The sequence below is a fragment of the Myodes glareolus genome, chromosome 8 (assembly GCF_982192425.1).
Source record: "Myodes glareolus chromosome 8, mMyoGla1.1, whole genome shotgun sequence".
In the NCBI taxonomy this organism is placed as follows: Eukaryota; Metazoa; Chordata; class Mammalia; order Rodentia; family Cricetidae; genus Myodes; species Myodes glareolus.
In genome coordinates this window covers 905,663-1,025,636 of record NC_142033.1, presented here as the reverse complement: position 1 = coordinate 1,025,636, position 119,974 = coordinate 905,663, and the positions used below count along the sequence as shown (strand labels likewise).

The following is a 119,974-nucleotide window of genomic DNA, read 5'->3' as shown; positions in this document are numbered from 1 at the left end:
CTTCAAATGGGGCATCACCAACCATAGTTACTTCCTGTACTGCCTGTATTGTTTAAATAAACCTTCTGACCTGCCACTATCTTAGGGTTCTTGTGCTAAGCAAGTTCAACGAGGTTATCAAGCATAAAATCAATACACAACCAATAGCTCTCTTCCTAAACACTCTACCAGTGTGGACAACGTGGAAACCAAAATGAAAAACAATACATTCATGATCTCATCAAAGATAATACTCAGCTATAAATTTAACAAAATACATATAGCACTTATATGCTAAAAATTGTACAACACTAATCTAATGAAAGAAACCAACAAAGACCTAAAGAAATGAACAAGCATACTTTACTCAGGTACTGGAAAACTCAGCATGTTAGCTTATATTAGTTTTCTCTGAATTGACTTATAAGATTAATGCAGCTTCTATCATGAGGTCTTTCTTTCTTTCTTTCTTTCTTTAAATATTGAACATGGATTTATTGTTGTAGATGCTTGAATATTGTAAGAAAAGATGTAACATAAAATGAAACATAGAAATTTTAAAATGGATAAAAATCAAGGAATAAGTGAAAACTGTATGTGGTATAAGGTATCTGTTCATAGGCCTCATTTGTCTTGTTGAGAATGATTTTGAAAAGTTTGACCTGGAAAAAATATTGAGAATTATCTCATGCTCCAAAACTAATGGGTAGGTTCCAGGTTTGATTAGAAAAGAAAGGGTCTCATTTTGTCTTCCTGGTTGGCCTAGAACTCGTTATGTAGACCAAGATGGTCTTATATTCACAGAGATCCTCCTGTCTCTGTCTCTGCTGAGATTAACGAACTGTGCTATACTCGGCACATACATGCACATTCAAGAGGATTTTCTACACACAGATGGAAAGAAAATATTTGCAAACCGCATATCTAACAAAGGACAACTGCATAGTGTTTTTCAAACCCGATTAGAATATGGGCAAAAGGGCTGGAGAGATGACTCAGTCGTTAAGAGCGCTGACTGTTCTTTCAGAGGTCCTGAGTTCAATTCCCAGCACCCACATGGTGGCTCACAACCATCTGTAATGAGATCTGGTGTCCTCTTCTGGCCTGCAGGCATAACACTGTATACACAATAAATAAATAAATAAATAAATAAATAAATAAATATTTTTTAAAAAGAATATGGGCAAAAGACTGAAGAGAATAAACAGATGGCAATTAAGGATTAATGACTAACTTTATTAGCCATCAATAAAATGCTAATTAAAACCATAATGAGCTAATACCACACCTCTTTTTAGAATCTTAAATAAAAATACTGACCATTTTAAATGTTGTCAAGGCTATAGAAAACAAGTTGGCAGTTTCTCATAAAACTAAGAAGGTAGTTATCACATAACCGAGCCATTTCAGTCATAAATATTTATCCATTAGAGATAAAAACCTGTAGCAACTTTATTTGTGATCATCAAAAAAGTGTAAACACTCAGGTGTCCTTCAGTCAGTGAATGGTCAAGTAAACTACAGCATAAGCGCTATGAAATATTACCCAAGAATGAAGAGCAAATACATATGGTGTCCTGGAAAAGTGGGCAGAGTGAGAGTGTAAAAGCCAGCCCTACAGGTGAGATATATATACACATATACATATATATGTATATATATATGTGTGTGTGTAAAACAAAAAATATATAGGACAAATATATATATATGTATATGTATATATAACAAATGGAATCACACCATTTGCAATGGTTTGGTGTGGTCTGGGTGTGTTTCTCAAGTGTCCCTGTGCCATAAGCTTTTCTCTTAAAGTGGTGATATTAAGATGGAAGAGGCTTTAAAAGATTGGGCCTTGCCGGGTGGTGGTGGTGCATGCCTTTAATCTCAGCATTTGGGAGACAGAGGCAGGCGGATCTCTGTGAATTTGAGGCCAGCCTGGTCTACAAGAGCTAATTCCAGGATAGGCACCAAAGTTACACAGAAACCCTTGTCTTTGAAAAAAAAAATGGGGCCTAGTGGGAATCTTGTTCTCCAATTTTCACAGGATCTTAAGTTAGTTCTCCATATTATTATTTAAAAAGAGAAGCCTAGGTGCCAGGGATTTCTCTCAGTGATAGGATGATTGTTTAGAATGGGCAAGATCCTGAGTTCAACCTCCAACACTGGAAGAAAAGATGGTGGGGAAGGGAAGAGAGGACAAAGCTTCCTTAGCCTATCGCCTCACTATGACTTCCTGACTGCCAATGCGATCACTCCCTCTAAGCAATGTTCCCTTCATTATGACAGCATTCACCAGAGTGGAGGTGATGACTATGCCAAGCCTGAATCCCCAGACATGTATACCAAACACCCCTCTTTTCTTGTAAGTTACCCAGGCTCATGCATTTCATCACAGTAACCAAAGATAAACTAACATAATATTTATATATAACATTTTTGTAAAGACAAAACTTTAGAACTGGAGAGTGGTGGTGGACAGAGCTCAGAGGCTAGGGTGGGAAAGGTGGGTTGTGAAGGTTCAACAGTAGGGTCTTTGTTATGCTGATGGTATCCTTCATATGACCATGAAGGAAGCCTGGCATCTCCGGTAGTGATCTTCAGGGGCTTGGTTAACATTCAATCCCCTAGTCATGATGAAATCTATATTAAGTGTCTTTCCTTCTATTTTAAACCAAATTTATACTTCTTCCAGCAGCTGAAACCAACACGAAGAATGGCTTCTCAAGCCTGTTTGTTTCTCCCAAACAGTATCTTGTCAAAAATCAAGCAACTGATACAAAGAGAATATGAAGCAAGGCCCTTTTTTCTGGGATACTACCAGGAATAATATTCTCTGAGATGAGACGGGGCCAGAGTCCTGCCTGTTATTTGTTTGTTGTTCACCTGCTCCTCCCAGAGAATGTTGGGGATGTTGAGGGAGAGGGCCCCCACCTGTGTATCCCAATTATTTGTGTTACTATAGCTGCCTAGATCTTGGGAAAACAAAGGTGCAGGAAAAGAACCCCTTCAGCTGTGGGCCACTCCTCTACACAGCTGTCAGGCACCCACATACAGCTGTGTAGCGCCTCCCGGACCTATCTGGTTCCCACAGCAAGTCTCCCTCCTGTATCTGCCCAGTGACTCACCTGTGCCTCACTAATCTAACCAGGGCCCAGCTGCAGGAAAACCATGCAAAGTACACACACCCAGCAGGGACCTTGCTAGCATATCAGTATCCAGACTTTCAGGTGCCTCCAGCTGATTGACTGTGACTTCATCCTCATGACCATGGAAGGGATCCATTGCTAGAATGTGAACCTTTTTCTTTCTTTTTTGGGTGAAGTCTCTGATCACTGTTATCTGGACTCTAGTTTGTCTCTACAGACAAGGCCCCCAAGTGTCCACTTCTTTTCTTCCCTTCCCCATCCAGCCCCAGAGCTCTCATAAGCCCCAAAATAGAAACCAGAAAGTGTCTATAGCTCAGCCTGCAGCCCCCACCTCAGGACTGCATGGCTCCAGAACTATTAATCTCTTAAAGAAGCGAAATCTTTGGTTTTCTCATTTGTATGTATAGTATTGAATAGAAATTTTCTGATTAAGTATGGTGTGAAATATTATTGGGTATCGTGTGTGTGTGTGTGTGTGTGTGTGTGTGTGTGTGTGTGTGTGTGCTACTGAGGCTTGAATGCAGACCCTTGTACAGGCCAGGTCAATCACTTTACCATGCAGCCACACCTTCATCTCCTGTATCTTTCTGTATAAAAATCTGATGTTTATACTGTGCATTTATCTGGACTGAAACTGGTATTTAGTTTGTGTTAATGTTTTATGCCCTTGCATAATATTTAGGTTCTCGTGTGAGATGTGAGATGGGTCTGTCCTTTGTGTATATGGAAATGGTTATCTGCCTTTTTTGTTTAAGTGTGACCAGGGGCTTCTAGTTTAAGAACATGCAGATGTAAAGAGTATCTCTTTAGGGGCTAGAGAGATGGCTCAGCAGTTAAGAGCACATGTTTCTCTTGCACAGGACTCTGGTTTGATTTTCAGCACTTGCAGGGTGGCCAACAACCATTTGTAATTTCAGTTCAGGGGATACAATGCTGATACTTCTGACTTCAACTGACGCTAGGCATACATATGGTGCACACACACACACACACACACACACAGAGAGAGAGAGAGAGAGAGAGAGAGAGAGAGAGAGAGAGAGGCAAAACACTCATACATATTGTGGTGGTTTGAAAGAAAACAGCCCCCATAGGAAGTGGCATTAAGAGAAAGGGCTTAGTTGGAGTAGGTGTGGCCTTGTTGGAGGAAGTGTGTCCCTGTGGGGACAGGCTTTGAAGTCTCATATGCTCAGTATACACCTAATGTGGTCTGTTCACTTTCTGTTGCATACAGATTAAAATGTAGAACTCTCAGCTACCTTTCCAATGCAAGGTCTGCCTGTATGCTACTATGCATCCATGATGATGATGGACTAACCTCTGAACTGTAAGCCAGCCTTAATTAAACGTTTTCCTTTTTAAAATTTCCCGTGGTCATGGTGTCTCTTCACAGCAATAAAAGCCCTAACTAAGACATACATAAAATAAAACAAGTATAAAAAAATAAAAATTTTAATTATTTAAAGAGTGTCTGTATGTAGCATAGAAGGAGCACATGTAAAATCAGAAACTTGGAGGGGCTCAATTTTAATTGTTCATAAGCACAGCTAGCCTGCCACAGTTTCACACATGTAAATAATAGCAAACAAAAGATTCCTAGGTACAGACAAAACATTTGATACCCAAGGTAGATGCAGCTGACTGTAATGATTCCTTAGCTGGTCTGATAGTCCTTGCATACACATTGAAGTAAATTTCAGGAAAATCCTGGTTAGAGCAAGTCTGCCCTCCAAACCCCAGAACTGCAGTGACCTCCTTATTTCCTTTCCAGAGGGAAGCTTGATTTATACTCTGGAATCTATGCAGATTCCTCTGATGTGGGATGTCCTTCTGTATATGAGTTGCTTTTATTGGTTGATGAATAAAGCTGTTTCGGGCAATGGCTTAGCAGAGTAAAGCCAGGCAGGAAATCCAAACAGAGATATATAGAGAGAGCAGGCAGAGTCAGAGAAGACACCATGTTGCTGCCAGAAACTTTCCAGTAAGCCACAGTCTCATGGTGATACATAGATTAATAGAAATGGGTTGATTTAAGATGTAAGAGTTAGTTAATAATTAACCTCAGCTAATAGGCCAAACAGTGTTGTAGTTAATATAGTTTCTGTGGGATTATTCGGGTCTGAGTAGTTGGGAAACGAACAAGCATTCTCAGCCTTGTTCTGGGAGGGAAAGGGCAATCTCCCCTTAACTCTGGCTGCTTAATCTCACTGTCCCAAAGTCTACTAAACAAACATTCTTACCCTGGCTAAAACCACACTTCTGTGAGGACAGATATTGTACAGAAGCATGAGGTATTCATGGAGTGACTTCTCAATAGGATCTAATTTGTCCTGCGTATTGAATTCACTGTATGAACATGGTCATGGCTTATACAGTAAACTGTGTGTTTGGTGTGTGTGTGTGTGTGTGTGTATTCTAAGTTGCATATTAATAGCTCATTTATGATTAAAAAAGATACTTTTCTTTTGTACATGGGAGCAGATATCTCGTTTTTCAAATGTGTGCTATTTAAGATGGTGTCTTCTTGGTGTACCTGTGAGAGAGCTACTTAATATTCGTGTGTATGTGTTCAGTTCTTTAATTTTTATTGTTGCTTCCATAGGAAGAGGTAGGCAACACTTCATTTTTAATTAGTCCTAAATATCTTGTAGTATCCTTTGTATATACTTTTAAAGAACATCTTTACTTAGATATAATTCACATGGCACCCATTTAAAGTGTACAAATAGGGCCAGCAAGATAGGTAAAAGCCATGAATACCTCAGTTTGATCCCCAGGTGCCATGTTAAAAAGCCAGATTTGGTGGCATGTGACAGGAGAATTGCTGTTACATGCCAGCTAGCCTGAGGCTACAGCGTAAACAAGAAAGACCCTTCCTCAATCATGTGGAAGCCGAGAACTATCTCTGAAAGAATTTGACCTTTGATCTCCACACATGCCGTGTGTGTGTGTGTGTGTGTGTGTGTGTGTGTGTGTGTCTGTGTGTGTTTTACCACATAAATAAAAAATGATAAAATTAAATAGAACAGGTTGGTTTGAGCATGGTACCAGCACCTAGAATGTGGAGGTGGGAGAATCAGTGGTTCATAAGGTCATCCTCAGTCACATAGAGAGTTGGAGGCCAGCCTGGGCTACATAAAACCCTACCTCAAAAAAGTTAAAAAAATCAAAAAAGAAATACACAAGTTTTAGATTTTAATGCAGTTACTACCTAAATAATTTTATATTGTCACTTCAAAGAATGCTGCTACTCATAGTTACATAGTTACTTTTCCCCCTTTTTTATTACTTAAAAAAATACCAAACCAAATTCCCACTCCCTCCCCTTCTCCCAGTCCCCTCCCTCTCCCCGCCCAGACCCGACTCCCACCCCTCCAAACCTAAGGGAGTGCCATGCACCCTGCACTGTGGAAAGTCCAAGGCCCTCCCTACTATGTCTAGGTTGAGAATAGGATCCCATGAAGCCAGTATAACAAGTAGAGACACGTCCCCGTGTCACTATCAGTGGCCCCTCAGTCTGCCCCAGCTGTCAAACCCCCTTCAGGGGGGCTTGGTTGTTCCCATGCTCTACATAGTTACTCTTGACAATCACTTGTCTGTTTCTGTTTCTATGGACTTACCTGTTCTGAACATTAAATTTTAACAGAATCATGTAATATGTGCCCTTCTGTCACACTCGTGTGACTGGCTTTTTTTCACTCAATGTGGTGCTTAAAACATAGATTTATCCACATTGTGACAGGTACCAGTATTCCCATTTATTGCCAAATAAGATTTTATTATATGGATTTACCACATTGTATTCATTCACTCATTATTCATTCATTAATTTATTTTACTATATGGATTTGCCACATTGTATTCATTCACTCCCTTATTCATTCATTAATTGGTTGACACATGGGTTGTTACCACTTTAGGATCATTGGAAATGTTGCTACTCTGAGTACTTATGAGTACTTATGTATAGGTTTTGTGTACATTTTGTCTTCATTTCCCCTAGATCTGTCTCTAAGAGAGGGATTGTCGAGTCCTATGTTTATCTTATCTCACATTTGAGAAGCTCCAGATGGTCTTTCAAAGCAACTAGGTCATTTTTGCATTCCCACTATGTATGAAGACTCTAATTTCTCTATATCCTCACCAAAAACTTGCCTCTGCCTGTGTTTTTAGTTATAACCATGCTAGAGGGTATTGTGTGGTATCTTGTAGCTGAGATTTATATTTCCTAGTGACTAAACATGCTGAGTTTATTTGTCTTTGTGTATTTACTTTAAGAAATCATCTCACTTGGGGCTGTGGTGGTGCACATCTTTAATCCCAGTGCACAGAAGGCAGAGGCAAGTGGATCTCTAAGATTGGGGCCAGCCTGGTCTACAAAGCAGGTTCCAGGATAGCCTCTTGGTGGCTTTTCTTTTCTATTTATTTCATTTGGTATTGTGATGGCTATTGCCTGTAGTGATATTTCATTTCTATTTTAATAAATAAAGTTTACCTGATGTTAGAGACTAAAACATCTACCCTGGTCAGCCTTACAGGCCAGGCAGTGGTAACACACACCTTTAATCCCAGTAGCCACACTAGTTTGCCATAGAAACCGGGTGGTAGTGGTGCATGTCTTTAATCCCAGCCTAGAAAAGAATATAATATGGGAGGAGACAGCTCTCACACACAGTCTCATCTGAGATTCCTGGAGGAAGGATCGTCATTTCATACTGAGGTAGAGGTAAGAGCCAGTGGCTGACTGTTTTTGCTTTTCTGACCTTCAGGTTGAACCCCAATTTCTGTCTCTGGGTTTTTATTAATCGTGATGCAATTGTCTTTTTCTTCTCCACATGTCTTTTAGAACAAGCATCTTCAGAAGTTTTGGTTGGGATTCCATTGAAGCTATAGATAGGTTGAGAAGACCTGATGTCCTGACAATATTGAATCTATCTATCTATAATTTACCTATCTTATCTGCCTATCTATCATCTATCTATGTATCTGTATATATCATCTATCTGTCTATCTATCTATCTATCTATCTATCTATCTATCTATCTATCTATCTATCATTTATCTATCTACTTACCTACCTACCTATATCTATGAACATGAATTATCTACATTAAAATTATTTTATGTGTATAGGTGTTTTGCCTGCATGTGTGTCTATGTATCATTTGTGTGTCTAGTGGCTGAGGAATCCAAAATAGAGTATAGAATCCCCATGAACTATAGTTATAGGTAATTGTGAATAGTCATGTAGGTGCTGGGATCAAACATTCTGGAAGAGCAACCAGTGCTCTTAATAACTAGGCCATCTCTCCAGCCCATCTCTATTTATTTTTACATCATCAGAGTTTTGTCAATCCCATATACCGATTCTATACACATTATCCTAAAGATGTCTCAGAGGTCATATTATTTTCCTCCATGGGATTTTAGTATTTATCTATAAAAGATGAGGTCACCTAAGAACAACCACAACATCACTATTATATCTTAAGATGGACCTTAAATCTCTGACATCACCAGATGCTAAAACAGGGTTTACTCACCTGACTGTTTCAACATGTGCTTCATCTGGCTTGGTTTCCTTGATTCAGCAGTAGGTACTAGAGCTGCTCCCATAGGGAGGGACCTTAGCTGCTTTTCCTATCTCCATAATGACCCAGATATGGCCATGTCTCCATTCCTACTTCCCAGGTCCAGAACAAAGTTTCAGTGGAAAATCTGGGAAAACTTTTTAAGATGGGTAGGTGGACTTTTCTGTCCTGCCAGCTGCTCCCCAAATAACCATACAGAGATGTAATATTAATTATAAATGCTCAGATAATATCTTAAGCTTGTTTGTAGCTACCTCTAATTTGTATTAACCCATTTCTTTTTCCTCTCTCTCTCTCTCTCTCTCTCTCTCTCTCTCTCTCTCTCTCTCCCTTGGTTTTTCGAGACAGGGTTTCGCTGTAGTTTTAGAGCCTGTCCTGGAACTACGTCTTGTAGACCAGGCTGACCTCAAACTCACAGAAATCCTCCTGTCTCTGCCTCCATGTATGCTGGGATTAAAGGTGTGCGCCACCACTGCCTGGGTATTTCTATTAATCTGCGTGCTGCCCTGGGGCTCATTTACTTCCCATACTGCTCACTCTGCATATCATGGCATCTCCACAAGACTCTTCAGACTCCAGCCTTCTTCTTCCCAGCATCCTCCTAGTCTGGCTCTCCCATCCAATCTCTTCCTGGCCAGCTATAAACTAGTCAGATCTTTATTAACCAATGAGAATAATACATATTTATAGTTATAATGGTATATTATTTGTGTTTTAATAAATAAAGTTTGCCTGAAGATCAGAGGGCAAAGCAGTAACACTAGTCAGCCATACAGGCCAGGCAGTGGTAGCACACACCTTTAATCCCAGGACTTGGGAGACAGAGGCAGACACATCTCTGTGAGTTCAGGCTACCCTGGGCTACACAAAATCAATCCAGAAACAGATCCAGAGGTAGTGGTTCATACCCATTCTAGTGTTTGGGAATCACACACCTTTAATTCCAGCACTAGGGAGGTAGAGATAGGAGTGATGTGGCTGAGTGGAGAGAAATATACAGGGGAGGAGACAGGAACTCGCTGGAGTGTGAAGTCTGGGGATTTGTGGAGACAGGATCTTGCCCTTTCGGTCTGAAGATTTGGTCGAGGTAAAAGATCTCTCTAGTGGTTGCTGTTTTGCTTTTCTGATCTTCAGCTTGAACCCCAGTTTCTGTCTCTGAATTTTTATTATTCATGCAACAACAGTGTACCAAGATTGTTCAACAACAGATGGGATCTGTTCTGGCTAGGTTTATGTCAGATTGACACAGCTAAGGTTATCTGGGGAGAAGAAGAAAATGAGAAATTGAGAAAATGCCCCCACCAGAATGGTATTTTCTTAATTAGCAATTGACGTGGGAAGGTCCAGTCTATTGTGGGAGATACCAATCCAGGACAGGTAGTCCTGGGGTATATAAGAAAGCAGGATGAGCAAGTCGGTAAGTAGTACTCCTCTATAGCCTCTGCCTTTAGTTCTTGGCTCCAGGTTTCTGCATTGAGTCCCTATCTTGACTTCCCTAGATGGTGAACTGCAAGCTGCAAGATGGAATAAACCTTCTCCTTGCCAACTTGCTTTGGTCATGGTGTGTAGACAGAATTTTGTCCAGCCTGGTCCTGCAGCTGTTCAGCCCCAAAGAAACACACAGAGGCTTACATTAATTATAAACTCTTTGGCTTATTATAAACTAACTCTTACAACTTAAATTAACCCAGTCTTTTTATTGTTTTTATTGAGCTATATGTTTTTTTTCTCTGCTCTCCTCTCTCCCTCCCTCCTCCCTTTCTGCCCTCTCCCACAATCTCCATGCTCCCAATTTACTTGTCTTTTTCTACTTCCCATGTAGACTAGATTCATGTATGTCTCTCTTAGGGTAATTTTGTTGTCTAGATTCTCTGGGATTGTGAACTGTAGGCTGGTTTTTCTTTGCTCTATGTCTAAAAGCCACTTATGAGTGAATACATAATATATTTGTCTTTCTGGGTCTGGGTTACCTCATACAATATGATGTTTTCTAGATCCATCCATTTGCTTGCAAATTTCAAGATGTCATTATTTTTCTCTGCTGTGTAGCACTCCCTTGTGTAAATGTACCACATGTTCCTTATCCATTCTTTGGTCAAGGGGCATTTAGGTTGTTTTCAGGTTCTGGCTATGACAAACAATGCTGCTATAAACATAGTTGAGCACATTTCCTTGTGGTATGACTGAGCATTCTTTGGGCATATACCCCAAAGTGGTATTGCTGAGTCTTGAGGAAGGTTGTTTCCTAATTTTCTGAGAAATTGCCATATTGATTTCCAAAGTGGCTAACCAGTTTGCACTCCCACCAGCAATGCAGGAATGTTCCCTTTACCCTATATCCTCTCCAGCATAAGTTGTTATCAGTGTTTTTGATCTTGGCCATTCTTACAGGTGTAAGATGGAATCTCAGAGTTGTTTTGATTTGCATTTCTCTGATGACTAAGGATGTTGAACATTTCCTTAGGTGTCTTTCAGCCATTTTAGATTCCTCTGTTGAGAGTTCTCTGTTTAGGTCTGTACTCCATATTTTAAATTGGATTATTTGCTCTTTTGATGTCCAATTTCTTGAGTTCTTTGTGTATTTTGGAGATCAGACCTCTGTCTGATGTGGGGTTAGTGAAGATTTTTTCCCATTCTGTAGGCTGCCGTTTTGTCTTGTTGACGGTGTTCTTTGCTTTACATAAGCTTCTCAATTTCAGGAGGTTCCATTTATGAATTGTTTCTATCAATGTTTATGCTGCTGGGGTTATATTTAGGAAGTGGTTTCCTGTGCCAATTCATTCAAGTATAATTCCAACTTTCTCTTCTATGAGGAAATTAATCCAAAATTCTTATCTATGTTTAGCCACGTGTCTTGGTACCATTTCTCAACAAGGCATTCTCATCTTGTTTCCTCTGTCTCTGGCTGGTCACTGCATCTCTGCCTTTCCTCATCCCAAAAATCTCCTAGTCTAGTTTCCCTGCCTATACTTCCTGCCTGGGTACTGGCCAATCAGTGTTTTATTACACTAACAGGAGTGACAAACCTTTACAGTGTACAAGAGCATTATCCCACAGCAATGGTGTTTTAGCATAGCAATAGAAACCTAACTAAGAAAAATTCAGACTGTGTTCTAGATTCAAGTGGCATTTCTGGCAAGTCTTTACCTGGTGGTGTCCTCTGTCCATCAGAGGCACAAAATACCTATCTTTTGGTAATGCTACTGTCAATAATAGATGTTATATAACACAGCTGTTTTAATTGCATAATTTCCCCTAAAGTGCTAAGGATCAAACCCAGGGCTTTACACACAACAAATAGTGTTCAGTAACTGAAGAGCAACTTAGCTATTTCCATAATTTTTTGATTGATGTGGGATTTTCCTCTGTATGCTGTGATTACCATTAATGAATAAAGAAACTGCTTTGGACCTATAGCAGAGCAGAACTTAGGTAGGCAAGGAAAACTAAACTGAATGCTGGGAGAAAGAAGGGTGGAGTCAGAGAGAAGTCATGTAGCTCTGCTGGAGACAGACACCGGAACTTTAGCCGGTAAGCCACAGCCACATAGCTATACACAGATTACTAGAAATGGGTTAAATTAATATGTAAGAGATAGCCAATAAGAAGCTTGAGCTAATGGGCCAAGCAGTGATTTAATAGTTTCTGTGGATTATTTTGGGGCTAAGTGGCTAGGAACCAACAAACGGCCTTCTTCCAACATTTGATTATTTACTGGATTATTATAAGGAGGAGGCATGACCTTCTAGTCTGTGGTTATCTTTAGGTATAGTCCATGTCAAAGGGAAGACAAATATCCAGTTGCCACCCATTATTTTAAAAATTCTTCAAGAATCCTGTGATATTGTATTATTGGGTTTTATGCATCCAATTTTTGAATATGCCAGATCTGCTTTGATTTACTGCTTCTGCTCTTCCTGATGATAGTCTGTGGCTCTTCTTTTGGCAATAGATGTTGTTATATGGCCTCACAGTATCTGTTTCCCTGCCCATCTTCTTCTTTTCCTCCCACCTGGGCATCAGGAACATAGGTCAGAAACTGCTTATGAGTAAACTACTCAGCCCTCCAATGCTGTTTCTAGGTGTCCATTGAGAGACTGATTTCTTCCCTAGGGTCAAACTCTCCTTTGTGTCTCTGGCCACCGGTGCTAACTAGATGTCACACCCTTTCCCTGTGAGTTTTCACCATGTGCAACACTGTAGTAAATACTTCTGTGCCATTACGTCATGGTGTTTTATCATAGCAATATCACAAACATGGCCAAGTTACCAAGCCCTTCAGTCCCCTCCAGGCCTCTTGCCTTTGTCAGGCTGGACAGAGCAGTCTTTTTAGATTATCCCACTGCTGGAAGCCGTCTGGATGCCCCTAGACCACCAGTACTTCCTGACTAGTGGGAACACAGTGATGCCTGCTTGGTGGACACCAGATCCCTGCTCTCTCCGTCCCCCACCTCTTTCTAGCTCTAGCAGTTCTGTGAAAATGCTCAGCTTTGAGGGCTTTGAAGCACTGTGCAGATCCACAGCTCTTATCTGAACTGACTTCCCCAAGGCTCACCCAACTATTCCTTCTTTCTCTGGGCTTAAGATATGATTATCTGACATATCTGTAAATTGATGTTTGACTTATTTTGTCAAGTGTCTTAGTTGCTTTGGTGGAAGGGTCACACAACCCTTTGCATACTCATGTCTATTTTGCAGACAGGGTTAGAGCTGTGCCTACATTTCACATGTTTTCAGTCACTGTAGGTGAAACAGCTCCACTGGAGCTTGAGGTGCATGTGCCTAGTGACATCAAGGAGAGCCACAGAATTTGTGAGTGACAAGGACAATGTCCCAGGGGAGTAGGAACTAACCACAAGACAGGATCCAGGATCCAGGAGGAGTTTTACTTTTCCTCTGTGCAATTTTGCTGCCTAGCATACTCTACTCAGGTGCTATGACATCCTCTCAGGATAGCTAGGGGCAAGAGATCGCTCTTGAAGGAGAATATAGCAACGTCGAATACTGCTGGGGTCACAGAGATGTTAACAGACCTTGGATTTAGTCTCAAAATGTTCTGGAGCCCTGAGTCAAGCATTTGTCGGAAAGCAAGGCAAAGCCTTACAGGGTTAAGAAAGAACTTGCATAGATGTATGGAGTCTTGGGTTGAAGAGATGGCTCAGCAGTTAAAAGCACTAGCTGTTCTTTCAGAGGATCTGGATTCGATTTCCACATGGGAGCTAACAACTGTCTATAACTCCAGTTTTAGGGGATCCAATACTCTATTTTGGTCTTCAGGAGAACTGCACACATGTGGTACACAGACACACATGCAGGAAAAATACACACACACACACACACACATATAAAAAAAATCTTTCAGAACATTAAAAAAAATAAGTATGGGCTCAGTTCGTTCTGTTCTCCTAGCAGCCTTACTGGGAGTTTGAAGGTGATGAGAAGACTATCAAAGAGGTAACTCATTGCAGAGGATGGACCGAATACTCCAGAGAGGCTGGCGAAGACAAAAGTAAGGAAGGAAGTATTCCCTCCTCTTACCATCAAACTGAGTGCCATAATTTCATGTTTCATCATTTGCTTGGCTGAACCAGAACACATACAAGTACCTGTGAACATAGTATATTACTAAATAAGACATGATTTCAGATCTCTTCAAGCCTCCAGGATACCCTAGTCCACTGGTTTATGCTCTGGGTAAAGCCTCTGGAATGTTTTGAGCAGGGAACATGTCTCAACTGATGCTTTATAAAAGCCACTATTTTGTGCTGAAAATGGACCAGGGAGTAAGGACAGACACAAGGAGACTAGTTGGGAGCTATTCACTAACTTAGAGATACAGGGTGAGGATGGGGGCAGGACATTTGCCTGGATTCTGATGGGTCAGCTGATGGCCAAAGGAAGACTTCAGGGCTGGAAGGTGGAGACCTAAAGTGAGCAACAACCTTCATGAAAGACCAGAGGTTATGTAAAGCTAGAGTTTCCTGAGACAACCCTGATGGCTAGACACAGAAACAAGGTCTGGACCTTGGACTAGAATAACATCTGGATATAGTCTTACTTAAGGCATGAAAAGTCCACTTGCAGACAGGCAGTTTTGTGGTCTGTCAAATTAGATGGATTCCTGGGACCTGTGCTCTAATCCCAGGGCTGTTTATAGGCTGCTCAATAGTACCTTGTTGCTATTTCTAATACCAAGACCATATCCTCCTTATTCTAGGACTGTCTCTCAACTCTCTCCCTCATCAATAACCTCTCTGTGATTGCAAAGGGCAGTCAAGTTTCTGTAGAGTATAGCTGTCTTGTTCCCAGGGAGCCTTCCCCTCCGAGGGACCAGCTACACGGACCCCAGTAGGGCTCTTATGTAGACCCTTTCGTCCTCACTGCACACATGCCCTTACTGAATCCTTTCAAGGCACAACCACCTCTCCCATACCGGCAGGTCCTCCCTCTAACTCCTTCCTTGTCCCACTGCCTGTTTAGCATACCGCTGCTACAATTGCTTTGTTCCCCAAGAACAACCTTCCAGTGGAGACACGTAGCCTTTAATCCCAGCACGCAGGAGGCAGAGGCAGGTGAATCTCTGAGTTCGAGGCCAGCCTGGTCTACAAAGTGAGTTCCTGGACAGTCAAGGCTACAAAGATAAACCTTGACTTGAAAGAAACAAAAACAAAACAAAAAACTTTCTATTCTGTTCTCTCCCAGTTACAGTGACCACTGATCACTACGCACAGTGTACAAACGAATGAGTTGTAGGTTTCCACAGTCCGAAAGTCGAGCAGAAGGGTCTCTCTCTCTCTCTCTCTCTCTCTCTCTGTGTCCACGGTGTTCGGCGCACCTGGCTGATTCCTAGACAGGACAGGAATGTAAGAAGGCTTACACGGGAGAAAACATGTTGTCCGGGTGCTCTGGTTTAGTTTCCAACCCAGATAGTAGGCAGTCAGAAGTGTCTTGAAGTCCTCCAGATGAAGTTTCTCCAGGCGGTCGACTCTGACCACGCCTTCTGACCCACCCCTTCCCCTGCGACCACGCCCCTGAGCTCCACCCCGCCTGACTTGTCGCACCAGCTTCCTGAGTCTAGCGCTGCCAGCACGCGCCTGCGCCCTCTGGCCCCGCCTGGACCCCACCCCTATAGGCCCCGCCTTCCGCAGGCCCCGCCCCCTCCGGTTCGCGAGGTGGGAGCTGAGCCGCAGACTGCGCATGCTCCAAGCGCGGCGCCCCCGACTCCTCACTCGGCTGGGTTCGGGCATTTCCGCCTCTTTGTTTTAAACTCCGCACGGCTTTTTTCTCCTCCTCTTGGGGGGGACCCAGAGGGAGCGGCGCCCCCTCCCCCTCCCGGCGAGCCCCCGCGTGCGCCCGCTCGCCCGCCGCCCGAGACGCAGGTCAGTGAGCCCGCCCCGCCCGGCCTGGCCCGCGCGCCCGCTCCTCAGGCCGCGGCCTCGGCCCATGGTCCGCAGAAGGCTGCGAGCCCAGCGCCCTCGGCAAACCCGGGAGGCGGGACCCTAAAAGCCTGCCAGAAGGCCAGGACTTGGGAGGTCTGGATCCTGGGAGGGCAGTACCCTGGGCCATTCTGGATCTCTGAACAACCTGGACCCTGGGAGGACAGGAACCGGGACCAGGCAGAACCCTGGGAAAACAAGAGCCTGTACCAGGCTGGACCCTTGATCAGGCTGGACCAGGGGTGGGCAGAATCGTAGATCGGGCAGAACACCGAGCCAGACTGTATTCTGAGCAGACTGGACCCCAGAGAACAGGACCTAGGGAAGACAAGGATCCCAGACGGGCTGGAGCAGGCACCAGGCAGGGTTCCAGAGAACAGGACCCCGGAAGAACATGAGTCTGGACCAGGCTGGATCCAGGGAGACCAGAACCTCAGACTAGACAGGACCTGGACCAGGCCAGAAATACTGGGACTGGGCAGATCCCTCATAGTGCTGGGACTTCTGGAGAGGTGGAGACCCGATCTTGGATTGGCCGTTGGGTGGGTGGGGAGAAGAGGGTCAGTACTAGAGACCTGACAAGATTTTAGGAAAGGTCATTGAAGAAGACTGGATCTCAGGACCCGACAGGACCTAGAAAATGCCAGAATCACTGAGATGGTCCAACTCAAGATAGATTAGAGAGGAGGGTTAAGACCCTGAGACCACCCTGCGGAGGGCCAGTACTCTGGGGCAAGGCTATAGGAAGGTCAGGACCCAGGGACAAATCAGCTGTAAAGAGCTAGGAAACCAAGGCTGGCCCAGAAGAATCTGGACCACTGTGGCGGTCCTTAGAGTAGTTTGGGGCCTCAGGGTAAACTGTGAGGAGGGTTCAGAACATAGACAGGTTTCAGAACAATTGTAACCAAAGGTAGGTCGCTTTAGGGCAAAAGCCTTGGGGCTGAACCACGAGGAAGGTCATCAGGAAGTACATGGATAATAGATGGAACTTCAAGACAGGGAGGCCTGGGCCTCCTGACATACAGACCCCAAAATCTCCTATAAAGATCATTAGGCATTGGGGATCCAGAAGTTGCCCAGATCTACCCAGCCCACACTGGACCCTTTCTGTGAAGGGCTTAAGTGTGGGATCCTGATTATTTGAGCCCAAGGATTCAAACCTTGCACTTCCCACAAGTCCCTGAGCACCCTCAGGGGTGAGGGTCCTAGGATAGTTACAAGGCAAAGTTGGAGTTCTTCCTAGCTCCAAGGACTCAGGATTATCATGACCTGTACTTGCTGCTCCATGTCCCAGCCTCCAAGCTGCCTCCCCTGCTCTTCTCAGCTACTACAGGATTGTGCCTTTCCTTAGTCTTGGCTCACTCCCCCTTCTCTTTCCCCAGAAGGTCATGAGGGTGTGTACAGAGGCAGGAGGTGTATCCCGTGAGTAGATAGGAAGGTGAGGTTAATGAGCAGAGAATTGGGGGGGGGGGAGGCTCTTGCATGGATGAGCACCTAGCATCCACACTCTCTGTTTCACCCCCCCAAAAGGAAAGCATTAAGAGGGCCTTGGGAAGAGGTTTTGTTTCTCTGAAATCTTCCCAGTCTGCTATGGAGAACACAATGTTTGTGGACAAGTAAAATGTGTTTTTACTGCTGTGAGAGACATTACGAGGTCATAGTGTGCTGCTCTTGACTAGGGCAAGTACCGAGATGTGCACTGGGAACCTGATATGTCTGGGGATGAAATGGCTAGCGGATTCTGGAGTGGCCAAGCTCCCACACAGACCGGGGGTGGTCAACAACGGGTGTGTCCCCGTGGAAGCTGTTTGGTCAGGCTGCACTTGGTTATAGGGTGTCTAAACTCTGGGCTATTTAGATTTCTAAGAGATGTTTGAACTGGTTGATTCCATCTTTCATTTTGAGCCACTTTACTTCTTGGTTCATCAGGGAAAAAAAAAACAAGTTTAGGTACCTTAGTACTAGGTGCCAACTGAGTTATGCTCCTGAATGGTCCAGAGTGGAAAGATGTGTTTGCCAAGCGTCCCTGCAGTTCGGACCCTTGGACTCAAGAGCTTGCTTCTGGTTTGTTCTTTGGTTGTGCCCTTTACAGCAATTGGCTGTATGAACTTTTAGAATGATAATTTGTTTAGGTTCAATGATGCTCTTTATCTTGCCATGTTTGGACTTTTAAACATATGTTGCTGTACAATGTATCACCCCAGAATGTAGTGTCCTGAGCCAGAAATTGGTTCCAGTGGAAGGTCGAGAGCCCAGGCTTAACCATGCTTCTGGTCAAGTTTCATAAGTCTGTAGTCAGGATACTAGGCCTCCTGAGGATTCCACAGGGAGTATCCCAATCCAGGCTCCCTCCTACACTGCCACCTGGAGATCCAGTTCTTTTCCTGGGGCATCTCAAAGGACAATAGAGAAGAGGCCAATGACAGAGCAAGGCAGCCTCTGGAAACTCCAGACATGTTGACTCACACCTATAATCCCATCACTTGGGAGCTAAAACAGAAGGATTGCAGTGAGTTTGAGTTTAAGGCAAACCTGAGTTACAGTAGTTAATTCCAGGCCAGTTCAGGCTTATAGTAAGATGCTGTCTCTGAAACAAAAATAGTTGTGTGTAGAGTTGGTGTGTTAGAATGAGGCCTCTAAGTAATGTATGTCTGATAACATTGTAAAAGTTCACATGATTTTGATACATATATGTATCCTATTTAAGAGGCATCTGTTACAAACAGAAAATATTCCCGGTAGTTGACTTACCATTTGGAATGTTCTGGCAAACGGACCCCTGCGAACAAAGTTGGGTGTAGGGAAATAGTGTCTAACTTGGGTGCGTGATTTCCACTATTCTGAGAATCTTGCCATACTGTTCTGAAATAAATTATAAGACAACCTTCTAGTTTTTCTTAACCATCTTAAATACAAGTGTCCTTCCTGGTACATTGGACCTCATGCACTTTGTTATAAGTGTTTTTTTTTTTCTCAAAATAGTGTGGAAGATATGATATTCTGAAAAGGTTGGGATATTTGTCCCTTTTGGGAATATTATGCTCAGAGATGTCCTGTAGCCCGGAGCCCCCTCTCCCCAGCCCAGGTCTTGTGAGTAGGCCTGGAAGGTGGCTCAGAGTACTTACCTGAAGTCACTCTAGATGCTCTTGCCCCTAATGGTCACCTCCCTGTCATTTCTGGATTTTGGGAGGTTCCAACTCTAGTTCACAAGGTCATTAACTAGAATTATTGGGGGTTTATTTGTGCTTTAAAACAAGGTTTGTTTGGGTCTGTGTTGTTATTCTTTAATGGCCAAATTTATTATTCACTGCCTTGTTTGTTTGATATTCTGAATTGGATTTAAAGTTAAAGATGTAATTTTTCTTTATTTAGAAATACATTGAGGTTGAAGGTCAGCTTCCTGTTGTCTCTTGTTACCCTCACAATCCTACCGTTCATATTGCAAGAATGCTGCACGTCATGCTTTAAAAACTGGAACTGGTGCTTAGTTCTGTGAGTTGGTTATCATTAAATGTAGCTGGATATAGTAATATGTGTCTATAATCCTTGCTGCTCCTCATGAGACAGAAACAAGAGGATCATTTGAGCTCAGAAGTTGGAGACAGGTCTGGGCAACATAGTGTAACCCTGTTTCAAAAATAATCAGTCAATCACAAAGATAGATGAAGCCTTTAAAACTAAGAAAACACGCTTCTCTGCCACATACCTTCTTACAGAATTAAATGTACAAAAGCCAAAAGGATAGGGGTGGTCATAAGCTTAAACCACTGTTGTTGTAGGTGACCCGCTGATTGAGCAGACTCCCCAACAGGAACAGCATTTGCTGGAGATGCTGTCTCCCTCGGCCTGTTGTTGCTGTGTGTTGTATTGAACAGAGTCTGCAGTGTTTGTTGGACCTGAAGAATGGAGGTTAACTGGATCCCATTGGTCCTCACGGGGTCCTATGCCTACAGAAGCTTCATGGGTCCTGTGTGGGTTTCCTGACGTTTGTGGTACAGTGGGTCTTAGTAGGACCTGTAAGGTCTAATGGAGGCCTCTGGGTCACATGAGGAGTAGTGACTTTCTCCGTCTCCTGGCTCCACAAACTGTATTAGGTGTTCAACAAACTCTAGCCTAAAGCACATCATAGCCAGTGGCTTTTTGTGGCTTTGTGCTGAGGGTATGTGTCAGCTTGGTTGCTAAAGTCCTCAGGATATACTCTACAAACTAGCACACCACAACTGCCCTTACTTCAAGGACTTTTACGTTTTTTAAAAATTTTATAATTATCGTGTGAGTTTATGTTTCTGAGTGAAAAAACCCTGAGCATGTATGTGTGTCAGAAGATAGCTTATGGATTCTGTTGTCTCCTGTCATTTTTATGTGAGTTCCAGGAATTGAACTTAGGTCCTCAGACTTGGTGGCAAGTGCCTTTAACCCCTTGAGCCATCTCACCAGCCACCACTCGGGTTTTTTTTTTGTTTGTTTGTTTGTTTGCTTGTTTGTTTGTTTTTTAAATTTAAGTTCTTGCCAGAGCAAACAATAGCAAAACTCAAACAAACAAACTCATGGAACAAAAATGCAAGAACTGTGATCAGTGGCCTTCTGCTATGGCCCCGATGTTGTTTTCATTCCTCCCATTTTTTTAGGTTGACGTTGTAACTCAAAGGTGACTGCAGGAGAAATGAACTTTGTGGGAAATTCTATCCTCGAAGACAGAATGAATGCCTTATCAAAAACCCTGAGAGCTCTTCCATCCTTTCTGCGTCAAAGGACTTGGCATGGTGATTGGGTCTGAATAAGCCACAGAGTCTACTGTGACCCAGCTGCAAGTGCTGAGAAGTAAACTTAGGTTACTCATAAGCTTTCCATTGTAGGGTATACAGTATTCTGCCTGAATGTATGCCTGCAGGCCAGAAAAGGGCACCAGATCTCATTACAGGTGGTTGTGAACCACCATGTGGTTGCTGGGAATTGAACTCAGGACCTTTGGAAGAGCAGCCAGTGCTCTTAACCTCTGAGTCATTTCTCCAACCCCCATTGTAGGGTGTCTAAGGATGGGACCCTAATGCCCACCTGCAGGACACAGTTTTCTGTTTGATAATATCTTTATCTTTCATTAAACACCACTCTCCTGTCATTGAAGTATTAAAGAGCAACTTCAGATGGTAGGGCCACCTCTTGCAGGAAATGTGGAGGAGGTCTGCTTAAACCTGGCTCACATCCCACAACCCCCTGCAGAGTAGGAAACTTAGCACGTCCCACAAATAGTTACTGCCAGAATTTTACAGTTGGCCTTGTTGTCAGAGGAAGGTCCTTCTAGTCTTTCCTGAACAGTTCCCTGGGTTCTGGTGCGAAGTTGATTCCTATCCCGACAGCTCAGGGAAGTCTGGTGCTATGTTGCTATGCACCATCCTGACACTTCAGAACGTCTAGCTTTAGATTGATGTCTGTTCTCCTAATACACTCATGTATTCTAATGTTGAGTTTTCTGTCCTCCTGACATCCTCAGAATGGTAGACTTTGGAGTAAGACATTCCAGGTTGGAATGTTTCTGCTTTGTGACATTTATTAGCAACCCATGACCACCTGGCTTATTCGGCTGTTAGCTGGTTTTGGAAGGCGAAATGCCTCAACACAGCCAAAGACAAGGCATTTTGGTGAGGTCATCGATCTGGACGGGCTTCTATCCTCAGCATCAGTCTTTGGTGACACATTGGAGATTATGCTTACCCCCAAGGCCACCGGTTGTCCCTGGAGACTGATAGCATCAACACTTTTGGCCAGGTGGAGAACCAGATCTTAGAAAGTCACAATTTCAGCACTAATTGAAGGGCACATAACTATGGGTGCCTGGAAGGGTATGGTGTTCAAGCTCAGCACAGAACTGTTTAATCTGGGAAAGTTCTGTAGGAAACACCCACCTACCAATGGCTGGCAGTATCCTATTGATAATGTTCCATTTCTTAACCATGGGAGGACCGCTGTAAGACTCCCACAGATGTCAGGAAGTGCTGGAAGAAACTGGAGTGGCAAGGGAGGCAGGCAAGAGGGTAGTGGTCTCGGATGTGGGAGCTGTACCAGTGATAACAGCCGACCGCCACCGCAAGGGTTAGCAAAGGAGAGAGATCTGCCAGCGCTGCTGTGGGCAGGGCGTAGAGCAGAAAAGAGATCATCTTTGGAATGAGATCGGGAAGACGCTTGTCAACAGCTGAAGGTTTGTAACTGGCTTATTTGGAAAAGAGCTGTTTTTGTTTTGTTTTTCTAATTGTTAAAAACTATTCTTTTAGTTTTATGTGTTAGACCTAAACTGTTTGGGAATCAACTTGGAATTTGATCAGATCCTTGGTGCCTAAGACATAGGTCTGATGATGTCTCTATCTAGATCTTACCCACAGGAGAGTGGGCTTGTGTTACTGATTTTAATGAGGACAACATCTTTCTTTTCTCTCCTCTCCTTTCCTCTTTTCTTTTTTTTGAGTCAGGGTCTTATGTAACGCAGAGTGGCATCAAACTCATATAGCTACGGATGAGTTTGAGCTTCTGATCTTCCTGCCTACATCTCCCAAGTGCTGGGATTGCAGACATGTATCACCATGCCTGACTCTGTATGGTGCTTGGGATTGAATCCAGGGTTTTGTTCGTGCTAGGCAGGCAATCACCAACTGAACTACATTCCCAGGACAAGGACAACATTTGCCAACCATTTAATGGTGTTCTTTCTTCTAGAGATATGTAAGGAACACCTGCACTGCATGGCCAGTAGTTTCTATTACATTACCTTGAGCCAGGATTAAGAGAAGTTTTATTTTCTAGTTTTAAAAACATTTTAAAGCTATGTTTTTGTTTATTTACTTTGGGTGACCTTTGTGACATTGTGAAGACAACTTGTGGAAGTTGGTTCTTTCTTCCCACCATGTGGGTCCCAGGGATTGAACTCGGGTTGTCAGGCTTGGCAGCAGGCACTTTTATGTGTAGAACATAATATCTTATGGACCATATTTACCGGCTTTAGTTTTCATTCATATTTTTGCATATCACAGAACTGGGATAAATTGAGATTCTGACTAGGTGTTGACTAAAGTTAGGGCATGTGAACTCCCATCTTTAAGAAGGTTGCTAGGTGGTACCCACAAGCTAGGCAGTGTGCAGAAGAGGAAGAAGTGTTCTGGGCCCAGGCCTGCCATAGCGGGGACACTGCTTATAAAAAAGATGAGTCCCTGTATTCCCATTCCCTCATTCATAAATGAGCTCGGGGCATTTTAGTCATTGGGAATACAGCACACAGCACTTATCCTGCAGTAGATGAAGACAAGTAACCGATCTGCCTGCTTGCCTACGTGGTAGTTTCCATCCCACTATTATAGCTTGCTGTATTGACATGCATGTTGTTTTTGTGATCACGCACGTGATGATGTGCAACATAGCAAGAAACCAAAATAGGTGATTCTTAGAAGGCCTGGAGAGGACCCCAGGCTGGCCATATGGCCACATGGTATGGTAGAGAGGTACTGATAAATACTGGTAAAAGTTGGCATTGTGTGTGTTGCTTTTATCACAGAATGCCATCCTTTTTCCTCAACACTGTACACACATGGTACTTAGTACATGGCCTGCTACTCACCAGCACTCATTTTGTGAGTTTCATTGGATTTTTAATTTATACTTCCTAGTTTAGTAATAAAGTTGATCAGCTGAAATACACTTAATTGGAATATTTTGGGTTTTTGGTGAATCTCTTCATCATTTAGAGTAGAAGCGGACAAAGTTTCTCTCTAAACACCAAATAGTACTTTGGCATGGCTGGTCCTTTGACAGTAAGAACAGCAACACCTCTCCATCCTGAGGACCTATTATAATTCTAATATGTTATAGATATGTGTGCCTCAGTTCATAATAGAGCCATATATCGTAATCTTGAACTAGAAAAGGTAACAAATACCCCTGACCTCCTACTCAGCATCTGAACGTGGCACCACATGCCGTGTTGAATGTTAACATTTCTTTGAGGGATCGTGGGTGAGTGTGATCTGTCTGGTGTCACCCCACCACTAGGTATATGTCTGTCATTTGTTTTAAATCGTAAGATACTCTTCATCAGTTTATTGTGTAGAAGGGACTCAAGGCCTCCTGGCCCAGATACGTTCTCTGTGGGCAGCTTCCTTCTACATGAAGCCCTGCATAGCTGGGAGCACCCTTTCCTGACTGCCGAGGAGCGGCTGCTGTGTGGGGCTCTAGCTGGTGGGCTGCCTGCTGGTGGGCATTTTAGTCACCTTCAGCTAGGCTTGTGGAGCTGTAGTTGTTCACATCTGAGTTGTTGAATAATCGTGTTAGTGTCTCCTTCAACGGGGTTAAAAGTATTTCCTTACCATCTTTTAGGATTTCTAAAAATAATGAATAGGTGCTTTATAAAATAATTTTTACGTGTCTGTTGGGAGGATCACGTGTTAGTCTACTGTTACCTTTATTGTAAGTGATGTTTTTCCTTGTATTGTTGCCTACCTCTATTCCTGGGATACATCTAACTTGGTCCTGGACGACTCTACCTTTATATAATGACAGATGGGGGTGGCCAATGCTCTGCTTAGAGTAAGGTAGGTCTGATAGTTCTCTTCCAAATCTCGCCTTACTATAGAGTTTGGTGTATGGCTAGTAGTTTAAGTGAATTAGTGGGGCTGGAGAAATGGCTTAGCAGTTAAGAGCACTGGCTGCTCTCCCAGAGGACCCGGGTTCAGTTTCCAGTACCCACATGGCAGCTCACTACTGTCTGTAACTCCAGTTCTAGGAGGTCTGGCACCCTCACACAGACATGAATGCAAGCAAAACACCAATGCTCATAAAATTGTTTTTAAAAATTAAAGTGAGTTAGCAATCTCTTCTTTAACTGCATGGTACTGGAATCTGAACTCAGAACCTTGTACAAGATAGACAAGTGCATGTTCTGGCCCCAGACACTTTTACACCTGCAGGGTGATTTGCTCTCAGTAGACTCACAGACCCAGAGTTTTATTTTATTTTATCTATTTATTTTTATCTTTTGGGTTTTTGAGACCAGGTTTCTCCGTGTAGCCCTGGTTGCTCTGGAACTCGCTCTATAGACCAGGTTGATCTTGAATTTAGAGATCCACCTGCCTTTGTCTTCCAAATGCTGGGATTAACGGTGTGTTCCACCTCTGCCCAGTGACCCATGAAGAAAATTTTGTGACTACTTATTCAGCTTCTATAATGGAGAATACTTTGAGTTTCCTTTACTACTCTCAATTCAGGTTTTTACTACCACCACCACCTCCTGTTGGGAATTTATCCATTTCATACAAACTTTATTTAAAAAAATTACACATGCTGTACAGTGGTGGTGCCCGCCTTCAATTCCAACACTCTGGAAGCAGAGGCAGGTGGGTCTCTGTGAGTTCAAGGTCAGCCTAGTCAACAAGAGCTAGTTCCAGGACAGGTTCCAAAGCTACAGAGAAACCCTGTCTCAAAACCAAACCAAACAAACAAAAAATATGTAAGCCAGAGGTGGTGGCACACACCTTTAATAATTCCAGCGCTGGAGTTCAATACAATTAGAAAGCTGTGTTTTAGTGGTTTATACTTATAAGGCCAACACTTGAGAGGCTGAAGCAAGAGAATCACTGTAACTTTGAGGTCAGCCTGGGGTCTGTAGGGAATTTTAGGCCAGCCAAGGGTGCATAGTGGAACCCTAATGCCACACTCTGGTTCTTTTGTTACAGGAGCTGCCAAGTTTCAAGGGTCAGCAATTTTATATGGTTGGTGACCTCCATACTAGGCAGGGGCTAGTTTAAGACAGGCCTGGCCTTGAGCCAGCTCCACCTCTTCCTCTCTATGCTTCCTACCTAGGTTTACCTGATAGGACACACTCTTTTCTACCTTTTCAGGTCTCTTCTTCCTTTTGTACAAGCTTCCTGGGTTGATTAGTTAATAAATAAATGTAGTTCTGAGGCTGGAGAGGAGGCCTAGTGGCTAAGAATGCGTACTTGTTCTCCCCGAGGACCCACGCTCCCTTCTTAGTACACATACTAAGCAGTTCATAACAGCCTGTAACTTCAGCTTCAGCCTCTACAAGACACCTGTACACACTTTATATACATTCCTGCAGACAGACAGACAGACAGATACACACAGACGCACGCTTGCATGTACACATGTGCACATAAATAAAAAGCTTTAAAAATGTGAAGTTCTGGAAAATTTTTAAAGGTTGAAATTATCTTAGTTGCATTTAAGAGTAAGTTCATTCCAGGACATGTTAGGGTACACCATCTCCAGGTTCTATGTAATCAGTCCTTAAACTACAAATACCTGGAGCTCTGGGACTGTTCTAGTGAAGATTTCACCAGCAATGCCTGTTCCTACATGGAAAGACACCTGAACCAAGGAATTCACAGCCAGGCTCCCAGTCCAGAAGCAGACTGCCTGCAGCTTCTTGGGAGGCCTCAGACTGCTCTGCCAGGACTTCTCTAGCTGCTGCTCCTCTCCACGTCCTGGTATGAATACCTGGCTCACTGGCCTCAGCCCACTGAACCTAACCATGGCACAGTGCCCACATGGACCCAAGGCACATTCACTCGGAGAGACAATGACTTAGTCTGGGTGTGAGTATGTGAAAATCACGGGCTTCAAGTGAAGTGAACAACAACATGCTGCTCATTGCCTTCCTGCTGTTTCTCAGGTCACCCCTGAAGTCCACTGTCACAAGGAGCTTCCACAGATACCCTGCCTCTTGGGCCCCAAAGCAAGGAGTGTATATTTGCTCTGGATTGGGCATGGCTCAGGAACTCTGGGAGGTGTCTCCTCACAGCAGAGCCACCTTCTTTACCATCATTCTCACTTAAAGCAAGTAAATGAACAGACATGTTTAACAAAATGGTACTTGAGAATTGCTAGAGGGTAGAGGGCGTGACAAGATCCTCTCATGGTGACACCCGTCTCTGCTTCTCCACAGACTTCACGATGTAGCCCCGATTCCAGGCTATCATTCACAGGTAAGCATAGCTGAAGCTGATTTTCCTTTCTGACTGCCTATGGCTCAATATGGTGTCCACCTCATATTTCCTTGAAGTTTGGTCTCTAGCAGTGTCTCTGGAGTTATTTGTGGTTCTTGGTTGTCTCCCAGCATTTCTAGTGTGCCCTGTCCCATGGTTTAATATGTAGGGCATAGCTAAAATGTAGTTGAGTTTAATGTGGGATTGTGTGCAGGACTGACATCAGTGTGCTTTGAATTAACAGTGATATTTTTGTGCTAGAAAATGGAAAAGGAACAAGGGACAGAAGGAAGGTGCAGAAGCCCGCCAGAACTCAGAGTAAGGAGGGATCACCGCATCCACTTGGTGGCCTGAAGCCTCCATGCCACCGGGTGAGGAAGGACTCACAGACATCCAGAGGAGGTAAGGTCTGGGTTCTGTCTGAGGAATGAGGAGTTTGGCTCTTTTTATACTCTGTGCATGCTGGCTCTCTGGAGTACCATTAGTTCAGGCTAGGGTAGGTATGTGTACTGATCAGTCAGTTGCCTAGGAGAGGTGCACAGCTAGAAATGATTCTGATGGACTGGGGCTGTATGGCCATGCTCAGTCCTGAATATCATGTCTAAAAGGCAGTGAGGTGGTTGTACTATGCTCAGGGACAGTTGGTGAGTCTGGAGCTCGGCGGAGTCTAAGTGATGACTTGGTATGGGAGTATTCCCTCTCATAAAAAGTACAAGGGTGAGGATATCTAAATTCCTGAGGTGGGTTTGTACCTAGATACCAGCTGTAATGTTGAAAAGCCATATGACAGATCCAGATCAAAGTGGCTGGTGATTAAGTTGGATCCATAGGACCTAATCTAGCCTTTTTCTGTTTTGTTTTTCAAGCTAGGGTTTCTCTGTAGCTTTGGAGCCTGTCCTGGAATTAGCTTTGTAGACCAGGCTGGCCTTGAACTCACAGAGACCCGCCTGCCTCTGCCTCCCTAGTACTGGGATTAAAGGCATGTACCATCACCGCCTGGTAGACTCTATCTTTCTGCCAGACAGTACTGTGGCTAGTGGCAGTTCTTTGAGTTGAGGTTCAGACTCCACTTACCACTGAGGCCTAAGATGGATCATTATTCAATGAATAAGATGAAAAGAGATGGGCCACATGTCCAAGGAAAAGGATGGGATGGGCGCCTACACTTGCTATGTCTATGAGTAGAGGAAAGGCAAGCTGGAATGGAAGAGATACCTACCTGGTGATATCAGTCAGACAGACTGATGTAGCTACGCTAACATGACTATCTTCCAATAGAGCGCCCAAGAATTCAGTAGTTTTTCAGTCCCTGATGCTGGACATCTTAGCTGGTCTTCAGTATACACTAGAATCCCAGAGAAGTGGGCGCCAGCCCCAGTGCAGGGATGGACTTGCCGACAAGACCAGGCAAACAGGGAGAGCAAACTTCCTTCTTCCATGCCCTTTTTTGGCCTAGATTAAAAGTGGATCTTTCCACCTCGAAAGAAAAATGGGTCTTTCTACCCTGATTAAGAAAAAATTCCTCACAGGGTGTATTCAGCCACTTGAGTTTTCGTTAATTCTGATGTAGTCAAGTTGAAACCTAGATTAGTCATCACACTTCAGTGTCTTTCTCCTGCAGAAGCCAAAGATGTTGACCAGGAAGATTAAACTCTGGGACATAAACGCCCACATCACTTGCCGCCTGTGCAGCGGCTACCTCATTGATGCAACTACAGTGACTGAGTGTTTGCACACATGTGAGTACAGCCAGTTCTTCTCTGATCTGAATGGGGGAGGGGCTACTCCAGCATGTTCCTTATTCCTTTAGCCTGGCCCAGGGCAACAGGGCCAGGAGAAGAACAAAGCTCTCGAGGGGTGGTTGGAAAACTTACCTTGAACTAGGAATGCTGTGGATAACTCCCTGGAGGGAAGCTTCTGTCGGGAAAACTGAACAAAGGAAAGGAAAGCTGCTTTTTTCTTTTGTCTGCCAGGTTGACCACTGGTGTGGTGACACTCTTTTTTTAGCAGGGAGATGTTTGTGTTGTAATAGTCAAGCCCCTGTGGAATTTCAAGGGTTAGCATGGTGCCTATTGCCTGTAACTCATTCTGCTTGTCAGGCCTGGTTGTGTTCAGGATAGGGTTTTTTGTTGTTGTTGTTGTTTTAGTTATTTTTTACTTTTTATATCTATGAGTGTTTAGCCTGTGTGTTTGTATGTGAACTGCATGCTTGCAGTGCCAGCAGAGAGCAGAAGAGCATTGGGTCCTGTGGAGCTAGAGTTGCACACAGCTCACATGTGAGTATTAGAAACTGAACCTCGGTCTTCTGCAAGAGTGCCAAGTGCTCCTAACCACTGAGCCATTTCTCCAGCCTTCTTTCATTTTTTTTTGTTGTTGTTTTTTAATTTTTTTGTCTCTCTGGAAGATGAATATCCTATGTGGATATCCTAGAGACATGACCACTTCATGAAAGTGCATTTAGTGACCAACACATATGACCTCTGTCCTGTACATTTTGTGTTTTGAAAATGTTTTCTACTTTTAAAGAATTTTTAGGCCAAGATTAATTGTATTGTTAGAAATTGGTGGTACAATTTTGTATTAGGCAGTTTCACTGAATTTTACGTAGTTTTGCTATAAAAGACAGTTTTGTCATCTTTTGGGCCAAACTTCAGATTTTTAAATATTAGTTATATTCTCATGATCTTGCCACATAGTGGCTTGGGCAACCATTCCTTGGCGTTTCTAGTTAGTTCCTAGACCAGAAGTATATAACAGGTGGTACCCGCGCAGTGCAACCCAAAGGCACATTTTTTTTTCAGAAATCAGGAGCTATGTAGAGGAGGTTACTTATGCAAGTACCTTCTTAGCCCTCTTGGAGTTGGCTGGGCATGGCACCAGCTAGCAGCTCTCTTCTGGGTTGCTGTCATCCTCTCCCTTTGGATAGTTTGCAGGAGCTGCCTGGTGAAATATCTGGAGGAGAATAATACCTGCCCCACTTGCAGGATCGTGATCCATCAGAGCCACCCACTACAGTATATCGGGTGAGTAACAGCGTGGGCTAGTGCTCCCTGGCCATATGTCCATACATCTGTATGTAGTGGCCATCTTCTTCTTGGCCCCCAGATACTACATTGCAGGTGACCAGAGCCGTACCAATGATATCTAGTAGCACTTGTCCTGGAGGGACCATGAGAACAACTGGAATCTTAAAAGTTTTCTTACACTAACAGTTTGAAGTAGAAGAGACTCCAGACCTGTCTTTCATTAGAGTAGTAACCTGCCCCTGGGCTGGAACTTGAGCCGAGAAGCAAAGGCCTGTAAGTAAAATTTCTGATTTCAGAGGTCGCTCTGAAGGAAATTAAGTCACAGATACATTTGGCATGAGGGAATCAGAGGAGATGAACTGAGAGGAAGAGGTGTTTTTCACTTTAAAGTTGTACAGCATGTCACAGTCATAGCTCACAGTCACATGTACTGCTGGGAGCAGTACAGTTAAGTTGAGTTGTCTGACCTTGGAAGCCTCTCCGGACTTCCAGACAGCACTACTGAGGCCCCTGTTTCTACTTCCCACCCTGAGATGAGAGTGTGTTTTCTGTGTACCTAACTTCAATGCCATATCATCTCTTCTTAGAATCTCTGGAGAAGACCTCCTGGTCTGTGTGTCCTCTGTGGTGGACGTATGAAAATGTCTAGCAGTTCTTGGTGTTAATTACTGTCCGGAGTCCTTTCCAGTGTCTCATGTGTGGGATGGGTGGGGACATCTGATTTAAGGAACTTCTCTCCAAATTCCCATTGACTCTTGAACCAAGTTCCTATCCTATAGAGGGCCAAACCCCGTATAGTGATAGGGTTTTGGTTTTGTCACTGTGGTGGCTCTAGGCACATCTCACCCACTACCATAGTTATCCCTCAGCTTGATGCCTTCCCGTACATCTACTCACTGTTGAACTTCCTTGTGATACCACCTGTCTCAGGGCTCTGCTCTGCTTTTATTGTCCTCGTGTGATAGCTCAAGCCGGGTCACCTGCTCTCTCTCTGGGGTGCAGTTCTGTAGAGCTCAGAAACAGGTTCCCCACTTGAAGTACTGCTGACAGGAATGGGGGCCGTCCTTAGGACTTGGAGTTGGAGGCTGGGGGACACTGCTGCCCTCTTTAGGGTTGCTGGAGTTTGCTGTGGGAGGCAAAACACTAAAGAGCTATCGTGGGCAGGTCTCTCATGGAAGCTTAGATTGTCATGCAAACAAAAAAGAGATATGGGGCAGAAGCACAGCAATAGACCGGGTGTTGGATAGGTAAAGGGGCCGGGAGGTATCTAGGCCTGAGTGTTGGGACTCATAGTATGAGCTTGCCATAAACCCTTGACCCCTAAAAGGTTCTCTCTCTCTTTGGCTTAATTGACACAGGGTTTTATGTAGCCTTGAACTTCTGATCCTCCTGCTTCTACCTCCCAAGAACTGAGTTTATAAGTATCTTCTCCCACACTCCATTGTGCAGTGCTAGGGGTCAAACCCAGAGCTTTGTAAATGCAAGGCAAGCGTTCTACCAATTGATCTATATCCCCAACTCTCTTAGTGCCTCTCTTACTGGCAGTGTCTGGGTTCCATCTGAAACTGTCTAGGATGCTACTTCTGCTGGTGCCATCCTCTGCCCATGATTTGGTTTCATCTACCCCCACCTCTTGTCTGATTCTCTATTTACAGGGGCAAGGAGAGGAAGCCTGTGGGCCCTATGGTATTATGTTTTCTTGGCTTCAACATTTACGTTTCAAGATTTAGGGTGGAAAGATATGTAACCAGGACTAGCAGGGATGATCCAAGCAGGTGGCAGAGACCTTGCAGAGAGTGTTGGAAATGCCGCTGTGAACCTGGAGTGTGAGCATGTTCACTTTAAAGAAACAGCTCCATTTTGAGAACCTTCCATCCAAAAAGTAGTCTGTGCTATGTTTCCAACTTGCCCCCTTGCTTGGCCTCCAAGGTAGGCAAAGCCTGGCATCGTATCAGCTCTGGCTTCTAATTCCACTCAGCATGGTTGTGATCTGTGAGCTTTAGCAGAAGCTACATGGCGTAGTAAAAGATGTTAAGGGCATCAAATACATGGAGGGCCCTGTCTTAGTTTGCGTCTCTGTTGCTGTAATAAAACACTAACCAAAGCCAACCCAGGAAGGAAAGGGTTTATTTAGCTTATTCTTGTAGGTAACAATTCGGTAACAATTCATCCCTGCTCCTGTGAGCTGGCTTATTCTCCATGGCCTGCTCAACCTGCCTTCCCATACAGTCTCGGACTGTCTGCTCAGGAGTGACATTCACACAGTGGGCTGGGCTCTCTTATATCAATCACTAATTAAGATACCCCTCCACCCCCAGCCACAGGCCCCGTCTGGTGGGGGCAATTCCTCAATTGAAGTTCTCTCTTCTCAGGTGACTCCAGTTTGTGCCAAGTTGGCAAAACCCAATCTATAAAGTCTAAATTTGCACGTGAGTGCATGCATCCTGGTCTAGGTAGTAGAAAGGAGGTTTGGAGCTCTGTGTAACCTTTCATTATACAGTTGGGCCCCATAGCCAAGAGCTTCCAAAGCACAAGAAGTTGGTTTGTGCAGTGAGGTGGCTATAGTTACACTAGAACTTGCCCATGAGTAGCCACTGAGCTGAGCCCAGATTGGCTAGATTCCTGTGCATTTGTTGGAGTGGAATCATTGGCCAGCTACTGGATTCATACAGTCTTATACAATAAGGATTGGAGGTTAAAATGGATTTGAAAATTAAGAAATTCTCTATCACTTTATTCAAGAAAAGAAATTACTTGACATCATTATATTTTATGCTTAGAAAAGGCAAACTATATAGTTTACTATAGATAAAGTAGCTCTGCACCTTCATATTTGCCCGTGTTCAGAAAGTTGAGCTTAGCCCTTTGTCCAGCGGGGTGGAGGCACTGTCCCCAGGTCCAGGGTGACCTTCTCATTCCAAGTAGCTGAAACCTAAATTAAATGATGCCTCAATTCAAGCCCTAGGTAACTTTTAGAACGTTTCTCATTGTAAACTAGAAGGAAAATCTAACTTCAAGTTGTTAAATAGAAGATATAAATAATTATAGCATTTACATTGGTAATGGAAATTACTCATCGCCTGTTCTCTTTTTGCAGTCATGACAGAACCATGCAGGACATTGTTTACAAGCTGGTACCAGGCCTCCAGGAAGGTGAGTTTAGCTCTTGTACCCAGGACCCTTTCTCAGCATCATCCCCATTTGCCACATGTCTGTTCTTAGTTCTAGATTCTCCATTGTCTTCCTGTGATCAGTAGGCTGTGTTAGTTTTGGGAAACAGCAACACCTCGCGATAAAATGCTGAGATCTTCATAAGCATTTGCAATAGAATTTTATAAGTATGTAGCCAAGTACATGAAGATCTCTGTATGCTATGATCACTGATTTTTGCTTGTTAATTTTGTATCCTACTACTTTGTTGAAGGTGTAGGAGTTTCGGGAAGAATTTTTAAGGTAGTTATGTATTCAGTGGTATCATCTGCAGATAAAAATACTTTGACTTCTTCCTGTTTGTATCTCTTTAATCTCTTTTATTTGTCTTACTGTTCTAGCTAAGACTTCTTGTACTGTATTGAATAGATATGGAGAGAGTGGACAACCTTGTCTTGTTCTGATTTTAGTGAAAATGTTTTGAGTTTCACTCTGTTTAGGTTGGTGTTGGCTGTGAACTCGTTGTAAATCGCCTCTATTGGGTTGAGGTATATACCTTGCATCCCTGGTCTTCACAGGACTTTTATCATGAAAGGGTGTTGGATTTTGTGTAAAGCCTTTTCTGTATCTAATGAGATGATTGTGTAGTTTTGCATTGAACCATCCCTGCATCTTTGTGATGAGGCCTACTTGATCATGGTAGATGATCTTTTTGATATGTTCTCGAATTTGGGTTCCAAGTAGTTTATTTATAAATTTTATGTGTTCATAGGGGAAGTAGATTTGTTTCTTCTGTTACTATTTTATTGAGTAATCTGAGGAATATTGCATTAATTCTTCCTTGAAAGTCTGGTAGAATTCTGTGCTAAAACCATTTGGCCCTGGGTTTTTCCTTTTTTCTTTTTTTTTTCTTCTTGTTTTGTTTTGTTTTTTTGGTGGGGGGGAGACTTAATGATTGCCTCTATTTCACTGGGGTTATAGGTCTGTTTAATTTGCTTATCTGATCTTGAGTTAACTTTAGTAGGTGGTATTAATTGAGAAAATTACGCATTTCTTTTAATTTTCCATTTGGTTGAGTTCAGATTTTTAAAGTATATCCTTATGATTCTCTGCATTTTCTTCGTGTCTTTTGTTTTGTCCCACTTTTCAGATCTAATTGTATTCATTTAGATCTTCTCTCTCTGCCTTTTAGTTAATTTGGGTTTGTAAATCTTTTGATTTTTTTTTTCAAGAAGCCAACTTTGTTTCATTATTTTTTTTCTATTTTATTGATTTGAGCCCAGAGTTTGATTATTTCTTTTCATCTGTTCCTTTTATGTATTATTCCTTGTTTTGTTCTAGCGTTATACCTGCATCATGTTTCCCCCAGAGACCACCAGAAGTTCAAGTTCATATGCAAAAGCAGAGAACCCTTATTGCAAGCCCAAGCTTGGGCCCACCATTCATTCTGACACAGCAATTGGTTTAGGGAGAGCATTGCGCTCAGCTATTGCAGGGTTTTTAAGGAATAAAGGATAGGGGAGGAGAGGGAAATTCTGGATTCAGATTGGGCAGGAGTGAGGTAACAAGTTTTGTCAAGCACTGGCATTGCTGCAGGGAAATTGACAATCTATGTACAGATTATGTAAGCTATTCTTAATGTTCTGGAGTAGCTAGTACTTGTTGTCTCAAGTCTGATTGATCCCCCTCCCCCCCAAGGTACAGTCTGTGGTTTTTCCTGGTTTTGTAAGGGTGAGGCCTAATCCCAGTATTGTTAGTCTACAGCCTATCATGGCTGCACTAATGTCAAATTAAGCCTCTTAACTAGAGCTTTCAAGTGTGCCATTAAATTAGTAATATGAGGGCTCTCCGACTTGGGGGGGTTCGTTTGAGTTTTTGTTTGTTTGATACAGGGTTTCTTTATGTAGCCTTGGTTATCCTGGAAGTAGCTCAGAGATGATCCCCTTGCCTCTGCCTCCCGAGTGCCGGGACTGAAGGTGTACGCCACCACTGCCTATCTCGGTTTTTTAACATAGTCACTTGGTGTTATGAACTTACCTCTTAGAATAGCCTTCATTGTGTCCCATACATTTGGTATGCTGTATTTTCATTCAGTTCTAAAATGTTTTTTATTTCTGCTGGGTAATGGTGGTGCATGCCTTTAATCCAAGCACTCAGGAGGCAGAGACTGGCAGATATCTGAGTTAGAGGCCATCCTGGGTTACAAAGTGAGTTCCAAGACAGACTCCAAAACTACAGAGAGAAACCCTGTCTCCAAAAACCACAAAAAGTTTTTAATTTCTGTCTTGGCTCATTTTTCATTCAGTAGTGAGTTGTTCAGTTTCCATGAGTTTATACACTTTCTGTTGTTGATACCCAGCTTTAGTCTGTGCTGGTCTGGTAGGATGCAGGGTGTTTTCTTGTATCTGCTGAGACTTGCTTGTGTCCAAGTGTGTGTTCAATTTTAGAGCTACTGAGAAGCTATGTTCCTTCATGTTTGGGTGAAATGTTCTGTAAATATCTGTTAGATCTATTTGGTTTATGAGACTAGTTAGTGCCAGCACTTCTCTGTTTAATTTTTGTCTGGATAGCCTGTCTGTTGGTGAGAGTGGGGTATTGAAGTCGCTCTCACTGTGTGATTTTAACTGAGACTAGCAGACACACAATTCAAGTCAACTCATTGGCAAAGTGTCTTATTGGGAATAGTTGTAGAGTCTCAGGTGCCATTCTGCTTCTAAATTCCAAGAGAATCCCGTGCTTTGCTTTGCTTTGTTCTGTTTGAGTATGTGGGCGTTTACATGATTTACAGTCTGTCTTCTCCATAACTCCGTCATGGTGCGTCTCCACAGGCACTGTTTGCAGTGGCTGCATAAGATTCCTTGGGGTAAGTGACCCTACGCTGGTCCCATGAGGCACCTGTTGGTTTTACTTTCCCTGTTGATTCTCCACGGTGCTGAAATAGTCACAGCCTCTGTAGGGATGCTGTTGAACAGAGGAGATAGCATGAACTTTAGAACAAATGTAACTGGCTCAGCTCCGATGTTGGTCATGTGGCTCTTAAGTTGTGTGTGATTCTCCAGTGTTACAAATAAGACTTTTTTACAGGTTGACTTGCTTACCTTTTGGATAGATTACTAGCAGAATTTTTTGTGGTGTTGACTAAATTTTAATGATATATATATATGTGATTTTATATATATATATATATATATATATATATATATATTATATAGCCAGAAAATTCCAATTTCTGTGTCTGTTTGCTTGTTTTGGTGGGTTTTTGTTTGTTTGTTTGTACTTAGGATCTAACTGGCCTTGAACTCACTGGGATCCACCTGTGTTTTCCTCTCAAGTGCTGGGATTGATTAATGGGCTTGTGTTTCTGTATCTGTATATACCTGACATTGGCCATATTACACTTTTTGTTTGTTTGTTTCTGTGACAAACACCCTAGAGAGCTAGTTCTGTCGTGCTGTTTTAGGGTTTTAAGTCCATAGTCATCTGGTTGTGGGCCATGGTAAAGCAGAAGAATATGATGGTGAAGGGGAATGGCAGAACAAAGTTGCTTACTTTATGGTGGCCAGGAAACAGAGGAGCAAACAGATAATAAGGACTAGAAGCAAGCTCCTCTTCAGAAGCCTGCCCAGGGACCTACTTCCTACAGGTGGGCTCACACCTCTCAGTAATGCCGTCGGGTCACCCACTGGAGTTAGTGCTCTCCTTATCCAGTCACCTCCCAAGAGCCCCAGAGATGGCAACTTAAAAAAAAAAAAAAGACATTTCAGTGTCAAACCATGCTGGGATTTTATTATTTTTATCTTTTTTTTATTATGATAGGTGAAAAATAAATAGACAGTAAATGTGGTGGTAGATGCTGAGTTATTTCTGTCTTTGGTGACTTCCTTATCATTGATCTCTAGGTCTTTGGTATTAAGGTCACAACTCTTTTTGAGGCTACTTTGGGTGACTTCCCTTTGTCAAAAACTGTTCCATGCTTTGGTTTCAGGACTGCCTTTCATACAGTTATATATGGGAACCACTCTTCATTTGTTTATTTTGTATGTACATGTGGTGATGCATGTATTCCCTGATGTATGTGCTATGATTGGATATAGAAGTCAGGACAACTTGTAGCAATTAGTTCTCTCTTCCACCATGTGGGTCACAGTTCAAACTCAGATTGTCAGCCTTGCTGACAGGCGTCTTTAACCATTGAACCATCTCTCTGATCCAAGAATATGTTTTGGACTGAGTCCTTCCTTCCCTCCACTCTAAAAGGGCTCCTTTTCTGGCCAGGTACACAGTTTATACATCTTCATATGTGTATAGTCAGGTTTTGCAAAGCATCTATTCAGGCTGGACGTGTCCAGAACAGGTTCCATTTCTATAGGAAAGGCAAATGTGCAGATGAAAAGTTTAATAAGGCCGGGCATGATATTTGTAATAAACAAAGCTTGCCTGAAGTTCAGAAAGTAAAATAGCTGCACACTGGTCAGCCTACAAACAACACGGCTTTTAACCCCAGCATTCAGGAGGCAGAAACAGGCTAATCTCTGTGATTTAGAGGCTAACCTGGTTTACACAATGAGTTCCAGGCCAGCCAGTGCTACCTAGTGAAACCCTGTCTTAAAAAATAAATAAGTAAAATTTTAAAAACTTTATTTAAGAAAGCATTTCTTGCCAGGCGGTGGTGGCACACGCCTTTAATCCCAGCTCTCTGGAGGCAGAGGCGGGCGGATCTCTGTGAGTTCGAGGTCAGCCTGGTCAACAAGAGCTAGTTCCGGGACAGGCCTCAAAGCCACAGAGAAACCCTGTCTCAAAAAACCAAAAGAAAGAGAAAACACTTCTTGGCTGACCACATGTAAAGTGTCTTTTATTGAGTTACTTGTAGATTTTGGTTTGAACAAGTCATTTTAAGTTTCCTTTGCTGTCTGTATGTTCTGAGCAGGATCTGATGCATGTCATTTGAATTTGTATTTTAGTATCATGGATGGAGCTTTTGCTGAGAGTCAGAAGTTGTTTTTGTCTCTTGTAATTGATAATTTCCTCTAAGTGTAAAGTATCAGCCTGGTCTAGCTAATGGGGCTTGTATACTGATCATTTAAGGACAGACCATGGTGCTTTATTGGATAGTGATTCCAAAAAGCACAATAATCTGAAACCCTGGACAGCTTCATGACTAGATGCTTGTCTTTAAGAATAAGCTTTCTCTGTAAGCTGGAGGTTTGTGTTTCCTTTCTTTCTTACATTTCTTTCATGGCCACTGTTGCCTCCAGCCATTTGGGGGCAGTCTTCACCCAGTACAAGACAGACATGGCCACTGGCCACTGTTGTAATCTTTGATGTGACCAAGGGACCTTGGCACACCAATGCAGGCTTCTGGGACAGGGTTGTTCTGGGTATGTTCTTGTCTTCAGGTGCATACACTACCCTCAGCCCAGTGAGAGCTCTTCTGCACTTGATGGCAGCCAGATGGCTGTAGATGGTAACCATCATGGCTATAGGGACAGTGGGAGCACGAGCAGCCACATTGTTAGTGGTGATGTATGAAGGGTCATCTGAGCCACTTCCTTAGGATCTGTCACAGTCTGGGGAGTCCCTCAAACTGCTTCCATAGGATCTTTCACGCTCCAGGTGATGAATAGCCCCACGCTGTCCTAGAGGACTGAGGAGGTTGTGTTGTAGCCCTGGAGCAGGATCCTACATCTCCAGAGCCTATCTTGCCCCAGTTCTTCCTCCCTGTGTCCCGTCTCAGTGTTCTCAGATACCTGCAACATGGGCATTACAGTTCCCATTCCCACCTGTGCTTACTTTCTTACTGTATCATCCTTCAGACCCGTCATCTAATCTGCAAGTTTCTCTGTGTAACATTAGTGAGCAGTTTTACTATTTAAGTCCTTTCCTATTGAACATTAAAATTGTTTGCATTCTTAATAGCGGAAATGAGGAAACAGAGGGAATTCTATCACAAACTGGGCATGGAGGTGCCAGGTGACATCAAGGGGGAGGCGTGTTCAGCAAAACAGCACTTAGATCCCCGCAATGGTGAGTAGCTGCATTAGGCCACAATGCCATTCAGAGGCTCATTTATCAGGCTTTCTCTCACAGAACACTTTTTCTCAAGGCTTAGGAGGTTTTGTCCATTTTCTGATTGTTGTTGAAAAGGATCTTCATCAACCCTGGTAGCTGGACATGTGGGTTAGACTACAAGATATATAGAAAATGCCTAGAGGTCGTGTGGAAGAGAACAGAATTGGACAGAGGGCCTAGGAAAAACAGTAGAAGGTACATATCCTTAAGATAAGATTTTAACTTTGCTTACTTTATGATAAAGAGGTCAAATGCCAGTTGGATTTGAGCATAAAATTAATTGGTGCTTTTAAAGTCTGTATTTAATAAATTATTCAAATCTCAAGTACTGGCACTTTGCTAGTGGGACCACGTAAGTTCCTGAGAAATCTCAAGACCACCCTGTATATGCTTAATAGCCCAAGAAGACTTGGTACCCAGGTCCCTGTGGGAGCCAGACTAGGCTTGGGCGGGAGTCGGTTAGGTGGATGGAAGTGGGAATCTGGTACCAAGTATGTGTTCAACAGTAAGACTCCATGAGCTAGACTTCTTAGAGGACTAAGGTTGCTGTGGTGAGTGCTGAGAGGTCCTGGAGGCTTATCTCTGCTGTGCTCACCAGTTCTGGTCACTGTCTCCATCTTCTGAGTCCCTCAAGACATTAGTCCAAACCCTGCCTCACTCAGCTGCAATCATAGGCCGTCCTACCACAGAGTTGCTTAGTGCCTTAGCTGACACGCAGAATGGTTTTAACTGCTATCACTGGGCTCTTTGTATACGTGCTCTCAGTAGAGTGAATGTCAGCATCATTTTTAATATACTGTGAACTTTTACAAGTATTATTATAACATTGGATTTCTTAATATGGGTTTTGCTCATCTAAAATGTTTGGAGCCAAAAGTGTTTCATTTTGGAAAAGTTGCATATAATATTTTAATTCTGCCTTTTTCTACATACAGCCTGTCATATGGGGTTAAGTATAGAAGTTTACACTTACACCTCGAAAAGTTTTACATACTAGAACTTTTGAATTTTGGATTAGAGATATTTCAACCTGTACAACATTTTCTATTTGTGCTAAAAGGTGAAACCAAAGCAGACGACAGTTCCAATAAAGAGACAGCAGAAGAGAAGCAGGAGGAGGACAACGATTACCACAGGAGTGACGAGCAGGTGACAATGCCTCCTCTGGAGACCTGGCATCAGTTCATTCCCTTGTGTGCATATCATAAAGTTTTCCTCCTGTTAATTCCTTAACTTTTCTTTATATTCCTATTTATTTGTTCAATAATCAAAGCAATACATGGTGACTGTAGAGCATTTCAGACGTACAGAATTTACAGTCAGTTTGTGTTTTCTACATCCATGGAAACACTCACTATTGGTGGTTCGGTACCTTCTCTGCTGTGCCCCCAAGAGAAGCGACCCGTCAGCACCATGAAGGGAAGTGGGCGTGCAATGTTGAACTCTCCGTGTCTTATTTGCCACATTATCAGCTGAGAAAACCAGACCAAACAAACAAAAAATCATTTCAAGAGAAGTGCCATAGAAGGATCTGATAAAACTCCATATCCCTGTCTACAGAACTTCCTAGTTTGTGAGTTCTAACAGTTTTGGTGCCTTTGATAAAATAGGATCATTGTCTTACTAAAACAGGTGTAAGGAAATGCCATGGCTGAATGACTGTCACTGTGTTTAGAGGCCCTCTGCCACTGGCAGGGAAACGTGTATGAGACAGTTAAGAGGAGCAGATGCAATATTCCTAGGAAGCTCTATCTTACATAAAACCTGAGACAATCCACTGAAAACAGAATTTCTTTTGCTCCATGGCTGATTGGATCAGCATGTAATAATCAGTACATGTTGGGAATAGGCAACAAACCAATGCACACCACCATCAAGGATTTTTCCATGATTTCCTGGGAAAGAGAGGTCCTTTCCCCAGTCTGACTTTAGACATGGTGCCAGAGTCGACAGGAAACAGCCACTATACGACTTAGTGGGAGATGAATGTGCATCATTAGTCATGAGATTGCTGCACGTGGTGGGGGGGTCTTGGCCCTATTAGAAGAGATAGTAATGGTGGAATCTTTTTTAACATGTCCATTTCTATAGTTAATGATAGTCAGCACCACAGAAATAGGATGGGCTTGCAGATAAATGTGGGATAAGTGTGCTTTCCTCTGGTGAGAGGACCACGCTGACAACCCTTGTGTGCACAAGCAATGCAGTCATCTTTGAGGGGCCCCGGTCTCCTGCTGTGCTGATTCTGAGCACCAGTAGCAGGCGACAGCAGGTTTCATCAGCCCTGCCCTGTAGGCCGTGTGCCTGCCAGCATTTCTGGAGCAATAGTGTTTCTTGCCTGGACTCAGTCCTATGCCTTTGGAAGCCACTAGGTCTCTAACCCTAGCCCAGACCTGGGCATTGCTTGTGTCCTTTCCTTTTTATACCCAATATACTACTTGTTTAAGTGTTTCTTAAAGCATATGTAAGGAGTGAATTTTGTTTCTGTTTTTGTAATGGTCTAGCTTTTGGAGCTAAACTCTGTGTATATTCTTGATCTCACACAGTCTGTGCACTTCCTGGGTGCCGTGGGTACAATCCCTGACACACTTACAAGTTGTGCCTTACAACCCTATTTTTTGCAGAGGCATGGAGGCTGTCATCTTGCCTTTCTAGATAAGTGTTCTCAAGTGTCCACCTGAACGCCCTGCTTGACTATAGTACTTCCTGCTTCTTTTCATTGATATTTAGCGGATGCTGTTTGTGCTGATTTCTGCATGGAGTTCATGCTCCTCCAGTGCCCAGGTTCTAGTTTACCTTTTTGTTGCTATGATAAACAGTATGACTGAAAGCAACTTGGGGAGGAAGGGATTTGTTTCATTTTTCACTTTATGGTCCATCATCAAGAGAAGCCAAGATAGGACATCGAGGTAGGAACCTGGAGGCAGGAACTAAATCAGAGACCACAGAGGAACACTCTTATTGACTTCCTTTCTTTCCTTGCTTATTTAGTTTTCTTTTATAGCTCAGGACCACCTCCTGAGTATAGCAATGTCCACAGTGGGCTGAGCCTACCTCCATCAAGTACCAGTCAGCAAAATGCCCCACTGACATTCCCACAGGCCATTTTCATGAAGGCAGTTCCTGAGCTGAGGTCCCCTCTCTCTAGATATGTCAAAAAGACAACCAATCCGGGTGATGGTGGTGCACACCTTTAATCCCAGCACTCAGGAGGCAGAGGCAGGCAGATCTCTGTGAGTTTGAGGCCAGCCTGGTCTATAAGAACTAGTTTCAGGACAGGCTCCAAAGCTACAGAAAAACCTTGTCTCAAAAAACCAAAAAAAAAAAAAAAAAAAACCAAAAAAAAAAAACCCAACCAGCATTAGGTATAACAAATCTACTCTTTGTCTTTGTCAACTTGACATATAAACATATCACTACTAAACCGTAACCTTTCCTTTTTTATTTGTCCCAGGATTTTATGTTAATATGAGAATATAAAATACAGTACAACTTTAAAGTGATGAAACTTCTTAAACACTGTGGGACTTTAAAGTTCAGTATCTTGGGGACTAAAGAGATGGCTCAATGAGTCTCTTTAAAAAGTCAAAAGTCTTAATTCTAGGCGCCTGTAAAATCAAAGCCAAGTTAAATACATTCATATTTCAAAAGGAAAAACCATCACAGTTGCTAGGTGATGATGGCATATGCCATTAATCCCAGGACTTGGGAGACAAAGGCAGACCAGTCGAGACTAGCCTGGTCTACAGAATGGGCTAGGGCTATGCAGAGAAACACTGTCTGGAAAAAAAAGAAAAGGAAAGGGAAAAAAAAATTCAGTTAAGGAAAACCAAAATCCAGCGGTGTAGCTCCAAAAATCTTGTGGCTCAGTGTCTGAAATTTTGGTTCTTGTGGGTTCCAAAGGGCTTGGACAGCTGCCTTTCTTTGCCTCTGTCATGCCTAGAACACACAGCTCGTCTCAGATTAGGTTCAGGCCAACTCCCTTCCACATTTGCCTGTGTCTGTGATGGTCTCCCACTGCCCTAGTATCTCCAGCTTGCAGAGGTCTCTCCTGCAGCTGAGGCTCTCCTGGCCTCATCAGGGAGACTCCAGTCCTACACGGCACTAAGCCTCAGGTTCTCTTTCATGACTCTTTCAGTTTTGGGGTTTTCACTGCAACTGAGGCTGCGCCTTCATTAATGTGCCCCTCACACAGTGGTCCCCCCACTGGACCATAGCTTCTGTGTGTGATCCTGAGGGACTACTTGGAAGATCTCACCTCCATGATGCTGGTCTCTTCCTAAGCACAGCTGATGTTTTTAGCCCCAGCTAACCGTCATCAGTTGTCACTTCAGTGGAACTGGTCTCCAGTTAATCACAGTTGTTCTCCAGTTCCAGCTCACGCCTTTCATCCCGGCACTCAGGAGGCAGAGGCAGGTGGGTCTCTGAGTTTGTGGCCAACCTAGTCTTCCCTGTCTCTCTCTCACACACACTTTCTGCTTCTCCTTCCCTCTCTCCCTCACTCCCTGATGGAGTCTTTGAGTTACTCTCACATTTCCCTCTGAAACTTCACTAGCCAGGCCTTCACTGTCTGTTTCTCTCCAAACAATTCATGAAGCCTAGAGCACTCAATGAGTTTTCCAGCCCAAAGCTGTAAACAGTCTAAGACATTAAAGCCCGGATCAGGTCCATCAGTATCAGTTACTAGTACCAGTTTCTCTCTTAGTTTACTCTCAGTTTCTGTGATGAAACACTGGTCAGAAGTAGTTTGAGAAGGCAAGAACAGACTTAGAGGTTACAAGTCCATCATGGAGGGCAGCCAAAGCAGGAGCTGAAGCCAAGACCTTAGAGGAGCAGTGTTTGCTGCCTTCCTTTCCTTGGTTTGTTCACCTAGCTTTCTTACACAACACAGTACAGTTCAGAGGTTACCACCCCTGGTAGACTGGGCCCACCTCTATCAATTAACAATAAAGGAAATTCCCTACAGATGTGCCCATAGAGCAGATGAAGGAGGCACTTCCTGAGTTGGGGGTCCCTCTTTCTAGATGTGTATGTCAGCTTGACAACTAAGATAAGCCATCACAGTGCAGTTGTGCAGAGAGCCCAGGGGACGACTCTTTAGTACTGATGTGGCTGTACTCACCTGCAGACCCGTCTTCTCGCCTCCTAACCCTAACCTTAAGCTGTAACGCCTTCATAACTGTCACTCTGCCTGTTCCTCAGTTTCCTTGCCTGTGAGATGACTGGTGCTTATATCTTCCCAAGCCTTCTGTGGGGTACAGTTGAAGCGTGTGATACACAATAAAGCACTAATCTTGCTAAGGAGAAATTAGTGTTGGCGTCACACTTATTGTCTCTTATTGGTGTCCCCTGAATCATTGCTTTCAGGTCACTTTCTCTCTGTGACCTAGCAGGTGTTTGTCTTGGGGAGCACAGGCTGTGGCCCACATTCTTGGTGAGTGCACAACATTCTGGTGTCTCCCAGTCGAGTTCTGTGCTGTGCTGCTTCTCTGCTTTGGTTTCTGACTTTTCAGGCGTTGGTGGTGCCACTTCCCTTGTTTTCTCTCTAGACTTTTCTGTGCCCTGATACTTTAGGTATGTATGTAATGTAGCATTTGATGTTGCATTTTTAAACACATCTTGAAGATCCTATTTTACAGTTATGTCCATTGGAGTAGCTATCTTCTTTCCTTTCCTATTGACCCATCCTCGGGTTGTTCAGATTTCTTTCTCATCCAGTAATCTGGAAATACTGTATCCTTTTAGTCTTTCATGGTACTCTTAAATTTTTGAACATGCTTAAATTTACATTTTTAAGTGATCTAATGCTTTGTTTCAGGATATTTTTTTATGAATCAGAGTTGGGCTTAATTAAGTTATTTTAATTTTAGTTAGGCTTAAGCATAAGGGGTAAGAGAAAGAGAAAGAGGAAGAGAAAGAGAAAGAGAGGTGCTCAGAAGAAAGTAAGACTCACTGGGTGGTGGTGGTGCACACCTTTAATCTCAGCACTCAGAAGGCCCTGGCAGGCAGATGGCTGTGAGTTTGAGACCAGCCTGGTCTACAAGAGAAACCCTGTCTCGAAAAACCAAAAAGAAAGAAAGAAGGAAGGAAGGAAGACAGACAGAAAGACACATCCAAAAGCATGAGTGTGGCCTTCTCAGAGGAGTTACGGTCACTGCCAGAGGTTCAGGTTCAGTTCCCACCACATGGCAGTTTACAACAGTCTGTAGCTCCAGTTCTAAGGAGTCCAGTGCTGTCTCCCAGCTCCTCAGGCACCAGACACACACATACACGGATGTACATATAGCCAAAACACCATACAAAATAAAAATTTTTAATAAAAAGCAAGACAAAATATTTTAATGATAGGAATATAGTGTATGCAATTCTTAAAGAATTAATAACTTTAAAAAATAAGTTTTGTTGTTTTTGTTTTTTGAGACAGGGTTTCTCTGTAGCTTTGGAGCCCGTCCAAGCCTGTCCTGGAACTAGCTCTTGTAAACCAGGCTGACCTCTAATTCATAGAGATACACCTGCTTCTGTGATGGAGGAGGGTTATCTGTCTATTGTGTTATTTTCATTGGTCAATAAAGAGACTGCCTTGGCCCCTTGATAGGACAGAAAGTTAGGTAGGCGGAGTAAACAGAACAGAATGCTGGGAAGAGGGAATTGAGGCAGACGCCATGGAGCCAGCCACCAGGTCAGACATACTGAATCTTTTCCGGTAAGCCACCACCTCGTGGTGCTACAGATTATTAGAAATGGGTTAATATCAAGATATGAGAGTTAGTCAGTAACTAACTCTCTAGAGATAATGGGCCAGGCAGTATTTAAATGAATACAACTTATGTGTTGTTATTTCTGGGACTAAGCTAGCCATGTGCAGGAGCCGGGCGGGACGAAAAGCAGGCCTGCCCGCAGCTCCTTTCTACATATGGCGCCCAGACGTGGATAACTGAATCCACAGAAAGCTTGAGAAAGCTTGGGAAAGAATAGAGTAAAGCATGTTTTGTTGGTAGCAGCAATTTCTCGGGTCTACTTTGCTTGCTAGAGGCAAGCAAGGCTCTCATCTAAGAGAGGCTTCCTGACTCAGCTTTAGCTGCAAAACCTTGCAGCTCATTAAGAGGTCCTGCCACGAAACACTTAAACGGTGTTGATGTAAAGCTGAACGCATGCTTTTCGGTTTTCAGCCGTAGCAGGAGAAAAGCTGCGCCATTTTAAAATGCCGGCTTTCTGGACTGTCCTGCCAGGGCAATCTCTGACTCTTTCAGGCAGGCAGTCCGACTGAGTGTGGTCTGTGAGCAGAATGCTTCAGCTTGCTTGCTGGCACGGACCTTGAAATGCCATAGAGTTGTGGCAGTAAAAGGCTCCAGTGGTACATCTACCATGAAGCTGGAAAGCTAAGAAATGGCCTAGATCCAGCCGTCAAAGCCACGGTTTTAGGCTCATGTGGTCAGAAAAAAGGAGAGATATACTTAAAGAGAGATTCAACGACGAAGAAAACCTCTAAATGGTTTATAGTTTTTTTGGGTTTTTTGTTTTGTTTTTTTAAGAATTATTTATTATATATACCGTGTTCTGCCTGTATGTATGCCTGCACTCTGGAAGAGGGCACCAGATCTCATTACAGGTGGATGAGCCACCATGTGATTACTGGAAATTGAACTCAGGACCTCTGAAGAGCCAGTGCTCTTAACCTCTGAGCCATCTCTCCAACCCAAGAAGTAAAGTTTCTTTAAAACAAAACAAAACTTAACCAAACCAAAATAAAGTTGGTATGGTTTAAGGGAGATTGTTTGTGACAGGGTTTCACTAAACCATTCTTGCCTTGAGCTCACTATTTAACCAAGAATGATCTTGAATTTCTGATCTTCTCCTTAAATGCTAAGAACACAGCTCTGCACAACCTGTACCCACGTATGGTGCAGGGATCAAACCTAGAGCTTTATCAAGCAAGCACTTAACCAAACTGCATCCCCAGAATTCTTCCCTAACAGTAAAACTTGGATGCAAAAGTAAAAGTTGTATAGATTTAGTCAAGTGTTGTGCTTTTGTGGAGTTTGGTGTTAGTTCTGTATGTGATGCTAGGGTAGAACTGAGAGCATCATACATCCTAGGCAAGTGCTTTACTGCTGAGCTACATCTCCAGCCCTCTTTACTCTTTCTACTGTTCATTCTGTGACAGGTTCTCATTAAGTTGCTCTAACTGGCCTTGAACTCAGGATACTCTTGATTAGCCTCCTGATTAGCTGAGATTAGGGGCCTGTGCCAACGTGTCCAGGTATTTTGGTGTTTGTTTTATTTTCCCACAATATTGGACTTATCTTCAGTCTTTCTCTTTTGTGTGTTCTGTTTATATGCCATTTCAGACCAAGTGTGTCGATAGTAAACATTCCGAGTTTTTGTGTGTTGGTGTATTTATTACTGTCACCTCTCATTTGAATAATTTAGTAAGCTTAGAATTGTAAATTCATGATAATTTTATCACTTAAAGGTGTCCACCACCACCACCAGGCTGTCTTATATCTTTGAGACGTGTCTTTCAACTGGATTGTGTGCCTTAAACATTACATATTAAGACAGAATGGACGAGGCATGGTGGTGCATGCCTTTAATTGCAGCACTTGGTGGGCAGGAGCATAGGCAGGCAGACCTCTGTGAGTTCAAGATCAGCCTGGTTGTACATAGTTTCCAGACCTGTCAGAGCTACACAGTGAGACTATCTCAAGAAGGAAGGAAGGAGAGAGGAAGAAAAGTGGAAAACTAGTAGAGCTGAAGAAGTAGTTCAGTGGGAACTGTTAGACACCCTCTCCCTGATCCAGGACCAAAAAGGAAGGAGCAACAACGAGAGAAACCAGTAAAAGGGCAGACTGCCTAGCTCTATGTGAATATCCCTAGTCTTTCCCTTCTTGAGTTCCCTGCTAGCTTAGGCAGGAACATCTACTGGCATTTGATGGCAGGAAGGTCTTGTCCTCTGTGACCACGGCTGGGTGACCACTCTGACTTGACTCTAGCTCTTGCATTTGGTCAATCAGGGAGTTGGATGGGGTCCTTTTATGGTGGCCTCTGAATTCTCAGGCTCTACTTCTCTCTCTCTCTCTCTCTCTCTCTCTCTCTCTCTCTCTCTCAGCTGCCCCTGTTTTGTCACCTGTCTTCACTGCTAAATAACCCCAGGAACAGGCTTGTGGGCAGTGAATGATTTATATGACCTTTCTGGGGAGAGAGGTTTAGTGGCGGCTGAGAAGTACAAAAAGCATAGATCAGCCCAGGAATGGGGCTTACATCTCTAATTCTCGTACTTAGGGTGCAGGCACAGGTGGATCCCTTGAATTCAGTACCAGCCTTGTCTACATACAGAGTTCTAGGCCATGCATAGCTACAGTGAGACCCTGTCTCAACACATAAAAAGTAGATCAAGTTTCTTTACTCAAAATCATGTTTTCTGAAGAATTGACAGGACTTTTGTTTTCCCATTTCCTGGGGCAAGGGATTGAAGAGGTTCCTTTGTGGGCACCCCGTCTATCTACGGATGATCAGGCTTCCCACCCAATTCAGTCTTACTCTGATTTGAGAGTTCCCAGTTCTCTGGCTATCTGCCTCATGGTGGTTGTTGCTGTTCCACAGAAGGAACCTCATTCTTTCTGCCCTTCATTTCCTCTTCCTCTCAACTTTGCCCCAAGTTGAGTCTTTCGTAGGTCTCTTTTTTCTTTCTTTTGCCATTGTTCACAGTGCAAAGGCCATCTGGGCAGAACCATCAGCTGTGTCACATTCTCTGTAGATAAGGCGTGTTGCTGCAGGTCTCTTCCTAAGGCCCGATTACTCTGGGGACAGCCTGAGGAGCAGGTGGTTGGTGAGTGGGCGGGTAGCTCCAATCAGCTCTGTGTGTGTGTGTGTGTGTGTGTGTGTGTGTGTGTGTGTGTCTGTCTGTCTGTCTGTCTCTCTCTCTCTCCCTCCCTCTCTCACTTATTTCCTTGGGAGATGCCTTCTGCAAGAGATTCTCACACCCAGAAACCCCACTGTGATCAAGGGGCACCTGCTAGCACAGGGGTGGGAATGTGAGTCTTATTTCCACAAAGGCCACTCCTTAGCTCCCTAATGTCTACTATGATGGGCTTTGGGTGTTGTTGTTTTGAACAGCCATTCTGGGCTCTAGGGGTCCCCAACTGACATTGATCCCTACACAAACTGTCCTCTTCATGGGGCTCAGGAAGATAGGCTGTCACCCCTGCAAGAACACCTAGGAGCACCAGGTCCCTTTCTGTGCCCCCCCCCCATGTATCAATCTCATCTACCTCAATTCAGTCTCTTCTCACTCTGAATTCTCTGAATTCTCCTTGAATTTCTACATAGAGAGACCTTCCCAGAGAGCCCGTTTACACCAAGTAGCTTTTTAGCTGTTTCCCCACCTTTTCTCCGTAGTCCCCAAGGACAGCCGTGGCAGTGCTGCACTGACCCTTGGGGAAGCAGCTTTCTGCCTTTGAGTTTCTTGCAGCTGATGTAAAATCTAGATCAGATACTACTTGGCAAGAGGGGAAGGCATCAAAGAATGTGGAACAAGTTCAGGGGGTAGTGGAGAGGCAGGAAGTAAAAGCCTATGGCCTGGTTCTCTGAACAGTCTCTGATGCGGAAAGGGAATTCCTGTGTTACCTGCAACAAAGCATGTCCTTTACCCTAAGGTCCCCCACATACACCCTAGGGTCTGGACAGTAGCACCTGTGTGGGGACAGATTCATATCAGTTACCCTTGACCCATCTGCCTTGATGGGCTGTGCCCCAACTTCTGAGTCTTATCTCAGACCTGGCTCCTGCTGGCGGTTACCTTTCCAGGGTCTTAGTTTCTTGTTCTTATCTCTCAGATGGCTCAGACACAAAGTCCTATGGAATGAGCACATTCTACTGTTTTGTTCCTCACATCAGAGTGCACTGTGTGCATCATTGTGCTTCAGGCATCTCGCTCCTGGGAGTCTGTCTTGATCACACCTTTCCTGACTACACCTGAGTCCTCTAGCCAGTGCTAAACACAGGCCTACATACCTCACAACATGCAGAATCTGACTAGAACACAAGCTTGCAACCATTTAGCTAAATAGATGTCAAGTGGGGCCACTGTAGCCCATTCACAAAGTTCACTAGGTGCTTCCATTTTTTTTTTAATTTCTCTCTCATATATTATATCCCAGCCACAGTTTCCCCTTCCTCCTCTCTTCCTATGGTTGTTTGAAAGAAAACGAGCCCAAAAGGAGTGCCACTCTTAGGAGGTGTGGCCTTGTTGGAGGAAGACTTTGAGGTCTCATATGTGCTCAAGCCATATCCAGTGAGACAGATTACTTCTGTTGCCTGTGAGTTAAGATGTAGAACTCTCAGCTCCTCTCTAGCACCATTGTGTGCCTGCATGCCGCCTTGCTTTCTGCCTTGATGATAGTAGACTAAACCTCTCAACTGTAACTGAGCCACCACAATTAAATGCTTTTCTTTATAGGGCTTGCCTTGGTCAAGGTGTCTCTTCACAGCAATAGAAAACCTAAGACACCTCCCAGCCCCTCCCCCATCTTCACTCTCCCCCAGATCCACTGCTCCTCTGTTTCCCTTCAGAAAAGGGCAGGCCTCCCAGGAACATCAACCAAACATGGCATACTAAGTTACAGTAAGATTAGGCACAAAAATTCTCTCATATTAAGGCTGGATCCCCAGTAAAAGTTAAAGGGTCCCAAAGCAGGCAAAAGAGTCAGAGACATCCCTGCTTCCACTGTTAGGAGTCCCACAACCATAACAACCATGTGATCTAGAGAACCTAGATCATACTCATACAAGCTCCCTGATCGTGGCTCAATCTCTGTGAGCCCTTATGAGCCCCGATTAGTTGATTCTGTGGACTGTTTTTTAGTTTGTTTTGTGGTGTTCTTGATCCTCCTACGATCCTTCCTTTACCTCTTTCACAGGATTCCTTGAGCTCCATCTAATGTTTGGCTATGGGTCTCTGCATCTGCTCTAATCAGTTGGGGCATATAAATTTATAAATGTTAACATCCCTTAGGGAATGTTTTCTTAGGGACATTGTTTCTCTTAAGGTCTGCCTTTATTAATCTAAGATAGATTTCTTATTTATCTATATGAAATCTGGTATTTCAGTTTGCTAAATATCCTTCTCTAATATCTAATATTGACTAGGTTTTATTTAATCAAACTAGAATTTTTCTCTTTTTTTAAAGATTTTTTTAATAAATTTATTTATGCATTATATATAATAATGCATATCCCTGCAGGCCAGAAGAGGGCACCAAACCTTATTACAGATGGTTGTAAGCCACCATGTGGTTGTTGGGAATTGAACTGAGGACCTCTGGAAGAACAGTCAGTGCTCTTAATCGCTGAGCCATCTCTCTAGCCCTAAAGATTATTTTATATATATATATATATACATATATATACATATATATATATGTATATATATGTTTGCTTTGCTTAATATGGATGTCCATGCACCGTGCTTGTGCTTGATGCCTGGAGAGTCCTTGGAACAAGTTACAAGATAGTTATAACCTGAGTCTTTGCAAAAGCAGCAAGTGCTCTTAATCATTGAGCCATCTCTCCAGTCCCTAGAAAATTTCCTTGGCCACTGATAAATTTGAGCTGATTTCTGCTTTAATTTACCATATTTATTTATTCTTGTTTCTTCCCCCTTTGGCACTAGGTAGGGTTGATGGCAAAGGATTCATGTTTTCGTTAATCTTTTTTTCATGTCTATGTTTTGCAAGTTAAAAGTTCTGTCTTAAAGCCGGGCAGTGGTGGCGCATGCCTTTAATCCCAGCCCTCAGGAGGCAGAGCAGGCAGATCTCTGTGAGTTCAAAGCCAGCCTGGTTTACAAGAGCTAGTTCCAGGACAAGCACCAAAGCTACAGAGAAACCTTGTCTGGGGGCGGGGGGGGGGGGGCGAGGGGTTCTGTCTTACTTTACTGGTTACAAATTGCTTAAATGAATATGTACATATTTAAAATCCATGGCTGGTATAAGTCAGCACCTTGGCCCGAAGATTCCTCTTGATCTTCCTGTATGTCTTCCTGAACCAGTCTTTTCTGTGGTTGTTTAAAAGGAGCTCCTTTTCATTCTTGCCCTATAGTGTAATTTACTAATAATCTGTTTTCTGATCATTTGACTAGTGTCTCCTTCCTCTCATTTTATTTTTGTTTTTTTGTTTTTGTTTTTTCATTGTTGTTGTTTCATTGTTGTTTTGTTTTTGAGATGGCATCATATAGAGCGTGCTGGCCTGAGGGAGACATCATATAGAGCGTGCTGGCTGGTGGGGACTGGCCTGGAGGAGACTTCATATAGAGCGGGCTGGCTGGGGGGGGGCGGGGACACAACTCTGTAGTTGAGGTTGACCTTGAACTCCTCATCTACCTACCTCTGCTTCCCCAAGTACTGGGATGATAGACCTAGGCCACCACATCCAACAAATATGTCTTAGCAACGTTATACTTCAGTCTATGGCATTTATTTTTATCTTTTAATAAGGTATTTCAAGAAATTTGTTTTGTTTTTTGAGACAGGTTTCTCTTTGTAGTCCTGATTGTCCTGGAACTCGCTTTGTAGACCAGACTGGCCTTGAATTTACAGAGATCCACCTGTCTCTGCCTCCCGACTGCTGGGATTAAAGGCGTGCCTGACCTCCTTCTTTTTAGTGTGTGTGTGCACGCTACAAAGAAGTCATTGGGTACCCTGGAGCTCAAGTTATAGGTGGTTGTGAGCTGCCCAACATGGGTTCTGAGGTTCTTAGAACTGAACCCTTGGTTCTCCCAGAAGAGCATCACATAGTTTACCCAAAGGCTATCTCTCCAGCCCTTTTGTTTTTAATTGATAATTTGTTTTCCTGATCTGCAGGTTTATGATTTTTGTCCTCCAGGGAACTTAATTTTAAATTCTGGCTCCCCTTGTCCCTCCCTTTGTTCAAGTCTGGTATTCATCCATCTGTCTTCCTTGTTGGCTTCCTTAATTCTGATACTTTAGTTCGAATTTGCCTTTAAACTTGAATTCTTACTAATAATTTCCTCAAATGATCTTTGAGAAAGTTTTTTTGTCTTGAGCAGTTAAGGTACCCAGTGTTTTTAGCGTCAGTGAGTGTGTTTACTATTTTTAGAAGTTATGTTGTATTTTTATGCCTATATGATGTTCTTTACTCAGTATCTTATATTTTTAATTCTTCCTTTTCTATCTCTTATGATCTTATGATACATATTTCAGTTACTGTCCTTTTAATTCTTTTACCTGAATTTTTAGAAGTTTGAGTGAACCCATGTTGGAAGGGGTTTCTCTACAGTCCTAGGATAAGGCTTTGTCTCCCTGCAACAGATTCCCATTTGCATTGTCTAGTACCCTTGACCTGTTAGGATCCAGAAGCTGATCCACTTGTACCCTTGACCTGTTAGGATCCAGAAGCTGATCCACTTGTACCCTTGACTTGTTAGGATCCAACAGTTGATCCACTTGTACCCTTGACCAGTTAGGATCTAACAGCTGATCCACTTGTACCCTTGACTTGTTAGGATCCAACAGTTGATCCACTTGTACCCTTGACTTGTTAGGATCCAACAGTTGATCCACTTGTAGGTTTCCACCTCACACCTGTACTCTGACCCTGGAAAGCTGTGACACCCAGAGCACCCTTCTTAGAGTCAGGCCCAGGCTTTGTTCATGGCTGTTCTATGTCAAGAGCACACCGGTTTCCTTCACAAACCTTGCCAGTACAGGGCTTGTCTGACAGGGGCAGCCACTTAAGAACATAAGGGACTCAGTGCCTTTGGCAAAAACAGACACATAACTCTCAGGGTGACTGTAAGTTAAGAGAACTAAAATTGACAGGCTAGAGTGTTTTTCAGCATCACAAAGACTCTAAGGAGCTGTGCTCGTCCAGGAAGTCTGACCTCGCATCCTTTCTCTTCCAGGTGAGCATCTGTCTGGAATGCAACAGCAGCAAACTACGGGGCCTGAAGCGGAAGTGGATCCGATGCTCAGCCCAAGCAACAGTGCTGCACCTGAAGAAATTCATCGCCAAGAAGCTCAATCTCTCCTCCTTCAATGAGGTAGCCATCAGCCAAAGAGCTGGGATGGATCCTTCTTGCTTGTCTTGTTTGCTAAATAACAACCAACCAAAAACACGCATATCCCTTCTTCTTAATAGCCTTATTTGGAGATTTTTTTAAAGAATGTTTTAATTAGGGCTGGAGAGATGGCTCAGTGGTTAAAAAAACTGACTGCTCTTCCCGAGGACCCGGGTTCAATTCCCAGCACCCACATGGCAGCTCACAACTGTCTGAAGATCCAGTTCTAGGGGATCTGACACCTTCATACCAATGCACATAAAATAAAGTTAAATAAACCATAAAAGTATTTTTAAAAAATGTTTTAATTAGATTTTTTGTGTGTGCACATGTGTATACATGTGCAGTGGCACTTGCATGGAGATCAGAGGACAGCTTACAAAAGTTGGTTCTCTCCTTCCACTGTGGATTAAACTCAAAGGTTGTCAGACTTGGCAACAAAGTGCCGTTACCCACTAAGCCATTTTGCTGGCCCCTTGTATATAAATCAGTTTTTGTTTGTTTGTTTAATTTGTTTATTTTATTCTATTTAGTTATTTTTGGTTTTTTGAGACAAGGTTTCTCTGTGTAACAGCTCTAGCTGTCCTGGAACTCGCTTTGTAGATCAGGCTGATCTCAGACTCAGAGATACGCCTGCCTCTGGCCCCCCTCCTTCCCCAGTGCTTAAATTAAAAGCATGTGCCACCACTGCCCAGCAGAAACTAGTTTTTCATAAAAGGTTTATTTATATTAATGTTTCACCTACATGTGTATGTACAATGTGCATGCTGGTGCAGAGGTCAAAAGAGGTCATCAGATCCCTGGAACTGGAGTTACAGACATTTGTTAGCCAACACGTGGGCAGAGTGCTCTTAATCACTGAGCCAGTGATTTTTCTAGCTCCTTGTTTGAAAGTTATAATAAAAAAATAAAATCTTAATTTGTGTTTTCTATCCCATAAGGTAGTATGGAAAGAAATAGCAGTGAGAAACACAGAGACTAGATTGTCTGAGCATAGGTTACAGTTGTACATAAGACAGAACTTTGGGTCTTATGTCTGTATGTGTGGGCGGAGAGGTGCTCTGAGCGTGCTAAGGCCAGAGGAGGATACTGGTGTCCTGCTCTGTTGCTCTCTGCCTTACTCCTTTGAGACAAGGTCTCTCACTGAATCTTGAGCCTGGCTGGCAGCTTCATCTTATAATCCTTCTATCTCTGTTCTTCCATAACAGTGGGGTTGCATGTTGTTGGTTTGTTTTAGTTTTGTTCTGTTTTTTGAGACAGGGTTTCTCTGCAGCCGCTCTGGATGTCCTAGAACTCTCTGTAGTCCCAGAACTTTGTTTTTTAATTTAATGAATGGGTGAGTGGTAGGTGGATGAATGAGAGGTAGATATGACATGAAAACAAATTGGATCCAGAGACCCAGAGCTTGTTGTCTGGCAGAGTTGTAAGGCCGTGTGCTCAGAAACAGGCTTGTGGAGCAGTCTGGCGAGAGCAGCGGGAGCCGGCCCTGCTGCATTAAGGAAGGGTTTCTGAGGATGTGTGGAAAAGGACTTAGAGGGCACATAGACCCTGTCAAGACAGAAGGTTCAGCGTGTTGCCTCAGGTACATGTGAGTGTGATCGAGAGTAGTTTGAAGAGTCGTATATAGAGCTGTGCTAGCCACTGAACCGTATCCCAGCAGGAGCCGTGGGTATGACCCCGCTGAAAGAAGGTCTTCACAGATGTAACGTCTTAAGGATTTTGAAATGAAACATCTCAGATTATCTGCTAAGCCTAAACCCAGTGACAAGCATCCTTATTAGTATGCAGTAGAAGATTTTTGACACAGGTCAGGGGAAGCGGATGAGAGATGACAGGCAGTGACTGAAATGACCTGGCCACAAGACCCTAGAAGCCATGTGGCAAGAGGATCTTCTTCAGTCCATTTCGGCCCCATGGTACTGGGAGGCATGACATTTAAATCATGAGGTGTTTAAATCATGAGCTGGTACCTGGGGAATCTCCAGCTCTATTACAGCCTGCAGTGACAGCAAGTGCCTACATTATGAGCAGAAATGCAGCCTCTAGCACGTATTAACTGTTAGCCAGTTATATTAACTGTTAATTGTGTTATATTAAAAACATGTTAATATTTTGTTATGTTACTATTTTAACTGTTCGTCGGTTGCCCAGTCTGCTATTTAATGATAGCCACACTGAACATTCCTGGCACAAACCCAGGAACCAGGGTTTTGAACTGTAAAGGGCCCATCACTCAGCTCTGAGCCAACCATACAAGTGGATGGGGAGAAGGTGGCAGACACAGAATGAGAACATAACTTGATACTCACTACCAGGAGCCCACAGGAAAAAGCAAGTCTAGATTTGGTTTATTTGGGAAATAGGTAGAGGAGAGCCTTGGATCCTATGAAGGTAGAGATGTTCATCTTGATTTTAAGTGGCTTCTATGCGCTGTACAGAGCCAGGGACATCAGGCAGCTCAAGGGGAGACTGCCTGTCATGTGCAGGAGTATTTCTCCATGAAGACCATTAAGAAGTGAAGCATTTTCTTTGCAATCGGCTGTCAGCTCATGAGTATCCCAGGTGGATCTCACACTGCTCTCAGAGCCCTACAATCCCCAGTGCTGTGGGAAGTATGGGGAGCATTATCCTGACATTGGATAAGGAGGGGAGGCAGAGTACTAGGAGTCATAAGAACTGGATGAGAGCACCGTGCCTTGCTGGGACAGTAGTTCATATGCACCTTGTGTAATGGACTTACCACTTAGTAAAGATGACAGCAGACAGGTGAGCTTTCATGGACGCGAAGGCTGGTTTTCCACTCATCACCGTCTCCAAGAAACACATTCTCCTATATGGCCTGTGAGGACAGCCTCTCTCTCCTGCCTAGGGAGACAGCAACACCATCTGGGTCATTGTTTCACACATGTAGGGAAATAAGAATTAAAAACCACACAAACAGTAAGACGTCACCATGCACCTCCTCAGGCACCATGTGCAGATTCTGTAAGGGCAAGTGCTATCCAGATGAGCCTGGAGCAGTAGAGGCCAGTGCTGTCCAGATACACCTCCTCACAGACTGAAGGACAAGATACATAACCCATGCTATAATAATCTAGTCTACATGGGAACATGTATGTAAGATGAGGCAAGGGAGCCTGAAGCGTCTCTAGTAAAGTCTATTAAATAAGTAAGAAAGAGTCCAAGCTATGGTGAAAACATCCTGGTCTGAAAACTGTATGTGAAGAAGGCCCTGTGTGTTCTATGTGCATAAGGTCCTATGTACTCCGTATGGACTAGGCCCTGTGTTCTGCATGTTAAGAGAAATTGCTTTGTAACCTGGAGTCTCTGCTGTAGCTTACTGAACTGTTGATGGTGGCTAGGCCCTTCAAGGGTCAGTGGGTGAACATAGGAATTCACATTTCACTACCAGTTAGAGGGAGGACAATGAATTGCGGTACAGTAAGTGGGATCCAGGAATGGGTCCACATGTGATGCTTCCATAACTTCATTAGAGAAGCCCATAACTGGGGTAGGGACAGGCCAGGATCATTGATGCTCAGAGCAATCAGGCTAAGCCTCTTGGGACCACTGCAACACAGCCGTAAAGTACACCACTGTATCTTTGACCCCTGAAGAAGTTTTGGTCTTAACAGAAATGTTCCTTTTCTGTTATAACTCGTGTTTGAGGCTGGCTTCTATATTGGATGATGTGGGTAAGTGAATAAGCAGACAAGCTACCTTCCCACATGACTGGGGAGGCGCTTGTTTCGGAACATGTGAGAGTATTGTTCATATTATCACTGTTGGCCTCGTTCTAAAGGTAGGTTGACTATGTGCCTAACTGAAGCCCCTTCTCCCACCAGCTGGACATTTTATGCAACGAGGAGATCTTGGGCAAGGACCACACTCTCAAGTTCGTGGTTGTTACGCGGTGGAGATTCAAGGTGAGATTGGGCGGTTCTTCCCATGCCAGGTTTTAAACAGATTCTTGGTCCTTACTTGCTGTGTGTGTCTTCTATTGCAGACACTGTTGTGAGCAGCTGTCTTTCTGGAACCATCTACCTAGACAGGGTGTTTGCTCACCACTCCACTCAGTCCCCTGAGTCCCCAGTGGAGCAAACTCTCAAACTTTTGGGTACCTTTCTGAGTCAGGAACTGGTATTACGCTCCCTGCCTGGGACCGAAATGCAGCTCTTCCACCTCTAATCGTGTTGCTGCCCAGGAAGAAGGGGATGGAGACAACTGGGCCAGCCAAAGACCAGGATGACCAGTAGTTGAACAGGGCAAGGGTTGGAGAGTATAAGAAACTGCATAGGAAAGACCAGAGCTAGTGTAGTAGGCAGGAGGAGCAAGTTGAAATCCTGGCTGCACAGGCCCTGTCATGAGCCCCAAACACCACCAAGGTTACCCCTGGGTCACTTGAGACCAATGATGATTACCCCTTGTCCCCAGAACTGGATTCAGCTGTGGCATTGCTGGTGCAGTGTGTGCCTGTGGTTTGAGCACACAGTATGGGCCCCTCGTACTTCCCTCAGCCACCTTTCTTTTGTCTTACAGAAGGCGCCCCTCCTGCTACACTACAGACCCAAGATGGACTTGCTGTAAGCCCAGCCAGACTCAGCCCACACCCAATGCTCTACACGGCAAACTGTGCCGTGGAATGTTGCCTCTGGGTGCCATGTGGACCAGATTTCTGAATAGAGAATATTTATAACTTTTGTATGAGAGAATCCACTCCCAACAAGACACTACCAGCACGCGTTTACAGAGGATGAAAACACTTCCCAGTTCGCTCATCTCTGCTTCAGGTCCATAGGCCAGAGAACAAGTGAATCAGTGACACGTTTGCACACCGCGTCCGACACACAGCGCCTCTGCTTGCTTTCCGGGGCTTGAGAATCTGAGTTCCTTTTGGCTTAATTTGTGGATTAGGTTTCATTATAAGCCTCAAAAAAACTTGTACTTTCATTAAGTCCTTCCTAAGTTATTGAAAGTCTTTTCATGGTATATATTTATGTTGCCTTTAGCTTCCTGAAGACTTAAGAGATATATAAAAATTTAATTTAAAGTATACCCAAAGAGGCTTGCAGTAATACTATTATTTAGCCATGGAATTTAATTTCCCACCTTTTAGAGTACAGCAGAGGTCCATTCCCAAGTTTGAGTCTTGTACTGTGTTTCCTGGGATGGTGGCCGTCCTGGCTGGGCAAGGTGAGACCCTGCCTCAGTCCCCAGTGTCGTGTGGCTGCAGTTCCGGCTCCCTCCGTAAGGCAAGTTGGGGTGGTACGGCTGGTGCAGCACTGGCTTGTTGGAAAGTCTTTGGAAGTTCCTGCCTTTCCCTTCTGTTTTCCTTCTGCTGGCAAGATGTGGTGGTGGCTGTTTGTCACTTACCAAACAGCACAAGCCATCCTGTGGGGAGACCTTGTAAAGGCACTTGGGAGGTGACCGCTAACCTCCATGTTCCTGGCAGTTGGTATTTCCAGGCTTGCCTTTTTTTTTTAATCCCTTTTTCAATCTGTTAATTGAGCAACCTGTTCAGCTGACATTTTTCCAGTCACAGACAGGATACTGTTTGTGAACCTCCCTCTTCACGTGTAATTTATTTTGTTTTGTTTGGTTAGAGAGAAAATGCCAGCATATCCGACTTTGTTCTCTCTTAAGGGGTATGAAGGCAAGAGTAAGGAGAAGGGATAATGGCCTGGGGTTCCCAGGGACCTCTCTCAGTCACTTCCTGCCCTCCCAGGCCCCATGGGAATCATAGAACCCCGTAATCCCAGCAGTTACCTCTGCTCTTGGTGGGCAGAGGAGGATCTTAGTGTGTCCCTTGGGGCCAGGCTTTCTGAGTCTTCTCCTTAGCAACTGGAATTTTTCTTGGATTGCTTTGACAGTTGGGATTGGGTTTATCAGCACCCACTCTTTCTTCTACTTCCTCTTTCACTTACACAGTGTCAGGAGCAGCGACTTGTGAGACCTAATGTTACTATGGATAGAACATCCAAATTAACGGAATCCTTAATGTATGACCTTGTAAAACAAAAGCAAGCTCTTTGTTTGGAATTGATCAAAATTCACCTCTCTATTTGAGCCCAGAACTGTTTGGATTATCAGTTTCCTGAGTTTGCTATTCATCCAAATCATTTCTAGAGTTACTACACAAGGGTTTATGCGTAAATATTACCTGTCTACCTCAGAACACAAGTGCTGCTGAAGCATCCGCAAGACCGTGTTCTCACCATGCAGTTACATTAGAATCTAGGTATTTCCCATGTGGTGAAACTAAAGAAGACTTAAACAGTTAGAAGCCTCCAAATTAAAATAAAGTTAATTTACAGTTCAGATCAAACTTAGTATGGCTGTATAATCTCATGATATATATTTGTAACTTTGTAGCTACTTTTAGAATCACTTGACTTTGCTATGGTGCTAAGTTGATAGATCTAAGTATTCAGCGAGGCGGACATTGCAACTGATGTCCTAGCTGGGCGCCGCTGCCCCAACAGCCCTGCTTCTGTCACCACGTTAACCTGATAAACCTCAGCAGCAAAAATACCTATTTTTCTAAGATTCCATCATGCGCCTGTCTGCACTGCAGACAGCTTCCCGATGCCCTTCTGCCCTTTGGTCTGACCTGTAGCCTTACCTCGCTCATAGATGAAGCAGAGTGAGCTTGCGTCAGATGGAAGCTTCTGGGCGCCTTGTTTCACTCCTGCCAAGCTCCATGTGACATCCAAGGCCGAATTTTATTTTTCCAGCATGAACACAAGGATCAGTTAGTGATTGGTCCTGTCCAGCTTTCCCAGCGGGCGGAGCTCCTGTGAAGTTGTTTTCATGGCTGCCGATGCATCCAGCCGGCAGCCCCGGGACCAGCCTCCCAGCACGTGGTCTCGCTCAGTACCATTTTCACGAAAATAGAAATCTCAGATAGAATATATAATATTGAATTTAAGATTGGGGGGGTTAAAAAAAGAAAACTTAACTTTATAAAATTATTTATTCTATTTTAAGCCTTCTATCATATTTTCCCATCCAGTTGTTTGGTTTCTGTGGTCCAGCTTTATTTACAGGCATATAAGATAAAATTGTGAGATGTTTTGCAAGCTTCTTTTACTTTTTGTAGCCTTTGGTTTGTATGTTTTTATAGGGATGAAGAGCATTTTTATGCTTTTGTGCAATAGGTTCCAACATGCATTTATTAGAGTGTGTTTAAATTGTGATCTAGCATCGACTCTACTAAATTGAAAGGGAATATAGGTGGAATTTCAATATCTGTGCATTCAGCTATTTGGTTTTGCCTTTTTCACTGTTATTATAAGAATGCTGTTACTGAGAGTGAGTGAGTGTGTGTGTGTGTGTGTGTGTGTGTGTGTGTGTAGATATGTTCCATCAATATTGAAAGATAAGCAGCCAGGCAGGAAGTGATGAGGTTGGCATCGTGCTAGGCTTGTGTCTACTGTGGGCACACCCAATCCTTGAGCTGAGTCAGTCTGTGACTGAGCCATCCTGAGGGTTGGGATTTCATTGTCTCCACCTATCAACCTGGCAGTGCTGACCTTTACAGGCCTGCTGGCCCCTGATGCCTGCCCTGGCATCAGAATCATTGGAGACTGGTGTGTTTTGTTTCTGAGGGCATACAGGGTGGTGTATCACAGTGCTCTGAAATGTATCATTAGCTTAAATATTCCAAGAATGAGCCAACTGAGTTCTACTTTGTATATGGATATTGAGTATGCTTCTAAAACACTGAAAATAAATTTAGTGCAGATAGCGAAATCTCAATATCTCTCTCTCTCTCTCTCTCTCTCTCTCTCTCTCACACACACACACACACACACACACACACACACACAATATGTCTGTTTCCTCAGGAAATCATTTAAACCCCAACACATCACATGTGACCTTAACAGGAAAACAAAAGTTTTCTCTGCCTTGATATTAAATACACCAAGTAAATAAACTGGGATACATAGATTAGGAAAATCACTTAATTGTACCACAGTCTGCATATCTTGCATTCCTCCAGGTAGGAATTGCTACCATTTAGGCTCCCATCAGAAACAGCTGTGTGGGACTGTGGTTCTCACACCCAGCGTTCACACCTGTTGTCACTTACTCCCATCCGAGAGCACATTTGGAGAAAGAACTGAAGTGTGTGTCACTGTAGCATGTCAGTTCCGGCTCTCAACTTGTACCAGACACATTTTTCCCAAGTGAAAGTAACGTCAGGTCACAGACAGCAGCACCACCGTGCATCCACCTTGGAATGCAGCCACAGCTAACAATTGTCATGGTGTATGAAATGATGCAGATTCATATTTTTGACTGTTTAATTTGAAAGTTTACATTTTTTATGATTGTGTTAGTGTGTAATTTTTGTACCATCAAGTGGCTAGTTTTTGTCTGAAATCTTTTTTGGAATATTGCTTAATGTTTTGATTTCACAATAGTGAAGCTTGTATTCAGTGTTTTGCCAATTAATATTATATGCTTGTAATAAAAGCAGAAGAAAAACTTAACTAAAATCTCCTGGACTGGAAATGTTTCACCTGAAGTACTTGTGAGCGTGCATAACAGATAATGTGTTACAAAGTATGATCAGCCTTCTCCATCTGTAGACTCAGTCATCCAGGGATGAAAGTAGTCATAAAAACACACAGAATTTTTTTTTCCTATTCTTATTTCCTAACTGATTTGATTTGGTTTTGACTTTTGGGTTTTTTGAGACAGAGCCTCTCTATGAGGTCCATGCTGCCCTGGAATTCTCTGTGTAGAATGGACTGGCCTCAACTCACAGAGATCTGCCTACTTCTGCCTCCTGAGTGCTGGGATTAAAGGTGTGGGCTACCATGCCTGGCCACAGTGTATAATTTACACAAATCTAAAGATGATTTCAAGAATTCAAGAGGGTGTGCTATTAAAAAACTGGCTGGGGGCTGGAGAAATGGCTCAGAGGTTAAGAGCACTGCTGCTCTTACAGAGGACTGGGATTCAATTCCCAGCACCCACATGGCAATTCATACCCGTCTGTATCTCTAGTTCTGGGGGATCTGACACAGACACACATGCAGGCAAAACACCAATGCACATAAAATAAAAAATAATAATATATTTTTTTTAAAAAAAATGGCTGTTTTATAAAAGAATTGAGCATCCTCAGATTCTGGTGTTCGCAGGGGATCAGACCTCTTGGATGTCATGGGGCTTCTGTGGTGTTGAGAGTTGCTGTAGATGTTCACCATTGAGACATGCCTCACCTTTGCTCAGGAGCACATGCTCACTGTATCACAGTAACACGAGAATACGAGTGTGTAGTCTGTCCATCCGTCTGTGCTCCTGGGTTCACTGCCCCTTCCTCTGTTCCATACATCATTTCTAAATGTTACTCTGGATACAGAACTTCATTTACATTGACCCAACATGTAGTCCCAGAGTTTGGCAAGCATATGAAATCACGTGATTTGTTGAAGAGGCTGTGTATGACAACAATGGTGCTGGGAAGGAGCCCGCTAGTACCCATCCGTAGGCTGAAAGAATGATGGCTTCTTATTTTTAAACAGTTTACTCCCAAAAAAAAGGGAAAAAAAGCACTGATCAGACTTAGAGTTTATAAAAGTTAAGTCTTGCAAACCTGAGAAAACTAAAGTTGGAAGGCAAGAAGTTAGTGACCAAAATTAGTTTCTGTGTGCTGTATGTGTGCCAGGGGAAGATGTTAAATGTTCTCCACTGTTTTCCACCTTACCCTTGAGATAAGTCTGTCACTGAATCTGGAGCTAGGCAGTGACCAACAAGCTCTTATGATCCTCCTGTCTTCCCCCTCTCTCATTACTGGACTTACAGGCATGTATAATCACATCTGGCTTCTTTGTTTTGTTTGGTTTGGTTTATTTTTGTTTATTTATTTGTCTTTTGAGAGGGTTTCTCTGTGTAACAACTCTAGCTGTCCTGAAACTAGCTCTTGTAGACCAGGCTGACCTTGAACTCACAGATATTCTTCTGCCTCCCAAGTGCTAGGTTTAAAGGCATGTGCCACCTCCGCCTGGCTCACATCTGACTTCTTATATCGATTCTGGAGATTTTAATTCAGGTCCTCAATGCTTGCACAAGTGTGCTAGTCCACTGAGCCACCTCCTTAGCTCCTGATTTAAGTTTCTTTTTCTTGTTGTTGGCAAGTCATTACACATCTCAGAGATGTAAGGATATAGTTACGTTATAGGCAAACAGGGAGTAAGTGTCTTAATTTCTTTTCTGTTACCATGACAAAACAACATGACCAAGGCAGCATAGAGGGGGTAAAAACATTTAATCTGGGCTTCATGGTTCCGGAGGGTAGTGGAGTCCATGATTATCGTAATGTGGGCATGGCAAAAGGCAGGCATTGTGCTGAAGCAGAAACTGAGAGCTTTCATGGTAACAGCCAGGAGGCAAAGAGGGAACTACCTGGGAATGGCACGGCTTTTGAAACCTCAGAGCCCACCCCTAGTGACACACCTCCTCCAACAAGGCTACAACTCCTTATTTTTCCCAACAGCGCTACCAACTACAGAACAAGCATTCAAATATATGAGTCTGTGGGTGTCCGTTCTCATTCAAACCACCACAGTAGCAAACACAAATCTTCAGATCCAAGTTGGTTGTTGCCATCCACTTTCCAGGTGAGATCAGTGGATGGCAGGATGGGAGATTCCTGTTATTTGAGACTAGAGCTTCAGCACAAGACAGTTCCTTTAGGGAGATGGTGTCTGTCCCTTCAAAGGCCCTCAGTTGCTACATGGACGCAGGCCCAGCGTGTCTCTACCTTGGTTTCTCTAGTGCTTTCCTGTGTACTCTACCTGTCCGTATGCGGTGTCATGGAGTCAGATGTGACTATAACGTGAAATAGGCAGGTGAAAACAGGTGATATTTTGATGGAGTTACCAAAGGCATTGCTCTTCAGAAGCATGCTTTTCCTGGGGAGACATTTACAAACATCTACTCGCCCCAGATAGGGAATCAAGGACAGAACAAATTACAGGTATCACCAAAGTCCAACTTGGTGAACCAGTGCATTTTACTGGGGTTACTTAGAAGAGCAGAAATTACTCAGGCAACTACATTCCCAAAAGCCAAGCACCGGTGACGGTTTATAAAAGCTGGAAACCTGGAACACGCTGAACAACCTATGGCAGCTCAACAGGTTGGGTATGTTCCTATGGTTCTGTTGGGCTGAACCTTTTCCAGGCAGCTGAGTGTCTTTGCTTCTTCCTGGAAGCTAAGCTGATCTGAAAGCAGTCTTTACTGTTTAAATACTCTTGGGGCAGGAGGGTTCTAGCAAATTTGATCAGTTTCAGGGACTTCCTGAAGCAATTTTGGGATGTTTTCTTCTGGTCTTAAAGGAGCTTCCCTGCAGGATAGAGCGGTTCACATGCCACCCCCCTTTAGAACATCCTGTTGTTTTCACGTTGTAAACATCCTGCCCTAAAAGATCTGTTGTCTCACTTCTCTTTTCAATCCTATGTCTAAAGTTTCCCAGTATGATGAAAGGCTTTAACCTTGGAGGAATAGAAGCCCACATTTTTCCATAGATGCCCAAGGTTACTGATCCCAAGACTGAGGTATTCATCTAATTCTGGTTCTTAAGACTTTCCAGATAACCTATTCAGCTTGGCCAGTATGAGGTTTGGGTAGGCCAATGTCAGGAAACCGTTCCTCAGCAACTGGCAAATGTTTTTCTGCTAGCAAGAAATATCTTGTGTTGCCAGCATGTTGCTGTAAATGTGAATAACAGTGTCTTTTTTATTATTTATTAAAAATTTCCACCTCCTCCCATCCTCTCATTTCCCTCCCACACCCCCCACTCCCCCTCCCTCTCCAGTCCTAAGAGCAGTCAGGGTTCCCTGCCCTGTGTGAAGTCCAAGGTTCTCCCCCATCCATCCAGGTCTAGGAAGGTGAGCATCCAAACAGACTAGGCTCCCACAAAGTCAGTCCATGCAGTAGAATCAAAACCCAGTGCCATTGTCCTTGGCTGCTCAGTCAGCCCTCATTGTCAGCCATGTTCAGAGAGTCTGGTTTGATCACATGCTCGTTCAGTCCCAGTTCAGCTGGCCTTGGTGAGCTCCCATTTGATCAGTCCCACTGTCTCCGTGGGTGGACGCACCCCTTGTGGTCCTGACTTTCTTGCTCATGTTCTCCCTCCTTCTGCTCCTCATTTGGATCTTGGGAGCTCAGTCCAGTGCTCCTATGTGGGTCTCTAATAACAGTGTCTTGTGAACTATGATGGAAGGAGTGAAGCCAGATGCGGTGGCTCACACCCATTGTTGGGTCCAGATGGGGACAGACCGCCAAAGTTTAATAAACCAGAAGCAAACCTTATTCCAGAATTCAGGAAAAAATAAAAAAAATTCTCCATGGGACACAAAAAGCTTATCAGCTAGCTGAGACCACAGCCAGCCAGGGATGGATTTTGTAAGGCTGTGGCAAAAGCCGGTTTCTGAACCCAGCTTTTTATATTAGGGGCACCAGGCATTATGTCCGAACAAAGGAATTTTTACAATCTCGAGGTAAAACTCAGATACAGATTGCCTTACGTAACAATCTCCATTAACCGAGTTTTTCCGTTAAAACTGGTGTTTGTACTTAATCTATTGTCTACCTTGGTACTTCCAGGTGGTGTTTACTGAAGCCCGTGCTCTCCCCTTTGATGCTGCCAGTTTCACATAGCAGGGATAATGCATAACCCAGAGGTCATATATCTGTTTCCTAAAAGTTAACTCAGCTCATGTCCGTAGGCTAGCTCTCAGTTTTCAGAGAGATGCTTTCACCTTGTAAATAGGGCTATGGGTTGTAAAGCAGAGTAACCCACTGTTAATAGTTGATCCTTAAGCTACTGAGAAAGCTGCTGACAGTCTGTTCTCTTTCTCTTACACTTACAACTTTATATTTCTTTATTTCTACATTCCTATTTCTGGAATCTACATTTTTGTATTCTTACTCCTGGACCCTTCACTCATAATCCCGGCACCCAGGAGGCCAAGGCCTAAAGACTGCAGCAAGTTTGAGGGAGCCTGGACTTTATAGCGAGACCTTGTCTTTTAAAGGCGGGTGTAGGGGATTGGATAGGTGGAACTGGGAAGATGGGTCAGTGGTTAAGATCACTTGCTGCTCTTGCTGCTGTGGTCCCAGCACCCACATAAGTGCCTGCCAACCAATCATCTGTTGCTTCAGTATCAGGGATCTCACTCCTGACCTCCATGAATACTGGGCATGCACATGGTGCATGCACAGATATACATGCATGCAAAACACTCATGCACATAAAAGTTCAAAAATAATAGCTATTTTAAAAACTGAGCCATATGTGGTGGTTTCCAGCTATAACCCTAGCACTCAGGATACTGAAGGCAGAGGATACTGAGTTTATGGACAATAGCCGGACTGAGAGTATTAGTGTTGGCTCAGAATTCCACTACCCGGTTCTCAGCACAAAGATTTATTTGCCCCAGAGGGACAAAGGGCAGAGAATAAGAGACAAGATAGGAGATAGAGGGAAAGGGGACAGGAACAAGGGAGAGGAAGCAGGAATATTTGTCCGAGAGGGGGACAAAGGACTGCCTCTGGAGCGAGAGGAAACTGATGTGCTTGGTGTGGGACAATGGTCTGTATTCTGTCAATTATATTTAAAATAAGTGCCAACTAGCCAGTAGTCAGGCAGGAAGTATAGGTGGGACAACCAGACAGGAAGTAGAAGTGGGTCAAAGAGAACAGGAGAATTCTGGGAAGAGGAAAGCTTGGTCCATAGTCCTGATCCAGCCACAGAACAAGTAAAATGTGACTGCCTTGCTGAAAAAGGTACCAAGCCACATGTATAACGTAGATAAGAATAACAGGCTAATATAAGTTGTAACAGTTAATAAGAAGCCTGAGATACTGTGCTAATCAGTTTATAACTAATGTAGACCTCTGTGTGATTTCTTTGGGACTTAACGACTGCGGGGACCAGGTGGGAGAGAACCCCCTCGACAAGTTGTGCCCCATAGGAAAATGGCAGTGTATTAAAGATAAACGGGGAAACTCTGAATTGGGATGAGGTGTTTAATTTTAATTGGGCATATTAATTAGGTGAGCCAAAGGTGGCTGGACTTCAATACTTTGATAGCTGAGCCTCAGGAGGAAGTGGTCAAATAAGGAAATAAACCTTGGTGGCTATCTTTGGAAATGTAATCAAACTGGCAAGGCAGAGGGAATGGAGAAGAAGGGCAAGGCCTGCCAGTGCTTGGGCTGTTTATTTGCCATGCTTAGGCTGGCTAGAGTCAGTTTCTTCATGGGACTCAACAAGACTCAAAACTGCATGTTTTTTAAAAGTATTTTAGCTTTTTGTTGCATTTTGATTGCTTCTGTCTAATGGTAGAAACAAAATGCCTCTGCAGCACTCTGAGCTACTTACTGAACATGGTGTAGGATAAAAGGTCTGAGTTCACTTCTGAATATCAAAACCCACTAATCCCTGAGTTTTAAAACCTGTCAGTGCCTGAGCTCAAAATCCCACCAATCCGCAGGCTTGCTCCAAGCTCAGGACTTGAAATCCTAATCTCTACCCGGAAATCTCTATCCTGGAAAACTCCTCCCCCAAGAAACCCTATGTAAGTCCTGTCTCCTCCTCAGTTCCACACTGCTTCTCTCCTAAGGAGAGGCAGCCACCCTCTTGCCTTTTCCAGTAAATCTCTTATGTGAGGTTTGTTGTGTATAGTGACTTTGTGGTATTCCTTGGTTCCCAACTAACTACCAGGGTACCTTTACCCTCAAAGCTGCAACACTTACTCATAGATCTGTCTAGACCATGATCACATCACAGGTCAGGGCAGCCTGCTCTGTCATGTTCTGACTGCTTTGATTTGAATTTTATTTAATATTTCAAAGGACCATTTTACTATTACTTATTTTTATAGCTTTAAATATATATTGGTATTCCATGAAAGCAATACTAATTCCTTGAGTATTTTTAGGTAGAACCTCTTGAAAAACTGAAAGCTCTGCCACATAAAGGCTTTTGATGGGGAAGATTGGGCCACAGGGAGTGGGTGAGTCAGCCAGTCAAGATCACGAGGTGCGTGGCCCAACTCAGTGGAGTCATTGGATTGTTTCCTGCTGCCTCCATGTCTGAACCTAGTTGCTTCCCTACTTCAGAGTGCCTGGGGCCCGTGGCATTATCATCAGAGAGAGTTGACGATTACCGTGTTATCTCCTGCCCTTCAGTTGATGGCCAGGGTTTTGGGGATGTAGTGTACTTGAGCAACCGCTGCTCTCTGGCTTCCGAGTTATCCTTTGTATCCTGGGTTGGTGCCAGTAAAGACTCCCATTATCTTTTTCATTACATCGTCTATTATGTATGTCTGTATCTCAAAGCAGGCTGCTGGGGCCATGGGGCCTCAACAATTGAAGGGTGATTCAGTCTAAATTTCAGTGTCTCCTAAAGGCCCATGTATTAAGCCTGCTTCGCAGAGTGGTGGGAAGTGATATAGCCTTCAAGGGATGGGATCTAGTCAGAGGTCTCTGGGTCCCTGGCATGACGTTGGAGGGGATTGTGGAGCCTCTTCTGCTCTAGTCGCTTCCTGGGTGAGCATCTTTGCTCACCACATGCTTCCACCATTGCATGCGGTTTCACCAGCCTTAAAATCAACGGACACGATTGGCCATGGCCGGAAACCTGCAAAACTGAGTCAGATGGTCCTTTCTTCCTGTAGCTGTTTAGTAGACTGGCAGGTTGGGGTGGGGGCCTCCTGGAAAAATGCCCATCATCACATACCCACACAGACATCCCCCATATATACACACGATACTGGCATGTCTTCCTAAATTGCTCCCTGGAAGCAGCCCCCTTTATGGCTTAAAGGAATCTCTGGGCATTCAGTAAGGACTGCATTAAATTCATGGTTCACACCTTCAGGGGAACCCTGAGGGAAATCCTCTTTCCCTCAAGACAAAAAAAAAAAAAAATCTGTTTACCCAAGTCCTCTTGAGGTCTTCTTGGAGCTCTGTATGTTGTTCCTCAGAGCTTAGGCTGTGACTCATGCTCCTGTTGTATGTATGCAGAAAAATCCACTGATTTCATGCTAGATCTGATAGGCATTGAATGGGTTTCCATGTGGGGTTACATCATCTGAAACGAAACCTCTAGTCCTGCTGAAGATCAGGAGTGAGCCACATCACAAAGCAGGCCGAGGAATCCCGGTGTTCATGAGAGTTTTGTAATGCCTTGTTTTAAGCAGGATTCAGTTTGTAGTGTTTTGATAAATACCATTTACCAAGTTGAGAACTTCTCTCCTGTTATTGCTAATGAAAAGATTTAGTTAGAAATTTGTACTACTTGGCTAGGTGATGGAGGCACAGGTAGTAGGATCTCCTTGATGGTCTATAAAGCTAGTTCCAGGACAACCAGAACTGTTACACAGAGAAACTTGTCTTGAAAAACCAAAGTGAGGTAGTGTTTGGGGAAAGAAAGAAATTTTTACTACTTGTTTATTAAGTAAAAAAAAAATTAACTGTTTTGCTTTTATTTGAAGATTTAACACATACAGATTCCATGTCGCTTTATGCCAATCAGGAGACAGGAAAGTTTTGTCACCTCAAGGAACTTTTAATGCAGACCCACTGTTACCACATCCTGGGCTATATTCTCTTTTTGAGAATGCCATTAATAGAACTGTCCGTATATAACCTTTGCAATTTGATCCCTTCACTCCTAAGTGTCTGTGAGATATGTCCTATTGATTGCATCAATACCTGTCATTTAAATACAGAATGGCATTTCCCTGTGTAAACACAGCTGTTTTCTAATAACCTGGTGTTATATTTTCATTTCAGTTGTTTTAATTTTTTTGGTTTATCTTACGTGTGTGTTTTGTGTGTATGGATTTGACCGACTTGTGTGTGTGGTGCCCATAGAGGCTAGAAGGAAGCACCGGATACTTAGAACTGGAGTTACAGACCATTGTGAACCACTGTGATTGCTGAGAATTGAGCCTGTGTCCTCTGGAAGAACAGCCAGTACTCTTAACCACCGCCCTCTCTCCAGGCTCCAGAGACTTCTTTTGTCCGTTTATCATATGGCTACATCTTTTGTGCAGTGGTGTTCAAGTCCCTCCTACTTTTGAGTTGCTTGGTTTCTTACACTATTGAGTTTTAAGAAATCTTTGCATATTCTGAAGGCATTTCAATAAGTGATTTGCTAATATTTTTTTCTCATCTCCACTTGTCTTTGATTTTTTTTTACCCTTGACAGTTCTTATAGATCTTTCTCTAATAAAGTCATTTATTTATAAGTACATATAAAATCCTTTGTGGATTTTTTTTGTCATGTCTAAGATCTCTGCCAAATGCCAAGTCATAAAAGTATTTATCTGTTTTATCCCAAGTGTTTTATAGCTTTATGCTTGCTACTTGTATATGATATATTTTGACTTAATGATATAAGGTGTGAGGCTTAGGTAAAGGTTTTGTTTCCTATCTGGATACCAGTTGTTGAGAGGACTGCCCTTTCTCTTCGTGTTGCTGTGAAAGACTCAAAGGCTTTGTGCTTAGCCTCCGATCCCTGACCTGTCTGTTCCTTCCCGCATACCTTGCTGTGGCCTTAGTAACTGTTACTCTAGAAGTGTGAACTGTGAAATATGTGATTCTTCCAACACCATTAAGCTACATCCTCAACTTCTTTTTTAAAATTATCACCATCATTATTAACTGTTATGTGTGAGATAGAGTACAGAATGTACATGCTACAGTGCACGTGTAGGGATCAGAAGACGACTCTGAGGGGTCAGTTCTGTCTGTCATGTGGGTTCAGGGGATCTAATTCCAGTCATCAGTCTTGATGGCAAGTGCCTTTATATGCTGAGCTATCTTGCCAGAATCTATTTGCTTTGTTCTGAATTAAGAAGAAAACATTCTTCTTAATTACTACAGAGTCATACATGTGTAAAAGTTTATAGAACTGCACACTGAAAATCAGAAGCTGGAGAGATGGCTCAGTGTCTAAGAATACTTGCTGCTATTGCAAAGGACTGGAGTTCAATTCCTAATACATCCGGGGACTCACAGCTGCCTGTAACTCAGGCTCCAGGGGATATAATATTCTCTCTGTACATACACACAAAGACAGTACACACAATATGTAAATAAAATGTTTTAAAATCAGGTTTAGTATAATTTTTAAATTTAAAATATTACATCTACAGGTGAACAATTGGAAATAATTGAAAATACAGTGTCAAGTCATGTGAGATGGCTCATCTTAGTAGAGATGGTCACTCACTGCTACCCTGACCACCTGAGTTTGTTTCCTGAGCCCCATACCATGAAAGGAGAGCAATGATCCCCATGTGCCGTCCTTTGACCTCTGCGTGTTCACTGCGGTACTTGCACCCCCACATTCATACATACAGCATATACACAAAAATAAATGTTTTTAAAAGAACCACAGTATCATTTATATTAGCAGTAAAGGGGTGCATAGATGTAAATCTTGCAAAACATAAACAAGATCCACACAAGGAAAAGGGTAAAACTTTGATGAAAGGAATGAGGGAACTAAATAACTGTAAACTGTTCTATGTTGATGGATAAGAAGACTCAATACTGTTGGAATTTTTTTTAACTTCTATAAAGCCAGCAAATCCTAAACAGAATTCCAGTAAGTATGATGTGGATATTGTGATATTGCTAATTTTCAGCTTCACAAGATCTGGAATTTGTTAGGTCTGAGGAAGTCCACATATCCAGAAATGGGCTCGAACTGAGCTCTAGAAGGATTTCTGGTGTTAGATAAAAGCCAACACTCCTTGGGAACTTGTGGGACTCCTCAGAAGGAATCCATCCTCCCAGATACTCATCCTTATAATCTGCATGACGTGTCCAGCCCTGTTCTCGGGCTCTCTCTGTCCTTTACCCCTTTCCACCTCCCCATTCTCCCCTGCTCTCCCACTTCCCCATCCCCGGCCAGGACCAGTCTGCTTCCTTTTCTCTCTGCTCTGGATTCTCCCAGATGCCTCTGGATATTTTCTCTCTTTTTCCTATAATAAAAACCTTTCCCCTAATGAAGCCTTCTTGTCAGCAGTTTCTTCTTTGTGCCCCCACACAGGCGGAGTCATCTAGGAGACAAACGTCCAGGCACACCTATGAGGGTTTGGTGAGCCCCTGGCAATGCCTGTCAGGGGATAGATTGGGATAGTCGAGGTGGGAAGACTCATCTTTAAATTGGGCAGCACCATTCACTGGGTTGAATAAAAAGAAGGAAAAAAGAGCTGTTTGCTTCCTAATTGTGAATGTGATATGACCAGCTGCTTCAAGTTTCTGCCCCATTGACATCCCTGTCACGGTGGACTGTACCCATGTGAGCCAGGATAAAGTCTCTGCCCCTTGACATCCCTGTCACGGTGGACTGTACCCATGTGAGCCAGGATAAAGTCTCTGCCCCATTGACATCCCTGTCACGGTGGACTGTACCCATGTGAGCCAGGATAAAGTCTCTGCCCCTTGACATCCCTGTCACGGTGGACTGTACCCATGTGAGCCAGGATAAAGTCTCTGCCCCATTGACATCCCTGTCACGGTGGACTGTACCATGTGAGCCAGGATAAAGTCTCTGCCCCTTGACATCCCTGTCACGGTGGACTGTACCATGTGAGCCAGGATAAACCCATTCTTCCTCAAGTTGCTTCTATCAGGGATTTCTTCACAACAGGAAAAGAAACTAAGGCACACCAAACTGTCTGGGATTCATGTTCAGAGCCAAAAGACACAGAATAAATGCCCAAAACTGAAAGGGAAGAGTGACCTTGACTCCCCTGATTTAGAGTCATCAAGACAGTATGGTATTGGTAAGAGAAAAAACCAAGCAGATAAATGGAATGGAACAGATTTGTATACACACTGTTAGGAACATAACCTGAGAACAGGCTTGTGTAACTCAAAAGCCGTTTTATGTGACTTGGAATAATATAATGTCTTAGCATGCTGCCAGGTAGCTTTGATCAGAAGTAGTCTGGTGTGGGAAGTCCTTCTCTATATATGTTGCTTTTATTGGTTAACAAATAAAGAAGCTGGGCTGGAGAGATGGCTCAGTGGTTAAGAGCATTGCCTGCTCTTCCAAAGGTCCTGAGTTCAATTCCCAGCAACGACATGGTGGCTCACAACCATCTGTAATTAGGTCTGGTGACTTCTTCTGGCCTTCAGGCATATACGCAGACAAAAGATTGTATACATAATAAATAAATATAAAAAAATAAAATGCATCTAAAAAAAACTTGGTTGCATTAAAAAAAAAAACAAATAAAGAAGCTGCTTTCGGCCAATTGCTTGACAGACTATAGTGAGGCTGGAAAAGATAGAGTAGCAGAGTCAGGGAGAAGCCATGTAGCCCCACCAGAGACAGATGGATGGAACTTTACCTGGTAAGCCGCAATCACATGGCGATACACACATTAATGGAGATGGGTTAGTTTAGGATATAAGAGCTAGCTAGCAATACGCTTAAGTGATTGGCCAAGCAGTGATTCAAATAACATAGTTTCTGAGTGATTATTTCAAGTCAGGGCAGTAGGGAAATGAACTAGTGGCCTCCGACAACAGTAGGCCTTAAAAGCAAGCTCCAGGCAGGCCACCCAGAAGGTCAAATAGGAGATGAGCCCTGGACAGGCCTTGACACACTAGTGAAGTAAGCCCAAGGTGCTGTGGCTATGATAGTGAACCAGCTCGGGGCTGTGAACTACTGTCCAGTGAAATGATAGAAAAATTGAACCTTTAGGAATGATCTCCAGGACTGCACTGCTGTGCGCCAGAAACACAGCTTCTCTAGCCTCATTGGCGAGACTCATCAGCAAGAAGACTTAAGAGTCTGTGTGTGGTCCTGGCCTCAGTGACCAGTGGACTTCCAGCACTGTCCCTGGACCCACTCAAGCCTGCCCATCAGCACTACCCCTTTGCCTAGGCTCTCAAAGGCTTCCTGGGACCTTCATCAGTGCCGTCCTCTCAGCCCGCCGCAGCTGAATCACGTCGGAAGTGGGCTGAGCCTGCAAGGTTCTGGAGTGTCCTCACTCGAAAAGATTCCCCAGCAGAACTCTGTGGCAACTTTTCTGCCCAAACAACTATTCCCTGCTTAGTGATATATCTGTTTAAATTTTATATTAGCATTATATTGTTATAAGGAATGTGTGTGTGTGATAGATGGGGCATATACAAAAGACAGATCTTGTGTGGACATACTAATTGCCGAGCACCATGTAGCCCATAGGTCCGTTCTCTCTGCACAGACCCATAAAAGGCAATGGCAATGAGGTTTGGAATGTAGACTTTTAAGAAGAACAGGATAACCACTTTTTAAAAAAGTAAAATTCAACACAGTTCTCACATCTCTAAAGTTAGATCAAATAGATTATCTTTAATCTGAAACACAAAACTATATAACCTCTAAAAGATAGCATAAGAGATTAAAATTCCAGGTGTCCTTGGGTTGCTTCCTGGCAACCATGAGGGGAGCAGCTTCTGTCTTATACTCTTCCTTAAGTGTCCAACCAAATCTCAGTCTAAGAGTAATGGATCCAGACAGTCTTGGACTGAAATTTCTGGAACCAAAATAAATGCTCCCTCCTTTAATCTGTTTCTCACAGCAATGAAGATTTCAAATAAGACCCAAATTATTTGAAAAGTTACATTCATGCAGGACACTGAATAAGTATTTATAGCGCTTTTCATAGTCATCATAACCTGAAAACAACAAAGATATTCAAGAGTGAATGAGTAAGAATACTGTAGTCTGATGCAGAGACCCACAACCAAACATCAGATGGAGCTCAGGGAAGGAAGGATTGTGGGAGCCAGATGGGTCAAGAGGAGACACCACAAGAAAACCCACAGATTCAGCTAACCTGAACTCATAGAAGCTCACAGAGACCGAACCAGCAACCAGGGAGCCTGCATGAGACTTAAGCAGACCCTCTGCATGTATGTTACATTTGTGTAGCTTGTGGGACTCCTAACAATGGGAACGGGCTATCCTTGACATTTTTGGTTGACATTCCTGGGAGGCCTGCCCTTTAATGAATAAAAACAGAGGAGTGGATGGGGAGGGAGCAAAGGGGAGGTGGGAGGAGCTAGGAGGAAAGGAAGGTGGGGAAACTGGTCAGGATGTTTTAAAAAAATAATAAAATCATTAAAAATAACTAAACAATGAAAAAAGAATAAAGATTGATCATATTGAGATTAGTATTAGAAAAATAATCTGTAACCCATCGGATAATTAAACACTATTCAACAGTAAAAAGAAATGAGGTAGTACTGGAGGAATGGCTCATGCTTAAGAACACTAATGTTCTTTCAGAGGACCCAAGTTCAGTTCCTAAAAACCCAGCTCCAGGGGATCCAAGGCCGCTTTCTGGCCTCCACAGGCACTCACATACACATGGCATGTACACACACACACACACACACACACACGCACACACACACACGCACACACACACACAGAGGGGGGGGTAAAAATAAAAAAATACTGAAAATATGGCTCAATGACAGAGTGAATGTTTAACATGCACAAGACCCCAGGTCCAGTCTACTTTACCATAAAGGAGAAAGTAGGAGAAGGAAAGGAAAGAAGGAAGGAAGAGGAAGAGGTAACCAAGCCTCTCCTCTCAATTAGCTTAAATTCATATTACTAGCTAAAAGAAGTCAACCTGAAAGCATCTATATGTTAGTCCAACTTTATGACATTCTGGAAATAGGTTGACCACTTAAAAAGATGGGGTGTGTGGATGGTTGTCGGGGTCTTAGGAGGGGAGGGATGAACGGCAGCACACACAGGTTTGGGGAAATGAATACTCTGTTTCACCAATGGTGCGCTCATGTCACACCTCTCTGAATCCCCAGACTGTCCAACGCAAAAGTAAAGGTAAATCCTATGTAAATTAAGGACTCACTTTAGTCAGTGTCCTAACTGGCTCGGAGGAAGCCCCAAATGTATTGTTGACGTGGACACAGCTGTGACAAGGACCAGAGCCTTGGATCCATGGGAAACTGACAAAGATATTCCCCATACTGGTCAGACTCAAAATTGGCAAAGCCTTCTTTTTTTGGTCCAAGTAACCCTGTATGTTTACAAATTATTGATCAGTGTGTATCAAAACTAGCAGCTGCAGATTCCTCTTCCCAAATGTTTGCATCTAAGATTGCTTGCCTACAGATTTCTACCAAGATTAGCTAAACTCTCCCCCTGTGCTGTACATAATAAGCCCAGCAGGTTCTGGGTAGTGGTGGCAGCAGGTCCATCAGATCACACACAGCCTACCTGACCCCAGGTTTTCTGTACATGTCTGTTTGCCTGTCCTTTCTTCATTTTCTTTCTTCCAGAGTAAGATTTCCAGAAATGATGTGGGTTTCTGTTTTTAACTGCTGTTTTTATTTGTTTGTTGTTGGTTTTTTTAATTGATTTGAGACAAGGTCTTCCTATACAGATCAGCGTGGGCTTAAACTTAAAACAATTCTTCAGCCCCTGGCTCCCAAGAGCTGGCATTAACAACACCTAACCAGCATGCTCAGCACTTGGGTGAGCTCTGAAGATCCATAAGGAGTCATAATGGAAGCAGCAATCCAATCTTAAGCTTAAGTCTATCTATCCAAGCAACCCTTTGCCAACATTGTAGGCTCAACACTTCCTACTGTTCCAAAATGACTAATCCCTATGTAGAAATCCTGGCCGCTTCAAATGCAAGTGCCCAGCTGCTTCACTTGGTGTCTATATAACTCAGGCCTCCATTCCAGTTGTGATTCCTGTTGCTATCCCACAGCTCCTGCCACCTTCATACAAACTTCTGCTGAAGTTCTTGCCGTGTAACTCCCCTGCTCTCGGCTCTTATAGGTGCTTATCACTTGCCAGTCTGTCGCTGTTAGCTCTTTTGGTACCCTCCCAGTCAGACTACTTGCACAACTCTGAGCCCCAAGGTTACAGTTGCAGGCACCAAGCTCCCCTCCATGTCATAGATTCCCTTATTCCTTCCCCACATCTTTGGTATGTTGGTACTGTGAGTGTTTAACTCTAGCACCTTCCAAGCTATGTGAGTCTGAGTTTTGGATGAGGTTTCATCCCCTGACATTATCAAAGGGTCAGATACAAAGTGGCCTGCAGTGAATGACTTCAAAGTATTTCCAGTGCCCTTGAGCTAGCAGAACACACTTAAGCAAGTCCAGTTCTAAATTCTGACCCATTTTCTGCTCCCAAGTGGGTAAAATGCTTTTTTTTTATGTACATGAGTGTTTACTTGCATATATATTTGTGGACCACATGTGTACCTGGTGCCTACAGAGGTCAGAAAAATGTATCAAATCTCTTGGAATTGGAGATACAGATAGATGTGAACCCCCATGTGGGTACTAGGAACCAAACTTGGGTCCTGTGCATGAGCAACAAGTGCACTTAACAACTAAGTCATCTCTCCAGCCACACATCATCAAAACCTTCTGCCAACCTAGGAATGGACCAGAACTCTGAAAACTCCTTATATAAATACTAGGTCTGTTCCATGTATTTACCACACCAGGGTTCTGGACAGAGAACCCGACATGCCCTTTTACCTTTGAATTTTCTAAAATTAGATTGCTTTTTTTTCCCTCTGTCATTTCAGGGTGCTGGAGAAAGGAACCAACAGCAGAAGCCACGTGTTAAAATAAGATGTGTGTTGGAAGAGTCTTGGACAAATTAATGAAAAGCCCACCCCTCTTCTATTTGAAAAGACAATCAGGTCATGTCTGCCCAGATAAAGCCGCTCTATCTGCACACCATTCTGGAACATGAATGCTCTGGAACATTCTGGAACACCTACAACAACAGCTGCCTGTGAGTATGTCAAATCCTAAATTGGTATTTAAATACATCACCAGGGAAGGGGCCTCTGTTGCCAGGAGAGCTAAACACTTGCCCTATGCCCTCTAACAATGGGTAAAACTGACTAGGATTACTGAGGATGCAGTGGTGGGACACTCAGGGGGCACAGACTTGCTCCAGGTTGAAGCCTGCATGTCTCTGCTACCTGCTTCTCCAGTTACTCAGATCCTAGCTGCAGTTAGTGTGCTCCAGGCCTAGGTTTAAGCCCCATGGGTGGAGAACCCACTGAGAGGTGCTGCAGTGTGTCAGCCTCTCAGCAAAGGCTCAGAGTAATCACCACAGTGACTAGGATTTTACTGGATTAATGTTCTGAATATGTTCTGTTTCTCCAACCACTTTTCTCCATGTTTACCCTTGACAGTTGCTTGCTTCTTGGTTCTCTGTTTCCCTTTCTCTGTTTTTCCATTTTGCTTCATTCAGAACGGAGTTCCCATTAGTACTGTGGTAAATTTCAACTCTTTTCAAAAACTTGTCTCCCTGCAATCATTTCCACCTTGTCCATCTGGAAGGGGAAAAGTCAGGAAAAAGACCTACCCCGACTGTCCATCTTCCAGGTAACTACAGCCCTGCGGGTGGCTGAACACCGAAGGGCTGTACTTCCTAGTTTATTTCTTTCACTGCCTGTTTTATGTTATTTATGTTAATTGAGTTGAATAATATCTTTTCCAGCCAGTAATTTGTTCTTGTTGTTTGTGTGTTTTGACATAAGGTCTCACTATGCAGTGTGAACAAGAACTTCAGGAAGAAGCTGTGTCTGCAGATTGATTGACTAATGAGAGCTATTAGAGTTGCAGTCATGTGGAAAGATTGGAATGCTGCATGTCCAGGCACTTATTACCTTGCCAGGTAGCTTTGGGCCCCGCAGGAGCCATTTCTCGTCCACCTTTCTTGTAACTTACATCCTACGACTGGTAGAAAATTCTCTTGAAATCTATCGCCTCCTGTACAGCTTGTGTCACAGAACCCTGACGAGGAAATGTTAGAGAAATGACAAACATGTGGGTACACAAGCTGGGACTGGGTGGTTTAGACTTTGGGATGGAGAGACTGCAGCCCCTCAGAAGCTCAGCGTGTTTATTATGCACAGTTGAACCAGGAGATGTTATTGCATGTGGCTGGACAAGGAAACAGGCTTAGCTAATCTCGGTTGGAAGCAGTCTTCAGGCATAAACACCGGGAGAGGGTGGGGAAGCTACAGTAAACAACACACACACTGTGAACACTCCCACTCAGACCAGAGGAAGCCTTTGCCATTCCTCCCAACCTTATCTGGGGAAAGCTTTGCCACTCTCCTGGGGCTGACGCATCAGGGTCCTTGACGTGGCTGTGTCCACGTCAACAGTGTACATTTGCTCAGGAATTCTCTTATTTTATATTTCTTTATAAAAAAAAATCTATGAACTTAACTGACCACTAGCTTCCACCAATCCCAAAACTAAGAATGGAATCACATGGCATCTGAGGCCCTTAGAAGAGCTGTTCCCATCTTGCTGTAGCTGTCACTCTTATGTGCCCACCAATGTAGTTTAAACTTGACCTGATTTATGACTTTGTTTTTCAAAATTATGAAACTGCTTCCATGTTGGAACATGGAATTTGAGGTAACCTAAATCTGTTCCCAGGTCACAGTCACTTATATTTGACTCTCGAATAAACTTTATTTTTCTCTAAGGTTAAAGCAATACACACACACACACACACACACACACACACAGTGAACAAAGTGAACAAATTTCACTTTGAAATTGGGATTCTTCTGCCCTGTCATCTAGAGTACTGGGATTACTCTTACCATCCCTGGCCAGTTAGTGAATTTTTTTTTAAGGAAACCTTTAGTTCTAGCATTCAGGAGGTTAGGCAGGAGGATCTCTAAGAGTTCAAGACCAGCCTGGTCTACATAGTGAGTTCCAGACCAAACAAGACTGCATAGTGAGATCCTATCTCAAAGAAAAAGAAAAAAGAAATTAAGAAAAATAAAGAAAAAAAAGAAAGTGAAAATTTAATTTCAAAACTAGGAGACCAAGCCCTGTATATAAAAACAAAGAGCCTTTCTTTATTCTTACACAGGTTCACAAACTCGGACTCTCCATGTGTCTAATGTATTGGAGTGGTTGAAGAGCCATGAGCTCAGTTGAGGTTGGGTTTTTAGTAGCAAAGGTAGGGTGAGGGGTTTCTAAGGTTCAGGACCCCTGATTGTCTGACATTTGTCTAGAGGTGCCCTGGTGAAAAGCGATGGGTGCATGTGTTGGCAGGTGATCCTATCTACAATGTTGGAAAGGCAGGAACTTCCTCCTTGGTGAAAGGCAATGGGTGTGTGCTGGGTTAAGGGACATTTTTTCCTCGGTAGAGCATGGATGGTTTCAGTTTGTGGTCTTTCTTAGAACTAGGTAATGCCTTAGGGTAAACTGAGACCAGCTAAGACTCCTAGCAGTAGTGGGGAGAGTGCCTGGACTGGCCTTCCCCTGTAATCGGATTGGTGGCTACCCGAACTGTTATCATAGAGCCTTCATCCAGTAACTGATGGAAGCAGATGCAGAGATCCACAGCCAAGCACCAAACTGAGCTCGGTTCTGAACGATCTTAACAGTTTCTAGGAGAGTCAGACAGGGATTTTATAGAATGTTAAATGAAATGGATTAATAAAAATGCTGCAGATCCTGAGTGGCTGCAGCAGGCAGCTGGCCATGAGATCATGCTACAGGGAGCCAGGCAGTGGGCAAGAGACAGATGGATAGACACATCATGCAGGGGGAGGTTGGATATTTATTTAGTGGGTTATGGAGAGGGAAGGGAGAAGGAGAGAAGAGCAGAGAAGCAGAGAGAGAGAGAGAAAGAGAGAGAGAGAGAGAGAGAGAGAGAGAGAGAGAGGAGAGAGGGAGGAAAGAGACAGCAGGGGGAAGAGGAGAAGTGGGAAAGGGCAGAAGCTGCCTCTTTGGGAGAGAGATGGAAAAAGGAGAGACTCGGGCTGCAAGCAGGAAGGAAGATCTGCCTGCCTCAGCAGATGGAGAAGGGAGTGGGCATGGCTTGTCTCTTAAAGGGACAGAACAGAGCGTTACATTAAGAAACTAGGTTGGATTGCAAGGTTTTCCAAATGATTAGACTGGGGTTTCCTGAGGAAGAGCTTAGAAGTAACATGCCCTTGGAGCTCAGAGGAATGGTTTGCCCAGTGTTGCTGAAACACCGGCAGTGTCTGAGAAACTGGAAAGGAAGAGCGGCTTCCACGGGCTGCATACACACAGAGGAGACTTTTGTCTGAGGGCCAAAGCTTAATTCTTCGTTTTCATTTTTCTCTCTGCTGGATTTTCTTTGTCTGTTTTTTACATTTTCCTTTATCCCTTTTATAGCACCTAAGACAAAGATTTCTGTGCAAGAAAAGATTACCTTGTAGGACCCAGTCATGACAAGCTCAATAGAGGCCCGAGTCTCAGAAGTTTAACCTGAGGCAATACCTGGTTCTGATAAAGACCACAAACTGAGACTACCCAGGCACCACCAAGGAACAGACCATCCAAAGAAAATTCCTAACACCGTTGTAGATAGGATCACCTGCCAGCACACACCCTGTTAATGTAACTTTGCTGGGTTTTGCCTTTAAATAATGCACTCTAGAAGGGCAGGGGACTTCCTCTTGCTATTGCTACATCAGTTGCTTTGATGAGGTCCTTGCCAGCTTGTATTGTGCACACAATAAACCTAGGTTTTGCATTTCAGTGAGTCGGTCTCCCTGGTGGTCTTTTGAGGTCCTCATGGACTGGGCATAATGACCTCACAACCATAAATTACGTATTTTCCAAAAACAAATTAAAATCTTTACATAAGAAAAAATAGTAAGATCACAAGTTACGTGTTTTTCTTAGAAGCTCACAAGTAGTTAAACATTTTCCTTTGTATTAATTTTCCCACCATAACATCGTCACTGTAAAGCATTGATTCTTTTATTACTGATTAACAGAGATTTAAGCAAACCAAGTATATTTCAGCCAGTTCCTTTGTACTGGCAGGCAGCTGTTTGTGGTTTCAGTGTAGCAGATTTCTTTCTTGATTCTACTCTGTTTTAAAGAGAAACTTTAAAACAGAAGTCAACTAGCCGTCTACTTTTCTTTACACACAATAGGGTCATTTAATTTCCTTTTACAACTTTGTTTTTTCAAGGTGCACACCAGGCCTGTGATTAATTCTGTAAGTTACATGACCAAGGGTGTAGGGATACAACTGTTTTCTTTGATCATCAGCCTGTTTTTCCACAGGCAGAATTCGTGCCTCTGTAATTTCTGGCCTCTGCAAAGCTCACAGATAACAAAGGGGAAGGTAACTTTTAGCCTATATTTTCTTTTTATGTATCTCTTATTGGAGCAATTGACAGAATAACCTAAATCATGTTCCTAATCATCTTTACTAACTGTCCTAACCACCTGTATCTATTAGACTAATAACTCAAAAAGTCCAATTAAGTGTGACTTAATACGTGTATCTAACTAATCAACTTTTCTTATAAAAATCATCTTTATTATGATATGCATGTAAATTTCCCAGTGAGGAGTGAGACTTTCCCAAGAAGAAAGTAATCACACCATACCAATGCAGCAAGTGCACAGCAAACAGAAAGAAGCACAGCAAAAGCCAGGGGCTTTCTGGAACCCCCCTGCCCCGGGGCTTTGCCTCTTCAGGTTGCAGCTAGAGTAGCTTTGTTATCATCCTCTGGGACGTAGTTCACAAAGTCCACTGCTCGCTGGCGCTCCTCTGACATGTCCACTGGCAGTCAGGAATCAGTCTGTGCTGGCCACAGGACACAGTACTAGTGACAGCCATCTTGACTACCTGGAAACATGGTGAAATCCTTTGTGCTTAGACTGAAGTCCTCCTGCAAAGGCTTCACTTTTAGAAGGGGAAGTTTGCAGAACTTTAACAGAAGAAGGCAGGGTAGACTGTGTGGCATCCTCTGCAATGGGAGACTCACCTATTTATTCTCTTTATGCCTTTACTCAGTTTTTGGTTTTGTGTGTGTGTGTGTGTGTGTGTGTGTGTGTGTGTGTGTGTGTGTGTGTGTAGCTGTGCACATCTTCCCCCATCTGAGTTGTAATCTGGTTCGGCCTCCACCGCCGGGTACACTCAGCTGTGGCTGCATAGCTATGGTAGCGCTTCACTGAGGGTTTTTTCCTTTCTGCCCCAGCTCTAGGTAGTTTTTCCTGGTGGATGAATTTTGTTTATTCCTGTTCCTTATATTGGAATGGGGGTTCAGAGGGTTAGTCTGCCCCTTTAGTCTGCCTAAAGCCTCACTAAGCTGCCTCTGCTATCCCAGGACCTGCCTGCCAGTCAGGTAGGGGAGGATAGCCAAAGGGGCTCGGAAATGCAGTGGTTCCTGCACCTGAACCTGGTGGACATATATAGAGCCCACACATGTTTGGGCTGACGAACTCCAAGGACTTGTTAGAAGCATTACATATTCGGCCTGGCCTGGCCCTGTTCTGTGGGAGGCTGTTAAGGATTGTGCGTGAGCCCTGATGAAGGACAAGCAAAGGAGAGGTCTGTGCCACTGCTGGCCATGGGCCTTCCCTGAGCTTCATCGCTCAGCTGATGACCTAAGAGGGAAGCCCAGTCAAAAAGCCTTCTCCACCTACCTACCACACCCTTCCCAGATACTGGGGTGCTTTAGGGTCTTGTGCAGTGCTGGGCCTACAAGTTCCCTCCAGAAACGTGGGTCTACACCTTCATAGGGTACGGCAGCCCGCAGAAAGCACTTGGTCACACATATATCGTTATCCAGAGCTAGCACAGGTAGTGAATTCCTGGCTTTCTCTTAGCCTGGTCTGACCTAGGTCAGAGGTGAGACCAGCTCAGGGTTCACCTGAAGGTTGAAAGGAGAACTCGCTGCTCCTGTCTGTTCTCTTGCACCTTATTTTGCCTGGTCCTTGATCAAAGTCATTGTGGGGATAAAGGAAGGGAACAGTCTCTGACAGCAGCGAGTCGTCTTTCTGGGAGGCGGGCAGAAGAGCACAGTTACCCAAACAATGTTGGTTGGTACAGACCCTGTCCAGTGAACATCTCCACCGGCCCTTCTGCCTGACTCCCAACCCAATACTGCCCCATTTATGAGGGGGGAAGACAAGGATGGGTGGGCTGGAATCTGTTGTGACTGCTGAAGATCAAGACTTAATACCTGTGAAGGGTCAGAGTGAGCCGCATTTAATTGTTTTAGAAAAGAGAGAGCCTTGCTCACGAGGCTAATCTCCCTCTGGGGATTAGGGAGCTCTGTTCCTAAGGAGGGTCTCTCCAGAGACCACTTAGTCCATGCTGTTGGGGAAGGGGAAGATAGGAACAGGAGACTAAAGGTTTGGAAGGGCTATGCCATGAGAAGGCGGGGGTGAGGGTGGGGTGCGGCGGAAACATGTGTCGAGGAGGCGGGACTGGGACGGACACACACGACCACCACCACCACCCACCCACCCCGCTTCAGGGTCCCACCCCGGGGAGGGTGGAGGAGGCCAGAGAGGGAGCTGGTCAGAGGAGGTTTTCTCTAGGCAACTGCATCTTTCTAGCTTTGATTGGACAGGATCTGCATGTGATCATCTTGGAACCAATCGCGGAGCCCCTCAGTGGAGCGCGGTGATTGGATCAAGCCTCTTCTGTGATTCCCACACTGCATGCTGAGTCCCACCCTCTGCACCTCGCACCCTTCCACCAGTGGCCAGGTTGAACTGGGCTTGGTTATGGGTACCCCTCCTCCACACCTACGGGAGACCTGGCATGTTGTCCCGTTGCCCCTCTGCCCTGGCCCTCTTTCAGAACTGACGTCCTGAGAGCAGTGTCCAAAACGTGTGGACAGGTGGCGCAGACCCAGGAGTCCTTGGCCCTGCTGGTTTCGCGTTGGACAACAGGATTTGTCTAACTGCGGATTAGCAGGGAGAGACAAAATGGTCCTTAATTGCAGGTCATTTTAGTTTTCTGGAATGCCTTGATGGATAGAAAGCTTGTGATTGAAAACAGCTCTGCTTCTCGGTGTTAGAGAGTGGAGCACAAGTCAGAGCAGATATATATCTGCTGGCTGCCAGGGCTAGCTGCCTACAGATGCCAGAGAAAAGCTATAACCAGAGACTGGAGATAAAATCAGCCAAAAGTGTTCAGGATATGTCAACATCCAGAAGGTCCACCTCCAGTGTCTGGGGCGAGGCTGGCAGGTGGGGGCTTTGTAGGAACATCACACCCTACAGCTTCAGGTCAACTTTTCCTTGACCCTGATGCCTATCCCTTAGCTTGGAATACACAGACTCCATGCACACACAAGCACATGCATGGAGAATGCCCACATGACTCCTGCCTCCCATCCTCTTGATCTCTTATGTGTCACTCCTGACAGACGCCACACCGCTCGTGAATCACTAATTACAGTGTCTATTTAACACTTCTCCCATCACTTACACACATGCATATACACACAACAACAAGAGAAGGGACCTCAGTTGTTCCAGGCCCTCGAAGATAATACAACATAATCAACCAGGATCTAACTCATCAATCCTTGGGTGACCAACTGATCAAGTTCTCCATCAGCTAAAACATTCAGGTCACTCTTTAGGTCCAAGAGGAATCCAGACAACTGTGAGGTAGAGCACCAGATGACAGGTGGATTACTAATAGGTGCCCTTATAAAAGTATCCATTCTGGGTGACAGCATTTGGCAAAGCTCCAGAGGCTAGACTCAGAGATCAGGGTCTTAGGTACACCTCCAGGAAAAAGAAGTAATTGCTGCCCCAGCAGATGGGATGTGCCTGGAGGAGGTGGTAGGACTTGGGGTGGGCCTCTTCCTCCAGAGTTAGGAGAGATACTTCTCCTGTACTTGGAGGAGAGCAGGAGAATCACCTAAATCATTCCCACCTTTCCCAGTTTTCTCTTCACCTCCACCCACCCCTGCAAGCAAGAGTGAGATATGTGTAGCCTTTCTGCTCAGACTAGCAGGTTTTTCGGGATGGAATTTCCACCATTGCTGTCTCCTAGCAGAGAGATGCTACAAAAGAGAGGTGAACAAGGGCTCTTTTAGGACAGATGTGGCCACAGCATCTCGGGTTGGGCTAAGCATGGGACAAATTGGGATTGCAGACGCACAGAACGAGGTAGATGGACTACTCTCTGGACTAGAGTCTGATAAAATATGGCAGGACAGAGAGCTGGCAAGTGCTGTGAGTACTTCCAACCGTTCAGCAGAGTTGACAGAGATCTCAAAAGGTATGCTGGCGCTACAGTGAATAGGGACATCACCCTGGGCTGGGCAGGGCAGGGGAACAGAACTATGGAAATCCTAGTGGGCCCAGGCCTGGGAAGCAGTGTAGTTTGTCTTTACCAGAGCCTGCCAGAACTGTGAGGAAGAAACGTTGTGTAAATTGGAGGCTCACCTTGGGCACTGGGGTTCTGAAGGGACAGCTTTGCCCTCTGGAGAATAAGTTGGAGCAGTAAATCTGAGTCAGGACCTAGGGGACACTCTGTATTTGTCCCCAGTGTGAGGGAAGCCTCCCTTCCCCCAGAGAGAATGGAAATCCAAGAAGGAATAGCCACACGGTGTGAAATCACTGTTTATTGGCTGTGATTCCCTCAGAGAGAACATGTGAGGCCTCTGACATGCAGGAGGTGCAGGTACAAGGACAGACAGACAGGTAACACATAGGCTATACTAAGCGCGGCGGCCCGGTGCCCCATGCGCTGAGAACAGGATGCAGGTTTAACTCAAGAGAAGGCCATCTGCTCAGAGCTGGCTTTTCAATTCATGAAAACCAGCCAGAGATGCAGAGAGTGGCCCAGGTGAGCAAGGTATTGTGGGCCGAGCATGCTTCATCTCTTTGGGCAGAGGGCGTTCTGATTAGTATTGCAGTCTAATTGTTATGGCTTCTCTAAAGAGCTATGTAAGGTCATGAAGGTCAATGCCAAGCCACACACCTGGCCCAAAACTCATGGACACTTAATGCAGTTTTAATGTGGACAGGAAGGGTCGGGAAGACCAGGCTGGCCTTTCTGTCAAGATAAAACTTATCAAATACAGACCTCATTTACCTGAGATTCAACATATTATGATGTAAATTAAACAAATATGAAGAACAAAGGCTGCTGGCTGGGCAAAGGGAAGTAGCTGGGTCATATTGCCCTTGGGCCACACACAGAAGAGAACACCACAGCCCGAGCCCAGGGGGTTGCACGTATGGGCCACTGTCAGCCCTTCAAAGGAGGAATAGTGGAGAGGGTGGGACACCAGATCCCGTGGCCCTCTGTCTGTTCTGCACATGGATCCCCAGAGCCCTGGGCTTTTAGGAAGAGGGGCATTTTGAAGGTAGGTGTGTAGTGGTAAAGCCAGGAGTTCCCTAGGAGACTGCCTGCCCTCCATGAAGAGAACAGGAGGTCACCAGGGAGAGATGGGGGATCAGGGAGAGATGGAACTCTGGAAAGTGTGCAATTACAGAGGATGTCTGGGGACTCAAGGTACGTCTGAGACCCACCCACGTCCAATCTATTGCTTTGTTCCCCCTGGCTGTGGCATTCTGAAGAAGCCAAACCTTGCAGAGCAACAGAGAAAGAGACAGCTGGACAAAATGTGCGAGGGCCGCCGGTGAAGACTAGGGTGGTAGCGCACAGACAGGAAGACAGAGCAAATGGTCCAGCAGGTCCAACAAGTCCAGAAACTGGGGCCATGGGCTCAGGGAAGGGCTGGGGCCCCAGGCACCCACGGCTCATTCCCCAAGTCCCACCCCACTATGGCTGTGCTCCTGAGTTTAGGCCCTGACTGGTGGCCACCCACGGAGGGATGGCACCCCAGGGGTGGTCAGGGCTGGCCCTCGGGGCCTGACCTTGGGCAGGCTCAGTGGGAATGGTGAACTCAAGATTAGTAAGGAGGGGTCCAACCACCCAAAGGCAAGGATGCACAGCACAGGGGCCTGAGGGTCACACCCTTGCCTGGTGGGGTCAATGATGGCAGTGCGGGGAGGGGTGGCCAGAGGCTCCCGAGGCGCGAGAGGGACATGGGCAGGATAGATCTAGGACTATGGCTTATTTTTGCAGGGGGGGGCTGCATCTGCTCCCAACATCCCTTGGGGGGGGGGCTCCGAGGGGGTCTGTACAGTGGACAGGGCTCCTGGCGCTGACCCAGGATCATTACTTCTTGAACATGTCCTGCAGTGGCCCAGGCAGGTACTTGATGACAGTGTCCAGGATGCTTTCATCTTCCTCTTCCGGCTCATCCCCACAGCCTGGTGGGATGGCCTTCTTGGGTCGAGTCAGACTGCCTTCTGAGTTGGCTTCCATGGCTGCCTGGGCCTCAGCCTCACGCTCCTCCTTCTTCTTGATGCCATACTGTGAAGGAAAGGGTAGTCAAGCAGGGCTTGCATACTCCCCTCCCCAGTACCCAGCCTGGGTGGCACTAATGCAATACACAGAGAGGCCAGGTCCTTCCTGCACGGAAGAAACCAACCAGGTTTCACAGCTGGGGAAGACTCCAGCTGAGTCCCAGGCCCATCCTATTCACCAGGGCTCCAGAACTGATCCCGTCCAGGTTTTGGAAAACCATACAGAAAATGGGACAACTAAGAGGTGCCCAAATGACACATGGGATAGGAAAGAAAAAAAAGGTCTGGGGGTAGCTGGAGAGATGAACCAGCAGTTATCAGACTTGCTGCTCTTTCGGACTGGGACTTGAGTTTTGGTTCCCAGCACCAGTGTCAGGCGGTTCGTAACTATCTGTAACTTCCGCTCTAAGGAATTTGAAACATCAGCCCCTTCAGGTACCTGCACTCATGTGCACACATCTACAGTGTAGACACACGATCCTACACATAATTAAAAACAATAAAAATAAATATAAAAAATAAAAGAATTTGGGGATACTACAAGGGAGGAACTGTAGCAGGAGGGTGGGGAGAATCACAAAACATACTTTGTTTACAATGGCATCTAATATATTATATGATGATTAAAAAAACAAAAACAAAAAATAAAAGAGGTGCGTGAGATCACAGAGGTAAGAAGAGGCTGCTCGCTCGGGCTCCCTGCTGGAGTCTATCCTGGCACCCCATCCACCCACCCACTGACATAGCACTAATCCTGGCTCTGTTTCCAGCCCCCTTTACTGTGGACCACCCTTCCTGGGAGCTTGAAAGCATGCAAACTCTGCAAACTCATAACTTTGTTTCTCCTGCTCATAAGGGAACACAGACACTCCCGACTTATTTCCCCACCAGCCCCTATCCAAAGAAACGATGTGATCTGTTTCCAGGTGGGGATTCGCCTGGGTGCTCATCTTCTGCTAAAGGCACTTTTGTTCTCCCCTGGTGGATTCTGTGTGGAGGAGGCAACAGTCAAAGTCCGTCAAGTGTCTCTAATAAGAAATAAACGGGGCTCATTTCTGCTTCTTTGGTCATCCCTCAATCCCTTAACAGAACTGAGAACAGAGGCCTTGATGACCAGGTGAAAAAGCATGGCAGAGAATGTCATTTTCCCTAGTGCCTTCCAGTACCAGACAGAGAAGTGATGGGTGTCATCTGGCATGACAGGAAAACAACAGGGGCCCACCCCACATCTTCAGCCTGGCACTGGTCCCACTGCAGGTCACCTACTGGCAGAGCCCCTGTGGTACAGAAGAGGAACATGTGGCTCAGTGTTCTGTGGGGTAGTATGTGAGCCAGAAGAGATGTCTCCAGAAACTAGGTCAGGCCAGAGCAGCTTCCAGCCAGGGGAAGAGCAGAAGGATAGGCCAGGTGGGGTCTATGGGCAACCTGAGAGTCTGAGCTGCCTAAGGCTACTTTTGGGAACAAGTGTGTGATAATTACTGCTATGGTTACTTTTCCTGAAAGCTAGTCTGTCCACTGAGATGCAAGGTCATTCTGAAGCTACAGCCACTTTGAGCTCTATCTCAGGGAAAGTCATAGTTATTCTGCTTGAGAATGCTATCCAGGCTACATCCTAGAACCAGACTCCACTTGTGTGGCCTGTTCTGGTCTTCTGGACTCCATTGATAAATGCCAGGCTAACCCAGGCCAGGTATTCATTACGTCAGGTATCCAAGGACAGGACCACAGGACATGTCAGTCAGGTTTATTAGAAGGCACACCCTGGGCAGCTTCCAGAGCCAGGTGAAGACTGGGGACTCGGTTAAGGGGTAACAGAAGACTTAAGAACTTTAGCCTTAAAGTTAAGAAATTGTTAAGAAAAAGCCTCTAGTGACTCTCAGTGGTAAGAGCCAACGACTCTAGCTGGTATTCACCACACGCCTTTCCCCATCACACAGGCTGAGAGAAGAAGCTCAGCCTGAGTACAGAAGCTTGGAGGCTAAAACATGCCAGCTCTACACCTGGACCTTGTCTCTTTATCAGGAGCAAGGTTCTGGCTCGATAAACGGTTCACTGTGGGTGGATGAAAGCAGGCGCAAATCGGGTAGTACATATGCAAACCTGAAGGTGTGTGTGCAAATCTGGCTGTGGAAATATGAATTGGATGGTAGGTATGCAAATCAAGTTCCTGCTTAGATGACTTCCTAATGGACATAGATGCTTCTCTAGGAAATGCCCCAGCTCTTGAGACACTCCTGAATAGCCATGTTCAGTTTTCTAAACGGGTTATTGGGGGCCTTGCATCATATGGATATGAAATTGGCCCTGTTCTCAGTCTCTTCCCCTCCCCCATCACTGAAAAGCCTTGCAACACCATTCAGCCTATCAATTCCTGACCAGAGGGACACAGCCCAGGGGAAGTTGGGGATCAAGTTTTAGTGAGTAGCAGGGGCTGCCCAGTGAGGGCTGAAAAGTCATACCCAATAGGCAGAATTTACTCCTGTGTGAGCTGGGAACGTGGAGCATCAGCAGCAAAGGCCCAAGAGTCAGAACTAGGGGGCTGGAGAGATGGCTCAGTGGTTAAGAGCACTGACTGCTCTTCCAGAGGACCCGGGGTTTATTTCCCAGCACCCACATGGTAGCTCACAACTGCCTGAAGATCCAGTGGCAGGGGATCGGACACCTTCACACTAATGCACATTTAAAAAAAAGAAAAAAAGAGTCGGAACTACTAGGTACCTGGGCGGTGGTGGCGCAGACCTTTAATTCCAGCATTCGGAGGCAGAGGCAGGCAGGCGGGTCTCTGTGAGTTCGAGGTCAGCCTGGTCTACAAGAGCTAGTTTCAGGACAGGCCCCAAAGCTACAGAGAAACCCTGTCTCAAAAACGAAACAAAACAACAAGGAAAGAATTATTAGAGTCTGGGGTGGCCAAGCAGTGATCAGCAGCAGGGTGTCGGGAGCATGCTCTGTCCAGTACAGGCTGAGATTGGATGGGGCCCAGAGCATCTGGACATGCCTGGGGCTTTGCCCTCTACAACTTTACCCTTGGGTCTGTCCTTCCCATGGGGTTCATTTGAATGTTCTCCATTTCTTCTTCATAATTAGTCTGGCACAGGCTGTGGAAACTTTCTGAAGTAGTAGTTCTCAGCCTTCCTAATGCTGCAACCCTTTCATACGGTCCCTCACGTTGTGGTGACCCCCCCACCATAAAATTATTTTCATTACTACTTCAGAAATAATCCTGCTACTGCTATGTACCACAATGTAAATATCTGTGGTTTCTGATGGTCTTGGGTGACCTTTGTGAAAGGGTCATTCTATCCTCAAAGGGTCAGGACTGACAGGTTGAGAACTGCTGTTCTGAAGAATGAATTTCTCCACAATTTCCAGGAAAATGTATGGAAGCAGAGATGTGAAGAAGGTACCCTGTAGGATCTTCCTTGAGTTCCATTTTTTTTTTTAAATACTGAGAGGTCAAAGTCTTTGTGGGTGGTATGATATCTGGTAGGGACTCCTAGGGGAACTGAGCCAGGCACAGGACTCCCCTGAAACCAAAACCCAGCCCCACCCTTGGTCTTTCCAGAGCCTCTGCACACCTAGGCATCTAGCACAGCACCCTACTCCAAACTCGCTCTGTCCTGCCTGGATAGCTACTCCCTCTAGGCTCTACCTAGGGAGGGACCTCTGTGACTCTCAGCTCTCTCTTGCTTCTCTGTCCTTCCCTCTAAACTGTTTCCCTCTCAGAATCACTGTATCTGTCTAACTCTCCATCTCTCTGTTTCTCATGTTCACCCTCATCCTTTCATATTACAGTTAATTTAGGGGTCTGCCACCACGTCACTCACATGGTCAACAGCACATCTTGCTAACCACGGTAATAATTCACTGACTGTGGAAGGTAAGGTCAAAGCAAAATGAGCAAGAACTTTCTACAGGGCTTGAGGAAACTGTCCAGTAACTGTGCTCCGAGGCAGGGGCATGGTCAAGACCCCATAAACAGCATTCTGCACCAAGTGTGGGATAAGGGTATATTAGGATCTCGAGGGCAGAACACCAGTGGAGAGGAGAGGCCAGCCTCCCATTTGACCCTTTGGGAGATGAAAGACCCAATTTATCCAGCTACCTAAAGACCATCTCTCTTTATCTGCCTTAGGAGATACAGGTTTCCTTTCCCATGAATCCCGAAGATCTACCCCAACCACTGACATATCAACAGAGAACTTGATGTGAATGCACAGGCAGGAAAGGGGTCTAGAACCTGGGCTGTCCACTCTCCAGCCTAGCATCTCATCAAGTCAAGGACTGGAGGATTATGTGACCCACTCCCTGCTTCTTACCCACCCAAGTCTGCTGAGCTACCCTACAAAGTAAGGAAGGATCTAGATGACGTGTTTATTCTCACGGCCTCTCTGCTGTGCGGGCAATCACTGTCTCCACTGTGCACTTGGTTTGTGAGCAGAGGTCATACAATGTCTACCATGCTCTGCCCTCCCCAGTACCTAAAGGCACAGGACAAGAGCAGGGCTTTGCTGCAGCCTCCCACCTGACTGCTAGTATCAGTTGCACACTGATAAGCAGGCAACCACTTCTTCAGGATTCTGTCCAGCCTTCACTACCCTACTCGCTACAGTAAGGATTGGAGGAGGAGTGGGCACAGGCCATCCTCTTGAAAGATGTAGCTATACGCGGGTCTCAATTCAGGATTCCACATGGGGCCTCAGTTTTTCTACCATGAATAGGCACAATGCTTTCTGGCTACCCCATCCATAGGAGACAGTCACTAGAGTGAATGAGAACAGGCAGGTTACCACCCATCCACCATGTATGAGTCTAGGAATCAAAGGTAAAGAGGACCGTCTGGCCCTGATCTTCGTGACCCACCAAGACTTCATGCTCAGTTAATCTCTATTCTCTCAGAGCCTTTTTTCTGGGCAGGGATCAAAACTCCAGGGAAGCAACCAGTCCTGACATGAGGAGTAGAACAGGGCAGCCCTCAGAACGACCTCCATCCAGATGTGAAAATGTGTAGTTCCACAGCGGTTCGTTTCCAAAGATTAGATTTTGACCCCTGAATAAGGAGTAAAAGGGGGGTGTTAGGCATTGCCAAATGAGGTTACTGCTTCTAGTGGGGTCACTACCTGCAGCTCTCCTCCCTGTGTGGAGCTGCGGATCCCTGGCCTCTTGACTTTCTTAGACCCTTTGCCCGCTGGAGTGAACTAAGCAAAACGCCTGTGCCTGCAGCTGCTCTGAGTACGGAGACCTTGCTTGCAGCTGCTCTGAGCCTGATGAGCCTGTAGCTGAAAGAGCCCAGAGCTGGGCGTGGCTAAGGATCCCTATATAAGCTCCTTCTGAGCACAATAAAGTTTGGTGTTCTTGTATCAAGGATGACCCGTGTCCGTGTCTGTCTCTGTTATTGTGTTTTTAAGTCTCCAGCTTAGTTCTCAGCTAGTGTACCGTCTTGTAGTGACACGGGCGCTACAGGACTGACCGTTCGACTTTTTACATCCCTGCACGCATCAGTTGCCCACCTTGTCTCGGATGCCCTGCCGCATGACCTCACGTTCCGCCTCCATCTTGGCGTACTTTGCCTTGCGTTCCTCCTCTGCCTGCCGCAGCGCCTCCTGCCGTTCCTCCTCCTTCTTGGCAGCATCAGGGTCCTTCTCCTCATCACCCCCAAGCATCTTCCCCATGTCCTTGGTGGCCCCTAGGAACAAAAGCAGAGGTCAGGCAGTAGCATTCAGCGTTCCCAGTCCCTTCTGCCAGCCATGGGTCCAGTGGTGCCCATCCCTTGAGGGAAACAGTGGATGTTCTGGCTGTGTGCTTACTTGTAGATATACGTGCAAGTAGTTGTGTTATAGTTGTGTGCTCCTATGCTTATCTGTGTATCATTTTATCAGTGAACAACCATGTTACTACATATGTGTGCTTAGGTGCACTGATATGTCTGCTCATCCATGTGCCTCTGAGAGGCAGGTGTATGAAATCCCTGAGGCTTGTGTCTGGCAGAGGATTTGGCTCTGGAAGGTGGTAGAAGGAAAATCCAGATGTGCAGATACACAGATGATGAATAGTCAAGGAACAGATGTCTGGTGGGCAATATTGGTCACTAAAGTAGGCAACAGGCACTCGCCGATGACCCAGGCTGCAGGCACTGCCTGTCTTTATCACCAAGACCCTAATTGCCCCTACGCTAGGCACCAATCTTCTCATGAGCTCCTGAGTCACAGGCCCTACAGAAACCACCCCAAATGCCCTTACATCTTAGCCCAGAGGACAGAGGCTGTAATTACATACTAAAGCTTGACCCAATGAGCAATCCTAAGCCCAATTGCACCCAGACACCATGTCACCCAGGATGGGGCACTGGCAAGCCCCACAAGATCTCAGCATGGGTTCTGGTTCACTGGTTTTGTGTCTCTGGAGCACCTGCAACCCTATTACCATGACAAGCAAGAGCAAAGTCAAGTCAGATGTCCTCTTTTCTCTGCATGATGGCCTTGAATGTTTTGATTGCCTGAAACTCTACCACAGGTGATAGGGTGTGGAGAGACTAAGGACGCACTGTTGCTGCTGTCAAGGTGGAGACAGAGAATCAACTTGAAACAGACACTTGCTAACAGAACAGAACTGATCTTAAATCTTTTTTTTTTTTTTTTTTGGATTTTCGAGACAGGGTTTCTCCGTAGCTTTTGGTTCATGTCCTGGAACTAGTACTTGTAGACCAGGCTGGCCTCGAACTCACAGAGATCTGCCTGCCTCTGCCTCCCAAGTGCTGGGATTAAAGGCGTGCACCACCACTGCCCTGCCAGATCTTGAATCTTACTGAAAATTATGAGCTTCTTGGTCAGTTCTCAGCTGCATCTAGAAGCTTACAAAGGAGATTCTGGGTCAGTGACTCAAGGGAAGTTGTTGGGTCGTGAAGAAATCTTCCAACAGTTTTCCAGGTAACTCACTTCCCTTGAGTCACCACCTCTAGCACTGCTGTCTCTGGCAGGTGTTGGGGCAGGCAAGGACAAACCTTGCAATCCTGATTGCCTGCGTGTAAATTTTATTCTCTACTAGAACAAGCTAATTTACACTTAAGTGAGAGAAACCCATAATTATTTCTCCCTCCGAGAAGGTGCTGGCATTCTAAAGCAGTAACCGAATCCGGTGTCTATTCCTAGAGCCGTGGTTCTCAACCTGTGGGTCACAACCCCTTTGGGGGCGGGTCAATCGACCATCAGAAAACACAGATATTTACATACAGTTCATAATAGTAGCAAAATTACAGTTATGAAGTAGTAATGAAGATGTTATTGTTGGGGGTCAGCATAACATGGGAATTGTTATGTTCTGAAGGATCAGAGCTATAGGAAGGCTGAGAACCACTGTCCTAGAGAAGATGAACAGTGACTGGAGTGTGACCGTGGGGGCAGTGTGGCTTGTGGCTGCCTATTGAAGGCCCATCCTGCATCCCACCCTTCACATAGACTGCAATCTCCATTTTACTGAATGCCAGCTATGTGCTACTATGGATCTGTATGTCTGTTGGGCCTTCCCTGAACCTTCCTATATGCCAGGGATTTCTGCTTGGGCTGGCTCTGGGTTCTGAAGGAAGATCTACTTTTGTTATGGGAATTCTGAGTCTTCAGACTGTGGAGGCAGCTCTGGAAGGCAGGGTGACCCCGGGTTGTGGTGCACACACACAGTGACATGCACAAATCCATATTGACAAATGAATGTGTGCACACACATACGTGGATGAAAAATGTCTTAACAGATCTTTTACCAAGAAACTTATATATGTGGCAAATAAGTATGTAGAAATGTATGATTGGCTGTTAGAAATAATGCTTAGTCACAGGAATTCCAGATCAAGTCACCATAAGTAGAGATTGACTATAGAAGTGCTGGATGCGATGTACAAACAGCAACACATACTGGTGGGATGCAGAGGATACAGGAGCTGAAGGACAGGGGGTCAATGCCAGTTTGTTCTTTCTCTGCCTTTCTCCCCCAGTGCTTGGAATTGAACTTAGGACCTCACGCATACTAGACAAGCACTCTGCCATGGAACTATTAGGGGTTTTGTTTTGTTTTGGTTTTTCGAGACAGGGTTTCTCTGTAGCTTTGGAGCCTGTCCTGGAACTAGCTCTTGTAGACCAGGTTGGCCTCGAACTCACAGAGATCCACCTGCCTCAGCCTCCCAAGTGCTGAGATTAAAGGCATGTGCCACCACTGCCTGGCTTAGTTTCTTACAGTGTTAAATACACCTATAATGTGATTCAAAAAGTATAGTCCCAAGTATTTATCTAACAGATATAAAACTTAAGGTCACATGAATTCTGGGACAAAAGTTATAGCAGTTTTAGATTATACTAAATCTAATCTAATCTAATCTAGATCAGCAGGCAAATGGACAAGTAAACCACGGAACGTGCAGGTGAGGGATAAAGTACCACTTGGCAATGAAAAGAAGTTTGACACACCCAATAGCTTGAAAGAAGCTCAGACTCTTTGGTGCTGAGTGAAAAAAGCCAGAAAAGAATTATATGACTTTTATTTAAGTAAATATAAGTGTTGACTGATCTATAATGAGAAGCAGCTTTGGGATTCTCTGGGGATGGCAACAGCCTTAGACCTATGGAAGCTGGTTGAGTAGTATTTGTACTTTCTAAACACCAGAGACGCCACAACTCTAATGAGTATTCAATCTCAAATTACTAAAACTAGAGGTGGTAGAGACAAGGTTTCTTGGTCCTGATCTAGTCAAACTACAAGTTCTAAACAGAGGGCCAAACCGCAGAGGTTATAGTCCCAGAGGTTCAAATATTAGAAATAGACCTGTAGTTTGCCTTTCTGCTGAAGCAGACATTAAAACTGAAGGCATAAAAGCTTGAAAACGGTGGAAAGCAGACACCCTGCAGTTGTTCTCGGGTTTTAGGGAGTCACAAGACCATGCACGCACCTGGTCACGTTTACACAGGGCATCAGCACATCCCCCAGAAGCTGCAGAGAAAGTCTGGACACTTTCAATATAGACAAAGGGATTTTTATTTCCCCACATCTTCACCCCATGATTTGATTAACCTAATCTAACAGACTATGTGTCTAAAAATAAAGTCTATGACTAAAGCTGTTCTGGACGAATAATTGCAACCTTTAATCACAAAGAAGGAAAATCAAAGTGGAGGGGCTTCATAATCATTCTAAGAAATAAAAAAAAATTAATCCTACCCAAGTAGTGATGGCACACACCTTTATTCCCAGCATTCAGTAGGCAGAGACAGGTGGCTCTCTGAGTTTGGGGCCAGCCTGGTCTACAGAGTGAGTTCCAGAACAGCCATGGCTACACAGAGAAACCTTGACTTGAAAAGTTAAAAAAAAAAAATCCAATGTAACATTGGGAGAGAGGATCTGTAGAGAGAATCAGAACTGATATGGAAAGAGAACGTACTTCTATTACTATAAAGTGTGACAGTTGCGTTGCTGTTCACTAACACAGCTTTGGAGGCTCAGTTTCATGAGAAAAATAAATAAGACACAGTAGTCTCTGTCTCTCCACTTCTCTTGATGTTGATGTCATTAGGATGTTCTAGCAAAAACTGACCAGAACTAACTATATAGAAGGGATGTCATTTTACCTAAAGTCAATAGTTTTGCCCCCAAACTATCCATGCCAATCGAACACACGTGAGGGAGAATTTGCATTTACAATTATGGAAATAAACCGCATTTTACAAAGAAATCTACAGAAGCTTAAGGTCTTTTAAAATTATTTATTTTTATTTCATGTGCATCCATGTTTTTCCTGCAGATATGTCTGTGAAGGTGTCAGATTCCCCTGACACTGGAGTTACAGACAGTTGTGAGCAGCCATGTGGGTGTTGGGAATTGAACCTGGGTCCTCTGGAAGAGTAGCCAGTGCTCTTAACCACTGAGCCATCTCTCCAGCCCCAAGCTTAGGACTTTTTAAAGACATACCAGCTCCCTGCTGGACAAGCTTACTGTGAAGATGGTGACGCCATTGTGGTATGCAACTGTATGCTGCCTGGATTGAATCTGTGACTTAAACTTTGAGGTATCTTAAAATTCTTGATAAATTTAAGGTTCTTATGTTTAAGGACAGAATGAATGTCTGAAAAACGAAAATACAAAGCCTGAAACAGTGAAGCATACCCGACCCGCAATCTTAGAACTTGAGAGGTGGAGGCAGGAGTTTCATGAATTCAAGGCCAATATTAACTAAATAGCAAGTTACCTGAGCTATATGAGACCCTGGACCAAAGCAAATCAAAACAAAACAAGAAGGAGACCAATAAAGTAACAGACAGTTCCAAAGTGGTCATGTTGTAGATGTTTTAAGTGTCATCATGTCCACTGCTGGGGATGGTGCACAGTTAGTTCTTGGAGAAAGAGGGTTAGTGCAGAACCTTGGGAAAGCAGTCAGACATTGTTCTGCACATCCTCCTACCTAGCCCTCTCACTCCCATCATCTGTCATAAATGGTCCTTTGTTGGACATGGGTCTATCCCAACACAAGGCTAGAGATAAGGGATGTCCTGGGCATATGGCCATATGACTAGGGAACTCTGGGGCTATAGTACACTTGGAGATGTGGAAGACCTAGGAGGGGACCATCATATCCTAGATGAGGTTGAGAGGCTGCCCAATGCAGTATAATAGGTCCGCTATGTGAAGAAAAGTGTGTCACAGACTCCGTTTTTGGAAAGCAAAGACAAAACTTGATGGGTAACCAGGCATAGAGGTGCATGCCTTTAATCCCAGCATTTAGGAAGCAGAGACAGGAGAATATCTGTGAAATTGAGGCCAGCCTGGTCTACAAAGTGAGTTCCAGGACAGCTACACAGAGAAACCCTGTCTTGAAAAACCACACACACCCCAAAACCAAAAACATGATGGGCAAAGATACCCATGATCTCACAGTTCTTTGAGGATCAAAAATTACCAGGGACTGCATGTCATCCCCCTGTTAATCTTCAGCCCTGGAAAGCTCTGGGGATTGTTCACTAAGATCCACCAAATGCCAGTCTCCACTATACTGAGATACCACACACCATACATTAGGACAGGTATTATAAAAAACAGAAAACAGGAAGTATTGGTAAAAATGTGGGGAAAGTGAAACCTTGGGCTGGGAATGTATAGTGGTTCAGCCTGTGGAAGACAGTTTGGTTGGTCCTCAAAAGGCTAAGCATTGGGCCTGAACAGATAGCTTAATACTTAGGAGCACTGGTTGCTCTTGCAGAGGACCTGGGTTCCCAGCACCCACATGGCAGCTCACAACTGCCTGTAGCTTCAGTTCCATGGTATCCAGTGCTCTCTTCTGGTCTCCAAGGGCATTGAACACGCACGCACGCACACACACACACACACACACACAGAGAGAGAGAGAGAGAGAGAGAGACAAACACAGACACACATACACACATATGTAATATAAAGATCAAATACAGAATTACCATATGATCCAGTAATTCTGAGTACATACATAAACATGTTGAAAACATGAATTCAAACAGATATTTGTCCACCACATTCTAGTCTGAGCAGCATCATTCGTAAGAGCTAGGAGGCAAAGCAGCAAGCATCAGTCCACAGGTGAATGGAGAAAGGAAAAAAATGTGTCTGTCTCTACTTTACATATTGCTCAATCTTAAAAGGGAAGAAAGTTTTGACACAAGGCAGTATCATCTGGAGGCATTATACTGAGCTAAATGCACCAGTCACAAAGGATAGTTGCTGTGAAGGACTCAGAGGACTCAGATCCATGGAGCAGAAAAAAGAAAGTAGTTTGTGGGCTGGGAGACACAGATAAGGAGCTAAGTGTTTTCCTGGGACAATTTCAGTTTGGAAAGATGAGACCATTCCAGAAGTAGAAGTGAATGGCTGAACAATAGTGTCACACGTTTAACACCATTGCTTTGTGTGCCTAAATTGATTAAAATAGTGAAACTCATATGTATTATCACAATAGAAAGAGAAGTATAATTCTAAATTACTTATAATTCCATCTCCCTGGTAGATTTCCCAAAGCATACATGAAGCTTGGACCAATCTGGTCAAAGCATGACTGGTAATGACATCACCTGTGCAATGAGGCCTTGCAAATGTGACTTCCCTAGCAGCAGATGGGTTGTGGATATTAGAATATAGTCACTGCCAACATGGGAGCTAGAGGTAATGAGGTCATGCTATAGGCCTAGAAAGCAGCTGGTTTGCAAACTCCCAAACATGGTTCCTGAACCTATTAGAGCTTGAAGGATGAGATGTGCCTCTACCTCAGTCCTCCACAGTAAAGAGAACAAGCAGAAACAGAAAGGAAATTAAAATGACCACACAGGTGCTGTGCAAGTATAGTGTGAAGACCTGAGTTTGGATCCTGAGTTTAGCACCATTGTAATAAAAAGCATGAGAGAGGTGGAGACAACAGGAGGATTGTTCGGATCTGCTGGAAGTCAGCCCAGCTCCAGATACAGTGAGAGCTGCTGTTTTAAAGGACTAAAGTGGCAATCATATAGCTGAACACTCAGCATCCTTCTTTGGTCTTGTCACACATATATACACTGACACACACACACAGTAATAAACAAATAATACACTGTATTTTCTATCCTCATACATGGGGAAATCTTAAATGAAATTCACACCTCAAAGTATACTTATTACAAAAAGCTGAGAATAATGTCTAGGAATTCACAGATGGAATCTTTCAAACATTTAAGAAACAGATAATTCCCATGGTATTTAGAATGTTCCTGGAAAAAATAAGGAAAGTCTCTGGGTTATTTTTATTAAATTACTGTAAAAGCAATGCCAAGCGTCATGTTGAAAGAAAGGGATGAATGGAAGGATGGGAAGAATGGAGAGAGGGGGACAGAAGGGAAGGAGGGAGGGAGGGAGGGAGGGAGGGAGGGAGGGAGGGAGGGAGGAAGGGACAGTGCACTACAGCTTCCAAACGACTAGGAACCAGCACATGGACCAGAGTAGTATCAGTCAAAGGGAAATTGGCATCTGCCATTTTCTAAGGAAACTTATAGGAAAGCACAGCTTAAGTTCAGTGAATTTCATTTGCAGAAGGTAAAGATGCCCCAGCATCAAAACATCAGTCATGATCAGATGTCACCCAGAGCCACAGTGACCATTGTGCACCTGGGTCATAAGGTGCTGTTCTGAGTATTTGTGTATCCCAGAACATTTCTGTTTCTTTCCTCCATAAACCAATCAGTTCCTGTGTTCCTGGGGTAGCTATAACTTTCACCTCCTTAGAGAGGGCCTAGAACAATAGGAACTTGCACCGTATCTGACTACTGGCCTGCCTCCTTCATCTTGCTTTGCACACGTGGCGAAGGTAGAGTCTACGCACATAGTCGCTACATGACCATGGCAAAACAAACAAACAAATACAGAAACAAAAAAATGCAAATGTGCCCTGCCACATTGAACCCACTGTTGAAGTACAATGAGGGCTTATTAGTACATATAAATCTGCCAGGTGGTGGTGGTACACGTCTTTAATCCCAGCACCTGGGAGGCAGAGGCAGACAGATCTCTGTGAGTTCGAGGCCAGCTTGGTCTACAAGAGCTAGCTCCAGGACAGGCACCAAAGCTACACAGAGAAGCCTTGTCTCAAAAAAAAAATCTATCTATCTATGAAGCCAAAGACAGGCTTCTGGTAGCCTAGTGCCCACCCAAGCACCCAGATGACCTCATCATCTTTCCCACAGAAGCTGTTTTGTGTTCTCTGGAATTTTAGATCAGCAGGGTCCAACAGTATATAATAGGAGGCTGTCCTGGCTGCTAAGTACCAGGTTTCTATGTGGATAGCTTACTGTAGGATCTCACTGTGGAATAGCTTGTCCATTCATGGCCTGCTGGTCATATCAAGAACTGCTCTGGGCCTTAGAGACAAGCCTATGTACTGGTCACTTACCCAGGTACATCCTGAGAGTGATTGACAAACTGTTCAGCAAATGTAGATTCCACTTGGGAGAAATGGTCAGATCCTGCTAAGGTAGTTACATCCTTTACTTGCGAACCTATATAGTTCAATACTGGCTTGGTGGCCCTTTTGATTGTAGCCAATCCTATGGGTGACAGGTAGTACCTTACTATAACTTCTATTTGTATTTCACTTGTGATTAATGATTTCAAGCATTATTCATATACTTGTTGGTCATTTCTGTGTTTGTTTTGGGTGACTATCAATTCAAAGTCTTCCTTCTTCTCTTGCTCCTTCCTTCCTTGTTTGTTTGTTTGTTGAGACAGGGTCTTGCTCTGTACTTTGGACTAACCTGGAATTTCTCTGTAGACAAGGCTGGCCTCAAACTCACAATTCTCTTGTTTTCACCTTCCAAATGCTGAGATTACAGTTGTTCCCCAGGATACTTGGTCAAAAGTCTATTTTCAGGGTCAGTGAGACAACTCATCTGGTCAAGGCATTTGCAGCCATGCCTAATGGCTGACTCTAATCCTGGTACCCACATGGTAGAAGGAGAGAACTGACTCCTGCAAGGTGTCCTCTGACTACAAACACACCATGACACATGCTCATACACACACAATAAATAAATGTAATAAAAAATTTAAGAGTGTGTGTTTTTTAAAATAAATTTTTTAAACTGGCAGTGGTGGTACACACCTTTAATCCCAGCACTTGGAATGCAGAGGCAGGTGGATCTCTGTGAGTTTGAGGCCAACCTGGTCTACAAGACCTAGTTCCAGGACAGGCTCCAAAGCTACAGAGAAACCCTGTCTCGAAAAACAAACAAACAAATGATAGATAGATAGATAGATAGATAGATAGATAGATAGATAGATAGATAGATAGAACCTTTTACTCTGGACCGACAACTGGGGAGCCAGCATAGAACCGAACTAGGCCCTCTGCAAGTGGGTGACAGTTGTGTGACTTGGTCTGTTTGTGGAGCCCCTAGCAGTAGGACCAGGATCTGTCCCTGGTGCATGAGCTGGCTTTTTGGAACCAATTCCCTTTGCTAGGATGTCTTGCTCAACCTTGATGCAAGGGGGAAGGGCCTGGTCATACCTCAACTTGATGTGCCAGGCTTTGTTGACTCCCCACAGGAGGCCTTACCTTTTGAAAGGAGTGGATGAGAGGCTGGGAGAGAAGAAGGAAGTGGGAGGAGGGGAGGGAGTGTGAACTGTGATTGGTAAGTAAAATTAATTTTAAAAAGTTAAAATTAAAAAAATAAACCTTTTAAGATGAGCAATAGTGATACACACCTTTGATCTCAGCACTTGGGAGGCAAGTGGATCTCTGAGCTCCAGGACAGCCTAGTCTAGAGAGTGAGTTTCAGAACAGCCAGGGATACACAGAGGAATCCTGTCTCAAAAAACCACCACTACCACCACCATCCAATCAATCAATCAATCAATAATAAAACATTTTAGCTGTGCTCAGAATTGAACCTAGAGTCTCACATAATGCTAGGCAGACTTTTTGTTACTGAACTCTACTCTAACGCCAAAATCTAAATGTTTTGAGAACAATTTGGATTTACAGAAGAGCCAGGCAGTCGGTGGTGGCCCACGCCTTTAATCCCAGCACTCAGAAGACAGAGGCAGGTAGATCTCTCTGAGTGTGAAGCCAGATTGGTCTACAGAGTGAGTTCCAGAACAGTTAGGACTATCCCACAGAGAAACCATGTCTTGAAAAACAAAAAACAACAAAATAAGTAAATATATTTGCAGAAGAATCACATAGGAAAGCAGATCGGAGTTCCTTCATGAAAGCTGCACCCAATCTTCTGGGTAACCAATGTATTCTAGCTGTCAGACATACAACCAAGATACTGAATCTAAAGCCTCTCTTCTGCTCAGATTTCCTAGGTGTGTGTGGGGGGCTTGTTTGTTTGAAGAAGGGTCTCTGTGTAGCTGTGACTAGTCTGAAACTTACTAGATAAAGTCTTGAACTCACACAGATCCACCTGCCTCTGCCTCCTGGGTACTGGCATTAAAAAACTGTGCCACCATGCCCAGCCTGTTTTCTGAGTTTTTACTTCCTCTTCTCTGTTCAGGGATCCCAGCCAAACACTGACATGACAAACAGTTGTCATATCTCTTTGGGCTCTTCCTGGCCAAGACAGTGTCTCAGACTTGGGTTGGTCCTGATCGTCTTGATTTGACCTTTGGAGAATTTTGCACCCTCAGATGGGATTCTTGAATGTTTTTCCCCATGCTTAGGTGAAATTATGGATTTGAGGTAAGAGACACTTTTTGTTGTACCACAGTGAGTATTCCCGTGCTACATATTCGGCAATGCTGCTGCTAACCTTGGTCCCTTGGTTGAGGCTGCTTTCACTCTCCTGTGCTGTGTGCTGCTCGGAGCTCACTGTGCACTGCAGACCTAAGGGTTACACTGACTTTGGTTTCTAGTCTTGCTTTTGCCTTTTTATTCTTTATTATTTTAGTTTAGAATTTTCCTTTTCTTCTTCTTCTTTCCTTCTCCTCTTCCCCCCCCCCCCCCATCTCTTCCTCTGGAGACAGGGCCTCACTATGTAGCTAGGCTGGCTTGGAACTTTTAATCCTCCTTTCTGGTTCCTATGCTGGACTTACAGATGTGTACCATCACATCCAGCTCTATCCTGAGTCTCTGTACACATTACTTAGAATCCTGTATGTAGTGTTTTTAAATTGGATTGGTAATTTTATTATTATTGAATAGTAAGATTTCTTTATATTCTGCGTACAAATTCTTTATCTGAAATATATTTTTGGTTTTTGGTTCCTTGTTTTGTTTATTATTTTATTTTATTTTTAAGACAAGGTCTCCAATAGCCCAAGATGGCCTTAAATTGCTAATCTTTTGCCTCAGCCTCTTGAGTGCTAGGATTACAAGCATGCACTACCACACTCAGCTAGTGTGAGTCGTATTAATATTCCAACCCACTCTACAGCATAACTTTTTAATCTTTAATGTAGTTTTTAATAAATGTGTTCTTTCATCTAAGTTGACTAATAATAATATCTATTGTTCTTGTACTATCTATATATCTGCAGAGATGCACATATCCCCATTTCTGGTATTTGTCATTTGTCTCTTCTTTCCTTTTTTGACCAATCTGGTTGTTGATGTTATTGATGTTAAAGAACTAACTTTGGGTTTTTTCCATTTTATTCATTGCCCTATTTTATTCACTGCATATACTTTTAACCCCTTGAACTACCTCTCTGGATTCTTATGCTAAAAGCTAAAGTGAACTATTTATAGCCTATCTTCTAGTAGAGTTTCATGACAGAAATTTCCTTCTAAATGTTGCTTTAGTCGGGTATGGTAGTATTCTCAGAAGAATGAAGCAGAATGACTGAGAATTCTAGACCAGCTTGGGCTACATAGGGACACCATCTCAAAATACCAAAGGATGTTTAATTTTTCCAGTTTTTTATATGCTCTTTACATATTTACTTCCTTCGAAAGTATAGTTGGCAAGAATTTTCTCCTATTTTGTCTTTTTACTCTACTGACAGTTTCCTTTGCAGTGCAGAGGCATTTTATTTTTATTTTATTTTATTTTAAATATTTATTTATTTGTTTATTATGTATACAGTATTCTGTCTGCAGGCCAGAAGAGGACACCAGGCTTCATTACAGATGGTTGTGAGCCACCATGTGGTTGCTGGGAATTGAACTCAGGACCTTTGGAAGAGCAGGCAATGCTCTTAACCGCTGAGCCATCTCTCCAGCCCCTTTTATTTTTATTTTTTAGAGTGATTTGCACAAAGTCTATTCAGATTTTAGGATGAAAATATGCAAATAAAATTCATAAAATATTTATTTTTCTCTGTTCTCCTCCTTTCCTTTCCCCTCCCCTTCTACCCTTTCCCATTGTCCCCATGTTCCCAATTTACTCAGGAGATCTTGCCTTTTTCTACTTCCCATGTAGATTAGATCTATGTATGTCTCTCTTAGAGTCATTATTGTCTAGATTCTCTGGGATTGTGTGTTAATTGTTGGCTGGTTTTCTTTGCTTTATGTCTAAAAGCCACTTATGAGTGGGTAATATAATATTTGTCATTTGTCTTTCTGGGTCTGAGTTACTTCACACAATATGATGTTTTCTAGATCCATCCGATGCCTGCAAATCTCAAGATGTCATTATTTTTTTCTGCTGTGTAGTACTCCATTGTGTAAATGTACCACATTTTCCTTATCCATTCTTTGGTCGAGGGCATTTAGGTTGTTTCCAGGTTCTGGCTATGACAAACAAAGCTGCTATGAACATAGTTGAGCACATGTTCTTATGGCATGATTGAGCATCCTTTGGATATATATCCAAAAATGATATTGTTGGTTCCTGAGGAAGGTTGTTTCCTAATTTTCTGAGAAATCACCACACTGATATCCAAAGGGGTTGTACCAGCTTGCACTCTCACCAGCAATGCAGGAGTGTCCCCTTACCCCACATCCTCTCCAGCATAAGTTGCCATCAGTGTTTTTGATCTTGGCCATTCTTACAGGTGTAAGATGGAATCTCAGAGTTGTTTTGATTTGCATTTCTCTGATGTCTAAGGATGTTGAACATTTTCTTAAGTGTCTTTCAGCCATTTTAGTTCCTCTGTGGAGAGTTCAGCAGAGGCATTTTAATTTCATATGATGACATCATTTGTCCATCTGTCAATTATGTTTGTTGTTGTTTGTTTGGTTTTCAAGACAGGGTTTCTCTGTGTAGCCCTAGCTGTCCTGGAACTCGCTCTGTAGACCAGTCTGGCCTCAAACTCAGAGATCTACCTGCCTCTGCCTCCCAAGTGCTGGGATGAAAGGTGTGTGCCACTGCCCAGCTTCTTTTGCTGTTCTTTAAGGATGATTTATTCACTTCACTGCAACAGGTTAATGGGCTGGAAAATAAAAATAGGAGCTAGAGTGCTACCTGTCCCTTGCCCATTCTTAGGATGACTTCTTGTGCTATTGGAGTCTTTCAGAAATTCATGCCTAAGCTTATGAAACCCCTTGACAAATGAATGGACAAAGACAACAATGGAATTCCATTCAGTCAGTCATAAGAGAAAAAATCACTAGTGAAATAATCCAGACTCAGAAATAAATATTGAATGTTCTCTCTCATATTCCAATCCTAGATTTTACTTTTCATATATTTCTATCTATGTACATGTATGTGTATAGGCCATGAAAGTATAAAGTGGACCATGAGAGAGAAAAAAACAGGTCTAAAGATGGATAAAGAGTAAGAGAATATATTTGATGTGAAAGTAGAAAGGTTATTGCATGGAAGAAAGCCACTGTGGGGTGGGGATAGATGGGTGGAGGAGAATAATGAGAAAGGATGACCAAGGAAAGCAAAGAATGCAGGAACATGCCATAGTGAAACTCATTACTTTGGATGCTGAACAAAGAAAACAAAACTAATACAAAAGCAGTTCCAGGGAGCTGGGGAGACAGGGTACATGTGCAGCAGCTACAGACACAGCTGAGGGAATGTTTTTGTCCTTGTGGTGATGGATTGAATGGCCCCATAGGATCAAATATTGAAAATTTGGTCCCCAGCTTGTGGAACTGTTTGGAAAACATTAGGTTTGACTGTGTTGGGGGAGGTGTGCCATTGGGGCTGCCTCCTACCTGAAGATAAGGGTATAAGCTCACAACTACTGCCCTAGTGCTCTGTCTGCCAGATCCCTTGGTCATGGTATCTCTTTTAAGGAATAGATGAGTAACTAACATAGTCCTGAAAGAAGAGCCCTCACTCACTTCAGAACCATTCCTCAGCCCCTTTAATCCCAGCACTCAAGAAGCAGAAGCAAGCAGATCTCTGTGAGTTCAAAGACAGCCTTGTCTACATAGTGAGTTCCAGGTCAGCCAAGGCTACATAGTGAGACCTTGTCTCAAAGACAAACAGGGGCTGGAGAGATGACTCAGAAGTTAAGAGCACTGACTACCCTTCCAGAGCTCCTGAGTTCAGTTCCCAGCAACCACGTGGTGGTTCACAGTCATCTAAAATGAGATATGGTGCCCTCTTCTGGCGTGTAGGTATAACACTGTATACATAATAAATAAATCATACCAAAACAAACAAACAAACAAAAAACCAAAAAAACCAAAACAAAAACAAAAAAAACCCAGCAACAACAAAAACCAAAACAAAACTAAATAAATTTAAAGAAATAAATTTATAAGTATCACAAAATCAGATGTGAACACCAAATGTTTTTGTGTATGAAGAAAACAGAACGTTAGTTCAACCCTCTACCTCTAACTCAAAAGACCCAAAAACAAAAGATAAGAAAGAATGAAAATGCACAAGGAAGTCCTGCATCTGGGAAGTGGAGGCACAAGAATCCTGAGCTGAGCCAGCCTGGGCTACTACATCATAATGAGACCTTGTCTTTGTGGGGAGGGGTCGGGAACGTAAGTGGGGAAGATTTTGAACATGATGAAACCATTCTACATTATGTACATGTGTGAAACCATGGCAGTGTACCTGTAAATATGCAAAATTACTAAAATATATTTTAAAAAGTACATGGAACCCCTGTAGTTACCTTGTCAAGGACTTGATCATTTCTGACTCAAGCAGTTGGGACTAAATAATGTTATTTATTTCTTGAAACAGTATCTCACTATGTTGTCCTTACTAGCTAGAACTTGGTATGTAGATCAGGCAGGCCTCAGACTCATAGAGATCCACTGGCTTCTACCTCTCACTAGGTCTCAGATACTGGTATTAAAGGTGTGCTACCACAACCAGCTTTTTGTCTTGTTTTAACATATTTATTTATTTATATTTATCCTGTATGTACGTGTGCACATACACACACGTGTGTGTGTGTGTGTATGTGTGTGTGTGTGTGTGTGTGCGCGCGCGCGCATGTGTATGTGTCTACATATGAGAATGTGCCATATTGTGGGTGTGGAGATCAGTGGATAACTTTGAAAATCAGTTGTCTTCCTGTATGCGGGAATCCAGGGATTGAACCCAGGTCATCAGTCTCAGGAGTAAGCACGTCTTCCCACCTCATCGACCCTGGAATGATGATTTACAGGGCACTGCAGAAGACTTTTGCCTCTCTGTGTTTGTTTTTGAGACAGGGTCTTTCACTGTATCCCTGAGTGGACCGGAACTTGCTAGGTAGACTAGGATCGCCTGTAGCAAACTTCCTGCTCTGTCTCCCAGGCATGTAGCAGATTTTTTAAAAAGAATCACTCTCCATTTTAAAACGAAATAATGAAACCTGAAGAAAGCACCTCCAAAAGTTAGGGTGAGAAAGATCTGGTCCAGCACACTGCTGTGCTGACCCATCTCTAACTGGGTGCTGGCACTGCCGAGGAAACAGGCCCTGGCTGAACCGCTGCAAAGCAGGCTCCGCTGTCTTTGCTTTTAACTCATATGGTTATTGGTTTTGTTGTTTTTTATGAATTCCTTTAGTTTGAGATTATAATATAATTACGCCATTTCTCCTTTCCCTTTCCTCCCTCCATACCTTCCCATATACCTCTTCCTGCTCTCTTCAAATTCATGATCTCTTTTCTCATTGCTGTTACACACACACATATGTATATGTATATACATATGTATTCCTAAATATAATCTGTTCAGTCTGTATAATGTTATTTGTATGCATGTTTTCAGGGCTGACCATTGTTGGATAACCAATTGGTGTGTTCCTCCCTGGAGAAGATTATTTCTCCCACTCAGAATTCCTTAGCTGCCTGTAAGGTTGAAGCCTGGTGATCTCCCCCCATCCACTTTGGCACGTCTGTTGTCGTTCTTGGATGGAGTTTTACTAAAGCCACAGGAATGCCAGGCCAGCTAGACAAGGGCATACAGTAAATACAAGAAAAAAAAATCAAAGTAGAATTGTAGGCAAAAAGTAGAGGATGATTGGCATGATTTTATATTATCTATTAGGTTTTTATTTTTTAAATATTTATTTATTTATTTATTATGTATACAATATTCTGTCTGTGTATATGCCTGAAGGCCAGAAGAGGGCACCAGACCTCATTACAGATGGTTGTGAGCCACCATGTGGTTGCTGGGAATTGAACTCAGGACCTTTGGAAGAGCAGGCAATGCTCTTAACCGTTGAGCCATCTCTCCAGCCCCTCTATTAGGTTTTTAAAGTAAAGATGAAACACATCGTACTGGTTTCAGTTTTTGTCAACTTGTCATGAATCAGTTATCTGGGAAGAGAGAACTTCAATTGAGGAACTGCTTCCATCACACTTGCTGAAGTCAGTCTCTGTAGGCATTTTCCTGATTAATGATTGGCATGCAAGGATCAAAGCTACTGTTGTGCCAACCCTGGGCAGATAGATGGTCCTGGGTTTTATAAGAGAACAGGCTGAGCAATCCATGAAGAACAAGCTAGTAATCAGCACTCCTCAGGGTCTTTGCTTCAGTTCTTGCCTCCATGTTCCTGCTTGAGTTTCTGTCCTGATTTCCCTTAACGATAAACTGTAAGCTGAAATAAACCCTTTCCTCTATAAGTTGTTTTTAGTCATGTGTTTATCATAGCGACAGAAACCAAGCCATGACAATCATTTCTCCCCTTGCAGTAACCACCTCGAGCTAGGGGTGTTGTACCAAGTGGCCCCTCTGTCTCCAGCCACTGAAATTCCTGATGAGCCCCAATCCACAGAGGGGCTTCCCCTTCCTTCTGGGCTTCTTTCTGGGAATATCTGTTCATCACCACCTTATCCTTACTCCTATAGTACATAGGAGAAGGGGTAGCACATTCAGAACCTGGTAAGCTAGAACTTTTTATCCTTTCGGGTCAGTGAATAAACTTCTTTCTAAAGGCAAGACTCCAAGGTTCTGGCCTAAGATGCTTGCTGGACCTGTGTCTCCAAGTACTACCCCTCAGCCTACTGGGGATGAGTAGTGTTGTGATGTCACAGTAAGTTAGTTTTCTGCTCTTATTCTTGCTTCTGTAGACCCATCCCGTGTCTCTCTTGAGTATTGGAAATCTGGTCTGAAGTCCCTGATCCCACCATGCAGTGTCTTCAAGTCAGAAAGCAAAAAGGTCCTGGGAAGGTATCTATGAGCTGGATTTTTCCCTGGCCTGGTCACCTACTTAAGTACAGTATTCAGGCCTTTGGTTTCATTGGTTCTTAATGGCTTTGCCTTGGGAAGTAGATTCACAGTCCTCCCAGGGCCGGTTTTCATCCCAGATCAGTTCTGAGCCTTGTGTTGTGGAAGCCAGCATCTATGCCCCATGTCCTGGGCTAGACAGAATGAACACACTGGCTCGGTTTCTGCAGTGCTTCCCTTGATTTTGGACCGAGACATCAAAGACTGCTTCTGGGCACAACCCCTTTTGTGGTTCTATAAACCTTTATATGCTCACTAGAGCATACATGATTGTCCTACTGTCTAGATCCTTTGGGGAGGCTGGAAAGGCCTGCTGTAGGTACTGCCTTCAGTTCCTATAGAGAAAAGTGTCAGGCAGACAACAGTGTCTGCTCTTGGCTTTTGGGAAAGGACAAACACAGAGGAAACAGAGATTAGATGAAGTCACCAATTAGTAAATTCAAAGAGTTGGGCTCTGTGACAGATGGCCCAGCCACCAGTCTTGAATGTGATTGTAATTCTGGCCCTCTGCTCAGTCATTCTGCCAGTCACTAGGAACTGATCCAGTCCACTGACTCTGCCATGTGCTCTCCCCAAACAACCTCAAATGACCAGAGGTGACAGTGCTGTTGTTCTCTGCTGAGGGAGACAAGGGTCAGGATAGTGAGGTAGAACCCGAGGCAGGGGCCTGGGAGCACCTCCATCCAACCAGAGTCTGACATTTTCATTGGGTGCGGCCACTCAGAAATGTCAGTCTGAGACAAAGGCCAGGAGCAGCAGCTGCAGACAGCAGGGCACCAGCCTCCCTTGGAGCCTGTGCTCCAGCAGCTGTCAGACTGACTAGACTAGGCCTCCACGTCTGGACCTCAGTCTGTACCTAGCACTGGACACCAACTCCCAGTAGCAATGCTCAGCACAAGTACCCAACGCTCAGCCCTAGCTAAATGCCCTTGGCTTCAGAGTCCTCTCTTTCCACAGAACCATAGGCTGTTCTTATCCTGCTGAGCTGCTGGTCCTACAAAAATGCAACAAGAGACCCTGGGACCCTAGGGACAGAGAGCGGAGGTGTTCACCCTAATCCAGGAGATAAATGAGGATAACACCAGAAAACTAAATTACGTGGAGCAAAAGCAGGTGAGGATGGCTCTGGAGAGATGGTGAGAACAACTGGGTACTTTCCTGTCCCCCAGTCAGAATCTCCTTTCTCAAAGGATCCTTTAGGTACACAGGCTTCTCCAAGAAGTCTCTGGCTAATAGTGGGAAATCTCAGACTCTGGTTTCTGCAGAGCGGAGTGTTTAGCTCCCTTTACCCACCCTATGGTGGTAGGCAGGAAGGAGTCAAAGAAGAGGGTACCCTGTAGGAGAGGTGCCAGGGAAGAGCCTGAAAAGAGCCTTTTCTTCCTTGATTCCTTTTCCAGCTTGGGTTGGGCTTTGCTAGGCTAGTCAGCACCAGGCAGCATGAATTTGCCCGTCCCTCTGAAGCTCCTATTCCAGTAACCTCCAGCAGTAGACGGTCTGTCACGGCTAGTTCTGCAGTGTGCAACATTAGCACACTAGTGTCCATTAGGGCTGTGAAATGTACCTTGAGTCCCAGCCAAGATTTCTTGCCAACCAACGGCTCAGAACATGAATGACAATCAGTGAAGTGCTCAGCATCCTCTTCAACCCCAGTCAGGACTCAGGCATTTTCAGTTGATCCACAGTCTAATCGACCAGGAGTATCCTCTCCTAAGGAAAGAGCTGCCTTTCAGGGTTTAGGGAGAGAAGCTGTTTCCCTGAAGTGCCCTTCTGGCCACTGAGAGTCATGGGGCGCGAGTTGGATCTGTTGTAGGGCACTGCACTAGTGTCTTCTGAGTGCACAGGAGTGTGGGTATTTTGTCCTCAAGTGTTTGCTAGCTGCCTGCTCTACTGGGTAAGTCAGGAACTGGGGAATCCTATCTATGAAGGGCTCATGGCTAGCAGGCCTGGCATCAAGTGCAAGGCCCAGCCAAGCACTGAGAGCTATTCAGTCAAGCCCTGCCCTGGTCTGGAGTTCATGTGTCTACACTGGCCCTCATCTTTGTAGCTGCTTCAGTCAGTGGTGCCTAGTGGAAAGCTTCCACGGGATTCCGCAGACACATCTGCCAATCAGAGAAAGGGCTGTTGCTTAGTTTCTACCCAGGGTAGAGCAGTGATACCAGAATAGCAACAGCCACTTTAAAACTGAGGAGTAGGATTAGTGTGGATGGGCAGAAAAGGTAACACCAGGTCCTGATGGCATTGCTGAGCTACCTCATCCTTTGCCACCCTGACTCCAGCGGCTTTCCTCTGGGTCTCTGGGACTTCATCGTGAGACACCCTTCAAGTGCTTCACCTACACCCCAGCTCAGTGGCAACCCCATCATCCTCTCTGGACGGGAAGCTCTGAGTGTCTACCCGTGTCCCATACCGCGAAGACCAGCAGTAGTCTGGGGAACTCGATGCAGAAGGGTGGGAGAAACCGACAGAGAAACTATAGTGGTGAGACAAGATGTTGGGTATTTGCAGCAGGCAAAACAGCAAATGAAAGACGGAAAGGACACCTGACTCTTCACATCATGCCACGCTCCTCCTCACTAACACTCTCTAGGCTTATTCAGCTCTTCACAAATCACATCCTGGACACTTGTCCACCTGTCCCAAGCCAAGGTGCCAGACTTTCATCTGAAATCTTCCTTTTCTCATGCAGTAGGGGCTCCAAGGGTTGTGTCCTGCTCCCAAATCACATCATGGACTCCAGAGAGGATGCAACAGGTGGCTCTAGAATGGAGAACCTCTGGCAAGCAGCAGAAGTGGGGCTTGACTGATCCCAAATAGGCCACTGGAATTGCACACACAACAGATTCCAGGCATCCACATAGTATCTGCAGGAAACCCCTGAAACTATCTGGAACTTTGCAACTACCCAAGGTGAATTTGTCTCTGAACCGAAAGCCTGTGAATTTTAGGACATCACTCACTGTTCCAAGGCATTCACACACAAGTCTTGGTTTCTCTGAGCCTCATCTCTAGAATGCACTGTTGCCCAGGTCTGCCTCTTAGGAGGCACTAGGAACACGCCAAAGGGGAAAGAGGATGCAGGAAAGTGCTACATGTCTGACATGAAGCTTCAAAGAGGGGGCTGCTGCTCCTGACAGGCATGGGCCTAGAATGGCCAGGCAATGACAAAGGCTGCACCACATCCTCATCTAGCCAGATTCTAGATCTACCCCTCTTTGGTCTAGGGCTGTGTGAAGCAACAGACCATAAATTCCTAGACCTGCAAGTCTAAGAAGATGTGACCCAGTGAAAGAGCCGTACATCTGTTTCTGGGATATTATTTTCTTTCCTATCACTTTTCTCTGGGGACTCCCTGACCCTTTGGCTTGTCAGTTTCTCTATATCTGGGGCTTGATCTGTGTCTTGGGATCTCTGTCGCCTTATCTGGAACTCACTCCTCTCCTCTAAACGTCTACGTCTGGCTCCATTTTGCTCACAAACATCCTAAGATACCAAAGGTGACATACGCTAGAGAGAGAGGAGCTCGGGGCCCATGACAAGACTGAGAGTGAAGGTGGTGAAGCTATTACCAGCTCCACCAAACATCATGGGAACTACATTCATATCCCCACAGAATGAATGCAAAACAAATATGGGGGTGGTTTTGATGGTGTTCAGCCTAGTATGTGGCTGCTACCCTGTAGCCCTCTGTCTGTTGGTTATCTCCCACACTGGCAGCTTCCACAGCACCCCAAGAAACACACCCCATCGCTGGTGCAGGAGAAACTTTGGGCTGGCATAGAACAAAGAGGGAATCCAGGCTGGCAATTACCCAGCTAATTTCAGCTATGTAGACAGCCAAATCAGATATTTCAGTTTCTTTAAAAGCCCACCTCAGGGCCTGAATTAGCCATCTAATTAATTATCTGTAGCAGCCTGGGATTCTCTGGGTATAACACAGGTCGCTACTGATGCAGGATGCTGGCTTGCCCCTGAATCCTTTCCTGATGATGTAATCATTATAATTAGATTCAACCTGAGTCTACCTCTGCCATGAACTCTCTGCAAGCGCACGGGGTCTACTTTTCATCTCGAGTGAGTGAAGTCAAAGACACCCTTGGGGAGACACCCATCCCTGCAGACCTCTCTCTTTGCTAGCCCTGAGGCCACAACCAGCTTCCCCTCTGTAAGGCCCCTCCCTTCTCCATATCAGCAAAGGATGCCTAGCACATTCCAGCTGAGACTCACATCAGTCAAGAGGTTCTCCTGCAGGCTACAAGGACTCTCCAATAGTAGAACTGGTAAAATCTTGGCATTGACGCTACACAAGGTTACTGGGGCACCCACAGCAGGCAGCTCTGAACAAACATGAGACCTGTCTAGGGTCATCTCAAAGTCTATAAGCCTGAGCTGACCAAACTGCCCTGCTGAAGCTCATTCAGGTCAAATGGGAAGCAAACCTTCAGTTCACCGTTTTAGCACCTCCTGGCCAAGAACTCAGCCCACTGTTCTCTACCAGCTTCTAGTCCTACTGCTTCTGGTTACAAAGATGGTTTTGGACCTTCAAACAGTGGTTGCCCTCACTCAACAATATAAAGGGGCTATATTTTCTCTACAGAGGGGGATTTGGTTACATTTGGTTACACAGTTATCTTTTCTTGTCCTTGGGAACAGTATCATCTCTTACGTGGGTGAAACCCATAGGTGCCAATGCCACAGTTAAGATCACCCCAACCCAATGCTGGTGCACCTTTTGTTCCCAGGACTGCCACAGTGAGGGCTGCTCACAAGCCTCCTTGGAATATCTGCCTTGATTTATGCGGCTCAGCTCTCGATTTGCCTCAGGATGACCAGTGGGCTTTACTGGACCATAGAATGGGAGCACAGTGCCATCTTACACAGAACATACTCTCCACATCTTGTCTCCAATTCCAAGCCTTGAGTCCCCAGGGGATTCAAAAGTATTGGGCTAGGGCACTGCCCTGGTTTTGTTCAGTTGGTAGGCAAGCATCTGTAGAGACTGTGTGTGAGGTCAGAGTGGTCATGCAGCAATGTGTTTATGTGCCACTGCAGTGGTGGAGACATGTCTGCGTATCCATAGTGGCCCAACCAGGTCCCCCTCCCTGCCCACCTCCTACCTCCCAGGGCTTGTTTCATCACGAACTCCATGATGATGGCTTGGATCCTCAGGAGCCACTCCGGGGTCAGATTTCACATTCAAGTGTGGTCAGAGTCCTCTTCCTAGAGAGAGCAGGTGGTCACAGGTACGCTGACCAGGCTTTCCTCGGACCCTCATCTATTACTTCCACCCCTCTCCAGTACCCTATGGGGGAGGCTTTGCCCCCATAACCAGACCAGGATGGCAGGGTCCAGAGCCTAGTCAAATCAACAGTTATCTTGCTGCTTCTAGGGTTTCTGAAGGAAGCTTTTAGCTGCCACTGCAGCTCACAACTTGGGGACACCAGTTAAAGGAGTCTAGCACCAGCCTCCTCAATGGGGGGGTGGAGCCCAGGGGGCGTTTGAAGGTCAATGTTCCACTGTGGTGTCTAGGTTCTGACTGCTCAGCTTCCTTGATAGTTTTGGAGCAGTGGCACAGGGGTCCCTCTGGAGAAGGACTGGAGTAATAAGTCCATAAATGCTGCCCCTCAGGAAAGGTCCTTATGGCTTCTTACTAATATCAACTATATCTGTCTCTAGGGAGACTCTGGAGGCCCCCAATGGGTCCAGAGCAGAACTGGCCCTGGATCGGAGAGAGAGATGGTAGAGTCCCAGTCTTCCAGTGGGAATGGGGGCATATAGCCCCCACCTGCCTCTGCATGGAGTAGGGTGACCCAAGCCAGAATGTGCAGCCCGGGCTGAAGTGCCAGCAGCGCTTGGGAAGGTGTTTCTGCAATGCCAACAGCTGCAGAGCTCTTTGTAGGGTCTTTCCTGCCAGGGAACCTAGACCCGGGGGATCCAGTGTTTCACAGGCTTCCCTCTGCGGAATGAGACCCCAAGGAACTATAGAGGAATGCCAGGCAAGGATAGTGTCCCAGAAGCTAGGGGTTCAGGGATGCTTTTGCCGCAAAGCCCATTGCCTTCTAAACTTCTGTCTCCAGGGAGTCGGGGGATGGGGGCTCCGCAGGGCCAGCCGCAGAGAGGTTAGGACGCTGCGGAGATTCCGCAAAGACCGAGGCGTCCAGTTCTTTCGCGGCCGCCGCACCCTTTGCTTTGCGGGCGGGCGAAGTGCCCGGCCCGAGCGCGGCCTCAGGCCAGAGCGCACCTCTCAAAGGAGAAAAAGACTCCGATGGGAGAGGGAACCGAGGGCCGTTTCAGCACCTCGGGTTGGACAGCACCCTCAAGGCTGAGCAACCTTGAGGAAAATCCCGGTGCTGAGTGGAACCAAGAAAGAGCCAGGGAACCCAGGAGCTGGGGAGGAGACCCAGGGCTTAGAAAGCGGGGAGCCGGGAAGGGAAGCCCAGGAGTCGGGAGGAAGACTGGGCTGGGAAACGGAGAGGAGGGAGCCGGTTAAGGCCGGACCAACATCAAGGGCGCCGGTTACCTTCCCGAGCGGACGATCAGCAGCAACGCGCTCTGGGGCCGACGGGGTCCATGTGGCGCTCTGTGCTGCTGCGGCGGCTGAAGGGCACCGCGAGGAGGGCGCGTCACTCTGAGGCGCCCCCGCCCGCGTCCCGCATGACGAGGAGGGCGGGGCGCGACGGAAGGGGGGGCAGCCGCGCCCCCGGTCCACAGATCCTGGCCTGGAGTGCGCGACGGCTGCATAGGGGCCCCTCCTTGGTGCCGGCCACTCTTTCCACACCAGCTTGGAGACCCTCGAGAAGTCCTCGCTTGCGAGAACAAGGAGAACGCAGGGCTGGGGTCAAAACCCCTAATCTACCCATCGCGTTTTGCGCCTGACCCGGTTGCCTTCGTTTCTGCTTCTTTGCTGGCAGAGCTGGAGGAAGCGAGCAAAGTCCGAGACTCCCCTTCCCCCCTCCATAGCGCTGGATAGGCCCATACACCCAAGCTTGTCCAGTGTGCAGATCCAAATGTGGCTTTGAAAGGACAGAAACTCCAGCCAGCAAGGGACGCCTGAAGGTCACTGCGGACACGGATGGGCGGGGGCTCCTCTGGGACAGCCATAGCCCCGCCTCTAGGCCGCCCCTTCCCCGGCGCCAGGATTTCAACCCTGCTGAGCCTGCAAGGCAAAAGAGTCTGCTTGCTACAAGGTTGGCCTGGCATCCCTGCACGTATCCTGGGGGCTTCTGTGAGGCAATCAGCTCCGCAGAAGCCTGATTATCTGGGGACGCATAA

At 44.6% G+C, this 119,974-nt stretch overlaps 2 protein-coding genes across 4 annotated transcripts; one reads left to right on the top strand and one right to left on the bottom strand.

The window, feature by feature from the left end:
* Positions 1-15,902: 15,902 nt before the first annotated feature.
* Positions 15,903-62,959, top strand: Pcgf3 (polycomb group ring finger 3). Of its 3 annotated transcripts, none has more exons than XM_085691504.2 (11): positions 15,903-16,095; positions 27,098-27,137; positions 27,399-27,539; positions 28,759-28,876; positions 30,064-30,160; positions 33,261-33,316; positions 39,230-39,337; positions 40,443-40,531; positions 54,300-54,437; positions 58,301-58,381; positions 58,995-62,959. In XM_085691504.2, the coding sequence occupies exons 4-11, from the start codon at positions 28,768-28,770 to the stop codon at positions 59,040-59,042; spliced, it is 726 nt and encodes a 241-aa protein (XP_085547630.1). In that variant the 5' UTR covers positions 15,903-16,095; positions 27,098-27,137; positions 27,399-27,539; positions 28,759-28,767; the 3' UTR covers positions 59,043-62,959. The 3 variants fall into 3 exon arrangements, with proteins under 3 accessions (XP_085547630.1, XP_085547633.1, XP_087764878.1); XM_085691507.2 differs by having other exon boundaries at positions 27,382-27,539; XM_087908752.1 differs by lacking the exon at positions 15,903-16,095 and adding an exon at positions 26,845-26,992.
* A 24,922-nt stretch (positions 62,960-87,881) lies between these two features.
* Cplx1 (complexin 1) lies at positions 87,882-119,359 on the bottom strand. Its single transcript, XM_048447033.3, has 4 exons — positions 119,223-119,359; positions 117,820-117,922; positions 95,165-95,340; positions 87,882-89,664 (listed from the first exon to the last, which is right to left on the bottom strand). The coding sequence occupies exons 2-4, from the start codon at positions 117,848-117,850 to the stop codon at positions 89,467-89,469; spliced, it is 405 nt and encodes a 134-aa protein (XP_048302990.1). The 5' UTR covers positions 117,851-117,922; positions 119,223-119,359; the 3' UTR covers positions 87,882-89,466.
* Between the last annotated feature and the right edge of the window lie 615 nt (positions 119,360-119,974).

Bases quoted from the DNA above. Each gene is read 5' to 3' on its own strand.
- Cplx1 (XM_048447033.3), bottom strand. From the start codon at position 117,850: ATGGAGTTCGTGATGAAACAAGCCCTGGGAG. The intron at 95,341-117,819 runs GTAGGAGGTGGG...TTTTGTTCCTAG, and splicing joins GATGAAACAAGCCCTGGGAG to GGGCCACCAAGGACATGGGG. The intron at 89,665-95,164 runs GTGGGCAACTGA...TTTCCTTCACAG, and splicing joins GGCAGGGCATCCGAGACAAG to TATGGCATCAAGAAGAAGGA.
- Pcgf3 (XM_085691504.2), top strand. From the start codon at position 28,768: ATGTTGACCAGGAAGATTAAACTCTGGGACATAAACGCCCACATCACT. The intron at 28,877-30,063 runs GTGAGTACAGCC...CCCTTTGGATAG, and splicing joins GACTGAGTGTTTGCACACAT to TTTGCAGGAGCTGCCTGGTG. The intron at 40,532-54,299 runs GTGACAATGCCT...TTTCTCTTCCAG, and splicing joins ACCACAGGAGTGACGAGCAG to GTGAGCATCTGTCTGGAATG.